Raw genomic sequence first — 138,949 nt, 5'->3', positions numbered from 1 at the left:
AATCTGTTCCTTGAGTTACTCAGTAACGCAATGTCATCGGCGAAGCGCAGGTTACTAAGGTATTCTTCATTAACTCTTATCCCTAACTGTTCCTATTCGAGGCCTCTGAAAACCTCCTGTAAGCACGCGGTAAATAGCATTTGGGAGATTGTATTCCCCTGCCTTACACCCTTCTTGATTGGTATTCTGTTGCTTTATCTATGAAGCACTATGGTAGCAGTTGACCCCTGTAGATTTCTTCCAGGATGTTTATACAAGATTCGTCGACGCCCTGATTCCGCAGTGTCTGCATGAATGCTGATATTTCTACTGAATCAAATGGCTTCTCGTAATCTATGAAAGCTCTGTATAGTGGTTAGCTATATTCTGAGCATTTCTATATTACCTGAATGACTGTGACAATGTGGTCGATTGTTGAGTAGCCTGTTCGAAATCCTACTTGTTAATTTGGTTGATTGAATTCTGATGTTGTCTTAATTGTTTTAGCTATTACCTTTGTAAATAGCTTGTACACTACGGAGAGCAAGCTGATCGGCCTGCAATTCTTCAAGTCCTTGTCATCTGCTTTCTTATCTATTAAGATGATGTTAGCATCATCTAAAGTACCGTCCCAAGTCGCAGCTGAACCCCGCCGCGGTGGTCTAGTGGCTAAGGTACTCGGCTGCTAACCCGCAGGTCGCGGGATCGAATCCCGGCTGTGGCGGCTGTATTTCCGATAGAGGTGGAAATGGTGTAGGCCCGTGTGCTCAGATTTGGGTGCACGTTAACGAACCCCAGGTGGTCAAAATTTCCGGAGTCCTCCACTACGGCATCTCTCATAATCATATATGGTGGTTATGGGACGTTGGTTAAACCCCACATATCAATCAAGTCGCATACAGCTGAGGCTGCGCAATGGGCATCGGCAGTGCACCATACATTGAAGGCTTCGCTTTACTCGATCCATCTTTTAATTTTTAGTGGTAGTTTATTTTCCCTTCCTTGTCTTTTAGTGCATAATATTTGGCTATCCCAAGTTTTTTCTTCACTGATTTGATGCTCCCTCCGTTCTTCAGAACGTGTTCAATTCTCTCCATGTTATGCCTTCTTACTTCGGATACCTTACGCTTATTAATCAACTTCGAAAGCTCTACAAACTCCATTTTGTCTCTTGTGCTTGAGGCTTTCATGCTTTGACACTTCTTGATGAGTTTCTTCGTTTCCTGGGACAGCTTCCTATTGTCCTGTCTAAGTACCGTACTTACAACTTACAGTGCACACTACGTAATGAAGCTCGTCAGATTATCATTCACTGCGTCTACGCTAAGGCTGGTTTCTTCGATAAGAGCTGCGTACCTGTTCTGAAGCAAGACTCTGAATTCCTGTACTTTCCCTTTTAGTGCTAGCTCATTGATTTGCTTCTCGCGTATCAGTTTCTGTCGTTCCTTGTTCAAGTATAGGCGAATTTTAGACCGTACCATTCTATGGTCACTGCATTGTACCTTGCCAAGCACTTCCACATCCTGCACGATTCCTGGGTGTGCACTCATTATAAAGTCTATTTCGTTCTTATTTACGACATTAGCGCTAGGTTCCCTCGTTTTTGGTAGAAGGCATTCAAAATCCGCAAATTATTGCGTTCTGTGAATTCTACTAGTATCTATTCTCTGGAATTTCTAGTACCGATCTCATGATCTCCTACTGCCTGGTCTCCAGCCTGCTTCTTCCCTACCTTTGCATTGAAGTCTCAAATAAGTATAGTATAATGTGTTTTTACCTTACTCATTGCCGATTATACGTTTTCATGGCTGGATCTAGGCGCGTAAGCCTGTATCACCTTCATCTTGTATCTCTTATTGAGTTTAACTACAATACCTGCCACCCTTTCATTAATGCTATAGTATTCCTGTATGTTGACAGCTACGTTTCTGTGAATAATGAACCCCCCTCCCAGTTCTCTTCTGTCAGTCAAGCCCTGATAACAAAGGACGTGACCGTTCTGTAGCTCTGTATAGGCCTCATCTGTCCTCCTAGCCTCACTGAGCCCTATTGCATTTCATTTAACACACCCTAGCTCCTCGAATACTACAGCTAGACTTGCCTCACTAGATAAGGTTCCAGCGTTAAACGTTGCTAAGTTCAGGTTCAGATGGCGGCCTGTCCGGGTCCAGAGATTCTTGGCACCCTCTGCTGCGTTGCAGATCTCACCACCGCCGTAGTCAGTTGCTTCGCAGGTGCTGGGGACCGAGGGCCATGACATAATTGACGTATGCATGTGGGAGGTATTGGACACATACTGCACCAGGGTGGCCGATCCTTCTCCAGTGGGGGAGTGCGTTACCGGCGGTGGTCACTGGTGAGGCCACACCACAGGCTTCTCAATGCAGTTCCATCACCGAAGCTGAACATTTATTATTATTATTATTATTATTATTATTATTATTATTATTATTATTATTATTATTATTATTATTATTATTATTATTATTATTGTAGTGAATAAGAAAGACGTTGATACCATCAGGTCAGCTATCATCAGCACAAGAAGAAGGCACGAGATCGGCGATCAAGCACCGTCATCTGGGTTCGCCTGCGTTCCTTTAGAGCTACCACCCACTTGCTCAGTCCTTCAATAAACCCCCTTTACATTTGGTGGATCGTGCTGGGTAACTGCATCACCTACACCCTGGAACTCCGATCCCGCACGCTGCCGTCGACCATGCAAGTACGCTGCCCAACAGACAGCACCTCCCGCGGCTCCTACTTGCCCCGGCCCGGTTCACCAGCGAGACCCCCCGATCTTTTCGGGCGCCGAAGACCAGGACGTCGAGGACTGGCTGTCGTCCTACGAAAAAGTCAGTGGACCAAACAGGTGGGATGACGCTGCTAAGTTGAGCACCGTCAACTTTTACTTGGCTAATGTGGCGAAACTGTGGTATACAAACCACGAATCCGAGTTCGAGAACTGGGCCACTTTCAAGCAGGCAATATCCTCGGTTTTCGGTCGCCCTGCCGTGCGGAAGTTGCGCGCCGAACAACGCCTGCGCTCACGGGCACAAGAACCTGGCGAAACGTTTACCGCCTATATCGAAGATATACTCGATCTCTGCAAGCGCGTCGATGCCGCAATGAGCGAAAGTGCCAAGATCCAGCACATTATGAAAGGTGTTGATGACGACGTCTTTCAAATGCTCCTGGCGAAGTCTCCTGGCACGGTGTCTGAAGTGGTAACTCTGTGCCAGAACTACGACGAATTGCGATGGCAACGAGCTCTCACCCGTCGTCCATTTCAGCCTAACCAACCACTCGCTGCCCTGGACGTCGTACCTGACCACTCCCGCCTTCTAGCACAAATGAAAGACTTTGTGCGTGAGGAGGTCGCACGTCAGCTTTCCCTCCTGCCGTTTGGTCAGCGCCAAGAGCTCCCGCAGCAGCAGCAAGAGCAACCACCGACACCGTTAGCTCCCATGCTCCGACATGCACTTCAGGACCAGATTGCCGAGGCTATGCCAGTGCCCTTTCAGCAGCAAGTTGTCGCAGCGCCTCTTACTTATGCTGACGCAGTAAAGAGGCAGCAGCCACACCAGCCCTCACCGTTCAATGGACTGCCGCATGTCACCGCTCCTACTCAGTCTTCCGTTGCATGGGCTCCTCCCCTCGCTACCACAGCCTCGACTCAGCCGTATGCCACGTGGGCGGCGCCCCTTGCAGCAAATGCCTGGCGAACGCGCGATAACCGGCCGATTTGTTTTGCGTGCGGCGGACCGGGCCATATCTCCCGATACTGTCGTCGTCGCGTGCCCGCCTACACAGACGTCCGACCACGAAGCAACTACATGGACCGACCACCTTTTGGTTATGAAAGTTCGGATCGTCAGTCAAACACGTCTTCCCGTGACTATCCGGCAACTTCGTCTCGTCGCTCACCTTCACCCAATCGACGCTCCTTGTCACCCACGCGTCCACGACCAGCCCCTCAAAATGAGGGAAACTAGCCGTCGCAGTTCAAGGGGCAAGAACTGCGCTATCGAAATGTTCGAGTCCTCGCACCTTGCCGTCAAATATCGTCGAAGTTTTTGTAGACGGCGCCCATGCATACGCTCTTGTGGATACCGGTGCCGCTGTGTCTGTTATAGACGCCAAACTTTGCCGCAAGCTCCGAAAGGTGACCACGCCGCTTGATATGTTCTTACGTGCAGCAAATGGAGAACCTGTTCGACCTATAGCCGCCTGCACTGCCCGACTCAAAATTGCGGAGGACCACTACATTGTTGAGTTTATCGTCCTTTCCTCGTGCTCTCATGACATCATACTTGGCTGGGATTTCTTATCCCGTAATCGTGCCGTTATAGATTGTGCTCGTTCCGAACTTGAACTGCTTCCGTTCTTTGAGCAGCCCTACGACCACACTAATCAAGCCGCGCACAAGCTAGTTGTCAAAGAAGACACTGACATTCCACCGACAACAGCTGTTTTGCTCCCTGTGGTCTCCGACGGCATGCGTGATGAAGTAGCATTTTTCGAGCCATCACGCCTCTTTCTAAGTCGGAAACCACTTCTGCTCCCTTATTCAGCCCTCTCAATTTCTAATGGAGCCAGTGCTCTATGCCTTACCAATCCTTTTCCGCATACCATCAAACTGTTTAAAGGCGAGTCTCTTGGATGCGTACAGCCCATTTATAACGGACAAATTTTTACCGTGCCGCAAGAATCATCCCAAAGTGACCTCGCCGCCGTCAGTGCTCTTAACCACTCTCATCTACAGGCTTCAAAAGTGTTCGATTCGGTGATCGCAGACGGACTGTCACCATCTGAACGATCTGAACTCCTCCAACTGCTGTACCAGTACCGCGAATCTTTCGATGTTGTTCAACCTTCACTTGGCCGCACTTCTACCACTCTACATTACATCGATACCGGCTCCCATGCGCCACTACGACAGCGACCATATCGTGTTTCTGTGACGGAACGCCAAGTTATTACCGAACAGGTGAACGATATGCTGCAACGTGGCGTCATTCAACCTTCACAAAGTCCATGGGCCTCACCTGTAGTGCTCGGTAAAAAAAAAGGATGGTTCCGTTCGCTTCTGCGTGGATTACCAGCGCCTAAATAAGATCACTCGAAGAGACGTGTATCCTTTGCCCAGGATTGACGATGCCCTTGATACTTTACAAGGTGCCGAGTTTTTTTCATCATTAGATTTGCGCTCAGGGTACTGGCAGGTCCCCCTTGCCGATGCCGATCGACCAAAAACAGCCTTCGTGACACCGGACGGTCTGTATGAGTTTAATGTCATGCCCTTCGGCCTCTGCAATGCGCCTGCCACCTTCGAGCGCATGATGGACTCGGTTCTTCGGGGTTTGATATGGCAAATCTGTCTCTGCTACCTCGACGATATAGTCGTCTTTGCGCCAGACTTTGGAACACATCTCGAGCGCCTCAAACACGTCCTCACGTGCTTGAAGAATGCTCAGCTCTAACTCAACCTCAAAAAGTGTCACTTCGCTGCTCGCCAACTTACGATTCTCGGGCACGTCGTATCAAAGGACGGTATACTTCCAGACCCGGCTAAGTTACGTGCTGTCGCCGACTTCCCCAAACCAACGACTATGAAGCAGTTACGGAGCTTCGTGGGGTTATGCTCCTACTTTCGCCGGTTCGTGCGCAACTTCGCCTCTATCATTGCGCCTTTGACCGAACTTATAGGCAGCACCACTGATATTTCGGCATGGTCTTCTGAGTGTGACCAAGCCTTCTGTACCCTTCGTCGTCTCCTCACTTCGCCACCAATACTGCGTCACTACGATCCTACGGCAGCAACTGAGGTCCACACCGACGCCAGTGGTGTCGGCCTCGGTGCGGTTCTCGCGCAACGAAAGCCTGGATTCGCCGAGTATGTCGTCGCCTACGCCAGCAGAACTCTTACCAAGGCTGAATCAAACTACAGCGTCACCGAGAAGGAATGCTTGGCCATCGTTTGGGCGCTTGTCAAGTTCCGCCCATACCTTTATGGCCGTGCTTTTGATGTAGTAACGGACCACCACGCATTATGCTGGTTATCGTCGCTTAAGGACCCATCAGGTCATCTTGCCCGTTGGGCTCTTCGGCTTCAAGAATATGACATTCGCGTGGTATATCGTTCCGGCCACAAGCATGCCGATGCTGATGCACTGTCACGATCTCCCCTATCCCCGGACATCGCATCTGTTTCCTCGGACAACACGTTGTCAGCGCTTGACGAGGACACCATCTCTTCTGCACAACGCAATGACCCATGGATCGCTTCGCTTCTTGACGCGTTATCCGAGGCACCGACACTTCCAACCACTCGAACCCTGCGCCGCCAGGCTCCGCACTTCAGTATTCGGGATGGCCTTTTGTACCGGCGCAACTATTCAGCAGATGGTAGGAAATGGCTACTAGTCGTTCCCCGAACGCTGCGCTCTACCATCTGCGCGTCGTTTCATTCCGACCCGCAATGTGCTCATGCCGGTGTTTTCAAGACCTACGAGCGCCTACGAAAAAGGTATTACTGGCGCGGAATGTTTACCTTCGTCCGCCAGTTCATTCGCGGCTGCCACGAATGTCAGCGGCGGAAAAGCCCGCCACATCCTGCAACAGGTTCATTGCAGCCACTTCCATGCCCAGACCGCCCATTCGACCGTGTAGGAATTGACCTCTACGGACCACTACCATTAACAACGGCAGGCAACCGATGGGCTATCGTGGCAGTGGATCATTTAACACGGTACGCTGAAACTGCTGCTCTCCCCACAGCTGCAGCACAAGACGTCGCAACTTTCATACTCAATCGTTTTGTGCTTCGTCATAGTACTCCTCGAGAACTCCTCAGTAACCGAGGGCGTGTTTTCCTCTCCGATGTAATACAAGCACTTCTTCAACAGTGCCATATGGTTCACCGGAAGAGTACAGCCTACCACCCACAGACGAACGGCTTGACTGAGCGGTTTAATCGTACTCTGGGGGACATGCTCGCTACGCATGTCGCTTCTGATCAAACAAACTGGGACCTCGTTCTCCCATTTGTGACATACGCGCATAACACCACTACGCAAGTCACTACAGGGTTTTCCCCATTTTTTCTCCTGTACGGTCGCGAACCATCACACACCATCGACACTTTACTCCCATACTCGCCAGATCCCTCCGAATACAAGCCTGTTTCCGTGTTACAAGCCGAATACGTGTTAGATCGCCAGGATGGCTTCAACTTTTTCACCGGGGGTAATTGTAGTGAATAAGAAAGACGTTGATACCATCAGGTCAGCTATCATCAGCACAAGAAGAAGGCACGAGATCGGCGATCAAGCACCGTCATCTGGGTTCGCCTGCGTTCCTTTAGAGCTACCACCCCCTTGCTCAGTCCTTCAATAAACCCCCTTTACATTATTATTATTATTATTATTATTACATTATTTTATTATTATTATTATTAGTCTTATAAACGACACATATTCCTCCATCGATATTAGCATCATCCCCCATCCATTTTACAGGATTTTAACTGGGAAGTGGTTAAGAACCCCTATGAAAGTGACCACCTTCAAATACTTCTCAAAACGCAGATAAGAAATGAATCTCCACTTCATATTCCTCAGTGGAAGTTTGACAAAGCCAACTGGGAGGATTTTCAGAGCGCTAGTATAGATCTCGTGGGTGGACCGGTCTTGTTTTAGTATTGACGCGGTTGTGGAGTATTTTACTGCTTTTATCGTCAATGAAGCTACTTATTTTATACCAGAAACTAGTGCCACCAGTAAACATCGTGTTTCCTGGTGGAACGACAACTGCCGTAAGGCCCGGAGGAAACAAAGTAAAGCGTGGGGGCTTCTGCACGAATCCCCCACAGCAGAAAACCTAATTAATTTTAAACATATCAATTCAGAAGGATAAAGGGCACGTCACCAGGCGGGAAGAGAGAGCTGGTGGAGGTTCATATCTGGTGTTAATTCTTATGGAGATGAGGCAAAGACCTGGGAAAGCGTAGAGAAAATAAAAGGTCGACCAACGCACCGCACACCCTTTGTAGACACCCACGGGGGAAGCCTGGAAGACCAAGCTGACTTTCTGGGAGCGCATTTTGAATTCATATCCAGCTCGACACTATATTCAGACCACTTCCAAAGGTACAAAACATGTGAACGTCAAAGGTTAAATATAACATCTCCGAATAGTGAACATCTGAACGTCAAAGGTTAGATATAACATCTCCAAGTAGTGAACCATTCCTCTTAGGAGAGCTACAGGCAGCGCTGAACAGCTGCAACGAATCTGTTTTGGGTTCTGATCGCATTACATATGACATTTTGAAACACTTACCCCAGGAAACACAAAAAAACCTTACTTTCTCTGTACAATGCTATCTGGTTTACCAGCAATATCCCTGCCTTCTCCAAAGAGACCATTGTGATTCTTATATTGAAACAGAGCCAGGATCCGTCCTCCATCACAAGTTACAGGTCGATCGCGCTGACAAGTTGCTTGAGTAAGCTTTTTGAAAAAAAAAAGATTAACCATCAACTAATACATCTCTTAGAGTCAGGCAACCTCGTTGACCCACACCAGGGTGGCTTTCGAGAAGGTCGATCCACCACTGATCCCCTTGTACGCATAGATGCGGAAATCCGTGAAGCCTTTGTGTAAAAACAATCTTTTTCTCTCAGTGTTCCTTGACTTGGAAAAAGCATACGACACAACTTGGCATTTCGTAATACTGAGAGATCTATGCCACTTAGGTTCACGAGGTAGAATGTTGGCTATAATAGAGAGTTACCTGTTCAATCGCACTTTCCGAGTACGAGGGAGAAACCTGATTTCACGAAAATTTGGTCAGGAAACAGGAGTACCACGAGGCGGTGTCATCAGCTGCATGCTTTTTATTGTTAAAATGAATTCGCTGCGTCTGCACATCCCAGGGAACATTATTTGAACGTTTTATTGCACGTATGTGGATTACGTGCAGGTAGGCTTCAGATCCTGCAACTTGGCGACGTGTGAGCGACAGGTTCAGCTTGGGTTGAAGAAAGTGGCAAAAGGGGCGGATGAAATTGGTTTCCGCTTTAATGCTAAAAAAAGTGCACGCGTCCTTTTCACGAGAAAGATGGGCCTACATCCCGATCCTGACATACACCTACAGGGTCATCGCCTATGAGTACAAACAGAACACAAATTTTTAGGCTTGATTTTTTAGACACAAAGCTATCGTTTGTGCCATACATAAAACATGTCAAAAGCAAGTGTATGAAAACAATAAGTGTCTTAAAGGTCATGTCACGCCCATCACGAGGCAGTGGCAGAAAATGTCTCCTAAACTTTTACAAAAGACTTGAACGCACACGACTAGATTATAGAGCCATAGTCTACCAGTCTGCCACACCGAACGCGTTGAAGATTCTTGATCTTGTCCATCATCTGGACATTCGCCTCTCTATAGGGGCTTTTCGCACAAGCCCTGTAGAAAGCCTATATGTAGAGTCGAACGAGTGGTCGCTCCGCCTTCAGAGAGCTTATACGTCTTTTTTGTATTACTTAAATGTAAATGCAGATAAGAAACACCTGACACACTCTACAATTAACAATGTGTCCAGTTCTGTCCTTTTTGATAACTGGCCTTCGGTGAGACGACGCTTCTCACTTCGCGTCAAGTGTCTAGCTGAAGAAAATGGCGTGCCGCTTCTTGAAAAATGTCTAATGACTCCCGCTGCATATCCGTTGCGGTGGCAGTGGCAGCAATTGAATGTGATTCATCCTTTGTTGAAGTAACAAAACATGCTCCTATTGCATATATACGTACACACTTTCTCGAATTGTCGCTCAAATACTCCTGTCCTGAATTTTTTACGGATGCATTAGAGTCTTGCACTGGTGTTTCCTATGCTGCCGGTGGACCATCCTTTCGTGATACAGGTAGTCTGCACCATAATTCAAGCATCTTTACTGCTGAAGCTTACGCTATACTTATGACCGTTAAAGAGATTAAGGAATCAAAACTGCAACGCACAGTTATATACACGGATTCTCTGACCGTCGTAACAGCTTTAAAATATGTGCATAAACGTAAAAACCCTGCCCTTGTTTCACTTTACACTCTTTTATGCACGATATACACTCTCAAGCAACACCTGGTAGTGTGCTGGGTGCCATGGCACCGTGATATCAGGGGAAATGTCTTGGCGGATCAACTCGCTGCATTCGCTCAAGGCAGTGCTGTCGCCAGTACATCTATAGCAGTTCCTGTACTCAACCTGAAACACCTCCTCAAAAAAAAAAAAGGTCCCGTATCTGCTTGTTACACTGCAAATGTCGTCGAAGAAGATAGTCTTGCGTCTGGGGAGAGTGAACGAAACGTTCATTTGATGTTCTGCGCAAGAAAATCAGTGAATGGCATTCTGGAAGCGATGCGTTAGAGTGCCTCGAGCGTGCAGCGGAGGCGAACGAGCGCATCAAGTCACGTCACCCGTGAGACATGAGCGCTATATGACAGTTATTCTGAAAAACAGAGCACGCGGCGTGCGCGCCTGTCTCTGGGGTGTCTCTGAGGTGTGTGACGGAAGAACGAAGCGATGGTTGGTAGAAGCCGAGGGGAAAGTGCTTTGGAATAAACATGACGTATGAGCCAGGCCATGTCTCCTACATCTCCTACATGTGTCCTCAACATTTTTCCGCGCTGAAGGCATGGTTATGCTTTCCAGAACGCAACAGCCAACCTCGCCTACCTGAGGTCTCCCAGATATCACCAGACTGCCTTTCCTGTGAACGTTTTTGTGCAAGTGCATGGAACCACCGTGTGACATGGAACTACTGAATTTTCCAGCATTAATTTTTTTATTGTGAGACTCCGCTTGTTGATGCTTTGTAGATTCTAGCTCGCGCATTCTTTTGGGGGGAGGGGGAATCATGGGACATAAGAAGGTAGCGATGGTTAGTAGAAGCCGAGAGGAAGAAGTGCTTTGGAATAAACATGGCGTATGAGCCAGGCCACGTCTCCTACATCTAACGTCACACACACACACACACACACACACACACACACACACACACACACACACACACACACACACACATATATATATATATATATATATATATATATATATATATATATATATATATATATCGACTCAATAATTTGCTCTAATATACACCGATTACTTTAGCTTTTCATGTGTAGAGGAGGAGGAGGAGGAGGAGGAAGAAACATTATTAAAAAAAATGCGGGTAAATGCAGGCAGTTGTGATCGGGCCCTCGATTCAGGGCTCTGCTGGCACGAGCAGCTCGCTGGGCCTGGTCAAGCAAAGCCATTTGGCCCTACTTAGCCTCATCCACAAGCCATGCCTCCCACTGCCTTTGTAAAGTGGGTGGATGGTTAGTAACGTGTGGACTGTCGACGAGAGTGGGCCTAGAGAACGGAGTTCAGACATATGTAGTATTTAGGATTTAACTGAAGGCAAATGCGGCGACATTTTTTTATTGGATGCTTTTCTTTAATTAGATCCCACGGCACCAAGGATAAGGCGACGGAACAGAAAGCACACACAACGCACATACTCTTCAGTAGTGGTTTTACGATCCTGCGTAGGGTACTGGGATTGCTTAAAAATGACCTATTGTGGCCATAAGAACATACAATTGCCTTCCTACAGCTGTACAAAGCCTAATTAGCGTATGCATAGGTATATATAGGCTGACGGGTTTGAAGGTCATTGGTGCATGTGAACTTGTTATCTAATAGCGGAGTTAGCAGGTCAAAACCTGCCTTAACGAGCCCGCAATTAGCAATGGGACAAAAATGTTGTGCTCCGATATATTCCATTATAGTTTATTACCACTTCATATCTAATCTAATCGTCCAATCCGCAGGCACTGCTGAGTTTAACGCTCCAAAACAACAATATATATGAGACGCCTTAGTGGAGGGCTCCTGAAATTTCGACCATCGAGGGCTCTCTAACGTGCACCCAAATCTGAGCATACATGCCTACAGCATTTTCGCCTCTCGAAAATGCAGTGTTCTTTCTTATCGTTGATTGATTGATTTGTGGGGTTTAACGTCCCAAAACCACCATATGATTATGAGAGACGCCGTAGTGGAGGGCTCCGGAAATTTCGACCACCTGGGGTTCTTTAACGTGCACCCAAATCTGAGCACACGGGCCTACAACATTTCCGCCTCCATCGGAAATGCAGCCGCCGCAGCCGGGATTTGAACCCGCGACCTGCGGGTCAGCAGCCGAGTACCTTAGCCACTAGACCACCGTGGCGGGGTTCTTTCTTATCGTCGTGCCCTTAATTCACCAGAATAATTTCAGAGTGGGTGCCACTTTCGGTTTCAAGCACATCGCAGAATGCTGCAACATATAGTGGAAAATAGTCATATAACCTCTTTGCTGCCTTGCTTTGGCGATATGAGGGACATCCAGAGGGTGTCTGTTTTCACCCGAGCGGCGTGGCGTGTTGATTCTCGGTCGTCCTAGTGAATCACTTCTGAGCTGTTAAGGCCACTGCAGGTGAAAAGAGCGGAACGGACAGCATCCCATTATCCGAACTGCGCTTCACAGCTCGAACTCTGAATGCATTATCTTGCGGTGGAGTTGCTGTTGTACCCCGCTCCCATACGGTCAATCACATGCGACTGGCCAAATACCCACCTGCCTGGACTTGCACACGTCACCTCACCCCCCTGCATGGAGCTACGCACATCTCATCACCCCCATACTTCATTTGAGATCACGCCACTACGTTATGAGAGGCAGTCGCCCCAGCCGACTTGATCGTTGCTTGTGCTGGCATGCTCTGTACCATAGTTACGGAGTTACCATTCCAAAATTAGAATGACCCCGGAGTCATTCCTCATTTTTCGTGACCCCGGAATGGAATGGGGACAATGCTTGGAGGAATGGAATAGAAATGGTATTAGGCAACCTTTGCACGGAATAGAAGGAATTGTGACTATTCTTAAAACAAAGCACGTTTTCGTCATCGCACTGTTTTTTAATGCGAAGCATTTCCTAGCGAACGTGGGAGACTTTGACCATAATTTCCGATGGAGGCGGAAATGTTGTAGGCCCGTGTGCTCAGATTTGGGTGCACGTTAAAGAACCCCAGGTGGTCTAAATTTCCGGAGCCCTCCACTACGGCGTCTCTCATAATCATATAGTGGTTTTGGGACGTTAAACCCCACATATCAATCAATCAATCAAGACTTTGACCATATATATTTGTTTATCCAGCCGCCTACAACTTTTAGCTTTCCTGGCCGCTTCGATAATAAGATCTATAGCGAAATTGGTATGACATAACATGACTGTATGACGAGCATAAGTGACTAGTAATAACATGAAAATCGTGAGATATATGCCATGAATTTCATGATCTATATGTCATGATCTTGCTTCTGCAGAAGTGATTTCGTTCACAAGACATATTGCAAAACTGGTGTGGTATAACATGACTGCATGGCAAACATAAGTGACAGGCCTTAACGTGGAAATCATGACATGCATGCCATTTAGGTGATGACTACACGCCACGCTCATGGTGCGCTGAAAGTCGTTTCGCTAGCTTCACATATACCAAATTTGGTATTACTTGACGCGAACGGACGACGAAGGTAAATGACACGTCCAAACATAATTATGAAATGTGTGTCATGTAAAACATGACTACATGCTAAGCTCATAGTGCGCTCGCCGCCGTTTCGCTAGCTTCACATATACCAAATTTGGTGTTGCGTTACGTGAATGGACCACGAATGTATATTACTGCGTCATGGTGCAAACATGATAATAATGACACGCGTGTCATGTAAGAACATGACTACATACCACGCTCATTGTGCGCTCGCGGTCGTTTATCTAGCTTCATATATACCAAATTTGGTATTACGTGACGTGAATGGGCGTTCACTTCCATCATGGACTAATACAATTAGGAACAACACATCAGCCTACCACTACTAGTGCTGGTATTTCAAACGTTAGTGGTGCCGTCATTACGTGACCATAAACATACTTGCATCCTATCTAGATACATCAGTGCACATAACATTTCTACTTCTGTTTACTGTGTACCACGTACGTCCGCCTTGTAACATTGTGCTTATCTCAAAGTGACATATCAACCTTCCCCGTTCGTGCTTCGCATACAATCGATTCCCACTGTACGTGGGATCTGCCTTTTTTTTTCAAACTTCAAACGTTAGTAACGCACAACCTCGAATTTATCATTAAAGCAATGTTTTTAAAATAGCTCGACTGATTACAAGCATGGTTTATTTATAAGCAATGCACCTACTACGACTTTGTTTTTAGATAGACTGTGTTGCTTCGAAGTTTGTCTTGGTTGTTTGCGTAACCACGGCTCTATGCCATTGATATCCGTAGTACTGAGCTACGGTGGCGGCAAAATTCCCATTACGCTTTGTGACATTTCTTTTCTCCTCAGCGGCGCCCCAGCCGCCTGCTGTCTCCCCACCTTTCACTTTTGTTTTTTGCTTCGGCCGCCATCGGTGACTCGGATGAATGTTCTAAAAAGTGGTTCTCTAAGTTGTGATGGGTGTAGACGCTGGTGTGATGCTTGTGTTCACTGCAAGCTTTCGTACAACAGCTTGCGCCTCATCTCGCCTGATACCCACCTCCCCAACCCTTCTTCTGAAGTACTGTACTCTCTTTTTAGAAACATCGGTGCCTTTGCCCGCAACTGCACGAGATACGTCACCAAGCTACTATCCCGTGACATTGGTAGCGTGTTTTGCGTACTTTCGCAATTATTAATGCATGTGAGGACATGCATTCAAGACTCGCTCCTCATGTGAACGGAATTTTTTGGCGCGTTTATAGAGTGACACTACGAAGATATTCGTTCGCATATCTATCGAGGAGCTGCTACAGATATTCGTGCTTCTTATTTCGCATCGCTATCATAATCAGTAGCGATGGCATTCAGTGCGAGTAGACTAAGATATGCCGGAGTGAGTGCATGTTGAGCCTATATTGTGTGGCCGATCGAGTGACGTGCACGACGTAGGAACTCAAGTGCTCCGACCCTGGCTAGCTGCAACAAAGGCTTAACGGAGTTACGATTATTGTTATATAGTTCACACACGAACTTTTTACACCGTCATCTTTCATTCTTCACTGCATATCTGCGCCCAATTCAACGCTTTCGGCGATCGTTGCAAAAAACGGAGCGACGAGTCTTTCAGCAGAATCGACACAGGCGTGCGCACAGCGATTCTGTAGCACCTTGGAAGCACCAACTACTTGATAGCGCCGTCTTACCATTCATCGTAGGTGGTTTGCCAGTACGCGCACGAGCGTCGACTTTGTTCTCGCCTTCGCCGCGGCGTTGGCGGCGTCTACATTAGCTGTGCCCGCACCCGACACACGAACTCTGCAGCCTCGTCGTGGACGCAGCCATGTTTGCTGACGAAATTACGCACAAACCAATGAGCGCGCAGCTTCCTAGAGCCTCGTGAAGCTGCTTGACGCCGTGCATTGTGGGGGGGGGGGGGGGGGTCTATCCGCTCGCCTTTGTAGACTCGCGGCGGGGGCTGCGCAATGGTGAATTACTGCTCTGTGCCTGTACATGATCACCCACCCATGAAAAGTGCCCCAAGCCTTCATCGGCCGTGTGCAGCAAGCACTTCGCTGACAGTGACTTTTTGCTATACCCGCCCTTTGTGTGGCACATGTGCCACCCCTCATGGGTGCTCGTGAAATCAAGGTGTTGCATTAAGGTATAGAGCGAGGGGGATAACAGCTACGGAGCATGATTACTCTTCCCGCGGTCGCTAAAAAGTCGGCATTCAGTTTAAAAAGCGTACACTGCCAGCGTGGCGCTGCAAGAACCGCGCGGTTTCGCATGCCAGACGAATGGGCTCGTTGCATGGTGCGCGCCATTTATAACGCGGCGCGAGCAGACGACGCTCTCGTTTTGCGCCGGTTGACGATGCGGCACGCATGCTGGCAGCGCAAATAAGCAACGCGCTTCAGCTGGGACATCGCAAAGGAACATGCAGGTATAAATGTGCAGAATTGCTCACACACATCAGATATCATGCAACATATGTAACACCGCTTAAGAAAATCAGCCAGAAATCGGAGGTGACAGTTCTTTTTTTCTGCTGCCAATAAACTGTCGAAGCTATACATGTCCTGTGAATAAGGATGAAGGCTGAAACATCAAGCACGGGAATCTGATCACAGGGTGTGCTAAACACATAGAATATGATATCCCCCGTTCCTGTGGAGTGGCACACGTGAGAGAAACGGGAAGACGTCTCAACGTTCGTCTGCTAGAGCATCGTCAAAAAACAAAAAAAAGCAGAGATGTTTTTTTTTTGGCGCAACAATATTCGGAGTGTGGCTGCACTCCTACCTTTGGTAACACTGCGGTAATCACTAAAACGTCATGTCCGAGAAAAACGGTTTATTGTTGAAGCTGAGGCAAATGACGGGAAAAAAGGCGATTAGCAAACCTTCTGTAATGCTATCCAAAAAGGAGTTATCATTCTTGCAGGAAGTGAACCCTCTTGCACGCTTTTCTTTACGTTTAGTAAATGACTACGTGTTATCTTGGTCAAAAGACGCTTCCGACAGCATGTACTCGCGCATGGGCAATTAGGAAATAAAATTCACTAGTTAGCGCTTGTCGTGTGTCCCTTCTTCGTCGGCTTCTGAGTGTGCTGTGACCAATTTTAGATCATTATGCGCATATGAAGGCTCCCTATCTTTATAGTGTGTGTGACGGCGGTTTGATGCGAATGGCTGCGCCCAACGTGTTCTTTGGTTGTTCTCGTCAAGTTCTCTGTATACGTTTGTCGTAAATTTGGAAAATATTTTCAGTGGATGTTTTAATTTTTTAGAATTGTATTCTTGATTTATATGTGGGGTTTAACGTCCCAAAAGCACCACTATATTATGAGAGACGCCGTACTGGAGGGCTGCGGAAATTTCGGCCACCTGGGGTTGTCTAACTATTTTGTTACCGTGCGAAAATGGTTGTTTCGTATGCCTCGGGAAGATCGTTTCTGTGAGTTTCAAAAGTACTTCAGCGCGCACTTCAGCATATAAACTTTGCGCAACGAATTGCTCTCTTCAAAAAACATATGTTGTAGAGTGAAAAAAAATTACCACGAATAAAAATGTGAAAAGTGTAGAATTTTCGGGTACTAGCTAATAAAAACACTATATTTACAAAAAATATTCAAAAGAAACAAATTTCAAAATATACATTTTGTAGATATATTGCCCAAGAACAGTATAAAAATAAAGAATGTTGTAAAAAATGTTTTTCTTCACATAGACAAAGGAAATCAGAACCGAGGTGCTGTTTCATTGCTCGTGCCATGGCGTGAAGTATTGCATGACTTTTCGTGAGGCACAAGTGTACTCGTACAGTATTCTCAGTAAAACTTTTGCTGTCTTGCCATAAGTCTCCAGGTGTTCTAATATAGATGGATACTCGTGATGTGAACAATCCATCTATAAATGAGATGTCCAATGAACTTTGTTATTTCATCTAGCATCACCTCTTTCCATGAGTCACATCACTCTGCATAGGTTGGCGTTCCATTATGTGCATCCAAGCATATTTCTTTGCATTTTTGCGCATATCGCATTTAAAAAGTCAGTTTCGCCACAAGGGCGAAGTAATGAATGCGATTGCAACATATTCGAGTGTTTTACGAAGCAAGGTTAGCATACGAATTCACATAACTCAACAAAACGCTGGTGTTAAGGCGCGTTTACACTAGTGCAACACGAAAGTGACACGACCCCAATGAAGACGAGGCAGACGCAGACCACCGGTCAACGAGTCGGCCGCCGACGAAGTCACTTGACCCCATGGTCACACTAGGCCGCCGACGACGACGACGCCTCAAAATAACAGCATGCCATCGCAGTTTAAACAGAAAGACCAGCAAAATGATTCGGCAGACCTGTCGTCGGCATTTCGTCGGAAGATCTGGTGGGTGGTGGTAGTGGTGAGAAGAGGAAGAAGGCACCTAATTTCTGCAATCTGGTGGGGAGCACGGCGCAGTGCCTGTGGGGAAGAGGAATTGGAGAAAAGTGGATAGAGGAGAGAAGATTAAGTAAGCAGTGGCGCAGACGTCTTCAGCACGAACAACAGTCCGGCAGCAAGGATAGGGGTGGCAAGGGTCCCGTTCTCGGCGGTAGGCCGCGATTCCCGTCTCGTCCAGGAACACCACCAGGCTCCGGAGCGCCGGTAGTTGAAGACGAGAAGGGAAGACCAGGTTACCAGGGTGGTGGCAGGAAGGCCATGTCTCCGGTAGGCCACGGTGACCCTCGAGCGTTCCTGCCCTGCCTAGGCACAGAGGAGGTGCTCGAGGGTCTCGGGGTCACAGCAGCGACTGCAGGCTGGGGAGGCACAGCGTCCCTTGGGGTAGCGGCGGGCTGCGGTCCACACGCATCCGGTCCGCAGCCGCAGCAGGTTGCCTCGTTCCCTCCTTTTAAGGCCTCCCTCTGGAAGATGCCTGGGTCCCAGCCCGTTGGCCACCCTCTGGTCCGAGTGGACCAAGGCGAGGAGCTTCTTGGTGCAAGCCTGCGCATAGTCCCTGGCCGCCACAGCCTGGGTGATGGGGATGCCCGGCTGGTGTGCTGCCTTGGCCAGCCAGTCCGCTTCCTCGTTACCAGCTATGCCCACGTGAGAGGGCAGCCAGTGGAAGGAGACGGACATCCCGGTCGCCGCAAGGGTCCGGTACTTGGATGCCAGGAGACTCTCCATGAGCCCGGCATGGCGATGGTTGGCCAGCGTCTGCAGGGCTGCCTTGCTGTCGTAGAGGACTGAAACCGGCTCAGCCGGTACGTCGTCGGCCAGCAGGTCCACAACCAAGTGTTGTCCTGGCAGCTCTGCAGCCGTCGAGCTCACCGAGAAGGGTAGTCGGCACTGCCTGCCGACAGCCCGGAATGATATGACGCAAGCAGCCGTGGCTGTACAATCTGGCATGACGGATCCATCGGTGAAGACCTGGAGCCGCCCTGCCCGTTGCTGCTGGAGCTTGAAGATGGCAGCCTGTTACAGTGCTGCAGCAGGCGTTCGGCACTTGGTTTTCCCATCCAGAGACAGGTGGGCCTCAGGCGGCTGGTGGTGGGGCGGTGGAGGAGGCCCCGTGACTGGCGGATCCGGGACCATCTGGTGGTAGAGTGCACAGGGACCACCCATCCGTGACCTCGGCTGGCTGCGAAGTCGCCCCAGAAGGGTACTGCCGTCGGTGGCACGGTGAAGGTGGTCGACGTGCCACAGCGCACGCTGGAGCATAACAGGGACAGGGGCCACTCGCCAGGCTCGGCCAGGGTCACTGCCACAGGGGAGTACCTGGGGAACCCCAGGATGGCCCTCGCTGCTCTCCTGTGATATCTTTCAAGGTCCAGTCTCCTGGCAGGCGTCAAGGGCGCCAGTGGGAAGGTGTACAACAGGACCGAGGACACTTGGTGCCTGCTTGGTGGAGCCAGCTTGGTGGAGCAGCCCCGTACACGCTGCTGCAGCTTGCTGATGGCTCCCTCGACAGTCGAACCTGTGTGCAGGCGACCATAGCAGCTGGTATTCAGGTCAGACGGGGGTCAATGGTGAGCCCCAGGTACTTCACCGTCAGCTTCCAAGGCAGGCAGCGCTTGCCGACCCTCAGCTGCTTCACGTATCGTCGTGCTGCCACCAGCGGGTGGATCTGCAGGACCTTGGTCTTGCTGGCGGAGACCTTGAGTCTGATGCCCCTCAAGTAGGCAGTCACCGCGTCCAGGGCCACCATCAGTGATCTCCTGATGACTGGAATGGACCGCCTCGGTCCCGGGGCTCAGAGTGCCACGTCGTTGGCCTAGAGGGAGCAGCGGGCCGGGAACCTGGTGCCTGTCAGAAGAGAAGCTGGGAGCCCTGCCATCGCCAGGTTTAACAGGAAGGGGTTCAGCACGGAACCCTGAAGTACACCTGCGGTGATGTCTCTAGGTTGGCTGGTCTCCTTTCCGACTCGAACCCGGTAGGTCACGCCGGACAGGAAGGCAGTCACGAAGCTGCGGAGGCACCCGTCAACGCCAAGTCGATCCAGGGCCGCCTCGACGACCTCGTGTGGGAGACCATCAAAGTCGCTCTCCACGTCCAGCAGGAGCAGCATGACCACGTCAACACAGCTCATGGATTCTCGAGGGTGGCCACGACGTCGGAGATGGAGTCGGCTGTGCACCGATGGCGGTTGAAGCCTGCCAGTTGTTCTGGGAAGAACTCGAGTTGGCCGGCAATCTGCTCGAGTCGCTCCAAGGTCACCTTCTCCATCACTTTGCAGGGTGCAGAGGTGAGAGATACTGGCCTGTATGAGGAGAGGGCCATGGCTTTCTTCTGGGGCTTCAGGATCTGGGCGACGACCGCAGTGCACCATGACTACGGTAGGACCCCACTTCCCAGACATTGTTGTAGTACTCGAGCAGGTGCTGGCAGCTAGCTCCGTCCAGGTTACAAAGCATCTGGAAGTTGATGCTATCGGCACCCGGGCCCTTCGCCGTTTGGAACCTGCAATGGTAGCCTCCAGCTCGTGCTTTATGATGGGTTCGCAGCACAGTTCTTGTACTTGTGTGGCTGTTTACCCAGGATGGTGGCAAGTGGCAGGGTACTGCTTGGCAGCAAGAGGTGGTGCAGCAGGCAGCTGGGCTATGTCCCGCAAAGCAAACTGGTCGGCCAGCTGTTATGCCAGGTCCGCAGTCTAGATGGAAAGGTGGACGGCCAGGGACATCTGTGACGTAGTGTCAGTTGTGGGCCCAGGACCACTCAGCAAAGAACTGAATCGAACCACGAGCGCACAGACACACACACGAGAATATATTTACAGGGAACGTAACTATGAACGAGAAACACGCCGTCTATAGCTGTACTCAATGTCTCTCTAAATTAGAAAAGTCTCGCCGTGTTTTGATGTGGCTTGCGGGTCGCCGGCGCCGATCGCTCGTGGTCTGTGCGCCGTCTGGCTCGTTGCCGTCCTCAACGTGCATCGGACCACGCCATGACACGGCCTTCTGCCACAGCAGCAGCAGTCGGTAACTGGTTGGTAGCTCCGCAGCAGCTCTCCGCCACCACGCTCGTCTCAGCAGCGCACCGGCGTCGCGCCAGCCACCCGAAATGGCAGCAGGAACATCAGGTCCGCAGCAACCAAAACCCACAGCCACTCTGGACGGCAGCCAGCACCGCGGAACCTCGCCTGGTCCCTGGGCCAGTCGCCCAGCCGGAGTACAGGCCTCGTTCACACGATGTCCAGCTGTCCGGAACGGCAGCGAGAACAGCAGTGGATCGCCTTGTCTCTGGGCCAGTCGCCCAGCCGGAGTCCAGGAACGGTAGAGCGCCTAGATGCCGTTGTCTAGTTCCCAGGACCGGACATCCAGCCGAGAACTGACTCCTTGCACGCGCTGCCTCGAACCACCGCACGCACCACGCGCACACTTTGTTTTTATCTTCGCCCAGGCACGGCGGATACTGAATTTTTTCCACGCCTCTGTATTATGACATCACTTGGCTGAAGGGCCAAGGCACCTCCAGCAGGCACTTCAGCAGGCGCCAGGTCTAGGTGCCCGATCCCGTGATCGATCGATGGAGGTGCAGACGCCCAACCAGCCCTGGTTTCGGCATTGTCGCGCGTGGCGTCTGCAGACAGCGTCGACCTTCCAGAATACTGTCCAGAGCTCCAGTTGAGCCTTTTTGAGAGCCTGGCGTTCTGCCCACCTCCGCGCTGCTCTCAAGGCTAGGTGCTGGATGCCTGGAACATGCTACCCTTGCTGCACTTTGACGACGATGATTGCAGCCCGGGCACTGCCAGCCACCTGCTGCATGAGGTCCTTGTTACCTGCGTCCTGCTTGAATAGCTGTCGGTATACCCGCCAGTTTATCACATGGTACTCTCGGTCCCTGGGGCTTTGCCTCGGAAAGGGGTCAGCAGGATGGGCAGGTTGTCTGAACCCCGGGTGTCCGGAAACGGCAACCAGGAGTATCGGCAACGCTCCGTGGCTACGCTGAGGTCTATGGCTGGGCTGGTGCTGTTGGCTCCACGACGAAGGTAGGTGACGGCCCCTGTGTCAGGGTCACCAGGCCCAGCTGCAGTAGGATGTCGCGCACCTCTCGGCCTTGCAGTTCGGTCTTGCGGTCACTTCAGGCTGGAGAGTGGGCGTTGACATTACCCCAAAGCAGGAAGTCCTTTCCCAATTGGTGATCAAGCTGCCAAAGACACTTGGGGTCCCAGGGTTCCGTGGGTCTGATGTATACGCTGGCAACCGTGGCGTCGACCCAGTCGAGGCGGACGCGGACGGTGCAGCACTCTAAAGGCCCTCCGACCAGGTCGGCCACGGATACCTCTGCCTGCAGCAGGTCCCGCTTCACGTAGACGGTGCAGCGGGCAAGTCCTTGTGGGTGGTTGTTGTCTAGGCAAGGGGCAGCACGGCAGTCGGTCAGGGTGCAGCTGGTTCGGCGGCTGTAGCCGATGTAGCCTGGAAGTCGGAGCTGCTGTGCCTGGGCGTAGACCTCTTGGAGTGCGAGGACGTCGTATTCGTTGTAGGAGATCTGCGGTAGCCCGAAACTTTGCCCATGTATTTGCTTCAAATGACCCCGAAGGGGAAAATATTGGGGGAGATAACAATGCCCCCTCCTAGGCTTCCACTACGTTTGAATAGGCATGTTGCGCACCCCAAGAGAATCTTGTTTCGCTTCCCTTTCGTGTATCCCCATCCCAGTACCACGATGCTGTGGATTATGGCGGGGGCTGCGTCGTGTAGCCGGAGATGGACAATGGCAGAGCAGAGAGCATGGCTGGAAATGAGGTGCAGGTGTGCAAGTTTAGTCGGTGTTCCTGCGTGAGGCTCCAGTGTGACTACAGAACAGTGAAGACAGGCTCAAGTTTGCGCAGCGCCTTTTGCCGCCCTAGCGGGTAGAGGGCAAAGCTCCCGTCGCTCGGACGGGCCGCGCTTGCTTGGTTTTCCCATTGCGCGCACGGAATACTTGTTCCTTGGGGCTTTTATCTCGCATTTTGCACACACTATAGGCCACCTGGGCGCCTCTCTTTCGTCATCATTAAAAGCAAGCACGCGCTCCTGCTGCATTTTGAGCTGGTACAAAAGTTTAAGAATGTGGAAGAGCTGAAAACTGCCGTGAAGTTTTACTGTTTCCAATTGAAGCAGTGCGATGAGCAATGGCGTGAAGATGGGATTATGGCAGTTCAGCGGTACTTTCGCGGTCTTGTCACTCTGAAGACTTTTTCGTCATGCACAGTATTACCGACTATTAACAGGGAGAGACGTGATGGCTAGACTCATATGAAAAAAAGTGCATTTATAAACTGTACATTTCGAGATTGGGCACTGGCTTTTCGAGCCACTCATTTGTATTGTGATAGTAGCGGAGCTTGTTAGCCTAATACACCACAGTTTAAATACTGTACCGTGTGCCCTGCAAGTGTTTTATTCTGCTGATGGCCGTACTTCTCGTTGCCACTCAGTGTAAACAGATTTATGAAGCATGTTCGTGCTAAGCGTTTATACGTACTGGTCTTGCAAGCAGCACCCACCGATAAGTTAGTAGGAATATGGTGCGATGCTAGGATTGAAGTCATGAGTTCGATTCCCACATATGCCAGCTGTATTTCCATGGGAACGAAATGTAGTAACACTGTGCTTAGATTTAGGTGTAAGAATGACAGAGAGGGCGTGTTTGTTTTGCATATTTCAAGCGTAGGACGGGTTGGCGATCAATGTAAACAGAAGTGGTGTTCGGTGTGTGCACATCCTCTGTCCACTGTCACCACCACGCCTTACATATCAAATAGATGGAGATGCACGTTAAAAAAGCCAGGTGGCCGAAATTAATCTGGAATTGCACACCACGACGTGCCTTCTAATAATATGAGGATTTTGACATGATAAAATACTGCATCGTTGCATGCGTCTGAGCCGCAGGTGATATACAGCTGCCACACCAAGACAAGCTGAAAAAAGAACCTAGGCGGCAATAAAAATGTTTCGGTGATTTCGCGAAATTAGACGCGGTTATCAGTGGCACATCTCGGCGTAACCGAAAACATACTCGATTCTAGTGAGATCGAGCATGTTTTTCAAGTGATGTGATGTATTGTGTAATATGACGAATACCAAGCGAGCTGTCAAAACAAAGTGACATTCGAATCAGTGAACATGCTGCGTGGACAGGCGTGCATATTATCCGAAATGAAACATGTGCTGCGAGAATCATGCGGTCAAAGTAGAAATAAAATACTTTTTGTGTGCGCACAATTATGCTTTAAAAGGAGTTGTGAAAAATAGAATGTGGCATTGAACTTATGAAACGACGTTCTTAACATCCGATGAAAACCTCGGCAATAGTTAAGCTTTTAAGTTTTGTACATTGCAATGGCGCAAGCAACTCAACAGGGCAGACGTAAGTTTAGGCTCTTCACACTAACCTCTTAATGAATTTAAAGCCGCACGACCAATTCGTCATCTAAGCCATCGAAATCCGACTACTACAAACGTACACGAAATCGTGGTGGTGGTTTGCCGAGAGCTATGAGAAGACACGGCATCAGCAGCAAATGCGAATTTTACCAGTAACATACATATAGAATTCGCGCCGTCCTCTCCCTTTCAATGTTATAGAAATGCGGCCGTTCGCCATCAACACACACTCGCTCAAAGACACCGTCTTTGACGAAATAATTACTAGGTCCCGCAAAGATGCCGATTAATTGCTCTCAGTTTTGGTGAAATTCAAACCATGAAAACATTCAAAAATTTTTTAAACATTCGGAGCAAGTCAGAAGGGAGGGTAGACGTGCAGGGCGACCAAACAACCGTGCGTGCAGAGAGCGTAAACGTGCTGAGGGAGCGCAGTCAGAATGCGGGAGCGGAGTGCCGAGCGACCGGTTAGTGCTAGAAAGGCGGCGAAACGCGCTCGGCGCAGTGCGCCCTGGCCGAGGCCGGGAGGCCTATTGGCCAACGTTAAGGCTGTGACCACGACAAGACACAGATGGAGTCTTTCAGAGACCGTCGGCGGGCTGTTTGTGTATGACGACGACGAGACACGACACCCCAAATACCGTCGACAGACAAAAATTAGTGTCGTATCTCTAGTGTAAGCGCGAGACACGGTCACTCCAGGTACACTTTTGGCACCATTTTTTTTCGTGTTGAGAGCGCAGCCCATAGAAGCTTCCGCCTGCTGTGGGAGCACAAGGAGCGCGCTGATAGTTGCCGGCAGAGCGCGGAAACCATAACCCCCCCCCCCCTTACCCCACTCTTGTTCGCTCAGGCGCGCGTAGACGACCCCAGCCGGAAAGGGAATGTTCGCTCCGCAGAATGAGGAGGCTAGAGCATCCTTCTCCGTGTATATATACATACATATACGTGAATTACGGCGGCGTTGACGACAAAAAACAGCCGAGGTTGCCCATATAATTGCTATTGCAATAAAAAAGGACAATATCACGCGTAGTTCTAAAACGTTTCGCACTCCTCCGTACTAAGGGCCAAGATGTGCTGCGGTGGTCTTCTTGTCGTTAGGAGAAGCTCTGCAGCCAGCGCCAGCACACCACGCCCCAGCGAAGTGTGGACCACGCACGTAAGCTTAGTAGATATAAGATTGTGCACAGAAATCAGAAGCTACACGCACTTGCGGCGGAGGAAACAACTTGAGGATTTAAACATAACAAACCCATTAACGGCAGCGGATTCCTCATGCTGACGCAAAACATCATCGCCATAAAACTTGAAGCTGAGGTGCTGTCATCCTCAAACTCTAAGCTCAACCTCACTCCATTCAGGTGGGGTCGCAAGACAGTTTCGAGCAGCGCATGTGTTTTGCAGCGCTGGTGCGCAGCTGTGCGCGCGTGACGAAATTGCTTGCGCGTCTTGCTAGTAGACTAATAGTGTGTACGGCAAGTAGATTCATAACAAGGCCAACAGCAAGATGCTAGTGTGAAAAACGGATAACTTCAAAGAGAAAGAACCCATCGAAATTTGTGGGGAACTTGGCCTCACTTTGGGCCGTGCGGAACGAAAGCAAGCGATCCTTGAGATCATAAAGGATGAATGAGTGACAGTTGAGGAAGTCGATTAGGCTTGGGCGGATATCAAAGCACGCGCCGCGAGGAGGCTGAAAGGCGAGAAGTAGAACTTCGTGAACGCGAAGAAGCTGAAAGGCGAGAAGTTCGCGAACGCGAAGAAGGAAAAAGGCGCGAACGTCGCGAGCGTGAGGGGGCCGAGAGACAGGAGCGCCTCGAGATGAAAAGAATTGGCCATCCTACAGTGTTCGCAAGCACCTAGAGTAGCTTCTAGCGTAGCTTCAGGTCAGCTGTCATGGAATTCGGGACCAGCTGCCACCGTTAGTAGTAGGCGAGGACATGGCGAAGGATCTCGTCAAGTTTGAACACGTCTGTGAGCGAAACGTCTTGAAGTGGTCTCTTTGGGCGTAGAAACTGTTAGCTCAACTTCCCGGCGAAGTGTCCAACGTGATAACGTGCTTTTCGAAGAATGCATTAGAGAGCTATGAAGAGGTTAAGAAAGTGCTTTTGAGACGTTATAAGTTGTCACCTGAGGCTTTCCGGCAAAAGTTCCTGTATGCAAAAAAGGGGAATGAGTCACACGTTGACTTCGCGTTTCGTCTGAAATTAGATTTAATTGAATGGATCAAGGGCGAAGATATTTATGACGATCGCGTTAAGGTGGTAGGATTCATTGTATTGGAAGAATTCTACCACTGCATCGAGGATGACGTCAAGCTTTGGCTGCAAGACAAGCTTGGCGAGGTACAGCAAAACAAGGCAGCAGAGTTAGCTGAGAAGCATCCTACTCGCCGAAAGTTGCATAGCAGGGCAGTGCGCGTTGAATAGGGTGAAAGAGGGCTTTACAAAAAAAAAACTGATAACCTACTCCGCAACCTACTCCACAGCGTGATTTCAGAGAAGACCCTTCTCTTACGAAGGGCACTGTATGGGAAGGGCAAATGGAAGCGGAGAAATCGAGTGAGGTTCCTGAATTGCGCTCTGATACCACTCGGGCATCTGAGTGATGGAAGCCGCTAATGTGCTACAACTGCAAAAAGGAAGGTTACATCGCGGTAAACTGTAAACAAAAGTTTGCTTTCGCAACAATCCGAGAATCGGAAAAGCACATACGGCTGTTAGGGCCGTATCTCGAGGAAATTAGTGTGAATGAGAAAACCTGTAGATCACTAGGAGACTCGGCGGTGACCATGGACGTTGTTCATCCTTCGTTTGTGTCTCCGGACGACTTTACAGGAGAATGCGCGTGGATCAGGCAAGCCACCTAGGAGCAGAGTGCTTGCTTACCAATCGCAACGTTTCTCTTTGAGAGCCCGTTCGGTAAGCTTCGCACCGAAGCGGCAGCGTCTGCCGCACTTTCCGATTGTTTTCTTTATCTTTTCGCGAACAACTCTGCGCAGCTTTTCAAAGAGCAGGGTAAATTCTTTTTTTCTAACTCGGCGGATGTAGCCCTCACACGATCGCAAGCGCGGAAGCTTTCGCAGGACTAGATATCGTTCGATGTAGTGAAAAACCACCTGCGAAAGCTTGATTGATTGATTGATATGTGGGGTTTAACGTCCCAAAACCACTGATGATTATGAGAGACGCCGTAGTGGAGGACTCCGGAAATTTCGACCCCCTGGGGTTCTTTAACGTGCACCCAAATCTGAGTACACGGGCCTACAACATTTCCGCCTCCATCGGAAATGCAGCCGCCGCCGCAGCCGGGATTCGAACCCGCGACCTGCGGGTCAGCAGCCGAGTACCTTAGCCACTAGACCACCACGGCGGGGCCACCTGCGAAAGCTGCTGATCTGCGTGACCTTGGCGGTGAGTCGACGGAATCTCGGACAGAAAATTCTCCGCGTGAGTCACTCGAGCAGTCACCCGAACGGGCCGTCGCGGAAGCAACTGGCACCTTCTCTGACGGTGGAGGAGACGAAATGGCGCCTTTGAGTAAGAGCGAGGACCCTGCTCTCTTGTCTGCGGCTGAAAGTGAGGGGGAGCTGTCGAGGGTTGATCTAAAAACGCTCATTAGAAAGCAGCGTGACGACTTCTCGGTTAAAGCGCCAATGGGAAGCGTAAAATTGGGAACCAAGAAGAAGAATGTTTCTTTTATTGAGAAATCAGAGCTCCTGTGTCGTAGTTACACAAATGTGCAACGTCGCAAGTATGAGCAGCTTTTGGTACCGCATAAGTATCGCCGCCTAAACGTGGCCGTTTACGGAGGTGGCACATGGTACTCCGACAGGACAACTTGGAAAGGAAAGCTAAACGCTAATGCAGACGCATTGAGCCGTGCGTTTTAGTTAGTACGTTCTCCACCTTCCGGTCTTTGGCTGGCGAGTCGGGGCGAAATTTTGTCCTCGTCAGGGTCTCGTCCAGAGAGATGTCAAGGGGACAAACTTTATGTTGTGTTCTATTTCATTGCGTTGTGTTACGTTTAAAAATTTGAATTCCAATTTTAAGAGTTTTGTGTCTAACATGTGCCTCTTGATGTAGAGGGAACGAAATTCCGATGGACACGTAGCTAGGTATATATGTTGAGCTATATTTTGCCTGGTGTTCTGTCGGGTAACCGAGGGCATTGGCTTGTGTCGTGTGTTGTCTCTTGTCGAACTATTCTTGACAAGTTGCAGAACCATCGACCAGTGCTGAAACCAAAACTTCGTCAGAAAGGCAAGCGAAGCTAGTCGACAAGTTTTGATGACAAGCCAATGGAGCTGGGATCTATCCTCTGGAATGTGATCTGTTCACGGAGCTGAGCCTGATGCCACATCCTCCCCATGGCCCTGTAGGCGAAACTGGAGGGAACTGGCGAACGAGCGCGCCCGACATTCGAGCTACGTGGAAGCAGCTCGTCTTTCTATCACATTGTCTGGCGGCGGGAGTGCTGTTATGCCTAGGAGTCCAGACTGAACGTCATTGCCTTTGCAAAAGGCAACCAGTGTCAAGGCCAGCGAGTGAGCCCGCCTGACACTATCACCTCAACGACGTCATCTAGCCCGGCGGCACCGGTGTGTCTTACGCAACGCACGGCGAGCTACCTCAACCCACTGGCCTGATAGCAGCCCGATGTTGCAATCGATGCCATCCAGTCTGGCGAGTCTTATCCAACGCGTGGCAATACCGCTCGCTCATGGGTGTCACCCAGCGGAGCGGCTCTGGATTGGAGGATTATGACGCAACCCAGCGGCAGCTCCCGATTGAAAGATTTTAACACAACCCACGGCAGTTCTGATTGGACGTTGCTGACGTAAAGGATAACCCGGGGCCTATCAAAGAACCAAGCAGCACGTCGCCAAGCAGCTGACCTATGCTTTAGAGAGAAGACGACAGCGTTAGAGCGTCCGAGAACACCTCGCCTCTTGGAGCCCCTAAGCTGTCGGCCCCAGTGCCGAATATGTAACGCCTCTATTCTATGCTGTACACAAATCTTACCTTAACTCACCGTCGTCTTGTCCACTCGTCTATCAGCTCTGCACAGAAACAGCCGCGAGTTGAGAAACGCGCTACCGAACAATCTTGGCGGCCCGTGACCACGGCGCACTACGCAACAGTGTCGGCATCACCACGAGTCGTAACACCCTACAGCAAGTGGGAGCTTTTACGGGTCGTGTTCGCAACACAAAAAAAAAACGGTGCCGAAGGTGTACCTAGAATGGCCGTCCACATATAGATGCGCTCTACACATAACAAGCTGCCACCTGCGGCGACATACAACGTATAGCTCTTAGTACCAGCATGCATTGCCCGGGAGGCACTTCTCATCAACGCCGTCGCTACGCAGGAGCCCTGTTGTGGTCATATACTGTGGCCACGCCACAGGAAACTTGTTTACTTAGCAAGCGCATGTTTACCACAAATAATATTGCTCCTAAAGATGCTACCCTTGCTTCGTAAAACATTCGAATATGTTGCTATCATATTTATTGCTTTGACGAAACTGTGACTTTTTATTATCCTTTCGCCTCTGTTCGCCTTCGGAATCAATGAAAAGCAGTACAATTCGGTTGCCTAAAAGCTGCAAGCACTGTCCATAAATTCACGGTTGCATTAAGAACCAATGTTCTTTACCGCTATTACGAGTAAATGTGGAGCGACTTTTTATTATCCTTTCGCCTCAGTTCATCTTCGGAATGAATGAAAAGCAGTACAACTCGGTTGCCTAAAAGCTGCAAGCACTGTCCATAAATTCACGGATGCATTAGGAACCAATGTTATTTGACGCTATTACGAGTAAATGTGGAGCCGAAAATGCTGTAGGCCAGTGTGCTCAGATTTGGGCGCACGTTAAAGAACACCAGGTGGTCGAAATTTCCGGAGCCCTCCACTACAGCGTCACTCATATTCATAGGGTAGCTTTGGGACGTAAAACCTCACATATTAGTCAGCTATTTCCAAGTATATCATATGGTTCTGGTATATTTAAAGAGTGTTTTAGAAATAACCGGTATTCTGTAAAATAAAACACATTCACAAGACTGTATGCGCTTCGCTTGCATGATATGCACATACTGACTTTCCTTGGAACTGTAACTACAGGTTAGAATAAAACTTACAAGGTGAAAAGAAAGAAGTAGGGCCCGGAAAGAAATATGCAAACCGGAAACGCTCACTCACGAGTGAAATGTTATCGCACGTGTTAAAAAACTCATGTAAGAAAATGGGGGAAGTGCGTCGCGCATGCCACTAGGAGGCACAAAAAGGCAAACAACCTAGACGCGTGTTTACAGTTGATAATAAAGTTAAGTTTCTTGTATTGTAACGATAGCGAAGGTTAATTGAATTTAACAAGGTGTAGTGTTGTTTATGATAGGTCTCCGAAACGACACGGTGCGAAACGACCAGTAGCTATTCGTTGTAAAAAAAAACAGCTCTGGCAGTAGGGAGTGAAAGCTCCCTACTGCCAAATGGCGTCATATCTCGCGAATCACTCACCGATCTTCTTGAGCAGAACGTCAAATAAACGTTTTAAATGCGAAGCATTTCTTAGCGAACTTTGGCGACTTTGAGCGTATCTATCTATCTATCTATCTATCTATCTATCTATCTATCTATCTATCTATCTATCTATCTATCTATCTATCTATCTATCTATCTATCTATCTATCTATCTATCTATCTATCTAGTCGCCCACGACTTTCAAATCTCCTGGACATTTCGATAATGGTATTGATACCAAAATTAGTATGGAATATCATGATGGTATGACGAGCATAAGTGACTAGTCATGATATAAAATCCATGAGATGTATGTCATAACTGTCATAATTTACATTTCATGGTCTTGCTGCTCTTGCGGTAGTTTCGTTCACATGAAACGTTGCAAAACTGGCAAGGTATGACATGAATGCATGGCGAACACAAATTACAGACACTAACGTGGAAATCATGACATGCGTATCATGCATGAACATGACTACATACCACACTCATGATGCGCTGGTGGTCGTTTGGCTAGCTTTAGATATACCAAATTTGGTATTACGTGGTGCAAACAGACGGCGAAGGTGACACCTCCAAACATGATAATCATGACATGCGCGCCATGCGACACATGACTACATGCTGCACTCATAGCCTGCTCGCGGCCGTTTTGCTAGCTCCACATTTACCAAACTTGGTATCACGTGACGTGAATAAACGACGAAGGTAAATGACACGTCCAAACATGATAATCATGGCATGGAGGTCATGTACGACTTAATGTACGTCTTCCTCGTAGCGTTGCGCTGATTTGAAGGTGACATATCAACCTTCCTCATTAGTGCTTCGCACATAATCGATTCACACTGTGCGAGCATTCTTAGTCAAATCCTGGCTAGACTACACGCCCACAGGCTGGAAATCAAGTCAAATTACTGCCGCTTCTACGCGGCTCCGTAGCCGTGTCCCAGAAAAACCGACCAGAATCGAAGTGGCCTTCAGAATAGCCGGACAAGTATTAGCCGGGATTTAAGTCAAATTTTTCCTGGCATGATGGGGCCTGCGGTTAGGCGTGACATTTCCGTATAGGCGGCCCGGCCCTGACGTTGTGGCTGAAAGTAAAACATTATTTTATGCTTTTGAGAACGGTTTATCGCCGATAATAATGCGGCGGATATTAAGAGTACAGGAAATTGGAAGACCATTAGTATCACAATCATCTACATCTGCGAGATCACCAGGCAAAGCACACACAGCCCTGGAATCGAACTCGGGACCACATGCACGTGAAGGAGATGTCTTACCCTTGCACCACAGCGCCACCACATGAAGGCGAGTGTTCTTGCGGGGTATATATCTAACAAGTGAATTTTCGCAAACCGTCTTCGGAACCTTCAACTGTTTTTTTTTTTGCCATGTGCATGCATTTGATCAGAGAATAGTTTGTAGGGCTTCAGGAACTCGAGACAACCACAGTGAGCGCTTTCGGCTTCGGCTTCGGTTCGTGGTGCGCCGTTCCGCAAAAACGATTAACGTGTGTTTGTGCGTCGTTTTAGTGCTTCCCCATGAACCGCGTGTGCTACGCTCACCAAAATTCGCGGACGAGGCTGTGTTCGGCTGTCAAAACCTACGTATGTTTTTCGCGCGTGCGTGTGCTGTGAGCAATTTCGCTGATTGGTGTCGGGAGGTACACGCGTGTAAGTGACAGCAGCCTATTGTCAGCTGTTTGAAGACAATGCGCTTTCGCACGTAAACTTTGCATGGGCGTGCCTACTGCAACATTTGCATTTTGTACGCGCGAACTGCCGCGAGATGCACGCTGGGGCAGCAGCGCTTTTTTAGCGTTTCGACGATTACTTATTTCTGCAATTAGAATCGATGTGCATTATTTCGCGATATAGAGTGGTTTTTACTCATTCAGTCTTTAACTGATCTTATTTATGGGGAGTGGTTACTTTTATTCAGCATCACACCACTGTTCAAGTGAATGCTAAAACGTGCGTCAAGGTCAAGTATGACGTACACGATGTGGAAATATATGAGCGCACAAGGCAGCAGGAAAATCACTTGACAGGAAAGACGCTCCTGCTACCTTGTGGGCTCATATATTTCCACATTATGTTTTACCAACTGGCCCAGCATTCCACTTTATTGACGTACACGAATTAGCGGCGCACAGGTCGGTCTTCCTTCAAATAAATCATTCTTCTGCAGATCTCTTTCGCGAACGTCCGCGTGCAGTTGGGGTCAAGAAATGGTGCAGAACCAACCTCGAAATCTTTATACTTATTGCATGCAGTTGCTCTTTAGAAATGGGGATTTTTGTTGCTGGTACATTATCTCCACAGCAGTACATTGGTTGTCTTCTGCACCTGACTTCTGTAGTTGATGTTCATAATCAAATTACGCAACCACTAATCAAACATGAACCAATCGATTTTCAATTTTGATCTTTCTACGTGTCGCTGCCTTCGGTTTGTTTCTTTTTTTTTTGCCATGCTTTACTAAAATCCTAAGTTCAACTTGTTTTGTAGAGAGAAGTGGTTATAAGAGGGAAAAGAAGAAAAGTGAACCCTGTAACTGCATCAGGGCGCGACACCTCAAAAGTAGCTCACAAGGGATGGGGGTGAGGAGGGATTAAACATATAGGATTAAAGGTAGAGAGAGAGAGAGAGAGAGAGAGAGAGAGAGAGAGAGAGAGAGATGCGCTAGGACAGCGAGCGAGGACATATGAGGGATAGGAAAGATAGGAAAGAGGGAAACACGGTCACAGGAGTCCGAGGACGCGGCACCACTTGCGAGAGCTCTTGTCGGCGTCAGGAGATGGCGTAGCGGAAGTCTGCTAGATCAGAGCTACGCTGTAGTCGGAGATCGGAGTCAGGAGATGACGTAGGGCCAGCCCAGTCGGCCAGAGCTACGCTGACGTCGGAGAGGGTGAGAGGGTGATTCTTAAGAAAGGAAGAGAAAAGTGAGCCCCGTAACTGTCTGCTTCAGTGAGCGACACCTCAACAGTATCTCACAAGGGATGGCGGTGACGAGGAATAAAAGGGGTAGGGGTAAAGGTGTAGAAAAGAGGAAGAGATGTGAGGTGGTAAGCCAGAAGGAGCGACAACAAACTGAGGGGATAGGAGAGATAGGAAAGATGGAAACACGGTCACAGGAGTCCGAGGACGGGGCACCACGTGCGAGAGCTCTTGTCGGCGTCGGTAGATGGCGTAGAGCAAGTCCAGTCAGTCAGAGCTACACTGTCGTAGAAGGTCATCGGCGTCAGAAGGTGACGTAGGGCGAGCCCAGTCGGCCAGAGCTACGCTGACGCCGGAGATCGCGAGGACACAACCAGTCGGCACGGAATCCAACGAGAACACGAGCATCAACATACATAGGCCAGTGTTTCAGTAAGCCGTCGCGCATGCACTAGTACTCTCTTATTTAGTGCATGACACAATGTCATACCTCGACAACTGATAAACAGAAAGTTGTTTGTACTCTTTTACTAAACTCAAAAGAGTAACACTGGGACTGTGCATCTCAGTGTTTGCCTAAATGCAGGGAGATGTATGATATCGTGAATAAAGTGTGCCATAAGGCACTGGAAAATGTTTCCGCCCCGTACTATCTTGTAGAAAATCGACCATCACAAGACAGCGGGACAAAACAGCGACGCACAAATGCCACGGCACGCAGGCGACGGTGAACGTGATGCCGGCGCCGGGAGCCGAGCTGGTGAAGCGGCGCCAGGGGGGGGGGGGGGGGGGGGGGGGGGCGTTTTTTTTCTTTTTTTTCTCTCGCTCGCGCTTGTTGTCACTGAACGGTTCTGCGTAAGTTGATGCCGGTTCCTGGCACCAGGCTCGTGCAAAAGCACGAAGGAAGGAAGGTGAAAGAGGCCCTGACGTCACTCGTCAGGGCCTGACGTCACTCGTCAGGGCCTGACGTCACTCGTTGTGAAGCCGAAATGAAGCCGGAAGTCGGCCATATTGACTGAGCCAATTCTTTTTTCTTGTTTACATCCGAATGTAAAGCAGAAGGCATGACTCTCTCTCTGGCTCGGAAAGCACGTGAGCTGCTCAGCGCGCGTGTCGTGACGATCCGAAACTAATGAAACGGGGCTCAATACTCTGGGCCAGTGCGACACTTCGGCGAAATCATTTCGTTTGAGCATGAACAGCGAGTAACAGCTCACCGACAACGAATCAAGTACAAGAGAACGCGCGCTAGATGCACTGACAACGGCGAGTGTTTTCACGTCATTAATTCGGCAACCGTACAGGCAACACGATTGGTCGTGCGCCTTCTACGGTTGCGTCCAGCCACTGTGTCTGTGTTCCGCGTGAAACTCACCGGCGTCAGCATTCTGCAACCGTGGTGACTTTGAGCACGGTGCAAGTGACACTTTAATGCGGTTGCTGCTTCGTCATGGTGCCCAACGCAATTTCGCTGAACGCCAATTGCTTCATCCACGTCATCCGCCGCACGACACATGAATATCCACTCGTTCTACGCCCTGCTGAAACCCCGTGATGGACAAAAAGATTTGTAAACGTTGCTAAGAATACAGTAACTGCCAGGAGAACACTGCGTAACTAATAACGCGGCGCAGAGCACAAATATTGTCCGCCACGGCTCAGCACGAGACCTGGGGAGGCACACGTGCTGCCGCCAGCCGCCGCCAGCCGCGGCAACTCACTGCTAGACCAGCTCTACTGCGCAACACGTAACCATAGCAACACCGCCAATGCACCCAGTGAATATGGCCGCCATGATGTCATTTCCTCCACCCTTTCACGTAGCGCGCGGGCTGGGCATTCCTCTGTGTGCGACAGAGACGGCGGCTCTCCTCTTTTTTTTCCCCTTCTTGCACCTGTTCTTACGCGCTGTAGGCGTTACTTCGCGCCGCGCGGCTATCCCGGGTATTTTTTATTGCTGGGCTCTCTATAGTCAGGGTTTCAGTCAGTACGCAGGAGCGCGCCGCCTATATGCCGTTAGTTATCCGGCACCTGACTGTGAGTGTACGATCTGCCAATTTTATTGCGATAGCAAATATATGGGCACTTTCAGCTGGATTTTCCCGCCGGCGTCACTCGCCGTATATGTATACGTAAGTACATATACGAAAATGCAAGAAAGCAAAAAAAAGTCACAGCTTTGCCACAATGATGAAGCAATGAACGCGATAGCAACAAATTTCAAGGTCACGCGCAGAGTGGCAAGCAGATCCACGTTTCTCACGAACAAATAATGCACGAAACGTACTAGGGTACAGATGAAGGCGAATAAGCGTCTCAGTTGTTACTTCGCTGTGTCAGAAAAGCGCACCCTTTTCGCAAACGGAGGCTGTGCGTCTGGTAACTACAACAACATCGTTCCGACGAAACCCAAAGGCTAGCCAAGACGTACGATTCTCCCCACTGCAAGGACGCGCGATCGAGTGTACACCCCTTTATTCTCTACGCGGGCGAAAGTAAGCGCGAGAGCCACCGCGCGCTCGCCATCTCGCTGATAATGCTGAAACCACGATAGTCCCCCCCCCCCGAGATGCCCGCCAACAGCAGTAATTGGTGAATACGAATAGTTTGCCGTTTGAACGTTAAAGGCGGTACCTTTCGGTTGCTCAACGGTTAACGCTTCGCATTCACGACACGGAGGTCCCACGTTCGATTTCGCGCGCAGGATTTTATCCTTTCTTGCGTTTTCATATATATATATATATATATATATGCGTATACATATACACTGCATGACACCGACGGCAAAATCCAGCCGAATTGTGGTCGCAACAAAAACAAAGAAAAAGAATCCGGCACGCGGAATTGAATTTCGGTCCTTTAAGTCGTGAGTGCGAGGCGTTAACCACTGCGCCACCCAGGAGCACGTCCTGCAACGTTCAAGCGGCAAGCTATTTATATCTACCACTTACCGCTGCTGACGCGCATTTATGGGGGAATCGTGTTTTCAGCATTAGCAGCAAGATGGCGCAATGATCCTGCGTCGCCACATCGCGCGGCGGCGCGCGCTTTAATCTCTCACGTGTACTTTGCCTCGCTTAGAGGTGGGCAGCGATGCTCCCTCACGCGCCCTTATCTCGCGGTGGTGAGGAGGAGAGGATCGTACGTCTTGGCTGGCCTCGGGCTTTACCTGGAACCATTATGCTGCAGTTACCGGGCGCACAAATGTCACTGGAATCATTGCAGTCTCTGTGTGCCAAAAGCACGCGCTTTTCAGACACAGCGCAGTAACAACTGAGACGCTTATTTGCGTGCATCTCTACCTGTGAGTTCATTTCGTGCGTCATTTGTGCGTGAGAAACGCGGGACACGTTTCGATCTGCTTTCCATTCTGCGCGTGACCTCCCAATTTGTTGCTATCGCGCCCATTCCTTCGCCTTTGCGGCAAATTTGTGACTTTCTTATTTTCTCTTTCCCGCCACGCAGAAGATTATAGTCTTTTGAAGTCCTTTTCAGGGAAGCACGCAGATACGCGGCAATTTTTTTATTTTGTCATTCGTCACATTTAAGTAAGTAGTGTCTGTATGTCTTTGTTGTTCCGGCGTAGATATAAACTGCCAATCCCATGTCATACCTGCGTACCGCGGACAGTGGTATGCGGGCATGTGCCACGCGCTGAAGGAAAATGTATAACGTCGTACGAGACAATATTTTCACGTTATTAATGTTATGACCAGTTAGCCATCGTCATCAAAGTCTCTTGCGAGAGTACCCAGGCGTAGGCACTTAGACAAACAAGTAATTGAAACGCTCAATGTATCGGTAGCTTGGCTAGAAATGCTTCGCGCGTAAAATAGTTGTGGGATCGGATGCAATTTGAACCTAGGCCCTCTGCGTAGCAGTTGAGTATAGTGACACTTTTTGCAGAAAAACGTAATATGTGCGTCACGACGAGTCAAAAATCACGTTAATATACGAAATATATTGTGGTAGAAGGGTGAAATAACGAGGCCGATTTCTAAACAATTCGATCATTGAATGCTTCCAGCCAACGACAAGGGGACTGATGATGATGAATCCACAGCTATGGCTCCTACCCTACCCCCCCCCCCCCCCAAAAAAAAGACACCCTAGGTAGAACGGAAGGAATGCAATAATTGTTTGTCACTCGTTCAGATCAGACAATGCATTCGTTATCTTGGACAAGGATTAGCGTGGTTCAACAAAACTTCTGTTTATGTTGAATTATTCCTGCAAGGATAATGCTCGCGCAATTAAAGCTTAATTCCTTTAGTTAACCAACATTTTTCATCCTCATTAGCCACTGCACAACGTGCGCATATCTCGCAGATGAGTAGCGGGCACTACGCGCCTCCCATCGATCATAAAAATTACGACTTAAAGGGGAGGAGGATCTTTGTGCTAATTAAATGAAGTTTATCCATCATCCTCATCATGGCGTAGTCGGTACCTTGCATGTGTATTTACCTTATAAGAATGACTACAACGGGCTCTAGAAAGGCCGCTCTTCGCCCCGCCGTGGTGGTCTAGTGGTTAAGGTCGGCTGCTGACCCACAGGCCGCGGGATCGAATCCCGGCTGCGGCGGCTGCATTCCCTGGAGGCGGTAATGTTGTAGGCCCGTGTGCTCAGATTTGGGTGCACGTTAAAGAACCCCAGGTGGTTGAACTTTCCGGAGCCCTCCACTACGGCGTCTCTCATAATCATATGGTGGTTTTGGGACGTTAAACCCCGCATATAAATCAAAGACCGCTCTTCCAAATTTCGCTGCGACTCTGCCGAGTGTTCTGCGCAGGCCTGGCATTTTTTCCTTTTTCCTACTGAACTTGCGAAAAATGCCAGGCCAGCGCCGAAGACGCAGCACAGTCAGAGCGAAAGCTATATTAGCGGCCTTTCAGAGCCTTTTCTAAACACTCACTGGTTAACTGCTGAAAGAACACTTGCTGGGTACCCACTACGGCATTATTATTAACTTATTGGTAGTAGGCCGGCATTCGCTAGGCTATTTTTCGTCATTCTGAGAAGCGTGGTATACGCTAGCACTTGTACGGAATTTTGTGCCAATTATTCATGCAGTGAATGACGACGATGAGGAATTGTGCCTGAAGTGGGTATGCGCCACAGTTAGTAGTAGAACAAGAACAAGCTTTTGTAATGAGTTGGAGCGTTGGACGACCCACTTGTTGCGCTATTTGCGTTGCACGACGAATGGTAGTTCTTGCGCTCTTTTGAAACGCTTTATAAGTCGTATTAACGCGATTCCTTTCAAGAGATCAAGCCTGCCTAAGGCAAGTTTCCGCACAAGTCCCAAGCACCGGCGTGGCTCATTGGTAGAATACTGTCTGGCACACAGCGGACCCGGGTTCGAGCCCCACTGTGTCCTTGGTACCAGGCTTTTCTTATTCATGCAATAGTGGTTACGGACACCGGTGGCGGCCACGGACAACTACGGCACCGCGCGTGACCCGAGTTGTGATCTTATAACAGCTTTCGCTGTAAAAGAAGCAATGATATGCACGCATACTACAAAATCGTAGAACACTACATGGTAAATCGGCAAGTATACACCCTGGAGCGGACAGATCACTCAGTATACGAAAGAGGAAGTTATGTGATGTGACGAAAGTTACAGACGGGGTTTTTTCCAATCCCCCTACTTTACAGCAAGTGGCACCCAGAAGTTTTCCGGTCCCAGTGCAAATTTTGTGATGAGGCAGCACATTTGGTTCACGTGGTGTGAGCATGTCCGAGTCAGAATGATCGGTCACACTCTGGAATCCTGGGAGGCCCTGCTCCGCAGCCCAGACCCCAAAGTCCAGCGAGACATCAGTTAAGCATTTGCTGCAGCGTGTCTCGAGGGATTCCGGCCAACGGCTAGGGGCAACGGGAAATGCCCGACATGATTGACAGATTTTTAAAATTGTTTTTCTCTTTTTCTCTCTCTCTGTAAAAAAATAGTAAAATACAGAAACAAAACAGCCCTGTAGCGGTGTTGCACTTATCGCAAAAGTAATGAAGCCATGCTGACAATTCTAATGACCTCAATGGAGCGCACGAGCTATTCGAGTGTTCATTTCACATTGCGATAAAGTATTCTTGAATATGTACTCTAATAGCTTGCATTGCCAGCGCAGCACCCTTATATACTAAGCGGATATGATATCTGGTAATACACTGACGCTCGCTCATTGTAGATGTCTCGGAAGAGTACGGCAGTTGTGCTCTTCGGCATTTTGGTTTTGCCAGCGAAGAATACTAGAGGTTGTTTTTGAAAAACATTAATGTTGCAATGGGCACATCGCAGAAACAGCTCCAATTCTGGTGCCATATTCAATCTTTCTTCGACTCTCAATGCCAGACTCGGTGGTACAGTGGTCCCGATGCTCGCATGCTGGTCCGAAGGTCACAAGTTCAATCCCTGCCATGATGGCGGTTACATTTCGACGGAGGCAAACTGCTAGAGGCCCACGATCTTTATTCGCATTTCTAAAAACAATATAATCCCTGCAATATATATTAATGATACACACTAAAATTAAATCGAGGCCTTATTGCCCTTTTGGCGTGGCATTGGCCTATTAAAAGGCTATCCCTGCTCTACACCTTCCTTTTGTGTTTCTTTTCTCGCGAGTCTACCTTCACGTTTTTCCTTTCAACCTTCTTTCCCTTTCATCCTCACCTTAGCGCAGGTTAGCAAACCGGCTGCTATAGTTCTGGTTGACCACCTTGCCTCTCTCTCATTTTAGTATCTCTCTCTCTCTTTATTCAGAGTGCTTTCCCTCTTGTACGTGGCATGCATGATACATGCAGCAGACGCCTGCTCACGAAAATTGCTGCAGATGCATCACAGGGTTGACTGTTCAGACCCAGTAGCTGCACAAGGTGGTTCACACCTAAAATGACACAAAATGCAATGATAGAAAACTTCGAGTGATCTGCACAAATACGAGACACGGAAATACAGCAACAAACACGAATGCAAGCTATCGACGAATGATGCATTTTAAAATACACAGAACATGCAATTAATCTCGACGTAACCTAGTTCCAAATATAACGAAATAATCCGCTTTTCACGGTTTCATGTCCACAGTATTTCGAACGTCAATATCGTGAAGTGTGTTTGTCCATAATTTAAATATAACAAAGTTTTAGAGTGCTGCTTCAGAGGAACAAGAATGCTATTTATTGCATTCTTGATGTTCTTGCATTCTTCTTCCTTTTGTTTGCCAGAAAATTCCTCGCAATATTTTAGCAGATACCATGCTTCCCAGAATGACAAGAAATAGCACAGCAAATGCCGGCCTACTGCCCTGAAATTTTTATCATGCCGTAGTGGGCATCAAGCAAGTGTGCTTGCAGCAGTTACCTAATGAGTGTTCAAAAAAGGCTCTGAAAGTACGCTCTTCTAGCTTTCGCAGTGACTGTGCTGCCCCATTCGTGCAGGCGTGGGGTTTTCTTACGTAACTGATATATTTTTTCTACCTTACTACCATATCATCCAAATGCTTTTGTGGCTTTTTGCATTAAACAAATTGATCGTTAGGAAAACTGCATAAAAGGACAACTTTTAATTTAACGCAGTTTCGATAAAACAAGGTAAGACTTCGGTTTTATTGATTTTGTTGTATCAAGGTTTATCTGTATACTCTGGATGTGAATGCGTCTCCTGTTATTCAAGGCGGTCACGCTTTTTGCGATACCAACAGATGGGATGCTGACGCTAATGTTGTCGCTTCGATGAATAGTGAAGACCTCAAATATTTTGCCTGTGAGGCATTTTTTGTACACCTTTGTATAATTATACGCACAAAATCAGGTTTGTGGAGGTTGGTAAACCTTGTGGAGTTCACTCATGAAATATATTTTGCACTCAGAGCTCAGTCGAGCTCCGAATCACCAAAATTTTCTAACCCGGGCTCACTTCGACTCACACTGACCAAGTTTTCTTCGACTGGACTCAAACTCACCAAAATATTACTCACCCGGGCTTATTCAAACTCAGGCTTACAGCTAGATCTGAGGCTGAGTGAGTTTGAGTAATACCCTTGTCACACGGCAAATATGTCACTTACAGTGAGTTTAATTCGTTTGTACTGACATTTTTTTGCTGTCACACAGGGCAACTAATGTCATTTGATGAAAATGAAACTTCCGGTCATATGAGTTCCCGAAACACATTCGCATTCAATTTTGGACCAAATGAGTAGTCTCGACGTCAGGGACTTTTAGGGGGGAAGGACTTTTATGGGGATGATGAACTTATTACTGGTTTGATGACATAATAGCATGCGGGAAAGTTTGTAAAAAAAGCAAATCTCAACTTCAGTGGCTGGATGCAGACCATGTTTGATTTTTGCTCTGTTGCCGTTGTTGCCTGTATTGCCGATGTTGATCGTTCGATTGTACGTGTTGTGATTACCGAAGTGGTGACTACACGAAATCGCTACCGTCGTCTCATTTCTGCATTTGGGAAGTCAGTCGTGCGCCCCGCTTCAGCGGACTGTACTTCCGCCCCATCGCGCATATCATCAGCCATGTTGATTTTCGAGTGTGTCATGTTGTGTAAAATAGCCACGTTTAAATTCTAGGAGCACCTTTTTATCCATAAAAATTATTTTTGCGGATAAACCCATGTTACATGCAATTTTCAGTATATTTTTATTTTTCCCAAAATCCATGGCTCAGGAAGGCCAAGGTGATGGTCATCACTTCAAAATGATATTTGTTTTCGTCGTGTGACAGCATGCAGGTAAAATTACATTAGGTCCGCTTAATGTAATTCGTTGTAAATGACTTTAGGTTTGCCGTGTAACGAGAGTATAAGTCGACTCATGAGTCCACTAGTCTAAAATGACCTTTTTCGACTTTGCCAACAACGCTCTTTCATATGACTATCTCACGTAATCAGGGCTCTTTTTGGGACCTTTTGGCATATATTACCTTCGGATATGAATTATCAGTGGTTGCAAACCAGTAAGGACATTTTTCAGAAAAGAGATGAAAACATAAGATATCAAGCACTTCTCTAGAATACAACAGTAGCCTCTCATTAAACAGAACCTGAAAAGACCAGGAAAATACATTCTATTTAACAGAAGTTAATACTGCTGCCCTGAAATTAAAAAAAAAAATTGGGCAGTCATTTCTCTGACTGAGAGGCTCCCCTGGTTACCTCTGACTCAGAGGTGACCAGGGGAGCAGAATGCGGAATGAAATCACTCTTGTCAGAAGCACTTGTTCCATTTATGCAGTAGTTCCGTTCAACAGATTTCCATTTATTGAGAGTCTACTGTAGTTGGCAGAGGAAGTCAAAGAACGACCCTAACCCAATTCATGCTTCTGTTCAATAAAATTGAAGTGCAGTATGAACGATACCACTTTGTGATACGTTTAGATAGATGTGAGTATGAACTTGAATCTAGATAAGGCTGATATTAATGCTGAGAATGAGTAGATAGCACCTGAGGTCTGCAAAAAATACGTGGAACTCACTCAGACTCACTCAAGAAATATATTGTGCGCTTTGGACTAACTCGGACTCGCTAAAGCTTCCCTGAGCTGGACTCACTTGACCTCGCACTCAGAAAAGTTTCTTTGACCAGACTCACTCGCACTCAAACTCACCAAAATATTACTCACCAGAACTTACTCAGACTCGCGGCTCAATCCGAGTCTCAGTGACTCGACTCATGAGTGAGTTCACTAACCTAGGGCCATATGCTTCCTCGCCAGACTGCTTTCTTGGGGGGTCCTAAGCGAGCGAGAATGCTCTCTGGAGCTCTTATTAATAGCATGTGCCATCTGTCAAAAAGTATGTATGAGAGACCGCCAGATAAAGGGATGCTGTATACAACATTGCTGTGGCATTCCACGAATTTCATCGCGTCCTACTTTGGTCGTTGCATTGTTTCGGCTGATGAGCGTACATAAACGTGCTGGTTTGTACAGGGCCGAGAAAACAGCCTGCACCACGACCCTTCCAGCAATATCCTTGATGTGATGCCAAATCTCCTAAATATACAGTACAATGGTGGTCTGCTTGCCATCGGTAACAGGTTGCATTGAGGTATACAAGAATACACAGTAGCCTAATCTCGAAGTTCCTTAATTATAGAAAGCAGCTTGTTTAAGTTCTTTTTTGTTTTTGTTTTTAAATATCAACTTAGCAGGTAGGGAGGAGTTTTGCTAACAAATACATTTAGCTTCACACTTTTTCCTGCAAAGTCAACATGGCATAGTCTTGTGATTACAGCTTTCTTTGGTGTCGGGTTTTATGGTGCAAAACAGAAAATTATCTATGATGCACCAGTCATAAGGTTAGTGAAAGGGTAAATAAAAGGAGTAAAAGGAACAAATACTTCTTTTCAGTTGCTTTAAAAAATGTTAGGTCTCTAACATTCTAAAAAAACATCTTGTAGGGGAACTGGTAGTATTGCATGCCGACTGGTGCATGTTTTTAAGATATCATAGGTGGCTGGAGAGGTGTTGGCGATCTGTATACTTTTATAAAAGCAGCTCTGTGTTTTTCTAATTCCACATATGTTAGTAGAATGTGATGAATCAAAAGAAGCTTTTCGCACTACAGTTTTTTCTCACCTATGGGTAAAATAAAAAATAGTGACGAGCATGTCTTTTGCAGCGGTGACAAAAACGCTTTAGTGAAGCATCATTGGTGGCAACGTGACTTCCATTCATGTAGAAGTAGTTTAGGGATTTATAAATTAGTGTGTCTAGCATTTATGAATACATTCTTTGAAAGGAACCTTCATAATCACAAACGTTTTATGAGCCATCGTTATAGCTCCTTTATGCATGGCACAGCTTATCTTGCTGGAAACAAGTTCAAATAACACCGATGGAAGAAAAAGAAAGAAAGGAAAGACATGAGTACTTGAAACATACTTTCTTTTCCTCATCCAACTTGTTTGAATACATTTCCAGCAAGATGAATAGTAAATACCAACTTGCTCACATGTCCATTTGTTGCAAGATGGCATGGCGCCAAGGCCAGGTAGATCATCTTGCCATGTTCTTCAGCTCTTCAAAGCATCTGGAAAATGTCTCCAAGAAGAGGTTTAACATCAAATTTTGAGTATAAAGCCTTTAGTCCACTTAGAGAGTCTGTGCATACTGCCGTCCTTGGTGCTTTACTGATATTGTGTCCTTTTCAGCTATAAATAAGGAATATACCTCCGCTGTAAAAGCAGGGACATACTGTGCCAGTCTGATGCAAGATTCCAAGTGTTCTGACGTGACCCCAACTTGAAATACCATAGATCTGAGTTTCTTGAATAAATTCAAGCCAGCCTTTCTTATGATTTAACGGGCCACTCACCAGGTTTGACAATTTTGAGCTGACAAGCACAATGCGTACACGAGACGTTCATGATCACGTCTGCCAAAATTTCCAACGCTACGGGCTGTGGAAATGGGTCAAATTTCAAGATGAACGCTACTCCCCCTCCCCTCTGCCGGCATGTTCCCAGAAAATGAGGGCATGAGGTGCGCGTATGAATGGCCCTACGTACACGGCAATGCAGTGACGTTGGTCTTCTACGTAGACGACTCTGCTCTGACGTTGTAAACAGTAGCACGTGACATGGCGAAAATTATTTAACACTGTATGCGTAGTTTATGTAATTTGTTGCTTGAAGAGATTAATAAAGCTCTGGATAAATAATAAGACGCAATAAGGGAATGAGAGCGTCTTTTTTTTACATTTTTTTCCCGTGAATCGCAACGAGATGCGGGGCTAATGTGTCGGCATTTCGCATGCGTTCGTGTACCCGCGGTCAGCGCATCTAGCAGACGACCGCCGTGGAACGCTCCTACGCGTTCGTGCACTCATTGTGCTCATCTATTCTACCGAGTCTAAGCGAGCGTTTCCAAACCATCCCGCAGAAACAAGCAGAATAGCACAAAATAACGCTGATCAACAAAGCAACCCCGCTCGCGTGCTCGGGGGCTGGACTTGTTTGGGCACGTCATGCGCACGTGACCATTTGGTCCGATGCCTGAGAGAGTGGGAAAGAGATTTGGCTTACGAAGGCTACGCGGAGGAGCGACAAGGGTTTCGAGCTCGCCTCCTCTCATCCTCGTTTCACACCGCTTCAAAAAACCTGTTTTCTACGCTCGTGATGAACCGATTAAAAAAATTTTTGTGGCAAAATGTTCATCATCGGACACCCAATATCTTCTGCTGTCTAACTAAAATTTGGTATGGGGCCTGGTGAGTGGCTCTTTAAGAAAGTACTTTTAAAATTTTATGGATTTATACAAAAACTTTGAACACTGCTTATAAACCGCCTTTATTACAGATTATACTTAGTGCAAACTGTTGAAAGCAGCATTCCAAGGCTGATGTTACATAGCTACTGCTGCAAACTTCCGTAGCCTTGTGCATTTCAGTGAGGCAGGTCAACATGCAGGACACCCTTCATGGTTTTGCATTATGTATATTGTCTGCTGCTTATAGTGGTTACTGTCTGCCACTATTTTGATTTTATCACTAATGTACTTGGGTTTGACATAACATACATTATGACAGTAATGCATACCAGCAACTTGCTGCTGTTATGCCCCTGACACACGGGCACCCTGAAGTCCTTTAGACAAGGGGACATCTTTCGGAAAGGCGTTCGGGCACAGTGACACACGACGAAGGAGTAACACCTTTCCGGCAAAGATCCTTTTCGCAAAAGGAGATCCCGCATCTACTTTTCTGGCAGGAAGGGAGTACTCTCGCATACAGTGTGCATAATTTATCAATAGAAGAAAACGTGTCGCAACACTGCGGTGCCCTGTCAGTATTTTTTGCGCTGAGAAAATGTTTTCATTTTCAGCAGCAGTGCGATTTGTTCAAAAGTGAAGGCTTATAGTCTGTCCATACTCTCAAACGCCTGCATTACGTCACTAGCGCGATCATGTTAGGGTTGGCAGCGGCAGTTGCTGTGTCAGGCTCACTCGAAAACACTGCTTAAAGTGGCCGTCGCCTAACAACGGCAATGTGTCTTCGAACCAGCGTTCGTTGCGCACATACGCCCAACTTTCGCGGTTGATGGCTCGGGGTGACAGTGCGGAAGCAGTCAAAATAAAGCTGTTCAAGACGAGTCTTTGTTTGAGGCTCATCACTCTTGCCTTCGCAGGTTTAGCTCATCTTCGATGGAGCCGAGGGCGACAAGAGTTGGGCCCACCTCAACTGTTGCTTTATCTCTGTCTCTGCGCTGAGACATCGCAGGACCACGATGAAATGCGGCACGCCGTCACTGACCCAACTGGACGCAGCCATGTAAAAAGCACTACAATAAACAAAAACAGCAAAACACCAACTGTTCATAGTTGCCAGACGAACTTAAGTTGCTGCTAAATTGCACAATTGCAAAGATGACTGGATGCCACTACTATAATACACAGTTACAAAGCAGGGGCGGCACCAGAATATCTTACTGGGGGGGGGGGGCACTGATGACAAGCGAGTTCTGTGAAGAGGATACATAGGCAGGGAAGTTATACATTGTGTTTGAACTAGGTTTTTTTGGGAGGGGAGAGGACAAAGGGAGGCCAGCGAAAATTCTGGAGGAGGCTCTGGCACCCCCGTAATCCTCCTGACACTGCCCCTGTTACAAAGATGCCTGGACGCCACAGACCTACAACTGGTTTATTCCACGTAAGATCAAACAAAGCATGGCTGGTCGACCTCTTAAGTTTCTTTTAAAGTTTTAAAGTTTTATATATTGTTGCTTGATCAGTGGAAAGAAGAGATCCGCAATTGGTTTTAGTGGAAAAAAGTTTTTCCGAGGCACAGTAAATCAATTATGACGCAGAGGTGGAGTGTCACACTTACCTGCTCTGCTGTTTTTTTTATTTGGCAAAAATTACACAAAATATATAAAAGCTACACACCCCACATTTGTTTAGCTAAATATAGGCGTACTTGCCTTTAGAATTAACAATATTTCAATTCTCTGCATAGAGTAGACTTTTTAAATAAAAATTTTCAAATTTGACCTAAAAACCTTTGTCTGCCTAGTTTAAAGGCCTTTATTTAAAAAAAGGACCTATGACAGAAGGGTGAAAATGCCACATTACTTACTCAGCATGCTTACTCGTAAATATCGCAAAGCTTATATCAATAACACCTAAATAAAAGATATAAGCACGCTAACTTAAAAAAAAGAGCATGCTAAAGAAATTTCTGGCGACGATGTAAAAAACACCTATTTTTTATATGTGTCATACTTTCCCCTCTTATTCTCCTGCACATCAGCTTTCACAATCAATAAAAACATGTCGCATAATATGGTTTCACTTGCAGTTACCGCCGGTCAAAAAATGTCCTTGTGCAAGGATATACTATTGTAGATCGGACTTCCTGCCTGTTAAGTATGAAATGCAGGCCTATACTTCAGTTACTTAAAAGGCTAGCAGAACTGAAATAGCTGTCGACTGCACTGAGGATGACAGTTACGGAATGATTTTGTCAGGGTAGTGGCGTGAGTGCAAGCAAGCGATTGACGAGCTTGCCTGCTTGCACTATGCAGAAAATCGAAATATAGTTGCTTGTAAGCACAAGTACGCCTATATTTAGCTAAATAAATGTGAGGTGCGCAGCTTCAATATATTTTGTGGAATTCATCACCAAATTCGAAAAAAAGTAGAGCAGGTAAGCGTGGCACTCGACCTTTTCGTCACTATTGATTTACTGTGCCTCTACAAAAATTTTTTACAGCGAAACCAATTGCAAATCTCTTTTTTCCACTCCTCAGAAAACAAGATATGAAATTTCGAAAGAAGTTTAAGAGGTTGACCAGCCATGCTTTGTTCGATCTTACATGGAATCACCGAACTATGACTTGGCTTCCAGGGAGAGTACTTATTGAGTAAACTGAAGAATAAAACAGGAGCACAGAATCGAATACAATAAAAGATGCTTTTCTTTGCACAGATGACATTGGCCCTCCAAAAATATGCCAATGGCATGAAATGTGCACAGACTCACAAAACCCAACATAAGTAAACTAAACACAAGCTGCATCTTTAAGCTAACCACAGTTACACATAAAAAAAGTACACAGAGCAGCTATCCCAGATCAAAGATAGTCAAACATTTCATCAGTTGCACATAAAAGGCTTCTCGGCATATCCAATAATGTAGTGGTTTAAACAGCCCTCGTCCAGGGGTGCAACAGCCAAAATAGAACTTGAAGCAGTTTTTGGAGCTGAAAAATGTTACATTTAGAGCATAAAATTTAAAATTCGGAGCAAGTTACGGGGAACAAAACTTCAATTTTTTATCACAAAAAGATGAAATTTAGAGCAGTATGAAAAAGAAGTCTTACATTTAGAAAAAAAATATGTACAAACCAATCAACAAGCTCTAAATCATGCAGTGTAAGAGCACTGTATTTCAATAAAATAAGCATTTTTAACCACCTCACGGAGCAAATAATGATAGCATCCACATTAGCATTTGCCACATCTGACACTGCAAATTCAAATGTGATCTGCAAGACTGGCTGGAGATCTTGAAATTCAGGGGATTCGTAGGGGTGGCATGAAAAGAACTGGCATACAGTTTTTTAAGATGCCACAAATGTCATTATCATCATCATCAGCCGGACTACGCCCACTGCAGAACAGAAGCCTCTCCCATGTTCCGCCAGTCAACTCTGCCATAAGCTTGCTGCTGCCACTTTATACCCATAAACTTCCTAATCTCATCTGCCCCCTAACTTCCTGTTTCCCCCTCACCCGCTTGCCTTTCTGGAAATCCAGTCAATTAGCCTAAAAGAGACCAACTGATTTTTTTGACGCAGTTTTTTCTGGCACTACCAAAAGCTTACCGATAGCAGTGTTCGCAGCTGCAGTCATTATTCCCAAAGCACATAGTTATTTTATAAGCAGTATTTTCCTTTTGAAAGACTCTGAACACGATGGTGCCTTTTTGTCCAGCAACGCTGAGAATTGATAACGATGCCGGTAGCCCTTCTAGCGACTTGTGCATGCTGTCATTGTCCTGCTTTTGCAGCAGTTTCTGTAACTATGCTTAACCACATTTATTCTGAGCTTTACAACTAATTTTGAAAATAACAAGCCATTACAATGAGATGATGTGGCTTTATACAGCTTACCTGCATTTGTACTGCAGTGCATGCACCTACGCCCAAGGTTGGTGCGCTTGTGTCGTGGATGGCTTGTCTCGTCGTCGTTACTCTCTCGACACATGAGCCAAGTCAAGTCACCGAAAAGATCACAGCTTGTCATTTTTGAGACAAAGTGTAGGTAATAAACCCACGTCACTCCAAAATCTTTGCGACCTGGAAGCTGCGTGCATGACCAAACAAAAAAGTTTCTCAAGATGTGCTGACAAGCATGGGATCATTACGTCATGTGAAGGCAGCGCCACTTTATTTTGCACTACTAACGCAGGCCTATAATTACATTTTTAAGGAGCAATATCTTATAATATAAAAAGGCAAATAATATTTCAATACTAACAAGAAAATTGTTGACTGTGTGCACTAGTTTGCCGTAATGTTACAGAGTTCAGATAATTGAAGTTGCTGCCATCGGGTGGCACTACAGGCTATTTTGATCTTCAATGAAGAAATAAAAATATGAATACACTTCTCATGTGAAATTAGGGTTGGTTTGAGTCGCTATGAGGGACAATCTTTCCAGCCGTGCAGTCATCTCATTTCATGTTCTGGGCAGTAGTCAGTCCTTTTATTGACCAGCGGTTATCCTGCCTACGCCCTGCATGCCCGGCCCATGTCCATCTCTTCTTCTTGATTTCAACTATGATATCCTTAACCCCGGTCTGTTTCCTGACCCACTCTGCTCTCTTCCTGTCTCTTTAGGTTATACCTATCATTTTACTTTCCATCGTTCGCTGCGTCGTTCTCAATTTAGGCTGAACCCTCCAGGTTTCTGCTCTGTAGGTAAGTACTGGCAAGATGCAGCTGTTACATACCTTCTTCTCCAGAGATAGTGGCTATATACCAGTCATCATTTGAGAATGCGCCCCATATTCTTCCAGTTACTTCAGTCTCGTCGTTCAACTCCGCAGTTACTACCTGTCCTAATTAGACGTGACGTACTCTATTACAACTTCAAGTGCACTGCTACCTATCTCGAAGCGCTGTTCTTTTCCGAGGTTGTTGTACATTACTTCCTTTTTCTGCAGAATAATTTCAAGACCTACCTTTGTGCTCTCATTGTCTCATTCAGTAATCATGAATAGCAATTTTTCCCCTGAGTTACTCAGTAATTAATGCAATGTCACTGGCAAAACAAAGGTTACTAAGGTGTTCTTCATCCACTCTTATCCCCAACTCTTCCGATTCTAGGCCTCTGAAAACCTCCTGTAAGCACGCGGTAAATAGCACTGGAGAGATTGTATCCCCTTGTCTTACACCCTTCTTTATTGGTATTCTGTCGCTATCTTTATGAAGCACTAAGGTGGCAGTGGGTCCTCTGTATATTTTTTACAGGATGTCTATATATGTTTCATTGACGCCCTGATTCCGCAATGTCTACATCACTGCTGATATCTCTACTGAATCAAATGCCTTCTCATAATCTATGAAGGTCATGTATAGTGGTTGGGTGTATAGTGAGCATTTCCCTGCCCCCTGATTGATAGTATGAATGTGGTTGATTGTTGAGTAGCCCGATCGAAATCCTGCTTGTTCCTTTGGTTGACTGAATTCCAACATCTTAATTCTGTTATCAATTACCTTTCATCATCATCATTATCATCAGCCTGACTACGTCCACTGCAGGACAAAGGCCTCTCTCATGTTCCGCCAGTTAACCCGGTCCTGTGCTTGTTACTGCCCATGTATACCCGCAAACTTCTTAATCTCATCGGCCCACCTAACCTTCTGTCTCCCCCTAACTCGCTTGCCCTATCTGGGAATCCAGTTAGTTACCCTGAATGACCAGCGGTTATCCTGTCTACGCGCGACATGCCCGGCCCATTTCCATTTCTTTTTCTTGATTTCAACTATGATATCATTAACCCCGGTTTGTTCACTGATCTACTCTGCTCTCTTCTTGTCTCTTAAGGTTACACCTACCATTTTCCTTTCCATTTGTCGCTGCGTTGTCAATTTAGGCTGAACCCTCTTTGAAAGTCTCTAGGTCTCTGCTCCGTAGCTAAGTACCAGCAAGATGCAGATGTTATATACCTTCCTCTTGAGGAATAGTGGCAATCTACCTGTCATGATTTGAGAGTGTTTGCCAAATGTGCTCCTCCACCCTATTCTTATTCTTCTAGTTACTTCAATCTCGTGGTTCGGCTCCGCGGTTATTACCTGCCCTAAGTAGACATAGCCTTTTACAACTTGAAGTGCACTATTATCTATCTCGAAGCGCTGCTCTCTTACGAGGTTGTTGTACATTACTTTCGTTTTCTGCAGATTAATTTTAAGACCCACCTTTCTGCTCTCCTTGTCTAACTCTAATCATGAGTTGCAATTCGTCCCCTGAATTACTCAGCAATGCAATGTCATCGGCGAAGCGCAGGTTACTAAGGTACTCTCCATTAACTTTTATCCCTAACTGTTCCCATTCTAGGCTTCTGAAAAACCTCTTGTAAGCATGCGGTAAATAGCATTGGGGAGATTGTGTCCCCCCGCTTTACACCCTTCTTAATTGATATTCTGTTGCTTTCTTTATGAAGCACTATGGTAGCAGTTGATCCCCTGTAGATTTCTTCCAGGATGTTTATATATACCTCATCGACGCCCTGATTCCGCAGTGTCTGCATGACGGCTGATATTTTTACTGAATCAAATGCCTTCCCGTAATCTACGAAGGCTATGTATATTGGTTGGTTATATTCTGAGCATTTCTCTATTACCTGATTGATAGTATGAATGTGATTGTTGTTGAGTAGCCCGTTCGAAATCCTAGTTGTTCCTTTGGTTGATTGAATTGTTTTTTTACTCTGTTAGTAATTACCTTTGTAAATAGCTTGTATACTACAGAGAGCAAGCTGATCGGCCTGTAATTCTTCAAGTTCTTGTCATCTCTTTTCTTTTGTATTAGGATGATGTTAGCATTCTTCCAAGACTCTGGTACTCTTCCCGTCAGAAGACACCTCGTGAACAGGGTGGCTAGTTTTTCTAACACAATCTGTCCTCCACCTTTCAGCAGATCTGATGTTACCTGATTCTCATCAGCAGCTTTGCCTCTTTGTATGCTCTCCAAAGCTTTTCTGACTTCTATCATTACTGGTTGGGTGTCATCTGGGTTACTGCTAGTTCTTATAGTATTAAGGTCGTGGCTGTCGCGGCTACTGTACAGATCTCTGTAAAACTCATCCACTATTTTAATTATCCTATATATATTGGTAGTTATTTTGCCTTTTTTATCCCTTAGTGCATACATCCGATTTTCGCCTCTCCCAAGTTTCCTTTTCACTGCTTTGACGCTTCCTCCGTTTTTCAGAGCGTGTTCAATTCTCTCCATGTTATACCTTCTTGCATCGCATACCTTACACCTATTAAGAACTTCGAAAGCTCTGCCAGTTCTATTTTGTCTGTTGTACCTTACAATTACCTTCGTAAATAGCTTGTACATGATGGTGAGCAAGCTGATCAGCCTGTAATTCTTCAAGTCCTTCTCATGCCCTTTTTTATGGATTAAGACGTGCTAGCGTTCTTCTAAGATTCTGGTACCCTATCTGTCAGGAGACACTTTGTAAACAGGATGGCTAACTTTTCTAACCATCTGTCGTCCGTCTTTCAGCAGATATGATGTTACCCGGTCTTCCCCTGCAGCTTTGCCTCTTTGCATTTCCTCCAAGGATTTCCTGACTTCATATGTCATTACTGGTGGGATGACACCTGGGTTATTGCTACAATTACATTATAGTCGTGGTTGTCCCTACTACTGTACAGATCTCTGTAAAACGTCTCCGCTACTTAAGCTATCCTCTCCATATTGGTAGTTACTTTGCTTTCCTCGTGCCTTAGTGCATACATCTGGCTTTTGCCTATCCCGAGTTCACTGCTTCTACGCTTTTTCCATTTTTTAGTAAAATTCTCACCATAATATACCTTCTTACATCAGATACCTTACGCTTATTATTCAACTTCGAAAGCTCTGCCAGTTGTATTTCATCTGCTGTGTTTGAGGCTTTTATGCTTTGACGTTTCTTAGTGACGTTCTTCATTGCCTGGGACAGCTTGCTAGTGTAATAATAATAATAATAATAATGACTTTATTTCGCATCAAGGATACATGATGCAGGAGACCTGCAGAAAAAGCTGGCGTGATGCCAGCTTGACAAGGCCGCAGGCCCCCCTTCCCCCTCCCCTGTCTAACTGTCACAAAAACGTCCTGTCTAACTACCACAAAAACGTCAAACACTGCTCCAAATGATAGGTAGTAACTTTTTCAGACATCATCGATCCTACTAGCGCTCACAATTATGCGCCATATACACGCATGAGTAATCGAACAAAAAAATGCGCTGTGTCCCGTGATTAGTGCCAACAGCCTCTTCAATACCATAACGTGCTTTTCTGCAAGGCACTGGTGTACTGCAGCGAAGGTGAATTAAGCGGCGTTCTGCACGAAGGTTTTTGGAACAAGTCATGAAACACGACAATGCTTCCCACGCCCCCCTTTTTTTTTCCTTTTTTTCATGATGGGTTTAGAGCACAACTTCCTGGCTTGCTTGTAAGGCGTGTTCGACCAGATAAAGAACGGTGCATGCTTGTTGGTCTGGCGACAGCACTGGATATATATTGTCACGTGCGTCCCGCGAAAAAGACGAAGGCAACAGCGCATACGCGCATCTACACGCTTTTATGCAGAACGCAACAACGAGAAAGACGAGGAACTCTTTTGCGCGCGCGGTTAATAAAAAGACCGACCTGCTGCGGTTTTCTCAGCGTCTTCAAGTACGACCTCTGTCTTGACGTCGCGACACTGGTGGAGGTGCTGGGGCCTGCAACCTGATGCAAGAAAGCGTTGTTCGGGACCATACACCCAGTCCGGAGCCTCAACATCTTGTTGCGACTCCAGTACACCGATTCAGCCGGCGCCTACTAGGCCTAAGTCCAGAACTCTTGACGGCATCTCCTGTTACCAACATGGCGGCCTCTTCAACGTCTGCGAATCTTCCTCCGGCCCAGACGACTCACCCTTAGCAGGTAACTTTTGAGACTCCTCGTGTTCCCGAAGTCATCCGTGAAGAACCGTATGAAGATGTCGAGGACTGGCTCGACCAGTTCGAGCGGACCGCTGTGGTGAATCGTTGGAGCGTGCAAGAAAAACTTGGCCGTGCCTACTTTGCAATGGAAAATAGCGCTCGCACATGGTACGAGAACAGGGAGCCTACTTTCCAAACCTGGGACAATTTCCGCCAAAAGCTTCTCGAGACGTTCCTGAGTGCGGACCAACGGGATCTCGCACAACAGATGATTGAAGACCGGATGCAAAAGCCGAACGAAAGCATCGCCATGTTCGCCGAGGATATGACCCGTCTATTTCGCCGTGCTGACCCTGACATGCCCATGGCAAGGAAAGTTCGTCACCTGATGCGGGGAGTTAAGGAACCGCTTTTCGCCGGCCTTGTACAAAATCCGCCAACAACAGTGGATGAATTCATCAAAGAGGCGACTGTCATTGAGCGGGCGCTCCGGCAACGATGCCGCCACTTTGACCGCCTGCCCGACCAAACGCTTGTTGGTGCCGCCGCCAAAAACGCTGCCGTTTCCGAAAACTCTTTACGGCAAATGATTCGACAAATCCTGCGGAAAGAGCTGCGGGCCCTCGGCTTTCCGTCTACCGATCCCCCAGTTGCTTCTGTTGCAGAAATCGTGCGCCAGGAACTACGGAAAGCCTTTCCATCCCCAGCGCCACCACCCGAACCACGTCCACTGACCTATGCCGATGCCGTCCGCCGTCATCCGCCTGCCCCAGAAGAAGCACCCTTTCGGCCACGGCCCGTTACCTTGCCGTGGTGGCAGCGGGAACCTGTGCGGCGACCACCAGTACGTCGGACTGACTTGTGGCGCACTGCCGACCGTCGACCCCTTTGTTTCCACTGCGGCGAACCAGGCCATATCTCGCGCTACTGCCGTCATCGAGAAGCCCGGTTTGGAAACTTTTCTCGGCCCGCTTCCTTTTATTCTGAAGACCCTCGTGACCATGGTGCTGATCACCTGCCGACCAACCAAGCGTCTTCACCAAGTCGTCGCTGGCGGTCTCCCTCACCTGCACGAGGTCGGAATTCCCCGAATCGCCAAAGATACGCTGATGCCGTCAGAAACCGCTCCCCAAGCCCATGCCAGGGAAACTAACTGCCGCGACCTCCTGGGGCAAAGTTGCCCATCGCCGAGACGCCAAAAAGACTCCCTTGCCTCTACACAAAGACGACGTGACGACGGTGATGACGAAGACGACGACAACCACGAGTACTAATGTCAATGAATTTGTACGTACCTACCTCAGCGTTATTATAGACGGACACCACGAAACAGCACTGATTGACACTGGTGCTGACTTCTCTATTATGCGACAAGAGCTCGCCGACCGCCTTAAGAAGGTTAAGACGCCGTGGAGTGGGCCGAGCATAAGGAGTGCTGGTGGGCAGCTGACGCCAACCGGTAAATGCACCGCTCGGCTCGTAATCGATGATTCGAACTTCGTCGCCACTTTTGTCCTTTTACCAGAGTTGTTGTAAAGAGTTGATTTTGGGTATGGATTTTCTGCGAGAGTACGGTGCTGTTATCAACATTCCAGAACGTATCGTCACCTTTTCCGCCCATCCTTACGTCGACGCCACCACTGAAAAACAACTGCAACGTTTACGTGTAGCCGATGATGTGATGCTCCTGCCGAGATCTTGCTGCCTTGTGTCGGTGTTATGTGAACGGCCGTGCCGTAATGAGGTGATAGCGGGGCGAATAGACACGCTATTGCTTACGCAAGGTGTTTCAATAGCGAGAGGCGTTCTGGCACTAATTGATGGGCGGGCAGAAGTGCTCATCACCAACTTCAGCAACGAGCGTCGTCACATCCAGAAGGGCACCGCGATTGCCTACTACGACGACGTGGACCACGCCAGATTGCTTCGCTTTGCAACCGGACGAGGCGACCATCCCAGCCTCGACACCTTTGTCTGTCAACATTTGCTCAACCCTGTCAGCCTCAGATATACAGCGCCTACTAGAGCTGATACACCAGTTCAAAAATTGTTTTTCGTGCACGTCGAAAGTCAAGCAAACACCACTGACCCGGCACCGAATCATCGTTGAAGAAAATACGAGACCGATCCGTCAAAACCCATACCGTGTGGCTCCAAAAGAACGTGAGGAGATCCAAAAGCAAGTTCAGAAGATGCTCCAAGATGACGTAATACAGCCTTCCAGGAGTCCCTGGGCATCCCCCGTGGTATTGGTTAAAAAGAAAGACGGCAGCTTGCGTTTCTGTATAGATTACCGCAAGTTAAACCAAGTAACGAAGAAAGACGTCTACCCACTGCCACGCATAGATGACTCTCTTGATCGGCTGCGGCATGCACGCTATTTCTCATCGATGGACCTGCGAAGTGGCTATTGGCAAATAGAGGTCGACGAGAGAGACCGTGAGAAAACTGCTTTCGTGACGCCCGACGGTCTTTATGAATTTAAAGTGCTTCCATTCGGGTTATGCTCAGCGCCAGCCACTTTTCAGCGTTTAATGGACACTGTGCTATCAGGACTGAAGTGGCAGACATGCTTGGTCTATCTAGACGACGTTGTCGTCTTCTCAGCTACATTCGAGGGACACCTAAGTCGATTATTCGCAGTTATACAAGCTATACGTTCGGCTGGCCTGACTTTAAAGCCAGAGAAATGCTATTTCGGTTTCAGCGAACTTTGTTTCTTAGGCCACGTGGTCAGCCACGAAGGTGTTCGACCTGACCCGGGCAAAATCGACGCTGTCGCAAAGTTTCCCGCACCGCATGACAAAAGAGCAGTGAGACACTTCTTAGGCTTCTGCGCTTATTACCGACGATTCATCGCCAACTTTTCGTCTATTACGGCGCCTCTGACGCGGCTCACACGAGAGGATGTCCCCTTTCTTTGGAGCGAAAAGGAACAAACAGCGTTCAACGAATTACGCCAACGCCTCCAAACACCTCCGGTTCTTGCGCACTTTGACCAAGAAGCACCAACAGCACTTCACACCGACGCAAGCAATGTAGGCCTGGGCGCCGTACTGATACAATGGCAAGATAACTCCGAGAAAGTGATAGCCTATGCCAGCAGAGCTCTCTCTCGCACGGAAGAGAACTACTCGACTACCGAGAAAGCGTGCCTCGCCGTGGTTTGGGCGGTTCTCAAATTTCGACCGTATCTGTACGGCCGCTCATTCAAGGTCGTCAGTGATCACCACTCGCTTTGCTGGCTCACTAACTTGAAAGACCCATCCGGCCGTTTAGCACGCTGGAGCCTTCGACTTCAGGAGTTTGATATGACCATTATTTATAAATCAGGGAAGAAGCACACCGACGCAGACTGTCTCTCGCGGTCACCCGTCGAGCCTGCCGCTATTAATGACGAGTCTATGGACGCCGCATTCTTGGGAGTCATCAACGCGGCCACTATTTCACAAGAGCAGCGCAGTGACCCTGACCTGCTTTCGCTTATCGACTTCTTAGAAGGACGACGTGAAGACGTGCCGCGAGTTTTTGCGAGAGGAGTACCATCTTTTTGTTTAACGAACGACGTCCTATACAAGAAAAACTTTTCTCCCACCGGCAGCCCATACTTGCTCGTCGTGCCTGCATCACTGCGAAAAGAAATTCTGGAAGCCTGCCATGATGAAGTCACCTCCGGTCATCTCGGTTACACTCGAACATTGGACCGTCTGCAAAACAGTTACTACTGGCCGAACCTACCTGCTGCTGTGAAACATCACGTCGAAACATGTGCCGACTGTCAAAGACGCAAAGCACCACCCGGCAGGCTTATTACATTCCGTTCAAGTACCAGCAAAGCCATTCGCCCAAATCGGAATGGATATCCTGGGCCCATTCTCAACTTCTACCACAGGGAACATATGGATCATTGTCGCCACCGATTACTTGTCTCGCTACGCAGAAACTAAAGCCATGCCGAGGGCCACAGCAGCAGAAGCGGCTCATTTCTTCATAGAAAACGTCGTCCTTCGGCACGGTGCTCCAACAGTTCTCATCACGGATAGAGGAACTGCGTTCGTGGCAGAACTTTTGGAGTCGGTTCTCAGGCTCAGTGGTACAGCGCACCGGAGAACAACGGCGTACCACCCACAAACGAACGGACTAACAGAGCGGCTTAATAAGACCCTCGCAGACATGCTCTGCATGTATGTCGACACAGAACACAAGAACTGGGACGAAATCTTGCCTTATCTGACCTTCGCCTATAATACTGCCCGGCAGGAAACTATTGGAGTGACGCCGTTTAGTTTAATACACGAGCGCGAAGTCACCACAACGTTGGAACGCTATGCTGCCGCACGAGTGTGACGACACTCACGCTGACGCCGAAGAATTCGGTCAGCGCGCCGAAGAAGCCCGACAGCTAGCCCGCGTGCGTATTTGCCACCAGCAGCACAAAAATGCGAAACGGTACGACCTACGACATAAATTGGTAACCTACAAGCCAGGCGACAAGGTATGGGTCTGGATCCCCATACGTCGACGCGGACTTTCAGAAAAGCTATTACGACGATATATAAATTGGTAACCTACAAACCAGGCGACAAGGTATGGGTCTGGATCCCCATACGTCGACGCGGACTTTCAGAAAAGCTATTACGACGATACTTCGGCCCATATCGAGTCACCCGACGATTGAACGATATCAACTACAAAGTTATTCCCGACGGCGATTGCAGTTCCAGTTGCCGAAACTGCTCACCCGAAATCGTGCATGTCATCCGGAGGAAACCCTACTTGTCCAGCTAACTCTCGTTTGTTCTGTGGGTGCCGGTGCATATGTGCGTTTTTATAAGTAGAGTGCCTTGGCTGCGCATCGGGACGATGCCATTTTCGGATGGAGGCAAATGTCACGTGCGTCCCGCGAAAAAGACGAAGGCGACAGCGCATACGCGCATCTGCACGCTTTTATGCAGAACGCAACAACGAGAAAGACGAGGAACTCCCTCGCGCGCGCGGTTAATAAAAAGACCGACCCACTGCTGTTTTCTCAGCGTCTTCAAATACGACCTCTGTCTTGACGTCGCGACAATATCACCGGGACAATGCAACTTCAAGGCTGAAAAATGTTTCATGTGCCGTTCCTATGGCAAGCAACGTGGTCGCCGGCAGCGCCGATTTTCGTAGCACGTCGAGTGTGTTCGCAAGTGGGAAATGCGGCATACGCTTCCAGCTCTAGCTATAACATGCCGAAACCACGTTTGCTCACTAGGGAGTTCATATTTTTCAAGAGGCGTTGGTGGCTACGGCAACATTTTTTTGTCTTCAAGTTGTGTTGTCCCGCCGACAGGTATCCGCAATGGTCATTGAACCAATGGGGCGTGGCTTTGTAGCTTTACCTGGTCGATCGCATGCCGCAAGTGCCCTGACCTAATGGGAATATATCTTACACCGTGGTTTAGGGTTGGGGTCTGCGCGCTTGGATTGATTGATGATGCAAACTGCACGCAGATAGCCAATGTGACCAACGTTTCTCTCTGAAATAGGCGCAACTGAGAAAACTTTGAGGCTGGTCGGGCATTTTAGCACAATTTCAGCAAATTTCATAGTTTTGGCGCAGCCCGGCGCAAAAACGGGGAATAGTATCAAATTGGTACAATCGGCACCACTGTTGAACCGATGCTCATCTTGCATAATCTCCACATAACATTTCAGTCCATCTCCTTGATTACCAATTCATCTCTCTGCGGTACTTATGACAGCTTGTCCAGAAAGAACCCCCTTTTTTCCACATCGCTTTCAGGTTATATATGTGAAAGAGCACCGTCGGTCAAAATCTATTTGGTTGCAAAATTGTTTAATATCAAGAAGCTTTGTACCATAAAAAAAAGACAATCACAGAGTGGCTCAGCAAGTAGCAACAGTACAGGACATTTTCCTCAACAAACAGTTTTCACACACAAAACAAATGTAATAAGAATATGATATTCTGAAGAAAAAAAGCCCATAGGCCACAAAAAATACATAAGCTGAAAAGTAGCCCATTATACTTCAAAATATGCAAATATAATATCTACATGCATTTTTTCAAAGCATAAAGTTTATGTACAAAACTCAAGTTGCAATATGACATACTGTCTGCTATACCAGTATGTGCAATACACACCTTGCTTACAATCATCAAGGTATAAGTGGAAACTAAAATGAAACATAAAGAAACGAGTGATTAAAACAATAAAAACTGTGCTGTACTCTTTTTGGCTACTGCTAGAATACAAGCACAAAGCACTATGACCAGTTCATATCCCAGTATGACCAGTGAGAAGCAGGAAAAAACAACTGTTACAAGGCAAGGTGACAAAACATATTGTGTCACAAGAAATTGACAGTCAAAAAGAAAAAATAACTTTTAAATATATTCTAGCACAAACATGCATTATTTACAAAGATGCATCCCACAGTCGGGACATTATTGGGAAAACATGCCCTCTCAAATGGTGAAATTGGGACAGAGCAGCTGGAGCTGCAGCAAAATAGTTTCATTCAGTCCATATTCAAGGCTAGAGTAATTATCTCAACAGATAATAGCAAAAGGAAACTAAAATGTAAAAAAGTACGCTTGTGTACTGAAACTCAAATATACAGTAAGATATTATTTACACAGCTCGTGTCTGGCTAGTAATGCCATTCACAGAAAATAATTTTTTGCCAGCAATGATTGACTTCTACAAAAAAAAAAAACTCCACCTGCTGGAGCTACCCGGCACCTCAAGTAAAAAAATAATAAGCTACATCAAAAGTCAACACAAGATTTCATTCTGCATACAAATACTAGAAAGGTTGAGTGCCTATGTGCACCAGCTATAGCGAAAATATTCAGCCCTAAAAAACCGGGATACTGCTATGTTTTTCTGGCTTACCCAACAGGCTAACAAAACGTAATATTAGCCATGACCTCTATGACCAAAATACCTATGCAAAATGACCAAAATAAAACCCTTTTCATTAGGTTTTTCCCTCATGAACCCTTTCTGAAGTGCCAACAGAATCTCTGACACCTATCATCCCTTTCAATATCTAACTATATCCCCAACAGAACCACAGCACATCTGCAGTGAAAAAATTCAGTTTTTTATTTAGTATATCAGACTGTATTAAATGTTCATATGCCTCAGCACTATCAGATGTAAAAATAATTCCTGCAGCTAAAATAAACCTTGTCTGGTCTTAGAAATCCTGCATTTCTCTATTCCTTGATTTGTGAAAAGATTTACTATTTCCTAGAGCTAGTGTACAGTTGTAACAGACTTCATCTACAAATATGGTAAACTATTGAATGCACTCCTTTATATGTGCATATTTACTTATTGTTGTCAGAACGAAAATCATAAATAAAAGAAATGTTGGTTCACCACAAGTAACATGTACAAACTTGCAATGCCTAAAGAACACAGCATATTCCAATTACTAAAAAAAACTATAAACAATGTCACACGATAGCCTCCATTATTTATGTTCTGGTTACTCTAAAAATTCTATAACCTCGAAGAGCTAGTGTTTTTTCATCTGCTACTTAATATCTGAAATCTCTCCAGTCAGCTTTCTAGCTCCTTGAAGAACCTTTGAATTTAAAATGCACTGCTAGGTACATCAAAATCCATACCTAACCCTTCTTTTCTAATGCTAACTTCGTACCAAATTTATGGCGACAATAACGTATTCAGAGAAATTTTGGGATCTTTGTAAGACAGTGCCTAAAGATTCTGCTTTAACTATTACAGAACTATGAAAAGCAGGTTCGTTGATAGCTATCACTTTTCACTTCACTGATGCCAGCTACCACAGTCATAAACCAGTAGCAATGGCATGTATAGCAGCACTAAAAATAAATCTTACTTAATGTCATTCAACTTGATAAGTAGTAACCACAAGAAAATGCTTATTTCCTGATTACTGCACTATTAGAAATGCTAAAATTATGTTTAGCGATTCGTGGACACTAGCTATTAAGAAAGGCTTACTACATAACGCTAAATAACAGCCTTTTAAAAGCACTCGATGCAGCCCAATCAATTTTAAACAACGCTTACACGAAAATCGCATATGTGATTCCAGTACCTCCCAAAGTGAAAATTCAACACAAGCTGGTTATCAGGCCCTACCTTGTCATTATGTTCCTCAAGTAGTACACACATTTTGTCAGCCACACAAGCAACATGAACTATGACCAGGAGCCGTATTTTAAAAACTTTGTAAACACATTTAGTGCCCCTTTCCTCTTTAGTGACACCTACATGCCCAAGGGCTCTGAATGCGGGAGATTTCCACAACGTAGGGCGAGGTGTTGCACTGAATTATTTGATTTGCCCGTTGTTGTTTTTTCGACACCAAAAGAAACCAAAAAACTGCAAAAAAAGAGGGGTAGGGGGGTCTCAATCGCAAGCGCCACCATCGGGGTTGCAGTAGGGTTTCCCACGAAGGTCAAAGAACCAAAACAACTACCAAAATCTATTTCCATCAAAACAACTCGCGTATGTCTTTCTGGGAGACACATGAACGGACGGAATGGCACAGCCGGCTGCCGCGAAAGCGCAAGTCAAAGCTTCGCTCACTACTAGATTCTTTGCACAGGAACTCCAAGACGCTTCCAGCCTATTTGCGTCTTTACTGCCTTTAATGTACAGCTGCGTTAGCCGCATGCCCCGGACCTCGTAGATCGCTATCACGTCACTGCGACTGCAGTTTTGAGCATGGCGGTTGTGGCAAACAGTAGTTCCTTTTTTCAAAATGCGTGCGCTGGCAACGCATGTGCCTTCAAAACGAAATCACTTTATAATATCTACGATCGTATTTTCCGCAGTTTTGTCCACAGAATTTGCGGAAAGCAGCGTTGTTTTGACTGGTCGAGCGTCGGACGTTCGCACACTTTCAGGATTCCATCAGTTACGTCGTCGCCATACATGATTCTGTCAAGAACGACCGCGCTTTCGTCCACGGCAGTTGTGGCAATGACAACCACATGCACTGTATAAGACACAGCATGCGCTGGTCGCACACATACTTCGAAAGGTTCGAGCATGCTGCTCTCCCATTCCTTCAACGATTTCAGCACTAAAGTTCGTATCACTCACCAGGATTAGGGAAAGTGCTCAGAACATTCTAACTTAGGCCCATTGGAAACAGTGGGATTTGGCTGGGGAATTTCCCGAATTCGTATCTGCTGCAGTTTCGCATCATTGAGATTCTACTGTACGTTTAGATGAACGCCTCCTAAATTCATTTATAATAAAATGGTGTAGGTTCGCAAAAAACATGTAGCGGATTGAGCTGCTTTTTTTGTCAATGCGGCCAGATCACGCACAGAAACTTCGATTTCCGGAAGATTTCCATGACAACTGTACAAAGCGAAGAAGAGGTCGAAATCTGGCATTCTCCCGGGCAATCTGGGAGACTTGGCAGGTATGGTGACACAACAGAGCAATTGCTGATGTTTTTGCAACTCAAAAGTAAGGAATGCTTCGAAAATATTCTTAAAACCGTGCACTTACAGAAACAGCTCCAGGATGGATTCTGCAGTTTTGCTGAATACATTTACTGAAATGCTTCGCAATATTATTTCTGACCACATTTATGACATCTACTATGCACAGGCATGGACGTTCAAGTGCCTATGCTACATAAGAATTTGAGCACACCACTTCGGGTTCTCCTGTCGCTCAGACAAATGAGTATTGCACCCAACTTTCAGGCAAATCGAGGCATGCTATATCTAACCTTACAATCGAAGGAAAATGCAGCGAGTCAGTTGTTATTATTTGTTGCTATAAAAATGCTAAGCTAGTAGTGTAAAAGCCCTCTAGACTTTGCTAGTGAATTCGCTATTCCTTCCTAGCCTCAATAAACATAATGTAACCTGAATAAATGGCCTATAGATAGACGGCCAACACCCTGTTCTTATAAGCCAGATAAGTTTTACAAATAACCCAAATTCAGTTAACAGAGACAGTGACAAACTAGGAGTAATTGTCACTGAATATATAAAAAGTTCTTGTTCTTAGTCTTAATTTAGCAACATACGTTTAAAAAATATGGCAACACTTACCATGGCACTTTTTTACATACAGTTGCCCTTCACATGCTAGTAAACAGCAGACCATGGCCATTTTCCTGCCAAGAATTCATAGGTTATTTGGCCTAACTATAAATGTACAAGCTATGGTCAAATTGTTAGTTTCTAAAAAACCAAGGAGCAAGCTTGTACCTTTATCAAAGCCATGTGCTACAATACAAAACACATACACAGCTGCTCATTCTCTTGACTAAAATCTCAGCTAGGTATGCTGAGTAACTCTCCATCCTTTTTTAAAATAAAATGTGGACATATTAAAACACCATTTTGCTGAAACACTCAAAGCACTTCACACAATGGCAGGTAGCTCTGCACTGTAAGAATACACATCCCTCACATTATATTTAACTGTAAAAGAAGCCCAACTATTGCATAAGTACCAAGCTCTTCCTTCCTACAGGGCTTGATAAAAGTTAGCTAGGACATACTGTACAATGTTTAGGTGCAAGCAAAAGGAACCTCTTAGCATACAGCCTTCTCCTCATAATGCAACCAGCAGCTGGATAATGAACATGCAGGCAAACAACTTCTTTGCTGCCTACCAGCTAGCAAACTTGACACAAATGGGGAAAAAAAAAGTTGGCTCTAATATTTCTACCTATAGCTATAACAAAAGATCCACTATTCTCAGGGTGCTCTCATTACAAGTGTAAAACAACATCACACACCAGTACATTTGCAACATCTCCATTGGAAGAAGCTTCACCTCATGACTCCTATACATGAGAACAGGAAAATTGTGTTGCATAGCATTTATGACAGTGAATAAAATAAGGTATATTCAACTTCATATAAAAAGTTAAAATCTAGTGGCTGTTGGAAGCAGTTTTTTTTTTAATTTAAAATATGAATCTTTCAGATGCATCACTGAAAATATGAAAAATAAATAAAAAAAGAATGGCTGATACCCCTATATATAGAAATCGGTATAACAAGGTATTGAAAAGCGTCTTTACAGTGGTAGTCAAGCATTTACTGTGCATTGTTTCAGCACCAGAAACAAATTGGAAAGCCACGTTAAAAACGGCAAGCAGCTCAATCTTGCAGCGCACACCTCAAGCAAAAAGCACGCATGAAAGTGGCATACACCGGATGAGCACAGACCAACAACTGTCACAGCTCGAGACTTAAAGTGCGCTGTTCAAACAGCAAGACGCACGAAATGAGCGCACGAGTTTACACAGGACAATCGCAAACAACTGCCACAATTCTTGCATTGTGTGTCAGCAGCACACTCCTATCGTGAACACGGCCATCGTAGCATGCAAAGTGACCTTCGTTATCTCCTCAATTACAAGTCTGATAAGCGCGCGCACTGGAGAGACCATGCTCCGCAAAGATGGCACTTTGTGGAGGCGACGATCTTGAGAGCGTGCCAAACGTGAGCCTGTCGTGCCATGTCACCATTGATAACAAAAATGTGCTAGTGTTTCGAAGCTCTGAGGATTGCTTAATGTGTATGGTGTATATAAATGACTTGCCGTTAGCATCCCACACAATGTATCCTCTGTGGCGTAGTGGTTAGCACCGCGTGCTAGAAATAGAGGGGTTGCTGGTTTGAGTCCACGCGACAGATGCTTGCCTTCTGTTTTTTTTTTTTTTACAATCTATTAGTATATATTTTTCAATGCCATTTCCATGACAGAAGTACGTCGGCAGAGTCATGGTGAACATCTGACATAAAACACTTTCGTGTTAAACAAAAAAAGTTGACTACAAAACTGCCAGCTCTTTAATCTATTAATAAACAATGATGAAATTCGCTAACTGTCGCTCAATGTCGAAGAAAGGTATCTTGATTGTATTTAATGGAAGTGAAGTGCAGGTTATGGGAAACGAGTAGGCAAATCAAAAGTATCTGAAAAGTTAATTAGAGCGCGAAAACTTGACACGATCACTCACACACGCACACACTCATGCATCAAACACACAGCGCTCACTTCCAACTGATTTATTCATAGCTCGAAGGCTTGAATGTATACAGGACACATTGTGCGCACACACACCAAGAAAGGCCAACAGCATACATTATCAAAACGTACAGTTAATCAGTGTCATAGCCTTAGAGCGATAAACTGAAGTTCGCTTGGTAACAACGAAATTGAAGGGGCGCTTACACAGTGATCTTTATTTTTTTTCAATGAAAAAGGCTTCTAACACTTCACATGCAGTTTTACTTGCGCTTCTGCCCAGAATCTTCGTTTCAGAAAATCGTGCGTCACAACCACACGAGATGACATGCGCAACCAGGTGCGCATACTTGTCATCTCTTTTCGTTAATTTTTGGGCGTGTTCCCTTAATCGGTCATTAATACACCGTTCGGTTTGGCCAATGTTCACTTTTCCACAGGATAAGGGTATGGAGTACACAACCCCCATGGAACACTTAACAAAGGCCCTCTCATGTTTCTTCTGACAGCCGCGCTTCTTTCTATCGCACACACTTTGGCACAGTCTTCCAATTTTTTCTGGTGCGGAAAACACCATCGGTACGCCGTGCCTGGCCGCGACTTTCTTAAGGTTGTGCGAGACCTTATGGATATAAGGCACAACTTGTGGCCTAATCCTTAAGGGCTGGGTAGCAGTCATCGCTTCCCGTGTTCCACGTTTAAACTTCTGCAGAAGTGATTCAGCAACGGCCGTAATGACCGATCGAGGGAACCCAGCAGCCTCTAGTCGGCTCACCTGATTAAGGAAACTAAGTTTCATGCTGTGTGGGCACGACCTTTTTTAGCGCTGATTCTAAGCAAAGAGACGCAACGCCCCTCTTCACAATCTTTGAGTGGGCAGAATCGTACGGCAACAGCTGCTTCTCAACACGAGGATAATAAGACCAGCAAATATGCTCATCGTTCCACGTGAGGCTTAAGTCTAAAAACTGCAGACAAGCTTCTTGAGGCAATTCGACAGTAAAGGAAAGCCCTCGTCCTAGTCTTATAAAAATGTTTAAAATAAAATCAGGGGATGTAAGGTCACCCTGTTTATCTAAAAGAATTAAAAAATCGTCGACGTACTTAAAAACCTTTAAAACCTTCCCCCCTTTAAAAGCATTGTCCAAATCCCTATCTACATGCGCTAAAAAAATATCGCAAAGGACCGGGGCGACACAGGAACCAATGCAGATTCCTTGCCGCTGAAGAAAGGGCTTTTCGTCAAACATAATAAAAGTTGCATTCTGGGCAGAAGCGCAAGTAAAACTGCACGTGAAGTGTTAGAAGCCTTTTTCATTGAAAAAAATAAAAATCCCTGTGTAAGCGCCCCTTCAATTTCGTTGTTACCAAGCGAACTTCAGTTTATCGCTCTAAGGCTATGACATTGATTAACTGTACGTTTTGATAATGTATGCTGTTGGCCTTCTTTGGTGTGTGTGCGCACAATGTGTCCTGTATATATTCAAGCCTTCGAGCTATGAATAAATCAGTTGGAAGTGAGCGCTGTGTGTTTGATGCATGGGTGTGTACGTGTGTGAGTGATCGTGTCAAGTTTTCGCGCTCTAATTAACTTTTCGAAATTATCTACCAACTAGCCCAACAACAAGTTCTCTTACAAAAGTATCTGGGTCACGAGAAATTTGAAGTCCAGACCTAAATAAGTACAGTAAAACCTTGTTGATGCATTCCTGTTCATCCCACTCTTATATTCAAAAATTATTCCATTTAAGTCGCAAGAGGCACTAGCTTCTTGTTTATTCATTTTTGTCTTTGGCTGTTATGTCCAGAAACTGTAACAGTGCCTGCCAGCTGAAGGCATCTTTACACCAAAATACAATATTGCCGTACTATCTTACCAATATTTAGCCACCTGACTAAATGTTGGTAGGAAAGCTACATGCATTACACATATGGCGAATTCTATTGGGAGAGCAGGAGCACTCAAAAGCACGCTTAAAGTGCTCTCTTCAGAGCTGGCATGTTTCAGTGGTCGAACAGGTGCAGGAGCACTGTCATCCATTGGTAGAGCGAGAGTGCTTTTGCTGCGTCGAGAGCAGCCAGCAGCAGTTCGCAGTGCTCTCGCTTGAAAAGCGGAGTGGGCACAGTACGACGAGTCACATGGTCCTTGAACGTCACAGCCTCCAAACTTTTTTTTCAGCCAGCGAGCGTGGCAGCAATGGTAGCAGCCATGTGTAGTTTGACACCACTGTTTTGTAGGGATGGCTACGATGAGAGCTGGACTTTTGCCGAATGAGTCATTGCACAAGCATACTTGGTGTTAGAATAATGAAAAATATGTGGCTGACCGATTTCACACGTATTTTGCTGCTACCCCACAAAGAATAGGCCGAGGCTTGAAATGTTTCAGTTGCATGGTCTCCCTACTCGTCACCTTCTCCCCTGCCCCGAGACCACGGCGCATTCCAGTGGCAGGTTGAGTGGCCCTGCTCTTAGTGCTCTGCTCCCCACTCCTCAGTGCCCTGTCCCTCTACTCCTGTTCTCTCAATGGAGTTCGCCAATAGGTTCCCCAAATAACATATGGCCCACATATATGCATGACACAATGTCCACTTTACAGTTAAACAAGCCAACACAGTCTGCCGCTAGAAGATATGCCAGCCCCATGGATGTTTTTTTTTCTATAGAACTATCAATTTTATAAACCCAAGGCATTCAAAAAAATATTCCATGTTCTCAAAAATTGTCTAATGCATTGATATAACAATAAATGCTTCATCCTATGGATAAAATTAACTTATTATTTTTTATCCCAATTATAACAACAGACAGTTGTAAAAAAAATTGTGGCTCTTCAATAATGTTATAAGTATGTTCAACTTCAACTGTTTTCATACCAGGTCTACCACATTCTAAATAAAACTGCACAAAAGCAACTACAATGATTGAAACTATACAGTTATTTGCAAAATTATGCATATCTGCTCTCTTTTTAAGGACAGATTTTTTTAGTATTCTGATGTTGTGACAGTACTTTCATAAAAAATTCGGCAGATCCCACGTACCTGGGAATCAACATTATGCGAAGCATGTAGAGGGAAGGTGACCATGTTGCAATTTTTTTGTTGACAACACGTCATGAATTGGCGCTAAATATATGTACAAATGTTGCATGCACAGACATATGTTGAAGAGTTGCAGATGTTGATTCAGCAAGTTGGTTGCACTTGTGCAACGATGCCAACTGGAATATGTGTATCAGCAACACCAGAAGCTGATGTGAAGCGCTGATGCTCGCGAGAATGCTGGCCCCTAAACACTGCTACATAAATCAACTTCAGCGCATGGCAACTAACCACAATTCCCGTTCACCCGACGTGACGGCTTATCAAAGGAGTACATAAGTAATGTTTATAAAATTGGGTAGGCAGCACTGCAAAGACTATTGACATTTCATGAAGATTGGCGTCTATTTTAAAAGTAGTTGTGAGTTCACGCGTAGCTCTGTGGTAAAATGCTCCATTGCCACGCAGAATGTTTGGGTTTGATTTCAGCTGGCACCCTGACATTTATTCTTTGCACTCGTCAAGTTGACACTACCGATGTAGGGTATTTCTTAACGCTCTTGCATTAGAATTGCCCATGTGTGTTATCGTTGTTTCTGGGTAGATACCAAGTGTCAATCACCTGTGGCACATACCCGCATACCAGCGGCACATACTCACCCATGGGTATGTGCCACTGTATGGCGGGAAGTGTTTGACGACGTACGCGACGTGATTGTGAAATTCATGTCTTGACCAGTGCGTCATACTCGTCAAACCATCTTACCCTCCCATGCTAATTTTGCTTCTCACCAAGTTAAGGGTGACCACTAGAGCACTTAAACGTAAGCGGCTAGATAGATAGATAGATAGATAGATAGATAGATAGATAGATAGATAGACAGACAGACAGACAGACAGACAGACAGACAGACAGACAGACAGACAGACAGAGACAGACAGACAGACAGACAGACAGACAGACAGACAGACAGACAGACAGACAGACAGACAGACAGATAGATAGATAGATAGATAGATAGATAGATAGATAGATAGATAGATAGATAGATAGATAGATAGATAGATAGATAGATAGATAGATAGATATATAGATAGATAGATACGCTCAAAGTTGCTGAAGTTCGCTAAGAAATGCTTTGCATTTAAAAGATTTTAACCACTGTAGCACTTTGTTACCTATAAACGCACATTGTATCAAAATTTCTCAGCTTTAAATGCTCTTGTACAAAGCCTTCACAGAAATAGAATAGTAGCTGTTTTTGGGGTAGAAATCATTAGAAACTTCAAACCTCAATTCTTTTCAGCTTGCATTTTTTCATAAATATTTGCAAAACGTACAAGCTTATACATTAAAGCTTTGCTTCCTGCAGCTTCTAGAATTTAACTTTCACACTAAAATGCAGTAAACTTCATTTAAATGACTCTGGTGGTTGTCTCTTTTTAGTGCTTTATAGGTAACTTCTGAACAAAAAAATCAGAGCTAGCCATGAGCTAAAGCTTCTTCTTAACATCATCAACATATAGCACATGCCATGTTATATAAGAAAAGCAATCAATTCTCAGAAAGTTCTTGCACAATTTCATCACTGTACTGCAGTTAAAAAAGTAATCACCAACACACAAAACAGTCATCAATCGGCCAGCCGGTTAGTGTTTGTTTCAACGAAACTTTAGCTAGACAAAATGGGCTTTTAGCTTGTACATATACATTTTAACGACACCACGTTACTGGAATACCAAACTGAGCTACTTCGTGTAACTTTCAGCTCCACCTTATGTAAATGTTTACGAATGTACCTAAATGTGCACCTTTACATCTGTGCATGCCACCAAATGGGGATGATAGCTGCATTTAAACTATATACAATTTAGACAAAGTTGAATCACCACTGTTGATAGATCATAATGAATGTTTTTAGTGTGTATGCATAACAGTCTTGTGACACTTTGTGCAACCACACTAACGGATGCACACATTTCTTTCTGCCCAGTGTTTTTGAAAGCAAAAATTATTGAAAAGGCAACCCATTCATAATTATGTCTCTGCGAGGCATTTACACCAGAAGTAGAATGCATATTGTTTCCACAATCACAATTTTGTACTTGCCTGGTTCATCATCACTCCACTAGATGGTGTCACCTATCCAGCCTGTGAGGGGTTTGAGGCTTTGAGACCTCTCATGTTTATGACTTCGATATACCACTAGGTCACTCTAGCTTCAGTAATCCAGCTGAACCAAGGTGATCGCTCGCACTTCAGCTTATTTTGGCTCAGAACTAGAGCTTCACAAAGCAGACATCACAAGTAACTATGTATGAAAACGTAAACATAAATGCAAAACCAATCTGGCACGTAGGATATATACGTTTCTTAAAGGCTAATGCATGTGCAGATTCCTTCCATTATCCGGTAACACAACAACACAATAAAGTAAACGTACAAGCTAAAATCTCCCAATAGTACAAGAAAACATGGCACTAGTCTTTCTCGATTATAACTTGACAACTTGAAGACGAGGAGGCGCTCTACTTTCATTGCTCATGACTTTCCCATTGACAATAAGGTCCAACGGGGAGTCAACACGTATGCTAGGAAAGCTGAACTCCTGCAAGGATAAATGGAGGCGTATGTTATGTACACTGGCATCACAAGCTGATAAAGCTTGTTAACTTGGGCCCATCAGAAGCATGGCATGAGCAGCAAGAACTTACCTCTTCACTAATTCCACGCATTCACTACCTTGTAAAAGAAATGGCACAATGAGTGGCCCACTGAGATCTTCCATTAATTTTCCATAACAAAATATGCATATACTTGGTCATGTGCCCCCGACTCATCTAATTTCTCTGTGCTCTATGTATTTGGTATTGTAATTAAACACATGATTAATTTAACTTTGAGTTATGCTACAATATAAAGTGCGGACGAGCAACTTGAGAACACATTTTGAAATCATCACAGACCCGCTCCATCTGTCTAGGCACTTTTTGTTTTCAACCATCTCCCGTTTACTGATGCTGCAAAGTTATTTGAGGGGAACAGATTTACAGCTTCTTGAAGATCAGCACTTTGTATCTATATGGTGAAACTGTACAGTTTTTGCATCCGAAAGGAACTAATGACCTATTGTCATATGCAACAGAGAATTATAAACGCATCCAGAGACCACACTTAAGTGAGGAACTTGAATATTCACAGGAAATAGATGTGATCACGAGTGACAAAAAGCCAGTGACTATTGCCAAGGTACTGCCACCTTTATTTTATAAAGGTGGTGGTACCTTGGCAGCCAGATGCGCCCGATCTTGCTGTTCACCACTCTCTCTTCTAGCCCTTGCCTGCTCTCACCCATCACGTAGCCTTCGCCTCTGCTTTGAGGTTATGGGAAAGAGAGCCCTTCATGCAGTGCCTCACGAAAGGAATAATATAACGCAATTTTCGTTCAGCTGAGCACAGATTCGTGGGGTGGCGTCTTGCATTCTTCATTATCACAATGTTGCCGTTCATGGTGGCTCTGAAGTGATACGGTGTTTTCAGATAACATGTCCACATTCGTGGTGCTATGCGGACATCCAATGGGGACTCGTAACGGTGACGCTGCTACATAACTAGCGCTGTGAGGTGGCGGCAGCATTGCTTCCAGCCACAAAGAAGGAGCATGAAGGAACAAATCTGACAGACGTATGATATTGAAGAGGGCCACACACCTATCACATCTTTGGGGGAAAGCGCTCAAAAGCATGTGTGACATAAGTAGCGCAACCTAGGGAGCCTACGTGAGCGCCTGCTTTAGGGCAGTGCCAGCCTTTGATAGTGCCAGCCTTTGACCCACTACATGCCGCCAATGCCCCTCAACCAGCCAAAACACAATAATGCCAGACGATATTGCCATGCTATCGCATCATATTGTGGCCCGCACTCCATGTGCACCTGGCTCAATTTCATCCTCGAGAATACGGGCCGGCATCGGCGTAAACACCAAGCAGTAGATGCATCAAGTGTGAAATGTGTCTGTCGGTGGCGTCCAGCGTTGGTGTCAACACAAAACAGTAGATGCATCAAGCGAGAAATGTAAACGTCGATGTCATCCAGCCTCGAAGTGAACATAAACCATTGGGTGCATCAAGCGGGAAATGTGTCCACAGGTGGTGTCCGAAATCGGCATCAACACGAAACAGTAGATGTGTCAAGTTTAAAATGTAGCTGTCGGTGGCGTCCAGCGTCGGCGTCAACACAAATCAGTAGATGCGTCAAGCGTGAAAAGTAAACATCGGTGTCCTCCATCCTCGGTGTCAGCACAAAGCATTAGATACATCAAAGTCCCAAATAGCACAAAAAAAATCACAGCATATCCTCGAGGTGAATGATGACGAGTGGGACGAAGTGGACGGACAGACGGACTAACTGACGGACGAACAGACAGACAAACAGACAGATGCCCAGACGGATGAACAGTAAGACGAACAGACGCACGGATGGACGAACAATGCTGAATGCCACCGAGCGTTACATTTGGCGCTTGATGCACTCAAGTGTTCGTGTTGACACCGACGCTGGACGACGCCACCATTGGTTAGGTTTAACGCTTAATGCATGTAACGTGTTGACGGTGAGACTAGACACCCCCGACAGTTACGTTTCGAGCTTGATGCTTGTAACGTGTTGACGCCGACACTGGACAACGCCACCGATGGTTATGTTTCAAGCTTTGCATGTTAGGTGTTGACGCCGATGCTGAACGCCACCGACGATTACATTTCGCACTTGATGCATCTAAGGATTAGTGTTTACACCGACGCTGCATGACGCCATCGACGCTTACGTTTCGAGCTAGATGCGTGTAACAAAAGGCGTTGGTAACGTGTTGCTGATGCTGGACGCCGCCGCCGGTTACATTTTGCACTTGACGCATCCAATACTTCGTGTTGACGCCGATGCTAGACGCCATCAACATTTCACGCCTGATGTATTGAAGGCTTTTGCCTTAGTAAGGTTTTAGCCTGAAAAGAGGCCTTTGAAAATACACTGCAAGTCACTAATAATCTTGCAGATCACGAGTAGCTGGGAGAGGGAGTTGTATAGCTGGCCACAAAATGGCGGCGCACAAAAAAATATGCTATATTTGGTGGAAGCTGGCAACAGCATACCTGACTGCGCACTGATTTTGGCAGGTTTTTTTCTTTTAAGCGCTTTTTGAGTTGTCTCCAGCCTAACAAAAGTGGTCATGTAGGCTCCTTAGCCCGACCCCTGAAAAGTACCGCATCCCGACCACTCCCAGAACTAAAGCGAATCGACAGCTCCCGTTGATAAGCGCATGTTTGCTCTGGCATTGAAAAAAATAAAGGAGGTGTTGGTCAAGGCTTGCGGCACGTCTACAGCAAGGCTTTCTCTGTATAAGGACTTTAAATGCCATTCGAAAAAAAGATGCAAGAATCTGTAGCCAAAGCAAATTAAATTTTTGCAGTTTATATAGGCATTTATGCTGATTTCAAATATGTAATAAGTTTTATAGAAAGTTGCACAGTTGTCGCTTTATACCATGACGATGCGTAAAATATAGTTCGTATTAGACAAACTTTTTATGCCACTAAACTTTCATCATTATAAGCCATTAATGGCTCATATTGCTCTACATTAACTTGAGAATACAAATAAGTATCAAGAAACTGTTTATAGGACAAGTTAATGGACTAGAAAACCATAAATAAAAATTCTTAGAATCCTCAGCTCACAGTATTTGCTTACATTAGGTTCGTAATAATTGATGATATCAAGTTTAAAAGGACATATCTACAACCTTCACATTTTAAAGAATATGTGAGCGAAATTTCATCCACATCGTGCTATGAGAAGTACCAAAACATGATGTCCAAACTCAAGAAGTGGCCCAAAAATAGATCTTGACTCATTTATGTAAGTGAAAGCTGATCTGTGCCGAAAAGATTTGTTTTTCTAAGATGATTTCTTTCATCTTAAAAGTTTGTATATCATGGTTATCTTGAGCATGTGGTTTTTAGTGAACTCCTCATGCGAAATGCAATGACAAGCAGCCAGGTGACAATTTCCAGGGCACTTGAGACAATGAGCGCTTTCAAGCTTTCAGTCGATATTTTTTAAAAGCAATTTTAACCTCCTTTCTGTTTATTTACAATCTTTAGATTTTTGTCATGAATGTAAAAAAACTAAACTTGTGAAAGCAAATAAAAGCAAAAAATATGCAATTTTTGAAAAAACTTGCATTTTTCTACTCGTATCTCCCCTTAATGCTTTCTTCTCCAAAGCTTGCATTACAAATGGCTTTCTAGCTGACTTTTACTGACCCCAATGTGGCACCCTAGTTTCCATATTTTGGCTTACCATGCTGTTATGCATTGCAAACATCCCTAACAGGTCCGTCATGCAGTGCAGTGTCAAAAATAGTTCAGCTTGATCAACATGACATTTCACACAGTAACAAAAAGAAGACAATAGAGATTGACAAATTGAATCCTAATCTGGCTCAATCATGATTAAAAATTCATCACATGCCTGAGGTATTACTAAGAAACTAAGAACTATCCGAACGACTAAACATATTCAATAAAGATGGCAATTATCAACATGTATGCCTTTTGATTCAAGGATACAGCCAATATAGAAGTGGAATTTAGCCAGTTATTGAGGCTGCAAATAGCTTTAGTGAATAGTGATGGATAACAGCACTAAAGAAATCAATGTAGAACTTTTTGGAATGACTATACCGAAACATTGTGAGGGTGAATGGAGCAGCCAAGGCTTTAGTTAAGTGAGGACGTGACTTTCGATACTCATTTTCTAATTTCTAAATAGATTTTAATGAAAATTGGCATGCTTGTTAGAAATATTTCTTAGTGCTACTCTTGAAATTTCATGAACACATCCTAACAACTTTATGGTTTAAAATATATTTCTCTTTCTGGTCTTTCTGGCCTCATTTCGAGTCTAACTCGCTTAAAATGACCAGCAAAAGCAACTAAGGTTAAAAAGAACAATGATAAGCACAATCGTCAGTCAACAATAGTCTGGTGTACAAGACAGACGCACCAGCTATTTATACTACGTAGCTCATTGAAGACTTTAATGTAACTGCTAATGCATCACAGAGAGCTCAACTGTTTTGTCATGGCCTTGGTGGTTCAGATAGGAACAACCGATTATACAGACATCCTTATGATGCATTCATCTGATACGAAAACAGCTTCATTTCACTTGGTATTCGTTATATAAGCATATTTCTAATTAACTGTCATAGTGGTGACATAAACTGCAATTTACTTCATTATATCTTATAAGTCATTACATCCACATATATTGAGGTTTAGCTAAAGCAGCAATATGAAAGAATACATGTGTTCACTTTGCAGTGCATGCCGACATTATCACTAAAATCATTAGAAGCAGATTTTTTACAATGCTGCTGCGCCATATATTTGGCACAAAGACATTTCGCAAACAGCCTTAAGTCCAACACACAAAAATATAGTAATAGAAATCAAGTGTATTGCGGGAAAAGTATGAGTCGGTGCTAGGAGCCATTAACTCCTTGACTCCCCTGTTGGAAAATCTGTTTACACATGTTATTTTCACACTAATGTACTGTTTATTTATTATCACAATTTTTATGCTCTTTGAAGCATTACAGGTCAAAAGCTTTAATTACTGATACTTTTGTAATGGTTGACTTGACCTAATAAAAACACTTGATGTTCCCTCATGGCAGATAACACAATTCTGAGAGTATTACTTCAAGAGGTGCTCATTACTCAAGTTGCAACTTCCTATTGATCAACCCTCATCATCATCATCAGCTTGACTACGCCCACTGCAGGGCAAAGGCCTCTCCCATGATCTGCCAATCAACCCGGTCTTGTGCTTTTCATTGCCACTTTATCCCTGGGAACATTTAATCTAATTGGCCCATCTAACTTTCTGTCCCCCCTTCGTGCGTTTGCCTTCTCTGGGAATCCAGTCAGTTACACTTAATGACCAGCGATTATCCTGCCTACGTGCTACATGCCCGGCTCATGTCCATTTCTTTTTCTTGATTTAAACTATAATGTAATCATCTCCGGTTTGTTTCCTGACCCACTCTGCTCTCTTCTTGTCTCTTAAGATTACACCTATCATTTTCTTTTACATTGCTCGCTGCATCGTCCTCAATTCAAGCTGAACCCTCTTTGTAAGCCTCCAGGTTTCTGCTTTGTAGGCAAGTACTGGCAAGGTGCAGCTGTTATATACTTGCCTTTTTTGGGTTAGTGGCAGATTACCATTCATGAATTGAGAACGCTTGCCGAATGTGATCCACAACATCCTTATTCTTCCAATTATTTCACTCTCATGATTCAGCTCTGCAGTTACTACCTGTCCTAAGTAGACATATTCCTTTACGATTTTCAGCGTCTCTCCGCCTATCGCAAAGTGCTGTTTTCTGCTGAGACTGTCGCAAATTACTTTAGTTTAGTGCATATCAATTTTCAGACCTATACTTTTCTGCTTTCAGTGTCCAGTTCCGTAATCATTAGCTGTAATTAGTCCCCTGAGTTACTCATCAAGGCAATGTCATCAGCGAATCACAGGTTACTAAGATACTCACCATTAACTCTTTTCTCTAACTCTTTCCAATCTAGGGCAATGCAAACCTCCTGTAGACACGTGGTGAATAGCATTGTAGAGACCGTGTCTCCCTGCCTTCCACCCTTCTTTATTAGGATTCTGTCGCTTTCTTTAAAGAGAACCATCTGTAGATTAATTGCAGTATGTTTATGTAGGGTTCTGCGGTGCCTTGATTCTGTAGTGCCTGCACTATTGCAGACGTCTCGACTGAGTCAGACACCTTCTTGTAATCTATGAAGGTTATGTAAAGGGGTTGTTGAATTCCGTGCATTCTACTATAACCTGATTGATAGTATAAATATGGTCTATTGTGGAGCAGCCTGTACAAAAGCCTGCTTGGTCCTTTGGTTCATTGAACTCTAATGTCGCTTTAATTCTATCGGCTGTTATTTTTGTAAATAGTTCGTAGAGAATAAACAGTAAGCTGATCAGCCTGTAATTTTTCAAGTCCTTGACACCTCTTTTCTTATAGATTAAGATGATGTTGGCTTCTTCCAAGATTCTGATACCCTTCCGGTCATGAGACAGTTCGTATACAAGGTGGCCAGTTTTTCTATACAATTTCTCCGCCATCTTTCAGGAGGTCCGTTGTTACGTTATCCTTACCAGCGGCTTTGCCTATTTGCATTCCTTCTAGGGCTTTCCTCACTACCCCTGTTGTTACTGGTAGGATGTCGAATTCCTCTGGACTAATATTATTTCTTACTGTATCATCCTAGTAATTTTGGTTTCTGCTCAGCTCTCTGTAGAACTCCTCCGCCACCTCGACTATCCTATCCATATTGGTTATGACATTGCCCTCCTTGTTTCTCAATGCATATATCTAATTTTTGCCTATGCACAAGTTTGCCTTTGCAGCTTTTAGGCTTCTGCCCTTTCTTTTACAGCCTACTCAATTTTCTACCTGGTATACCTTCTAATGTTGGCTACCTTACGCCTATTGACTAACTTCGAAAACTCCACTAGCACTATTTTGTCGGTTGCATTTGAGGCTTTCATGGTTTGTCGTCTACCGAAAAGATTTTTCGTCTGCTGAGATAGTTTACCAGTGTCCTGTCTAATCACTATACCTCCGACTTACACGGCACACTCTTTGAAGATAACAGAAGACTAATCATCATCATTGATGCTCCTCACGAACTGATGTGTGCTCTCATGGCAGCAGCAGCTCACCCTTTCTTCTTTCTTTTTTGCCTCTGTTCTATGAAAGCCCTTTATTCAGCAAGCCGTGTTCTTCACTTGATGGTAACTACACCACAACTAGAAGGCTCAGAGGGCCAACAATTAGCACAATAAATTACAGTTACTCTTTTACAGTCATTAAACAGAATGACCTTTCAAATGCTCCCTCAAAAATAATCATGCACGTATTCAGCCTGCCGGAAATGTGATCAGAGTGGCAAATGCATTTCATGGCACTGAAAAAAAATGCATGTACAGTGTAGCCTAGTTATAAAGAACTTGGTGGGAATTGGGAATTACTTCGCTATAACCACTTTTTTGCTATATCTGGACTCTTAAAAAAAAGTTCAAGCAGACCAATCAGACCAAGAAGAAAATTTTATTTATACCCTTTGAAGAAAGTGGTCAAGGGTTCCCTGCATGTGTTTCGTGAGCGCCTGTTTTAGAACCCTGTCCTCAACACCGTCTATGAGAGCGCAATTGTCCGGTTCGGAACTCAAATACATATGCAGTGCGTCGACAACTGCAAGAGCTACTCCAAAGATCAGTGGCTGTGATGCAGCAATGTCGTCGCCTTCGGGGTCCTAGGAACTGCTATCGACGATTGTTTTCTCTTCCGAGACACTAGTGTTTAGTTCATCGGTGGTGAGCTTCTCAGTTGCGACGAGGTCTTCATCCACATGAGCGAAGTCCATATAGTAATCCAACCCGCTTGGGACAAGGCTTGCATTGCCAGCGGCCTCCCAAAGCTGCCTTAAGTTATCACAACCGTGGCACCAGCTGCCGTTGTTTCTTCTTCATCAGTATTGCTTCCCCGCGAGAAACCCGCTTCTTTAAAAGGAATGGAGGATCGTCCAAGACTTCACGTCCCTCCAAGCTCCACTTACGAAAAATAATGCGTTCACCAGTGGCATCATCAAGCCAGCCGAGTGATCCGACGTTCGAATGTGGATGAGAAGACGCTCGATGACACGGCGGCCATACTAGTGGACTTTGAAGTTTGCGATCACTCCTTGGTTCATCAGCTGCATCTTGGCAGTTGTGTTGGAAGGCAGGAAAAGGACCTCGACAGCGCTAAGATGTGCACTGACGTGGTGTGCACTGCAGTTGTCAAGCAGAAGCAGCAAATTGCGCTTCTTCGAGCTTATTTGGTTATTTTCTTGTCAAAGTCAGTGAGCCAGTGAGCCATTTACGGAAGATGTCCCTGTCCTGCATGCCTTGGTGATATGTGTGTACGCTACCGGCATCAACAGCATCTTGGCGAAGCCCCGTGGCTTCTTATGTTTGCCTATAACCAATATGAGCCGCTTGTCTGAGCCATCTATGTTCGCACACACCAACACCGTGATCTAATTTTTGCTGTTTTTTCCTTCCATGAATTAATCCGTCTTTGCCGCGAGAGTCTTTGCTGGCAGTAACTGAAAAAAAACAGCCCCGTTTCATCAGCGTTGGACATATTCCTCTCCGCGAATGTGTCAAGAATGCGGCACCTGTGCTTCTCCATCCAACGCTGGAGACCGTCCTCGTCAACAGATGCAGCTTCACCTACAATGTTTTCGTATACATGATGCCATGACTGTCTTTGAATTGCTGCAACCATCCATTGCCTGGATTAAAGTTCTCATGGTCGAGAACAAACCCCAGACTTTTGGCCTATGCAAGCAGGATTGGCCCACTGAGAAGGACGTTTTTAGTGCAAGCATCTACAAACCATTTGTAGAATGCCACTTCAACATTGCTGTAAGTGGAAGTGCAGATCCGCTTTCACTCACCGCTGCCAAAGTATTTGTCCAAAACAGCATTGATTTTCCTGGCATTGTTCTTTATGATGGTCGCCAAAGTGAACTGGGCTATGCCTTACTTCCGTGCAATGTTGATCTTGATTTTCTGGTGAACTGCATCCAAAATAGCGCATTTCACGTTGAGGGAGAGCACCTTTCATTTGGCCGTGGATGAGGTCGACGTTCCAGGTATCACTGGACTCGAGATTATCCAAGAGTTCATCAGTGCACAGGGCAGGCCAAGCTGTTACCACGAAAAAGACCAAGTGCGCTGCAATGACCCGCTTTTCACCAGTGAACAAAGCTGAACAAGCGTACGAGTGCTTCTACTGTTCAAACTGTACTGGTTTGTTTACATACACGAGCCACGCGAGCCACACCAACCACGCGAACAAGTATGACAGGCTTAGGCAGGCATCGCTGGTGGCGCTACGCCATGGAAAAAAAGCAATTTAGGAGCGCACCTACTTTGCTTTTTCACCACGATGCGGCACCACAAGTGCAATTCGGCAGGCGCGGCCCCATGGGTGGCCCAAAGGCTTAAAGCGTGGGGCGGCATTCTTGTGAAGCAAGCCAGGGGATGTACTATGCAGTGTGATGAGATAAGATACTAGCAACCTTTTATTGGCTGTCGGCCGGCCTGGCGCTGGATAACAGAATAGGAAGCATTCACTTGTTTTGGCGACGACGACCGGGCGACTGTGTGATGCGGTGAAGCGAGCCTTTGCAAAGAGCCGAGAGAAAGGAAAGTCAAGAATCAGCGGCTTTTTTGACCGTTTTGATTCGTGCGAAAGCTCGAAGAGATGTTTGATAGCATTTTTTTTCTCGAAAAAAATGCTTCACTATATATGCTGAGGTGGGTTTATATACTTCGTTAAAACTAGACTTAAAAGGCATTGAAATGCAGAAATTGGAATGAGAAATCAATAGTTTTTGTTATAACCTCTATTTTGCTGTAAGTGGGTTCGTTATAAATGGGCTACACTGTACAAAAAGTATTGCTAAATATAAAAGGAATAGAAGGCCATTATGCCTAGTTAGCACACAAGATTTTTGAAAAAACAAAAGTTCTTACATGGTTTTTATGATTAACTTGAATATGACGTAAAGTTGGCTCCCGAATCACGACAGCATCTCCAATAACAAATCCTCGTCCATCAGCCATATTGTAGACATTCACAGCAACACAGGAAGCATCTTCATCTAAAACACATATAGTGCTGGAAGAGAGCAAATAGATGTTTTAGGGCATACTTTTTTAGTATACTGAATGTTGTATCATGCTTTACCCCTGCAGATACTCTTCTCCTAATCAGCTCGTGAACCTATGTTTGTGTCATCGGAGATTTTGATGAAAACAAAACAGTCCTGTTTAGCAGCTGTTGTCCATAGAGGGCAGTGCAAGCCACCGAAATAAAATCAGCAAAGGTACAGTCCACCACAAAAGTTTGCGGACAGCGCAAGCATGTGCCAAACTGCCTATCCGCGCCACCTAGTGGCGACAAGGGCGCTATTCTGGCTATCAGCCTTGTTGGTACTCGCCTGCATGCCAATTTTTTATTCCCCTGCATAACATTGTTAGTTCGTAGTCTTGGCGTAGAGCACTGTCTGCGGTAAGACCGCCACATATCTGCCTTGATAGCAGTATTGGAGCAATCACTGCAACCTGTTTTGAGTGGTGGGCCAGTGTGTAGATAAGTTTCAGAAATTGCTGCAACGATTTTTTCTTGCAGCGTTTATTGGCGCATTTCGGTTTGGAAGCATCTTGATTCAATGAGTGATGCTGCTTCTGTGTCTCGAGAGAAAGGGTAGGGAGGTGTTTCACTGTCATCAAAAATAAAGAAAAAGCAGATGCATAGAAAGTTTTCTTGCACACATAGGCACAATCTTCATATCATTAGTTTCAGGCCACATTGTGATTGCCTGTTTGGAAAGGTGCCACTTTGTGTTCCATTAGACGAAAGAAGGCACTATGTGCGTTTATTCATAGAAGGAGTACCTTAGCGTGAAATTTGTAGCCGGACCAACAGGAGCAGGACTGCCGTGAATAGGATTATTCAGGCTTTCTGCGAAGACGGCAGATTCACGGATATGGAGCGCAGTGGGCGTCCTAGGGCTACGACTGAAGAAGAAGACTGCCCGATTATGACCGCCATCATGGCTGATCCTTTTTAAAGTGCAGAAGACATCCGCGAAGCACTCTCGCTCACGGTATCATCTGAGACTGTAAGAAGAAGGCTGTGTGGGCTTGGCCTGCAGTCTTTCATAACTGCCTAGAAGCCCTGTCTCTCAGACTGCCAGCTACAAGAACGACTTAAGTTCGCCACAGCAATGAAAGATTGGACAACGGAGAAATGGAGCGATGTCATCTCTAGCGACGAGTCGACTTTTTTCACGTTCTGGGACAAATGAAAGCAGGTTTCGCATCCAATGAACTGCAGGTGTGTTTACAGTGTATTCAAAATTAACTCACGAAAATATTTCTGCATCACAAGATGTTTTACGTAAAATGAGGTGTTGGAACTTATAAACTTTTTCTGTGTTGGTATAATGATAAGAAAACACTAAGTTGATTCATTGATTTGTGAGGTTTAACGTCCCAAAACCACCATATGATTATGAGAAACGTTGTAGTGGAGGGCTCCGGAAATTTCGACCACCTGGGGTTCTGTAACGTGCGCCCGAATCTGAGCACACACGGGCCTACAACATTTCCGCCTCCATCGGAAATGCAGCCGCCGAAGCCGGGAATCGAACCCGCGACCTGCGGGTCAGCAGCCGAGTACCTTAGCCACTAGACCACTGCGGCGGGGCATGAAAACACCAAGTTAACGATTATTTTATAGTAATACTCAATCAGAAGCTAATTAAAAGCTGCTGGCGAGTCTTTTGGTATTATCTAATGATGTTCACACTTTTTCTCTTGCAAACTCAATAATATCAGTATACAGTTCATTCACAAGAGCAATCACAACATTTTTAGATGCACCACTGGAACATGATCATATGCTAGTATCTTGCAGATATCTGCCTAATTACACACAGAGTGTTCTATCCAGTGGACGATGTTCCGTGGGCGTGTGGGGAGCCATTAGTAAAGATGGCCTTGGTCCCCTTGTGTGCCTGAAAGGGCCCTTCACCGCATCATGGTACTGCGACGTCATCATCACACATCTCATTCCGTATACGCTGGATGGTCCCTTCAGTGATGGCTGCTACTTTTTTCAACACACCCAAGTACCTGTCGTGCAGTCATTGCTAGAAGAATATGTTGTTTACCAGTTGAGTGGCCTCCATGCGGCACCGACTTAAATCCCATGAAAATGTCAGGGGAATGTTCAAGAAGCGACTGTCCGCACGAGCCAATAAAGGCCGCTCGGCTAATACCCTGTCGCAAGTGATTGTACAAGAATAGGAAAACCTGCGCCGCCGACCGGATGTTATTAAATCTTTGAATTAGTCGATACCCACACGCATCAACAAAGTGCTAGAAAATGGCAGACATTACATTGCCTACGAGATCTTGGAGATATCTATGTTTTATGACTAGAGACCAGAATTTCATGCACAAAAAAAAGAATGTTTTAGGTAATAGGCCCTAAAGACTGCTATTTAGTAAGCTTGTGCAAATATATATTGAAACACTTCAATTATTTGAACGAACGATAGGGTATTCGAATTCGCTTCGATTCCAATTTAAGTTATTGAAAATTTTGAAGTATTCGCAAGGAACGAATAAATGCATATTAATCCGAATGTACTGCCTGTAAAGGTGGTTTCACTGCAGCGTTGGAGTGTTGAACCATGAAAGCCCCTACTCAAAATAAATCCATTCGGCCGCGAAGCCCCCCCTTAAGGGGCCTTGCAACACTTTGAGCAATGCCAGCAAACGCTGCCGATTGTTAGTCGAGGCTACCAAGACATGCAAGCCAAATATTATAGCGCAGCACGCAGGCGTGTGATTTACAATAAATTCTCAGTCAGCTAAAGATTGCTCTGTTATCATGGCAAATGATTCCACATTCTCAGAAAGCATATGTGACGTATTTTGTTTCCCCCTGCCATACTTCCCTGCTTAGCTTCCAGCACTTTCTTTGGGACGAGAAGAGAGAATGCAATTGCAGCGTACGACAAATAGCTGCAAATCAGCGCGCACTGGACGTATTCTAAACATTTCTGCCGCGGTAAATTCTTGAAGCAATAAGCTTCTTTAGTGAATTCATTCCATGCCTACTTGAAATAAGTGTCACACAGTCCCTTTAAATGAACTTATTACCCTCAAACCATTTCATCATTCTTTAAAACTTGTTATGCCGGCTTATATGCTCTAAGTATAGTAAATTGTAATATGTTACGTATTTGACAGGTTATCACTTACATCCACCAAAAAACAAATCCTGTTATTAAAGTTGTTTCGACTTTCTTTGAAAGAAAAAAAAAATAAAATGACATTCGCATAAAGGCCCTATTTAAATTTTTTTAATTATTGTGCAGGTTAGTTAGGTCCTTAAAAATATGCCCATTTTTCTTTATGTGTCATATATACTATTTGAATTCGATTCCAAATTATTCGACCAAAACCACTATTAGCTTCGAATTCGCTTCGAACCTTAAATTCATTATTCGCACAAGCCCACTATTTAAGCATAAATAGGCGTTAAAAACTATTGTTTAGGCATATATAGGCACAATGCATAATTACTTCAGTCGCACGCTCAGGACAAATATTCAACTTGTAACATACACAGCAGGCAAATTCTGTGCTTTGAGAAAGCTAAATTTGTTTTTTCCATAAAAAGGATTAACAAGAAGCATAACCATTTGAAAAGATTTAGGTGAAAGCTGCGGTAATTTGACATTGTGAGAAAGGCTATGAAAACAGTGAAAAACCAGTATCATCTCAAAGTTTTTGGGCTTGAATTGTGCTTGTTTTCATCAGTATTTGCTTTTATGCAAAAAAGAACGCTTGACATCCACTGAAGTTAGTGAAGCGTACTTGTGGCCTAGCACTCTCAATGCTTTAATTCCATTCGGTGTATGCGAGTTCTGTGCATGCGAGTTCACAAATGCGGATATAAAAATAACAAAATGAATCTGTGTGCTCACGAAATGACTACAAAATGCATGTTATTTGCACAGATTCAGGAGTTATTTAAATAAAATAGCAGTTGCGTATTGTTGGGAGCTTTAGCCGATGCGTGCTTCAGGGTGGTATTCAAACACAAAATATTATTGGCCTTTCCAATATCTTCTCCCCTGTTTTTCACATGTACCCTTTCTCGATCGACGGAGCAGCACTGTGATACACTGGTTCTTTTTATTCCGCATTGCTCAGCAGACTTCCGACAGCTGCCGTTATGAAGAACATAAATGCCAACGAAACTTATATGTAGGCGGCAGCACTAGCCTAGCTTAGTTTCGACTGATTAGAATACGCCCTAGCTACACTGTACTCTAGCCTCCCAAACAAAAGTGCCGAACTGCACTACTCTCAAACCTAAGCGACGGGGATCTTCAAGGAGCAGGGATACACTAGAGCATTAGTCTCTCCTCGCTTCGCTACAGTACACTCTAGCCAAGCTCAGACGACCACTATGCTGCACTACTCTCGAACCACGCGACGAAAATCTTTTTGGTGGGCTGCTAGCGCTATAGATGCTAGCCTCACTTTGCCTCGCTGGGGTACAAGCCTTGCTAGCGTAAAGGGGCGTTATAGTGCAACGTTATCGGAGCGTTGGTAAACGTCACATGTGTTGAAGCATATCGGCCGAGTCTAGTTATACATTTGCTGTGGCAATGCATCGACTTATGATCTGTTTTCGCCCACATGACACAGCATATGCACGCGTTGACCTTACATCGAACCATAATCACACCTTACCAGAAAATGAAAACATGAACGAAAAAAAAAAAAAAAACTAGCGCGCTATGCACATGTTGACGTGAATATGGCCACACCAAGTGCTTCTTGTTTTCCTCCATATAAACAGCTGACTTAAGCAAAACGTATATTGGACAAATGTGAAAAGGCATTTTTAGGCGCTGAAAAGCTGATATAAGCACGAACCTCAAAATAGGCACTTATAGGCACATTAAATGTGTGATTAAAATGTTTCTCATCTCTTAGTTCATGTTTATTTTTCTTAAATAGGCTCGAAACTGACTCCAGGAAAAAATAGGTATTTTGCCTAAAGTTCCAGTCTTTATTCATGACACTTCTGTAAATGCCTTGTAAATAAATTTGTAAAAAGAGCCATCGCACCCAATTATTTATTTTTCTAAACGTAACCACTGGAGCAGCGTGGTGGTTTTCAGGCTTTGCGCAGCAAAATCCGGGCAGAAGCGTTCAAATCCCGACTGCCACTATCACTTAGCAGGGGGGGGGGGGGGGGGAACGAAGAAATGCTGCCGACTCACTAAGCATCTGTCCCATGGCTACTTCACTGCTCACCCACGCACTCATGAAAAAAAAAGCAACAGTGTGGCTACGCGAAAATAGAACTGATAACAGCCAAAGAATACGTTGTCTGATGACTCATATTGATATACTGCTCTCAAACTACAAGCAAGTAGCCCTGGCTATTAAAAAACGCGTCACGTTGAAAGATATAGGTAGGAAATATTTGCGCATACAACGAAACTAGACAGGCCGTACATTTAAGGAGGGATGTGTCTTCAACATAGCACTGCTGTCAATCACAACAAAGCGCAAGTGTCGCGAAAAGGCTCTTGGCTATGCGCTTCCATGGTCCGCAAACTTTTGTGGTCAACTGTACATACCTGAAAATATGGATAGCTTATATAGCAGACATTTATTAATGTAAAATAATGGTCTGTTTAATGAGCTTTACTACAAGACAGATGTATAATGTGTAAAATATACTAATAGCTTCTTTAAAACATTTCTTGCAGACACAAACCACAATGGACTATGTAAATTTCTCTGTGATTCTTGTTGCTACGCCTACACAGCCACGAGCAGTGTGTCAGAACAGCACAAAAAGTAAAAACTAAAAAGAAAACTGTTTTTGACCGAAACGAAAAAGTAACCAAATGTTCTAGATTATCTTTGATTTCGTTCTGAAGTGAAACTGAAATTCTTTTTTATTTTTTAAGTTTAGGGGAAAACCTTGTGGAACAATCGAGGTTAGGTAATAAGATGCATAATCCTTGTTTTAGGGTAAAGAATTAGTTGGCCGCAGGCAGAAATTCTAGAGTAAAGATATGTTGAAATTTTGTGAAAAATGAGCAGTCTATATTATGACAAATGGACTTTCGTGTGCCTGTCACACAGGCAATCATAGGGAGGGCTTTTTCGGCCCGGAAAATAGTTTTATCAGAGCAGCCGTCCTGCATATCAGAGCACACTCAATGACTGGCTTGTGAGATCATGCTCACTCCTTTGAAAAAAACATTGGGCCTGCTAAAAAAATTCCTAATTTGCTTTTGAGAAAATTAAATATTAGAACCTATAATCGTACTGATTTACACTAGTTGGCAAGAATTCGTGCTACAATTACTCGCCCTTTTCTTCAAGTGACACTAAAGAGCAAAACAATTTGTCGTATATTAGTAAAGTACGGTTTCACAATCCCAAAAACCGCGACCTGATGCTTGGCAAGCATGAAAATGTGCAAAAAGACAACACAGGTGAAGACACTCCTTGAGATTATCGCACCAAACACCATGATAGATTTTGAAGAAGCCTACTGGGTCTTACAAAGATTCTAATCGATGATAATGAAGTACATTGTGATTTGTGGGTGCCTTAGACCTAGCATATGAAGTTTCAGAAAATTTCATAGAGCCAATGTGGCGAAAACACGAAAAATACATTTCGAAACTTTTGATGTCATGCGCGAATATTTCGGCATCAAATTTAAACAGGAAATTTCAACAATGAGTTCTCTCCGCTAACAATGTACACGTGATAGTGAAGCATGTGACGTTAGTATTTGCAGAGTGCAATTCATCAAACCAAACCAAGTCACTGTTTCTCTTTAGCATCCCTTCAAGAACATGGGAAGAATACATTTCATTCCTGTACCATGCTCTTTAAAGGAGTGCAAGCTATTATATATGAAATCTTATATTTTTATTGTCCATTTAGATTCAAATACAAATAAAAATCATTACAAATCATTATGGAGCATTTTTTTTTTTTTTTCGTTCCAGAACAGAAACGTAATGGAACTTCTTATGGTGGAACTAGGCCAAAAGGAAACAAAAAAACATCTCATTCCAACATCCCGGCTACGAGTGCTAATGTTGCATGTGACCTTGATTGTGCGATGCTAGCAGTTTAAGGTGCCTTGCATCGAGTAAATGTGCAGACAGACTAGGCAGGCACTCATTATAACTGCCCGCTGACCCCCAATAAAAGAACTACACTGAAACCTCATCTTAACAAAGTTGCATCTCGCACAAAAATAAGTTATATGCAAAAATTCATTATAAAGGTTTATTCCTTACGCTATATCTATTGCAAGACTATTTTTAATTCACTTGGCTATAACCAGTATTTCGTCATATCCTGGCTCATTAAATAGAGGTTTGGGTGTATAGCTGTAGCTATTATTTAAGGGGCACTAAAGGGAAACAATGACTGGGTTCAGATTGATTACTTGCACTTTCAGAACTCTGCTGCCACAAGTTGCACTCTCATAAGATCATTATTAGTGAAGAAAATCAAGGTTGAAGTTTCATTTCTAAATTCAGTACTAAAATCTGTGCTCGTGATTTAACAAATTTCAAAATGTATTTTTATATTTTTGCGACATTGGCTCAATAAAATTTTCAGAAATTTACTAGGCTAGATCTATGGCACCCACAGATGACAATGTACCATATATACTCGAATCTAAGCCGACACCCGAAATTGGTAAGGCCAGAAATAAAAAAAAACTTTCCTTGAATGTAGGCCGTATTGGAATAAAAAGGAGAACACCATTTTATTGGTAGAAAACACAACCTTTATTCTTACTCAAGCGCACACTCCGTAAGCATGTAGTACATAAGTTTATTCATCGTCGTCGTCATCATCATCGTCCGCAACATCACCGTCTTCTTTGTTGCTGAGTTCGTCCCAGAGAGCATCATCCTCGCTGCTGTCCATTTCATAGGAGATACAATACTTTTTGAAAGCCCTTATTATCATTTCATTTGGGCTTTCATTCCATGCCGCAGCGATCCTGTTTGCCAGCTGGCCGAGCGAAGCACGCTTGATGCACCCAGTTAGGGTGAACTGGCATTTCTCTGATGTAAGCCAGTCAATGTAGCACTTACGAAGCATGTCTTTAAAGGACCTATTAATTGTGACGTCAAGCGGCTGAAGTTGGCTGGTCATGCCACCAGGAATTATGACGATGTCTGTACCAGCACAAAAAAGCGTGGTCTTGGCACCGTCAGTCACATGGCCGCGGTAGGAGTTAAGGACTAGAAGTCAGTGCTTGGACAATGTGGCCCCTGGGCGGCGTTCCCAGACTGCTCTCACCCATTCCTCCATTAAACCGCTAGACATCCATCCTTTCTCGTGAACATGCACAACACTCCTGGGGAACTTTTCATCCGCTGGTACGGTCTTGTGTTTGAAAATTAAGAACAGAGGAAGTTTCCGCCCATCGGCGGTGCAGCACAACATAACCTTCGTTTACTGTTTTTCGTAACCCACCATCTTGACAAAATGGTTGATTGGGCGAGTTGGTGATACATTTCAGTTGGTAGTTAGCGCTTGTCCCTGTCTTTCCGTCTGCTTCTACGTTGTGCGCTTCCATTTCATAATTAGCCACCATCTTGAGCTTCACTTCCTTCACACCCTTCTCGTTCACGGTGTACCTCATCGGCATGTCAAAGAACACCGGGGTCTGGTCGGCCGTTTGACCATAATGTACCACTAAAACTTCACAAGGTTCTCCTCGAAGTCATTCGTAAGCTTTTGACACACGGAGGTTCGTCATCGCAGGCTGAATCCAGACCGTCTCATAAAGCGTGTTGTCCAGCTCCTGCTGGCTTTGAAACAGGCTCGTAAGACACCCTTGGCGATGGCGACCTCTCTGGCCTTCCCGTGAATAATTTCAGTCGCCACGGGCATTCCCGCTTCTCTCTGTTCTCGAACAAAATCGGCGACAACTTCTTTCACTGCATGGTGTTGGCCGGTTTTTAGTCCATGGGGGTTGCTGCACAACCGAAGAGTTCCGCATGTTGTTTTCGCCATCGTCGCACATTCTTTTCGTGCACGCCGAACTCTTGCTGCGCTCGTAGGTTCGATGTCTTTTCCCCATGTAACACGACCTTTGGCTTAAACGCCGCGCTGTAGTAGCACCGCTTGGTTGATGCCATCAAATATGAAGCACAATTGGCACAGGCGTTTCCAAAGCAAAAGGCACAACTACACTGCACGATCGCTTTTAGAAGATGACCATTGACCAACTCCGCGCCTCCTCTCCACACCGTCCGCCACACAATAGTCGATAGGAGGCCAAGGTGGCAACAGCCGGGTTGAATTTTACTCTTTATTTTTTTTTTTTGGAAACTGGGCTTGGCTGAGAATTTGTTTCATTTTATACTCCGATAAGCAAATTTGGTATTTCTATTCTATTTAAACACAGAGCAGGTGTTCTGAGCAACACAGAAAAAAAAATTTGCCGCGTATCTGCATGTAATCTGCAAATGTCGTCGAAAGACGGTAATCTTGCGTGTGGAGAGAGTGAACAAAACATTTATTTGATGTTCTGCGCAAGAAAATTCGTGAATGGTATTCCGGAGGCGCTGAGTTAGAGTGCCTCGAGCGTGCAGCGGAGCCGAACGAGCGCATAGAGTCACGTCACACGTGAGACATGAGCGCCATCTGGCAGTTTCTTTTGGAAAAACAAAGCGCGTGGCCGTGCGCGCCCGTCTCAGAGGTGATAAGGTGTAGAACGCGAGGCGACGGGTAGGTGCCACCACCATTTCGTCTTAGCAAAGCATTGGAAACACTCCCCGTTCCGTGCAAGCGTTGCATGATAAGCGCAGGGTTATCTGATAAGCGCTACAGTTCTTAAAATTACTTATGTATGCGTTTTCAAGTAAAAGATGCATATGCAGAATATATGCGTGTTGTTATGGTGCCCCAGACATGCACAATAATTGCTTTTTAATTGACAATTGCACAAGCATGAATGCTCAACCTTCAGCAACATTGGTGGTCGCTGCGGATGGGGTTGGCCGTTTCAAGTACCCGATGCCGGTAAGAGTGGACAGACAAATGTACAGACAGACAAAAATTTTTGCGTCGAAGGTTCCTAAGAAAGACTATCGTCTTTAAAAAGTTCAGTTTTTGTTCACTAAGTATTGCGGCTAGATGGCGTCAGCCGCTGCCCGATCTAAAGGGTACCGCCATGTCAATCCATCCATCCATTGGCGGTAATCATGTGACACGATCCACGTCTTCCTGTTTTTGCATGGCTTTTAAAACGTGAAACCTCGCCGGCTCGACGACCTTCGCTCCCTTGGTGCGTGAGAGCGGGACTGCATGATTTCGGGACAATGGACCATACGAAAGCGATAGGGACCACTATTCGCCCGCTGAACAGGCCTGAGCGGCCTCGTCACCACGCAGCTACCGTAGAATGTCATGAAAATGAGCCTCCGGCATGCAAAACCGGTACCGTAAGATGGGTGCATTGAGGGCCGTAATGCCGCTAGCGCGGCCTGGCCTTCAGGCATGTGTCAGCGGCGGCCAAATCGTGGTACTCGAATCTAAGCCGACCCCCTCCCCCTTTCACAGATCAATTTTTCGAAAAAAAAAAAAAAAACGTCGGCTTAGATTGGAGTATATACGGTACTTCATTCTCATTGAGTACAAGCTATGCAGGACCCAGTGGATGCCTTCAAAATCTATGTCACGATGTTTGGTGTGGGAATCTCATGGCAGCGTCTCCACCTGCATCTTATTTACGTGCGTGTTCTCGCCTACAAAGTGTAAAGCTTGGTAAGAGTAGTGTTTTTGAGATAGTGAAATTACACTTTGCTAATACGCGAAAAATTGTTTAGCTCTTTAGTGTCCCTTTATGTCGGTGTCCATAGTCCCAATGGTTGTACAGATTTTGGAAGCCATAAAACAAAAAAGATCAAAGGTCATTGTAATGAGACTGCACATGACCTTACAATGGAAAGCGTTCTTGTGAGAGGACACTGCAGGCCACTCTGACACTGAGCAGAAGGCCAGTGTTTTTTCCTGGCCGTAGATCTTTCAACTTGGCTTGCTCAAGACTTGCTAGTGGCTGCACCTTGAAGTCCCTCAGCAAAGCCTTCATCTTGCGTGGCTTAAGATGACCCTGCAACAAAAAAAAGCTCTCAGGTGTAAATGTATTCCCAAGTACACCATTAAGTGCAGTCCCCTTCAAAGGACCTTCATAAAAATTTTTTAAGCATAGCGACATCCGTCCAAGAGCACAAAAGTCCAGTAAGCCCTTGAGACAAAGTGCAAGGCACTACTTGGATTGCTAACATCACTGCACACAGACAGATGTCTTATGCTACAGAACTTTCATGGTTTTGTCAATGTACTGAAAGAGGAAATAAATCAATAAAAAGTTGGCACGTATTCAGAAATGTTGTACTCTAACGAGCTAGTTCTACACCTAAATTTTTGTTTTACCTAGTCATCATACTGTATGGTGAAGTAGCGCACTTTTGATGAGGACAAACGGGACAAGAAAGACATGACACTGGCTACACTGGCAACTAATCTTATTTCAGAAACACTACTTTATATATACAGTCGACGTCCCGATTTCCCGTACCCTCAAAATTCTGAACATGCTCAATTTCTCGAACTCATCTGTGACACTGTTAAGTTTCAAATAGTGTCAATGTATCAAAAAGTCCAAGATTCCGGACACTTACAGCCTTCGGCATCCCATTTCACAGACTTTTTATTGTTAACCGCCGACCCAAAGTCACAACCGCTGTCACCATTTTGGTTGTTTTCATATCCTCAAACAATCCATACTCGGATCGCAAATATGGCCAGCAGCACCGCCGTCTCACCGTGCCGCGACTGCCGTAACCTCGAAACCGCACGTGTCAATCCGTTGCCAGCCGTAGCTTAGCGAAGCCAAACCTCACTGTGTTCGTTCACGTGTGGTTTTGTCAGCTCTGCGATCGTGTCTGCGGTTGATCGTTTGCTGCTGCGCGCTATCTTCAGTGATCACGTTTCCCGACCTTCAGCATCCACCGGGTTCCTAGCTGTTTCGTGCTGCGCTTTTCGTCGAGCGAATTCGGCATTTACAGCAATGGCACTGACTGCTCCTTCATCTTCGTGCATGCCTTCAATGCACACAAAGCCCCCTTGTAGGCTCACGATGAAGAAGAAAGCCACCATCATTGAACAGGTCCAACGTGGTCAGTTGCAGGCAGAGGTGGGGAAAGAGTTCGAAATTTCGAAACAAACTGTTTCAGACTTTATTAAAAACAAGGCGAAGATCTTGGAAGTGGCAGCAAAATCAACCGGGGCTGGAAAGAAGAATGCGAGCCAGAGTGTTTACCCCAAGCTCAAGGAAGCGCTTGTTGTGTGGCTCAGTGCCATGATCACTAAGAAAATCCCTGTGTCAGGCGACATCCTGAAGCAGAAGGCAGAGGTTCTCATACTTCAGATGGGCATGAAGTTCAGCGATGGATGGCTTCACAATTTCAAGAGCCGCAATGACTTGAAGTTCAAGAAGATGAGCGGGGAAAGCGGCGCCATCGAGGATTCCATTGTCACCGAATATCAAGATGGAAAGCTGCAATCCTTGTTTCAGCAGTTTCCACCTAATTATACTTTCAACTGCGACGAAACTGGACTGTTCTACAAGCTACTGCCAGAGAAAACGCTTGAATTTGCTGGTGACCCCTGCAACGGTAGCAAGCACAGAAAGGAGCGGCTCACTGTCCTCGTTGGCAGCAACATGTCAGGCAGCGAGAAGCTTCCGTTACTAGTAATAGGCAAGTCGAAGCATTCAAGATGTTTTAAGGGGCAGTGTTCTCTATGAAGCTAACAAGAAGGCGTGGGTAACGCAGCAGTTCACAGCCAACGAGCTCGGAGTTGACGCGAGCACTGATGACACTGTCATCGGTGTAGAGCGGCAACATGAGGTTGAGTGAAATTGAGGCAGACATAATCGCGGGCAAGCAGAACGCCGTGCAAAAGAAAATAGGCAACTTCTTTGCGCTCAAGTGCTGACCTATAAGGAAGCACCGGCCAGGTTGTATTTTTTTTTTATAAACGGCTCTCTTCAGAGCCACTTAAATGATGCATTGGCTGAACTGCAATGGGGAATCTGGTACTACGGCCGTTACCCTCTCTGTCAGCGAAAAATACCTACAACAAAAGGTGCATATTCAGATGCATTCGTATTTCCTGACGTTTTCACGGTCCCTTGAGGGTCCGGAGAATCGGTCGTTGACTGCACAGACGAATTCTACTAGACATTCGACACGAAAATGCAGTGGCACTGTTGTTGAGTGTTTTGTTTCGCGCGGTAGGCAAAGACCACTGAACCTACCACACAGTTGCTGTCGTGCACGCACTGTTTGCCGTCGTGCTGTGAATAAAAAACGACACACCAACCAGTTGTTCTTAAGCAGAAAGACAAAAGAGGTGCAACATGTTTCTGTCCACTTTCTTTTTATGACAACCGTCACAAGAAATTCACTACAGCTGTTAAACATGAGAACTCATCTGTGATGCTGGCTGATCGCTTATGTGACCAAAACTCAGCGATTCGTGACCAAACTTCAGTGATGCGCGTACCTCAGTTTATTTAACAAAAATAAAAAAGTGTCATTGCAATGTCTCACACACGATTTTTCGGCATAAGCCTTTTGTCAAGCCATTGGAAGTATGCTTAAAACACAAGTACATAGGCAGTGTAGATAGCTTTGTAATATGCAGAAATTTACCACGATAGAAAAATATGAAGGTCAGAAGAATCAAAATGATTTTATAGTATCCACTAGAACTAAACTGTGGCTGTGTTATTAACACAGCAGCGAATGAAATTAGGACTTCGGCTACACTTTCCCAAATTGTACGAGTCTGTGATAGCACGTGCAGCACAAGTGCATTGAACATGGCTGTTCTGGCTCTGATACACATTAAGAGATTTCCGTTTCAGAGTCCTTGTTGGAGCCATGAAAGCCTTCTCTGTTGCGGCCATCTGGCCGCCCCTTGTAAATACACGAGAGGCGCCCCGACCCGTAGCGCTCAAAGGCCGCATTGCAGTTGCAGTGCCAGTTGTCACGTGATCATAAATGGCGGTAGGGAAGATTTCTGCTATGCCATGAGGCTGTGATGCTAGAAGAGTAACAAGGAGTGCTCACTGAGATGCTGCCTGTGTACGTGCTGGCCCATATGTTGCCCACCTCTATCTCGACATGAAATGAGTTCACTAACAAATTTAAGTTGGGCCATCACAATTCAGTTTTCTATGTAGCCATATGTATATATATTCTTGTCGAAAAGGCTTCATAGCTTTCGCATTATGGACGCATTTCTGCCCCTAAAACAGCTGGCGGACTTACCAAAAGCAGTTGCGTATTAAAACTTTATAATGTGGTCCCTTCACAACATTTTTACCCTGCTTGGCCAATACTTGGTGCACTAACTTCTCTTTTTTTGATTGTGATTCCTAGCTGATGTGTGTCCTTGTGTACCACCGTTGCATGGAGAACTAGCTTTAAATGACTATTGATCACCTTCGCGTAGCACGATGCCACGTGTTTCGCCTCGTACATTTCTTCTCCTTACAAGGGCAGCCGCAAAGCCTACTAGCACGTTTTGAGTCATCATCATCATCACCATCATCTAGACTTCGCCCACTGAAGGTCAAAGGGCCTCATCCATGTTCCACCAATCACCCCGGTCCTGTGGTATATGTTACACCCACAAACTTCTCAATCTCATCTGCCTACCTAACTTTGCATCTCCACTTCCCGCTTTTGCCTTCTCTCTGAATCCAGTTCGTGGTTATCACGCCTACGCTACATGCCCTGCCAATGCTCATTTCTTCTCGATTTGAATAACGATGTCCTTGATACCAGTTTGTTCGCTGACCCACCCTGCTCTCTTCTTGTCCCTTAAGGTTACACCTATCATCTTCATTTCCACTGCGCGCTGCGTTGTCCCCACTTTTAGTTGAACCCTCTTTGTCAGCCTCAGGGCTCCTGCTCTGTATATAAGCACTAGTAAGATACAGCTGTTATATATTTTCCTATCGAGCAACAATGTTAAATTACCATTAATTACCTAAGAATGCCGCCCAAAAAGAGCTCCAGTCCATTCTTATTCTTCAAGTTACTTCAGTCTTATGGTTTGGCTCTATGGTAACTACCTGTACCACTTCAATGCCTCCAGTGCCTCGCTGCCTATCTCAAAGTAGTACATTACCTTAGTTTCTGCAGATTAATTTTCAGACCTGCCGTTCTACTTTCCTTGCTCAATTCAGTATTCTTAAGCTGCAATTCGTACCCTGAGATACTCATCAAGGCAATGTCATCACTGAACATCAGGTTACATACTAAGGTTTTTTCCATTACCTCATATCTAGGGCCATGCGAATAGAAAAATTTTGGGTGTGAAGCGAATTCAAATATTGAAGTGTGATTGCAAATCGAATCGAATAGTATTTTCAGAATACTTTGAAGTAAACTTTCAGAGAAAAAAAGAGGATTCCTAAGTATATTCTGATGAGATAGCAACATGAAAGTGTTTCTTTCAGCTAGGTAATTGAAGCGCTGCCGGGGTGGTGTTTTAGGGTTGTCTTATCAAGAATGAGGCAACGCAGAGGCCTAATTGTATTTATGTACATGATTCATGCAACTATTGCACCAAAGTGTTGCCAACAACACTTTACGCGTGAAAGGCAAATATGCCCCAGCCACTCCCCCTCTTTCAACTTCTGTCGAAGCCCAGGTGATGTGGCGAACAAGGGTGTACTCCCTTCGAGTCAGGAGTTCCAGATCTGCCCGGTAGGCGTCAATATATAAGAACTAGGCTTGTGCGAATATTTGAATGCTTCGAATATTCCAACGAATAGTTGAGTATTCGAATTTGCTTCGATTCAAATTTAAATTATCAAATATTTTCAAAGTATTCATAATGCACGAATAAATGTATATTAGACCAAATGTCAACACCTGTAAAGGTGGTTTCAGTGCAATGTAGGGGTGCTAAACAGTGAAAGCACCTACTCCAAAAAATTCGCTTTGCCGTGAAGCCCCCTTCAAATTTAAAGGGGCCCTGCAACACTTACAGAACATGGTCAGAAAACACTGCCGATCGGTAATCGAGGCTACCGAAAACACGCGAGCAAATATTGTAGCGCAGCACCTGGCCTGTAATTCACAATAATTTTTAAAGCTAAAAATTGCTTTGTTTCCTCGGCAAATGACACTACAAGCTCAAAAATCACTCGTCGCAGCCAAGAAGAAATATACAGCTCTGGTCACACACAGTGGCTGATTTGAGCATAATGCACTTGAAGTTACCAAGGCCGCATCTTGTCCACGAGTACGTGCGCGATCTCACTGAAAAGCCACGTATTCGAAGAAAAAAAAAAAAGAGGTGCTCAAGGTCACGAGGTGCATGTGGAGTATTTTCTTTGGCCATGCCATTCCTCCCTGCTTAGTTTCCAGCTATTTCATCAAGACGAGAAGAGAGAATGCAACTGCAGTGTGCGACGAATTTTTGGAACTCCGCTCGTACTGGACTGATTTTAGAAACTTGCGACAGTAAATTTGTGAGGCAACAAGCATGTTTACTGGCTCCATGGCTACTTGAAGAAGTGTTGCAGGGCCCCTTCAAAGCAACATGTTACCCTCAAATCAATTCTCCATTTTCTTAAGCTTGTTATGCCGGCTTATATGATCCAAGTAAAATAAATTTTAAAACATTAAGTATCTTACAGGTTATCACTCGCATCCTTCCGAAAGTACTACTCAAGGTTGTTTCGACTTCCTTCGAATGAAGAAATAAATTGCATTTGCATAGAGCCCTTATTTCAATTCAAAAGAAATATTGTGCAGGTTAGTTGGGTCATAATAAATATTCCCTTTTTTTTTATATGTCATGCATACCATTTGAATTCGTTTCGAAATTATTCGATCAAAGCCACTATTCACTTCGAATTCGCTTCGAACCAGAAATTCACTATTCGCACAAGCCTGCAATAAGAACATTTAAAAATTTTAATGCTAAATACCTATGGCGTCCGATTTTTCGGACTTTCTGCCCATATTTCAGGTCCAAAACAGCATTAATCGAGCTCCAACCTTTTCCCCATCTATCATCTCCATGTTACAACCAGAGTTTTCTTGAGTCAACACATTTGTGACTAAAGCAAAGCCTAAAAGGTGGCTTTGTCGCATTATGAGGGGGTAATGGGGTGAAGCGTAATAAACATCTGAAGGAGCTCCTGTTAATCGGACGTCAACTGTGTTTGTCTTCAGGAAGTTTGAATATAAGTTTGACTAGCAAACTTCCAGTGCAAATAGAATCAAACAGCAAACACTATTTGAAATATATTCTAAATTTCGAGTGTTCACACACCCATACAGATTTCCCAAACCTTTCCAATCTAGGGCACTGGAAACCTTCAGTAAGCATGTTGTGAATAGCATTGGGTAGATCATGTCTTCCTGCCTTACACCCTTCTTTATAAGAATTTTGTTCCTTTCTTTATGGAGGACTATGATGGCTGTGGAGTTTGTGTAGATTTCTTCCAGTACATTTATATATGGTACGTCGATGCCCTGATTCCACAGTGCCTGCATGACTGCATCAAATGCTTTCTCATAATCTATAACGCTTTATATAGGGGTTGGTTATAATCTGTGCTTTTCTCTACCACGTGAGTGATAGTGCCAATATGGTCTATTGTTGAGTAGCGAGTAGCAAATCCTGCTTGGCCCTTTGGTTAATTAATTTTTAGTGGTCTTAATTCTACTGGCTATTATCTTCGTAAATACGATAAAAACTCGAATATAGGTTGACCGCCCCCCTTTTACTTTGAATCTCTGAAAAAGAAATTTTTTTAAATCGTAAAGTATCACGACACACCCTTACCTTGATAAATACGCGATACAACTAACTGCACTGTGGTGACGTTTCTCTTTATTTCAAATCTAGCTGCACTGTGGTGACGTTTGTTTTTATTTCAACACTAATCTTATGTATTTAAACGTCACAAGGCCACAAAGTGCTATAACTCAGACTCGTCCAAATTTGAGTCCGACGACGTCTGTTTCTCACTAGTTACGCCCATCCAATGCGTGGCTGATACAGCATTTGCGAGACTTGCAGACCATCTCTTGCGGAACAGATTTCCAAGCTGACGACACTCGGCCACAAACGGTCGCGAGCTGTGGACGTCGTAGGTGGCCAGCGGGGGCCTTGGTATTGTCGCCCGGCATCCACTCAATGTAGAGCTCATGCACACGATCTTTGAAGGGTTTATTGAGCACTACGCCCAGTGGCTGGAGGATTGATGCTAGTCCCCCAGGTATTACGACAAGGTCCCTCTCGCTATCGGACAGAGCTCCCTTTACATGAGCCGTGAGGTGGCCTCAAAATGAGTCGAGCATCAACATGCTCGGTCGCTGCAAAAGCGCCCTGGGTCACCCATGAGCCGGATGCATTCAAGCATGAGGGACTCATTCATGTACCCTTTTTCATTTGCTCACACGATAAGATCCCGGAGAAAGTCTTCTTTTGGTAGCCCTCTTCTATTGAAAATGATCTAAGGGGGCAGCTTCTTTCCATGGGCAGTAAACGCGAGCATCACTGTAAATCGCGAATGCTTGTTGCTTGTTGTCAAAAGCTTCACTTGCTTAGATCCTTTAGTGCTCACAGCCCAGTTCGAAGGCGTATCGAACCAGACCGGAGTTTTGCCAGCATTGCCCATGTATGCCATTATGTAGCAATACTGTTGACGAAGCCTGATGATGAAGTGCTGATACTCGACCAGCTTGTTATTAAAATCTTTGGGCAATTTTCGGCACACAGAAGTACGCCGCCTCAGTGCAAAGCCTTCCCGCTTCATAAATCGGCAAACCCACAATGGCGAGCCCTTGAATTGCACCCTTGTGGGCCCAGAGTTGCACACTCTCTCGACAGCTTTCATGTGGATGCACTCTGCTATCATGGGTAGCGACCTCTTTGCACGCGACTCGCGGACGAATTTGGCAGGTTGCGTTTCCAGTTTGGGTGCACTGCAATCCGTCCATGAAACAAAGTTTTTTTTTGGTTGCTGCACGATGTGATGCACTGCTTTTGGCTCCTCTGGTATCGGGCGCTTTTCTCCGATGCACCGAATTCCCCTTGTGCCGCCAGGTTGCCGTGTGCTTCAGCATACTTGAGAACTTTTTTTGAGCCTATTGTAAACTGCCATCGACTACCGCTCATTTCTGAAGCAAATAGAAAAAAAAACAGCAGACTGACAAAGATAACCGAGGCAAAATGGCATTGCTAGTACACTCTAGACCTTTCCTAGCCTTGCGTAACGGCACTGCTGCTGATAGTCACGATGGCAATGGAGGCTTGCGAGTTCAGCTGCCTATTGTTGCGAGACTTCCACATTTTTTTTTCTGCCAATGACCAATATATAAGACAAGGGTGGACTTTCCATTGCATTTTTTTTATTCTACCTATATTGCGGTTTTTTATAGCAGCTTGTAAAAAACAAAAAACAGTATAAGCTGGTCAGCTTATAATTTTTTCAAGTCCTTGATGTCCCCTTTTTCATGCATTAAGATTACGTAAGCATTCTTCCAAGACTCTGGTACTCTCAACGTCAAAAGGCACAGAAATACAGTGGCCAGTTTTTCCAAGACAATATGCCACCATCTTTCAACAGATCTGATGTTGTTTGATCCTTACCAGTGGCTCTGTTTCCGTGCATTCCCTTCAAGGCTTTCTTTACTTCCCCTGTGTTTAGTGGTGAAATGTCCGATTTCTCTGGGCTAACAGTACCTTTCACATTGTTGTCCTTGTTTTCAAGGCTACAGTACAAGTCTCTCAAAAACTCCTCAGCTGCTATAACTATTCTATCCATATTGTCAGTGACATTGTCTTCCTGGTCCCTTAGTGCATACATCTGGCTTTTCCTGTGCCCAGTTTTCTCTTCGCCTTTTTAAAGCTTTGCCTGAATCAATGAGCATGTTTAATTCTTTCCATATTGTACCTTCTTATGTCAGCTACCTTTCGCCTACTCATTCATTTTGAAAGCTCTGCCAGTTCTATTTTGTCTGTTGTGTTTGATGTTTACACGCTTTGATATTTTTTAATCACGTTTTTCGTCTCCTGAAAGGGCTTGCCATTGTACCAACTAATGACTGCACCTCAGACTTCTACAGCACACTCTGAAATTACAATTATACTTGTAAGATTATCATTCATTGCATCATTTTCTTGGTTGGAGCCGAGTATCTGTTCTCGAGTGCAATTTTAAATTCCTGCACTTGCCCTCTCAGTGCAAACTCATTAATTGGCTGCTTGCATACCGGTTCTTGCAACTCATTTCTCAACTGAAGGCAAACTCAAGACCATACCGTCCTGTAGTCACTGCATTATATCATGCCGACTGTTTCCACATTCTGCACGATGCCAAGGTGTGTGCACAGTATGAAGTCTATTCCATTCTTAGGGTGCACTAGAATCATCATGCGCACTGGCGCGTGAGAGAGATTGTCAAGAGGTTTTTTTTTCATTTCTCAGGCATTTGTAGTTAGCAGAAAAACACAAAAAGTAACAGATATAAAGCTCGAAACTGTCTAATCGGACATTTTGCAAACTGGTTAACAACTTTCTCATTGAAACTTTCGGCCCATTTTCGTTGTTCAACAGGTAAAAGTGGCCAAATTAACAACTGATGAGAATACAAAAGATTGCCCGACTCACTACAGGCAACAGCCAGCAACGTGCATTTGATCACGTCCTCATTGAGTGTGCTGGCGTATTTTTAAACTGGCGAAATATAGCTGGGGCAGCCTGTAAATGAAGTACTGTTTCTGAAATAAAATTAGTTGAGAATACAGCGAGTGTTGTGTCTTTCTTGCCTTTTTTCAGCCAAGTCAAAAGTACGCTTCTTTACTATACAGTATAATGATCAATCACCAACCAGCGCGGCTTTCAACCCTATTGAACTCTTCATTTCTGTTTTTTAAGTGCATGTCTCTGAAGATTACGAGAGAGTTTGCAGTGCAAGAATACCGATCTGGAGTTCTTAAGCAGTCCTGCACTGATCGGTACCTGCTTGATGTAAAAGCAGTGCGCTGCATACTGCTGGTAATGAATGCAATGCCAAGTGAATGCCAACTCATTTTCCCTAGCTATGTTATAATGCAAACTGTATACCTTATGTGAAACCGCGTCCGTCAGTCTTTGCAAGTATGCCATCAAGTTCTGTGCTTTTTCTCGAGGTTGGGCCCAATGGGGCTCTAAGGAGCATGCATGCTCCAGTTGTTCCAAGGCCCCCTGGTAGTCCTCGTCATATTGCAAGGCCTGCAGTCATACAACATATTTACTCTTTGAACTCGTTCAACAGGTGAACAGAAATTGCACCAGCACCTTCAGCAGTTTCAAAACTTCAAAAGAAATGATATTTGGGCAAGTTGGGATTGGCTGCTCATCATTGAAATGGGTAGCTCAAGAAACGAGGGCACATAAAGTACAACACTGCATGTCTATATGGTACTGCGGGGTATGTTGTACTTCTTGTGTCCTCGTTTTTTGTGCTGCCCATTTCAAAGATGCGTAATCAAAACTTCAAGCTGATACATATATATTATTGAAATGAAGCAAGAGTTGCCACCTGGCCAATTTTCTACTAGCACAACTGGACTTGATTTCACACTACAGACTACCAGTTCGACACCCTCAGTGGCATGCCATTTGCTGGTTTTCTCAAAGCCTTCCACTAGACCTTCGGCATGGTCTTTCACACTGTCTCTACTGTCATTTACTAGGGGTTACAAGTTGCTTTGTTGGCCCTTCGACTTTATGACCCCATTACATACCATATGTAGGGGGGTTGATGCAGGAGAGAAAACACTTACCGTATTTATTCAAATTTAGGCCAATAGCTTCTTTTCAAATTTCTTTGCATCAAACTCCAGAGTCTGCTTAGATTTGAGGATTTTGAAAAACGCGCCACTTTTCATTGAGATGAGTGGTGCAAAACTAGTGCCACCTGGATGGTATTGTAGCCGTTAGAAGCACAGCCAACACCTGGCTTAAGTACACTTGCGAGGCTGCCATTTTGATTTGTGGCGAGTGATGAGGCGAGCGGTTTGTCAATTCAAGTCGCCCTTTAAGTGGTCTGTGTGTGTAAACAGGCGGTGTCCACTTATAAAAAGAAAGTTGTCTTAGCCATATAGTAGTCCTCGTCCACGTTCAAGCCGAAAGAACTTTGGAGTGGATGAAAAAAAATGTGCATCGCTGGAGGGGCTGCAGTGTGGGATGACAACCCAGGAAATTTGATTGTGCGCTCTTTTAAGAGGTGTGCCTATCCAATGCGCTTGATGGGACCAAGGAGTGCACACTGTTTGAAGACAGCGACAAAGAAGTCAGCGACGACGACTTGGAATGAGCGCAGAATCGGCAAGCATGGAATTTTTATGATGCAAATAACTAGAAGCAGCATGAAAAAAAAAACCTACAAAAAAAACACACACAGGGCTATCGGCTGTATGTTTCTCGAGTTATTTGCATCATAAACCAACTGCATTGCTTCATTTTCATGTTCAATAAATGCTTTCTTTTTATGAACGCTGTCTTCACTGTTTTGTTTGGCCTGCTTTAATGTCTGCTTTCGTTCCTGCAATTTGATGCATTTAATTTTAACCAGATTTTCTATCTAGCAGAGAGAATAGGAGGTGAATTAGGAGAAAGCAGAAAGCGGAGTGATCGGCAGGAAAATGAAAGGAATGGTAGGTCAAAGTGTGATGCAGGCAGAGTAAAATTAAGAGAGAAGCCATGACTAAGCACGGCACATACCTTCAGAGTTTGCCTGATGAACCTTTACCTATTATAGAAAGCAGCCCCGAGAGTTAAGATTAGATTCCATGTGCCAAAAAAAAAATTCAAGGATTTCCAAAGAATGAAGACAATTGGATATTTCAAGGCCCTTGAAAATGTACATTTCAATTTCAAAGGTGTTGTATGGTTTTAAAGAACTGTATGCACACTCCACTTACATGTATTAAAAGCAATGTACTTATGCTGCATTGCAATCATATAAGATGCATGTGACAAAATTTCAACACTGCTCACCACAGCGTGATTGTGATACAACTCAGAGGAGCAGTGCATTCGTGGGTCTTCAAGCTGAAAGCACAAAAAGTAGGAAGAGCAATTATTACCTATTTGATGGAAACAAGCAAAGAGCAGATCACTTTGTGTCTAGTCAACAATTACAAATGTGCTCTTAAACTGGCATATATCAGTTAAATCTGAAAGCTGTCAAGCACACTGTAAAGGAAAAAAAAAGTGAAACCTATTTGCCTCACTGTTCATATAGGTCACTCTTATAAACAAAAAACCTTAGGTGGCCTCATGATTCGCTTCTCTCAACTTGTCGCTGCCTTTAAAATGACTGAAAGCCACCACACTAAGCAGTCACCTTTTTAAATGACTGGCAGCCACACCTATACTACCATAGAGTAGGGAACCTTAAAGTTCTACAAAAGAATATGTTTGCTGCTCTATACAGCCGAGTTTGGCAAATGAAAATAAAAGCTATAAAAAGAATGTTTTTCAGCAACAGCTGCAAAATATATTCTGTCCCATGGTAGCTCCCGACAACTTAAAGGTCACTTCCTGTATCCCCAACACTAGCTTTAAGGAATTCTGATTAAAACTTGTAGCTTTGTATCCCCTTTGTACTTCCCTGTTTTTTACAAGCTGGAGCAGCAAAAGAAACTACATATTAATGCTGCGATTTCATTATGACAAGTGCCACCTTTTTACAATTGTGTAAAATAAGTATGGTCCTACTGTAGTGGTGAAATTGCAGTAGTCTGCTCAAGACTGCCTGCCAGCTATGCTCGACCGACATGACTAAGCTGACACTTAGTTCTTTAAACCATAATCGTCTCTATGTTGTCAAGAGCTGCGCAAAAACTAAGCTTGGTTAGAAGTACCATGAACTTCATGAAACCTAGCCTGCTGTGCCAGCAGATTCCTTCTTACATCTAGGCTACTAACAAGACAGCATGGTTGTGCGCATGTGTTGGAAAGCGACAAATGGGAAACAAAAACTGAGCAGCAGTTAAGATCAGGAGTAGGGGTTACTGAACTACTGGTTAGCTTAATTCTTGCATGTACGAAATTCTGTGATACCTGGGCACTTGGTGGAACAACCTTGTGTATATGCAGCCCTTACAACCTCTCAGAGTTCAATAAAAAGCTGTGCCTGTAACAGTCAAGTGGTTTAGCCTTGTACTTCCTAGCTTAAACAATTCTATTTTTCTTGTAAGTATTTGAAATAATGAGTGAAAAATAGTTCAATATGCATGTGAGTTACAACGAAAAACTTTCCTAAATGTATACTACCAAGACACAATACTACTCTCGAAAAGCATTTAAGAAAAAGTCACTTTAATAGCAGTATTTGAAACGTGCAGATGGCTGCATCATAGTGATCTCTCATCCTTTAAGCGGCAGCTATTCAATCAGCTTTCTTACGAGCAACAACTCCCAACCAGACAAGGGCGTAACCATGGCTTAACTTAAGAGTGGGAAAGCGGGGGACAAGAACTTCCACACTTTCCACTTGCCTTCCTCTTTCTGTGAGTGTATGCATGTGCATTTGTATGCGTGCTTGTGACATGATTGATTGATATGTAAGGTTTAACATCCCAAAACCACCTTATGATTATGAGAGACGCGTGCTTGTAGCATATGTGCAGTGCCGTCCACTCTTGGTGTGAACGCGGTGCACCGTGGCCGTGCTCGGCGGGGCGCCAGCGCACATGATGCGGCCACGCATCGAAGCTAATTAGAGCATGCACACAGGCATTGCCTGATCTTCCATGATGCACTCGAGCGCCGTGCTTGCTTTGCTGGGAAACCGGCCCAACTATCAGCGTGCCAGTAGTGATTGAGCGCTTCGCAAGGGCATTGCAGGAAAGCGTGTTTTGCTTATTGCAAGATTGTGCAGTTTACTGGGTATGATGTGAGTGATTCCTTCTTTCACTGCCCCAATCGCAATTATTTCCACAAATCTTTGCAAATTGCTCAGGATTGCTTTGGTGTATCGCAGGGCTACTCTGCCTCCATGAGAGTTGTTGAAAATGGCTGTGGATGATTTCGACCACCCATGGTACGTTAGCGTTAGCTGGCATGACGAAGCATACGGGCTCGCTTGATATCCGCGTCGATGAAAATTCCGCCAAACTCACTGTGTTTCAGCCACACAACAATGATCTCGACGTATGCTATCTTTATCTATACAAGAATATGACGAACCACCCAGACTCTCCAGACAGCCACCTTATAACGAATTTGATGCACCCAGCATAATTGTAATGCTCTAGATTGCTATAATATAAAGCGTGAATCTCTGTTTCTGGTGCTTTCCTTGCCTATTATTGGCACACAGTTGTCCGGTTTCTTGTTCCAGCTTTTTAGGTGTTCTTTTTTTTTTCTCCTCTGACTGATACTTTCCTAAACGGAATTACGCGAACAATGACACTTTGCCATGGTCACTAGTTTATCTGATCATCGTAGAACAGCTTCTCATGATTGGTTTTGAATGCAGAGCACTTTAGGGACCCGGGCTGTTACGTGATGTTGTATAATGTAATCGCACGCTGTCGTCACTTGGCATAACACAAGCAAAACCATGTGTAGCATAGCCGTCTGTAGGATACTGAGAGCGCGCTCACGCCGAGAAGTACTCTTCTTACTGTTTTTCAAGCGCCTTGATGATAATATTGAGTGCAAAACACTTCCGAGGCAGTGGCTCTCGTAAGCTGTCATCGCTTCACGTAACGCCAGATTAAGCATGTATAAAAATGAAAAAAAAAAAAAAGAATACAGGCGAGACATAAAAAGAGAAAGAAGAAAAAGGAAAAAATAGGAATAAAGAATATATAAATTCATAGAAATAGGGAGAGAAGACAAGACTCAAAATATCTAGAAAAAAAAGGAAGAAAGAGAATGCAAAAAAAGCCCCCCCCCCCCCCCCCCAATCCTCGCACTTCCTTCAAGCAGGGCTGGCAGCACATAGTGCAAAGCTATCCAAACTTTTTTATGTTCACACCTTCCTAATGCCTCCCTTTACCATTCATAGACAAATAGCCTAGTAAAACATCTTGAGCAGAAACGTCGGCAGCATTTTCACAAAAAAGTTGGTGCAAAATGGGATTCAAAGTTCTCCTAAAGAATGCTCTCGTTCACTACATCCTCCTTCCGACACTGTACAATATAGGCCAACTCATTCATCATTAAGCTAAACCCACGAGATCTACCTTGCATAATATATTAAAATTTTTTAAAGACATCTTGACGTAGCCTGTCCCATCAGCGGTTTTTGCATTATGACTTCTCAAGATCACTCCAAAGATACTGTGGCTCATGCTATTATATGCTTCACAATCTCGGTACTGAGTAAAATAGTCAATTTTGCGCCAAAATCCTGTCCACACAAACGAATAAAACATATAGACAGGACGGGCACTCACTTGCAACTTCTGGCGACGCTGCTATGAGGCAGCAATTGCTTTCCGAGCTATGCGCCTCGTTTAGCGAAAGAAACAATGGCCCAATTGTTTCTAAATGCTTTAGCCATAAGGTGTTTTTCTACTCACTGTACTGATGCTGCGACAACCCCCAAATTTTGAGACTTAACTGATGTATATTGCTCTTTCCGTTACCATGGCAAGTTATTTAGTAATGGTTGAAAAAAAAATAATGCTTTCATAACACTGAATAACCATGCGGGGGGAGGGGGGGGGTAGGAGTTGAAATTAGCGCTTCTGTATATAGGAACACTAGTCATAATTATACGGAGCCATTTTCTCAATGTCACTGTATATGCGAGATCGCATTGAGGTGTTAAATCCCTTAAACGAAAGCAATGCGGAGCTCTTTGCAAAACTACATGCAAACAAGAAGGGTTGTATTTGTGAAAAGAGGAACAAACTACTCGCTTTGAGCAAGATGCCTCAAACTCCTCTCTGCTACCAGGCGACGGACACGAAGTGCAGTCCCGCAAAAGCTGGGACAGTGAAGAAGAGGGTTGAGGTGGCGAAGTGAGGTGTAAATCGCTCAAGAAAACGTGCTACTTTTTGAAAGAATGCTTTTCACATGTCTCATTTGTGGATCATTTCTCAAGACTGCTTGGAGTCACGATTGGAGAAACATCGGTACTACACTCCAGAACAATGGACACCGATTCCAAAATAAGGTGATTATATTCCACGGTTATGTTTCAATACATGGTGACCGTATGGAATTTGCCACGCACACACGCACGCATGCACACACACACACACACACACACATGCACAAATACTTGAAACAAGTCCGTCTGTTTCGCTTAGCAGAACAAAGTAATTCATCGTAATAGCCAAGTAAATATTGCAAATCCCATTTAACAATATCACAGATATTGTATTCTTGGTGAAGCCACTGGCTGCAACCGGCCGGCGAGCCACAAGTTTGTGACTCGTTATTTGACCATGAACTACACAACATACTGCTCAAACTGCACAGCAAGTGAAGCGCGTTTTTCTGCAATGCCCTTGCAGAACACTCAATCGCTACTGGCATGCTGATAGTTGCGCATGCTTCCCAGCAAGACAAGCACAGGGCTCGAGCACATTACAAGAGATCAGGCATTGCCTGTGCGCATGCTCCAATTAGCTTCAATGCGCGGCCACACTATGTGCGCTGGCGCCCCGAGGAGCACGGCCACGGTGCGACATGTTCGCACCAAGAGTGGACGGCACTGTACATGCATTAGGTGTTATAAATTTCCCAAATTTTTCTTTCCATGTTTTTTCTTGAGGGTGGGAGGGGGTTACGAGAATTCTCCTGGCACAGCAGAGAAGGTAGATAGATGTATTCGGTGTAGGTGAGTTCGCTAAATAGGAAAACTTCACTTTGCTATGCCACTGTCACACATGGAAACTTATGTGAACTTTAAGCGAGTGCATTTCATTGTGCGTGTTGTTTAGACGCTGTCACATGAGAAGGTTTAGTGTCACTTTCTGCAATGACCCTTACCGGCAAGTTTGTTCGCCAACATCACTTCGCTGTTACGAAGTGTGTAGCCTCAGCAGCAGTGGCTTCCAAATAAATATGCTATTACATAATGCGGTGCTCACAGTATTAAACCATTGTTTTCACTATTAGGAATACTGCCATGTATTAAAACAAGTCATACTACAACAAAAAAACTCCACTACTCTTGCCAATGGGCACTTCACAGCCACGTTCGCTAAAGGGATGCGGGAGCACTTGCCATGCAATGACAGCATCTGTCACAATGGCAGAGTTTTCGCTCGTAAGCAAATGAATGCTGCCAAAACACGGTTCAAGTGCCTGTCACCACTATGCCTATGGTAACATATTACACGTGCCTTCCACACCGGAGTCCGCCATTTTCTTTTCGATGAATATGACACTGTCTTGTCTTGACTCCCGATGACGGATAATGTTATGTGGTTGTGATATTTACTTCATTTGTGCCCCAAGTTTATTATAATCTATGTTCATACCTATAATATGTTACTAACCAGCAAATATTGACAAAAATTAATAAGTATGTGTTACACTACTGATCCAACAATTTTCACAGCTGTCATTTCCAAAGTACACTTCACTTTTCCAAGTAGCAGCGCGACGCCGAAGTGACAATCTATGAGTATAAGTGCACTCACTCAAAGTGCGCTGAAGTTGCCACAAGTGACAGGGGTCTCTGGTCAGGAGTATTTTGCTTTAATAAGTCCTTTGTCACGCATATACAACAAGATTTTTGTGAGTGCCCAATTTAGAAAGAACTAAAATTCATAACAAATATACTTACAGCTTTGGAGTATGCTGCCAAAGCCTGCTGAAGTGACTTTTTGTTTTGTGTACCAGAAAAAAAGAGTGTGATGTATGCATTACCAAGAATACCTGCATAGAAGGCAGAAGAACAGGCTGTAGGGCGAGTTGGTAATCTATTATGAGGAAAATTGCACGAAAAAACATAGGATGAAGAAGAAATGAACAATCCGAAGATAGCTGTGTTGCCAAGTTTTCCATCCTGTTGCACAGAGCAGAGATTGGGTATCTTTATGTGTACACGCAGTTCCTTTCTGCTGTTTATTCTTGCACACATGGTTTTATTCCTTCTTATATTTTACAAATTTCCAATAAAATTTCAGTTAGTATGCACCTAGGTTTTCCATTTATTCTTCTGTTTTAAGTTTTTTGGGGCAGTTTCCCTCACAATAAAAAGCAGTTATAAAATTTTCAAACTTTACAACGAACAGTCCTAAACATAGTTGAATACCACAAATATATCTAATTGATTTTTTGCTTCAACAAGCTTACACTTACTCCAATTTCTTCCATCAGTGATATCAAGCTCCAATGCCTCCTTAGCTTTTGCCACACTCTCACAGACATTGTTAAACCTCTCCTCTTCTGTTTCACCAACTTGTCGAAGAACCATAGACATGTTTCGTAGTGACACTTTGTCCTTTGTCTGAAAAGCAAAGCACAAAAGCAGAGTTTATAGACTTCATGGATTTGCTGTGTACTCAGCTTGTTATACATGGTAAACCTATGCAATGCACAAAAAATAGCATAAAGTGTTTGGAAACATAACAACAATCAACAAGTCGTGACTACCGTTTGATGCTAACAAAACAGTGGCATACATGTGTTTTCATACAAAGCACAAGCAATAAGCCACGATTGCCCCCTTTGCACATGGCCCATGTCAATAAATATTATATATCTTTTGACAAGAACTATAGTAACGGCTTAACACACTGACACACTGATAACCTGCTGGCTGTATCGGATGCTTCAATTATTTCACCAGTGCTCCCAGCTGCACCCTACGGCACAACCTATTGTTGCCACCATTATAAGCATGACAGACTCTCAGAATACTGCACCCTGCTTCTCGAATACAAATCTGACTGTCCTATTTGCATTTGACCACATACGAATATCAGAATCCTATGCACTACACTTAGACAACAGTGAACACCCCATTCACTGGTTGTGCAACTGTGTCCATACTGCATGAACCAATCCAACCATAAGTAGAAATGAGCCAGTTGCTTCTGTCCAAGCAAGACTGAATTCAGAAGGAAATTAGCGGTGAAAGTTTCATCATCATCATTATCATCAGCCTGACTACACTCACTGCGTGCAGCTTCTCCAAAATTCTGCCAATCAACCCAGTCTTGTGCTTTCTGCTGCCACATTATACCTGCAAACTTTAATCTCACCGGCCCACATAACTTTGTCTCCCCTCGCACATTTGCATTTTCTGGGAATTCAGTCGATTACCCTTAATGACAAATGATTATCTTGCCTACGTACTACGTGCACGACCCATGTTCGTTTCTCCTTGATTTCAACTATGCTATCCTTAACTCCGGTTTGTTTCCTGACCAACTCTGCTCTCTTGTTGTCTCCTAAGGTTACACTTATCATTTTCCTTTCCATCGCTCGCTGCGTCGTCCTCAATTGAAGCTGAACCCTCTTTGTAAGGCTCCAGGTTTCTGCTCCGTATGTTAGTATTGGCAAGATGTAGCTGTTATATACCTTCCTCTTGAGTTAGTGATAGATTACTTTACTATTCAAGTTGTAAACGTTGTTAGTTAGCTATCATCCTGTGTGTGTTGTTTTCGTGAGTCATTTGTGCGTGAGCAGCATGTTGCACATTTCGATCTGCAAGTCGTTCTCAGCGTTACATTCCAAGCCATTGCCATCGCATTCATTGCTTCGCCCTTGCAGCAAAACTGTGACTTTTTTTTAATTATCCGGACTGGTGCTGACCGCCCCTTCAAATTACCTGCTCATAATTACATTGCAAAATATGGGACCATGGAAATACTTTGAATTAAGTGGGATTTCAATAACACTGAATTTGAGTTAACGAGTTTTTACTGCACTGCTATCTAACTCTTTCCAATCTAGGGCCTTGAAAACCTCCTGTAAACACTCAATGAATAGCATTGGACAGATCATGTCTCCCTGCCTTACGCCCTTTTTTATTGGAATTCTGTCGGTTTCTTCAAGGCAGATTATGGTGTCTGCATCACTGGTGATGTCTCGACTGAGTCAAATGCCTTCTCATCACCTATGAAAGCTATGTATAGAGGTTGGCTGTATTTCATGCATTTCTCTATCACCTGATTGATAGTATGAACATGGTCTATAGTGGAGTAGCCAGTATGAAATCCTGCTAAGTCTTTTGGTTGATTGAACTATAATGTTGCCTTAATTATATTATCTATCATTTTTATAAATAGCTTGTAGTGAATGAAAAGTAAGCTGATTGGCCTGTAATTTTTCAAGTCTTTGGCATCTCCTTTCCTATGGATTAAGATTATGTTGGCATTGTTCCAAAATTCTGGTACCTTTCTCGTCAAGAGGTACTACGCATACAAGGTGGCCAGTTTTTCTAACACAATCTCTCCGCCATCTTTCAGCAGGTCTGTTGTTACCTTATTCTCACCAGTGGCTCTAGAAATGCCAGAGGGGAGTTATTGTTGAGTTCACAGATTGAAAAACTTATGGATCTAGAACACCTTCTATAGAAAGCGGGCTAACCGTAAGTATATGTGGCAGAGTCCTAATGTCAAAAATAAAAATGATATAGATTTCATATTGTGTGCACACTCCCCACGCTTTGTACAGGATGTAGAGGTAGTTGGCAAGATCCGATGCAGTGACCATAAAATAGTAATAGCTTGAATTCCCCTAGACTTAAAAAAGCAAAGACAGAAACTGGCATGCAGCTAGCATTGATAGGGAAAGCACAGAAATTCAGAGTTTCACTTCAGAATATATTTGCGGCTCTAAACGAGGTAACCGAGGTTAGCATTGACACAATGAATGATTATCTGACTAGGATCATCGAAGAGTGTGAGGAGGTAGAGCCACTAGACAGGACACTCGCAAACTATCCTAGTAGACGAAAAATCTTATTAAGAGACAACAAACCATGAAAGGCCGAGAATGCAACAGACAAAATAGAGCTAGTGGAGCTTTTGAAGTTAATAGGTGTAAGGTAGCCAAAATAAGAAGCTATAACATGGAGAGGATCGAGCATGTTATAAAAAGCAGAAGAACCCTTAAAGATGCAAAGGCAAGCTTGTGCATAGCCAAAAATCGGATCTATGCATTAAACAACAAGAAAGGCAACGTCACAACCAATATGGATAGTTGAGGTGGCAGAGGATTTCTACAAAGAGCTGTACGGAAGCAAAAACAACCAGGATGATACGGTAAGAAGCAATAACAGCCCATAGGAATTTGACATTCTATCAGTAATAACAGGAGAAGTAATGAAAGCCCTAGAAGGAATGACAGTTTGGAAATGAAACTTAAAAATGAAACAGAAAAGTCGCAACACCTGAAACTAGTTCAATTAGCAACCTGTGATTTAAAAAAAAAAAGCTAAAGGAAGAGTTGCAAACTGGCTTGTGGGTGGTCTAGAAGGTTTCATGAAAAATTACACTTTTCAATGACTTGTTATAACAACAGCAAAACCTGGCCACTAAACTGAGCACCATAAAAATATTCAAAGGCTTGCGGTACTTGTACTAAACTTCATAAATTTATTGAAGAATGTTCAAGACACCTTCGGTGAATTTTTATTCTATGAAAACATCTTGAAAGATGTTTAATAATCAAGTTTTAGTATTACACAACATCTGCGTCATAACTTCCGTGTTCTTGAGGCTCACATCAAGAATAACAAGATTCAAACAACAATAAAGCAGTCAGCACAAAACAGAATAAACACCGCTTAAACTTCTTTACTGTGACCTTCTGCTTGGCATCTCTACACCTTTTACTAAACCAAATGGTTCCTAAAGACGTTTTTCTAACAATATCACATCACAAAATGGGGTGAAACGAGGCCAATTGTTCAGCACTTATAACATTAACAAAAAAAGAAAACTTGAAGAGCAGGAACGTACCACTTTCAGAACACCTTCAAAGCAGTTGCGCGCCTTGGTAATCTGTCCCTTTTTCCAGTAGCATTCACCAAGCTCATTCCATGCTTCCACTAGTTTAGGACTGAGCTTCACAGCTTTGGAAAGTGCTTCGTGTGCCTCTTGGTTGTAGTCTTCTAGTATATTAAGTGCCTTCCCTTTCAGCATATGAAATTTCGCTCTGTCCAATTTTTCCAGCACTCCTGTTCAAAACAAATCGAAATGTCATTCTCAAGTGTGTACAATGTCAAATGTGGAGAGAGCGAAAGTTAAAGTTACACATGGGAAGAATGCACAACAAACTTTCATGCCACAACGATCCAGCTGAATATTGATAAATTCATTGCACGTCAAAAATTACAAGAATAGAAGACCACACAAAGTACAAGCAATATGTGTCATTCCACATCATTCAATAATACAGTTCAAAGAAGCATGCATTCAAATAGATAATGATTGAGCATATTACATTCTAGAGTTTTACATCCCAAAACCCAGATATGATCAAGCCAGACGCTGTAGTACAGGACTTTGAACATTTGGTGTTCATTAAAGTGAACTGACATAATTCAGTACAGGAGCCTCTACCATTTTGTCACTACCAAAATGCTACCACTATAGACAGGACCGAACCCACAACCTTCCTATTAGCAGATGAGCACCGTAACCACTAATCCACCGTGGTGAAGCAGATCCTGACATAAAGCAAGGAATGAAGTTTACGAAGCTGATGGATCTTAAAGCTGTAAAATATTTATGTCGTCTCTTTTGCACAACAAAGGGCAATTTCTGCCCAATTATAAATGCTATAACACATTAGGGCAGTCTGGCTAGGCTATGCCATACCCTTCATTGTGATTGTGTTTCTTCCATGTCCTTGGCATGGCATTATAAAACTGCACAAGTTCTTGGTCCTTGAGCAATAAAACACAGTTTTTAATGCAGCCCTTGCTGCATCAATTTCTTGTTTTTTTGCCCTTCATCCACTCACTATTACTGCCTACCTCTTTTGTTACCGTGCGAAAATGATCATTTTTCATATGTCTTGGGAAAATACTTTTTGGCAGTCTCATAAGTACTCCAGCACGCATTGCAGCATGGCAATATTTTCTCGATGAAGTGTTCTTTCCAAAAAATATATGCTGTAGAGAAAAAAAGTATTTTAAATGAATAAAAATGTGAAATTTGTGAAATTTTAGGTTGCCAGCTAGTAAACAGTGCAATAAAAGACACTATATATTCATAAATATTCAGAACAAAGAAAATTCCGAAAATACAATTTGAAGTTAAATGACCCAGCAACACTATTAAAATAATAGATTTAGTACAAAATATTTCTATTCACATACACTAAGAAAATCGAATCTGAGGTGCTGCTTAGTTGCTCGTGCCATGCAGTGAAGCATAGCTTAGTTTTTCGCAAGACACAAGTGAACTTGTGTACATTTCTCGGTAATTTTTTTTTTGTGTGTGTGCGACAAGAACTTGCAGGTGTTCTCAAGATGGATGCCCGCGATGTGAATAATGCCTCTATAAATCAGATGTCCACTGAACTTCACCATTTCGTCTAGCATCGCGTATGAGACACCTCACTCCGCATGGTTGGCATTCCAATATATGTATCCAAGAATATTTCTTTCCATTTTTGCGCATCACATTGCATCTGCGGGGAATATGAAGTAGTAAACGCAAGTGACAAGCCATGTTGCAAACAGTGAGCACAAGAACGGTTCAAACGTGGTGGTTCGCTGCACACGTTCCACTGGCTACCGCAAAGGCAGCGCTACTTCTGAGTGTGCCACTCCTTTTACCTTATAAGCAGCACACAATAAAGCAGAGCGGGATAATATTATACATTAATTTTCAGGGCTAATTATTACTCACAACAGCATCAAACTATGTGATTACGCACAGCAAAGTGATCGTATCCATATTTCCAGCTTCAAGGCTCTTCCACTAGGAAGCAAGACATACCGATTTTTGTTAAAGGGGCAGACTGGTCTTGGGGACCAAAAAGTGACACAAATATTCATTTTTTAAAATTGACATATTTGGTTTCTGCAAGTATTTTTCTATCTCTCTGCAAATTTTCGCACACCAGCAAGTAGTAACTTTTTTGTAATGTCATTCTAACTGTCCAGATTCTTTGTGCTGTTAACATGCAGAACCTGCGAAAAAAATGGGGAACTGACTTTGAGGCTTCTCTATAATAGGCCGGCAACTGTGTTAGAAGTTCTGTTATGAATTTATGAGCACCTTTATGAGGATTGCAAAGCATGCGCACTATGATTGTTGCTTTTTGAAGAAGCTGTGTGTTTTCGGTTTTTTTCCTTTTTTTTTTCAAAAAAGTAAATTTACAACAGTTCAATTTTGAGGCCTCAATATCTCTGCAGCTAGAGCAGGTACAACAATAATTCTTTTTGCAACGAAAACCTGTATGTGTGTAGGATGCAAGTATGAGAGCATAATTTAGAGTGCAAGCCTTTTTATTTAATTACTCATCAAAATTGTAATATAATTTCAACTGCTCCTGAAAATGGATAGTTAATTTTGTGGTAAATTATCCAATAAAGGCCCAAGAACAAAAACTCCTGCATACTTTCACTCTATAGTCATTAGTCTATGCTGGAATATCTTAAATATCACTTTTAATAAAGCACTTTTTTTCTATGACGGCCCTGAACAAAAGGGGTTGAACTTAAGTTATCTCAAGAATAAGATGAGTTATAGGAAAACTAATAAATATTTGAAATCAGCAGAAAAAACTGCATACCCCTGTGTAGTTTGATCAAGATCACTGAACAAATAAACAAAAAAATGTCTAAGACCAGTCTGCCCCCTTAAGTTTAAACACTAACTAAATACATAAATCCTACTCTCAAATCGAAAAGAATGCTGGAACCTGCCACTGTATTTCTCCATTTTTTCATTCTTCCAAGATCAAATCAGAAGTTCTGACCAGTTGTCGGACCGTTTAACAAGTCCATGGCCAGTTTGGAATGTATCTCTGAAGTCTTGTGTTCAAACCTTGCAAAAACTTGTTTACCCCCACCATTTATTGTGCTAAGTAAGACGGAATGGGTAGGCTAATTGGAAACATAGCTCTACGAAGCTCACGACAAGAAAACAGTGTGAGCAGTAGCCATTCATTCTGCGTTTGCAAACATTATTTCTTTACATTTAAACATAAAATAACATGATAAAGGCAATATATGTCTGTAAGTAGAAGTTTTCTTTCTCCTGCCATATTTATGAATTTTTATGTGTGTATAAAAAGCACCAAAATGTAGGCGAAACAATCTTTAACCAAGCCTTTATTTTAGAAAAAAAAAAGGGAGGGGGGAAGGGTCTCATAGCAACATACTTAAATGATATTTATGAAGAAAAGTAAATTTAGGGGTTCGTTTTCTTTGTCATACACAATAATAACAATAACTAACAGACAATAATACCACGGAAAGAATAGGGGATGTTATTAGATGTAATTGATGTGTAAATGTGATGAAAAAAAAAAAAGTGGACGAAAAGATAACTTGCCACCAGCAGGGCCAGAACCTGTGACCTTCAAATAAAGTGTCCGATGCTCTAGCCCTGAGCTACGGTGGTGGTTATCACCTCGTCGTGGACGAGAAGATGTCCACCAAATGGTCTGTAAGAAGTGTCTGTGTTAAACAGTCTGTTAGCAAGACCGTTTATTTTCTTCACTCTGATGTACACAACAGAAATACAGTGCAATGACTTGATTTAAGAAAAAAAAAAAAGAACTTCATCTGATCCTCGGCATGTAAATTATTGTAAATGTCAAGGCTTGTTTCATAGATATTAAGGACTTCTCTTCTAGCCTGACACCCAGCATGGCACCATGCCTAGAGTCTCCACTATACCACACAAAGCCAGATTTCACAGCAGGTCCGCACACAAAGCGACACAATTCTAAACTACACTTCATATCTATCAAGCTGTTGACAGTTACCACTGTAGGCAGTGTACTTAACGCACACTCCAGACCGGACATGGTACGTCAAACTAATTTCCCAGCGCTTCTTCCCGTGTCCTATCTATTTTTGTGCCAGTAGTAAAACACAAAATCCAACATCGTTAATACAACACACACTTTAGTAATGACAGGTTTGCCGCGCCCCGCTGCGGTGGTCTAGTCGCTAAGGTACTCGGCTACTGACCCGCAGGTCGCGGGATCGAATCCCGGCTGCATTTCCGATAGAGGCGGAAACGTTGTAGGCCCGTGTGCTCAGATTTGGGTGTACGTTAAAAAAAAACCACATGGTCTCACTTTCCGAAGCCCTCCACTACGGCGTCTCTCGTAATCATATGGTGGTTTGGGGACGTTAACCACACATATAAATCAATTAACAGGTTTGCCGCACGTTATAAAGCTTTTATTTCATAACATGTTCAAATGATGCTCTAAATTATGATGGTGTAGGCGAAGACTGTGATCGTGTCGACAGTTAACTTGGATGTATTCGAACAGAAAAACGTGGATGCTTTCAGTTACACAAGCAAAACTATTCACAACATGCACGGAAACAAAACGAAAAAAAAAAAAAAAAAGCCACGCCTTCTGTGTAATCGGTCAATTCGAAACGACGTCACATTTTTTCCCCGCATGCTTTCAGACCGCAAGTGTCAGCCAAACGAGACAGCAAATACCAAGGTTATTGTGATGCCTCCCTAAAGTTTCTTCGGGACGAATCAGGTGCCGCGAACTTTCGTGGAAGTTCTTGTGCGGCCACGAACTGCGTAAGCGCTCACCTCCTTGTGCGTCTAATGTGTCCAAAATTTTCTTGAGCCTCTCGTCAACATCGTCACTTTTCTGCTTTTCCGAAGCGCAAGGGTTTTCTACGTAATAGCTGTCTCGAAATGCGTACAACTCGTCCACGGCCTCCTGCAAAAACATGCGTGACATCAAAACAAGGCAGCTGTCAATGAAGCAGCTTCGGGATAAGAAAAGCGCGGGTGTCTTATTGCAAGATATCTGAAAAGCGACCACATCGTGCCCAAAAGCTACAAATAAATTACCTTTATAGAGGTCAGACAAAATGAATCAGCGTTATTTTCTTCGCGCCGATCCAATGACTCTGTTTGGTCGTCTGCCATTTTTGGGCGGCAGTGTTTCGGTTCCTCCGGGGGTACGAGCGTTGTTTCATTTTTTTTTTTCATTTTCATTTTATTTACCCTAAAAGCCCGAAGGTATTACATAGGGGGAGGTGGGCAAGATAGGTTTTTACACAACATTTCACATAAAAACAAGAAAAATAGCGGTGTTTAATCATTAGTGCATATAGACATATAGACATGCATGTGCAGTTCGTCGAGAATATGCAGAAGAACAAAAAAAAACTCACGAAAAAAATCAACTGCTAAACAACATACGTACAATTCATCCATAAATACAAAAATCTATAAAAAAACGTTTACAAAGAGCACTTGCGGAACAAAAATCATACACAATTTACATACAAATGTAAACAAATGAGGGGCAAAACCACGTGGGCAAAACACTCTGTTCATCCTCCGTGGTTCATCCAATCGCCGCTTAAAATTGACTTGACTTGGCTTGAAGTGTTTGAGCAGCTGGTGGCTGAAACGCTTGGCTTGAAGCGTAGAGTCACGCTGCGAAATTTTTATTGTTCAACAACGCACAGGAGAAATCTCCCACTGGCACCACCTTGCAGGTCAAAACGCAAGACTGGTTACACACTGCAACTACGACTACTACGACGGACGAACGGGGGCCGCTTTAAGGGGAGACACAGGTATGGGAGGCCGAAAATTTTCCGAAAGACCAATTTTTTAAAGTATTTTTTTTCATAATCATTAAGGTCTAAAGAAGCTGTTCCTAAAATATTATAGCCCTGTAATGCGTATTTGTCCAGTTATTTGCCGCAAAGTCAGTTTGATGACTATTTTCGCTTCCGAAACCACCTCAAAAACGGTCGTATTCAACGCCGCAGCGCGCGAGAACGGCACCAAGTAGCGCGGCCATTTTAATCTCTTTTTAAAGACGCATTTTTCTATTATTTGTTTTTAGCAAAAGAACGTTTTTCGTCTAGCAACAACGCAACTATTGTGAAAAAAAATTTAAATGGCGTTTTTGTCACGTCGGGCAGTTACCAGTTTCCTATTGGACGCGAAGGGATTCGTCTGCTAGACAGCGACGTGCAAGCCGCCATTTTTCGTAGAGGCCTAACAATGGCTGTGCATTCGGTGCAATGACAGGCGGTCATCGGAAGTTCCGGAGTGCTCATGCGTTCGGAAAAAGGCGGAAACGGCGTCCGAGAGCCCGCACCTTATCACCAGCGAGACCTTCTGCCTCCGAGAACTTGGAAGAAGCAGGCTGTGCCAGCGCTATCACCGCCGCGGCACCCGTGATCGCGGACGCGATAGCCGCGTCCCAAGATCACACAAGAGCTGTGCGCGTCGACACTCCCCTGGTTTCCGACGCTGAAAAAGTGGCCATCGAGTGTCGTGCGAGCGATGTTTTGCAAGATCTTTCATCGAAGTCTGCCACAAAACGCAAGCGGTCTTTTTTTCGAGACTCGGATGGAGCCGCAACGCCTGGTACGCCGTTCACCGTCGTTAGCTTAGAGTTGGTCAACGAACTTCTTCAGTGTATGAAGTGCGGTGTGTGTGGCGGGCCTGGCAGAATCTCCAAGGAAGACCGCGAATATGGCATAGCAGCGAAACTTGTTCTCACATGTGACGAGTGCGATAAACTGAGGACCGTATGGAGCTTGCCGAGAGCAGGGGGGGGGGGGGGGCGCATCGCACGGCCCCTTCGAAATTAACGTGCTCGCGGTTCACGCGGCAATGAGCACAGGAAACTGGTAAACTGTACTGAACGATATTTTTTCCGCCCTAAATATTTCACGGAGAGGCCTGCACACCAAGACATACCAGGATTATGTCAAATTGAAAATGAACCCTGCCGCGCGCGTTATTGACGACTGCGCGAGCACCGTGAAAACTGTGTATTCCGAACTCAACTATGGAAATCCTGGAGATATCGCCGTTTCCTTTGATGGGACTTGGTTGACCAGGGGCCACTCATCCCATATTTGTGTAGGGACCGTGATTGAACTATTCACGGGTTATGTGCTCGACTTCGTCGCCCCATTGAACTTTTGTTTGGGCTGCCAGCTAGGGCCGAAGGAGGACAACGCAAGGTATGCCGAGTGGCTAGCTAGTCACACTTGCCAAAAGAATGCCTCCAGTGAGCCAGGACATATGGAGGTGGAAGCAGCACAAATTTTATTTGGCCGCTCATTGGAGAGACATGGGCTCCGCTACACAACCATGTTGTGTGATGGAGACAGCCGGACCTTCAACAGTCTGCAGGAGGCACAGGTATATGGCTTCGTGCCAATAGAAAAAGAGGACTGTGTCAACCATGCGCATAAGCGCATGGGCACAGCACTTCGAAACCTCCTGCAAAAACAAACAGCCGAAGGAAAGCCAAGCCTTGGCGGCAAGGGCAAACTGACAGGCGAGCTGGTCACAAAGCTCACGTCATATTGTGGATGGGCTTTACAAAGCAACCAAGGAAGCATTGAGGCCATGAATAATGCTGTCTGGGCAACCTTTTATCACGTAGCATCTACTGATGCAAGCCCTCAGCACTCTCACTGCCCAACTGGTGAAGAGTCATGGTGCAAGTACAACAAGGCTGTTGCCAAGCAGGACACTCCTCCGAATCATCGCTACAACCTGCTGGAGTACGTGGTTGATGTCTTGCGGCCTATTTACACGCGCCTCTCTGACAAGAAATTGCTGAAGCGTTGTCAGCGAGGCAAAACACTGAACCCAAACGAGAGCCTACGCTCCGTCATCTGGTCGCTTGTGTCCAAAAACAAACACGTGTCACTTTTCACCGTTGAAGCTGCTGTGGCCAAAGCTGTCGCAAGGTTCAACGCTGGCAAAGGGAGAGCAGATGCCACCATATTGAAGGAGCTGCACCTGCAGCAGAGTGTTGTGGCTGCTGAAAGATGCTCAGAAAAAGACAGTCGCCGACTAGTGGCATCGGAGAAGAAGCATGAGCATGCTGAAAACTTCAAGCAGGCCATGAAAAGAAAGCGCACCAAGGAGAATGATGATGACTACATTCCTGGTGGCTTCTAACATGGTTAATACACTGATTTACACCTTTTCTTGTTAAATATAAGTGCTCAGTATGTTCCTAAACTTCTTTCCTCGTTTTCTCAAAACAACATTTTTCATCACACCCTAAGCCATTGCCCACAGTATCTTTTGATGTAGCAGTCAGATTTTGATAATTCTTGCAGCATTTGAAAGCTTATACATTGATTAGTGCAAGAAAACAAAAAAAATGTAATATTTTTATTTATAATAGTGATTTAATTAGCAACAACCTAAGCAACAGTTTCAGATTTCTAATGAGTATACTTGTTAAGGCCATAACTCTGATACCAGTGAAGCTAAAAATAAAATTATGGTTTTGTTACACTCCCTGGCCTTCATGGAATGCTGTCATATCAAATTTGTAGCAATATTTTATGAGGAAGATGTCAAAAGGCTGGGTAGAATGCAAGTTTATGTAACATTCAATATTTAAGAATCTAAAAGTGATAGCAAAAAACTAATTGCATATTTGTTTTCAGCTGTGAAAAATACATATTGTATTAAAATTTCAGCTGGAAATACTGAAAATTAAAAAAAAAATTTCAGACCAGTGTCTCCGCTTAAGAAGCTTCGCACCTAAAAATTGTTTTCCTTCCTCCATGGCCCGTGGGAATGTGATCCCATTGTGTAAGAGGGATTCATGTGAAAGTCGCTGCCACTTTTCTCAGTTCTTGCGAGGTCGCTGTGTGTACGCCGATGGGCGAACGGATTTCACCGCGGTGCTCAGTAGATAACACCGAATCTCTCGAAGTGTTTGCTGCCAAATCTATAAGCAGTGATAATGAGCTCTGCAAGCATGAAGTAAAGGCCGTGTCTTGTATGATTTGTGAATACCTGTTTGACGCATAATTTCAGTATTGTGGCCTACTAGGACGTGTGGTGCTCCTGTTGCTGAGGGCCGATCGGTATTAGTTGGACTGTCATTTGGGTGAATTCCGACCAGCACTCTTCGTTCTTTAGGCTTCATCTTGTGCAAATGCACGAGGCAGATTTGGCATGCGTAAGGTGGAAGAGACGGGATGTAAACAGGCATTCACCCGACGTAAGAATTATGCTGTCACCGATAATGACAATCTGTTTTTTTAGCAGTGACAGTTTAGGTAGGTGTATACAAAGTAAAAAAAAATAAAACGAAAATTTATTCCTGGGAGCACTGTCTAGCCCAAAATGCCGACCCTCAAACGTATTTCTAGAATTAGTCAACATTGCCGGCAGTCGTGTTATGCGGCAAAGTAAAGAATGTACTACGTAGCACTGTCGTTAGGCCTCGTGTGTGTGCGTCGTGTCCCTAGCTGTCTCATTAATGGCAATACAATAGACAGCATCGCCACCGACCTCAGCCTTTGTAACTAGCCCATAATCATTTACCCTCGAAAAACATTTTCTGACAAGCAGTTCGCAAGGCAATAAACTGCTAGTTTATTGCGAGAAGTGCTAAACACTTATGATAGACTCCAATGGTCGAAAATTTTATGTGCAGTTTGTAAATGAAGCAGGCTGACCTTTGCAAGGAATTGATTTCTGAAACATTTTGCCAGAACTAACAGCAAGCTGGTTTCAACAAACTTTTCGTGACCCGAGATGATAGTACATGTTCATGCATCTTGCAGGGGCTGCTTGTTGGCGAGATGGGGTAGTAATTAGCCAAGTGCCAGTCATCAGGTGTGGACACGCATTGCATCCCAAGTCTTATAAAGGCTGCTATGAAGAGCCAGGCTCAAAAGTTCTTGACAGCATTAGCACACAGCAGTACTTATATAAGAGGGTTACCACTAAGGCTTGCAGCTGCCTTAAGGTCACTTTATGAAACACCTTGTAGGTCAATAATTGTTGGGTTCACAGCGAATTTCGCAAATTGAGAAATTAGAAGCAATGAAATTGTAAAAATACTTTGTTTGTAATGAATAGACAGTCTTAATGTCAAATGAAGTTTCCAGGAGGGTGAATTTAGTTTTGCTGATGCTTCTGGTACCATCATTACAGTCTATATGTATTGGTGTTTTGCACTAGTGATAATCTAGCTTTTCTTCGGTAAACTTCCCGATTAAAAAAAAGTATAACATCAATTAAACTTCTTATTTTTTTATGGTTTAATCAGGCACACCATAGAGGTAATTTGGAGCTCTTAAGTGAACTTATAGGTGAGGTTTGTGTACAGGATATGTATGGTAATCTTTCAGTGCTCAGGCTTTGTTTGTGTAATACTTGAAACCTCTTTGTCCATGAAAGTTTCTACTGGGGCAAACAAGGTCCAGCACCAGGTTTGGCCCTTAAGCAGGTGGTAAGCGTGAGCTCAATTTTAAGCCCTTCAGGAGCACCCACCCAGGAATCTAGAACCTACGGGACAAAACCTCCAGTGCACCAAGAAGGGCATAGAAGAAGGGTGCAGGTCACTTCAGGAGGGCATCTCCTGGCCATCATCGTTATGTAGCCATGAACTTGTACTACCTATGTTTATCAGATTCTACTAACAGATAACAGACTAGGTACAAATGTTGCTTCTCTATTGCAAGATGGCACATCAGACATTCACATAGTCCCCTCACCGGAGGCCCCTAGATTTACTTGAAAATATTTCCTAGCACGGTGTCCCTTTCTTGTTCCCACGCAGCTTTCTCAAGCAAAAGTATGCAGCTTGTCACAGTCAATCTAGCTGGTGCCATGCAGGGACGGCTCCAGCCGTCATGATGTGCACTCTCGTCTCTGGAGCTATTAGACACTGTAGAATTAAAGCCTGGTGTGCATGCTTAAAACCGTGACCACTTCTGCTTGCGTGCCCTGCACTGGTTCGTACCTGTCGCACACATGCACAAAATTGTGACGACCCTGAACAAGAGGCTTTAGTTCTGGCAAATGCTGCTCTTGCATTCACTTAAAGTGTCAGGCAATACACCATTTTGCCCAACTGTGATCGCTTTTACTTATCATCTGCATAGCTTTCCAGGTTGGTCACAATACAGAAATAAACTTTTCTTTTTGGGAGCACCACATTTTTAAGTTCACAAGACCCCACTAAAGCATTAACATCATATGCAAGCAGTAATATGTAGAACTTCAATGCTTTTTTGTCCTAACAAAGACAAACAGATTGTCATCTTCAGCCTGCCATCATGCATGAGCTTTAACATATGCTCTGTTGTCATCTTGTGTCAATGATGCCATCTGCATTCTATTAGTTTAACAAAGCTTATAACTTGGCAAGATGGTACAGCTTCATGGAGGGAATGAAGTGCAGAAGTGAGATTCACAAAACGCGAAAAAACACAGGGCATGCTTAACTTCCATTTGTCTTTATTCGTGGCTTTGCCAGCAGGTGTATAAGTAAATAGACACATGCACAATATGGTGTAATACAATTTCACAGTCATTTAAAATAAAAACTTCACAAAACAATGCTCAAGAAAAATTTCTGCCTTTGTAAGTTTCAACAGATGTGTCGCCTACACAAACACCTGCCTGAAATCCTTATCTTATATTTGACCTCAACTGACATGCTCGGCCACTTGCGTAGCAATAAGCCAGATTTTCCCGGCCACTCTGAACAGCCTGTAAGTTCACTCCTTACAACTTCTCTCCACCTTACCAGTGATCATATACCAGATAAAAAACATTGAACGATCACCCTCCTTTGCTCGCTCTTTTCAGTCATAAGCTGGCGCTAAGTTTTTTATTTTTTCACAGCTAGTAATACAACTGACACATGCGTCAATGTTGCATATGTACAGCTAACCTCGACCTTGTTTTGACATCTTGCCCTGATATAGACTATAGATATTATGTACTTGCCTGGGATAAGTGATCAGTGCATACCCACATTTTGATTTATTTATTCGCTTATTTATTCATGATACCTCGAAGGTTTTGACACGGGAGATTGCACAAGGGTTAGGCACACCGAACAAACAACCGGTCTGGTTAGAACCTTTACAGATGGTCTTCAAAGGTTGCTTTGAAATGAGAAATATATTGGTTATTAGGGCATTATCAAGGGAATCTATGGGGATCACCATATCTTTAGGTTCACAATATTCTACTGAAGCACTTACAACATATGCAAACAGTGATATCCTTAATTTCAGCACTTTTTTCCCAACAAAGGTAAACTGGTTGTCATCCTCAGGCTGTGATCATACAAGAGCTTTAGCACATGCCCTGTTGTGTCAATGATGCTGTATACGATGCAATAGTTTAACAAAGCTTAAAACTTGGCACAGTGATACAAGCTTCAGTGAGAGAATAAATGATACCTACATTAGGCGAAAAACACATGACATGTGTTAACTTCCATCTGTCTGTATTTGTCGCTTTACCAGCTAATATGTAAGAAGTCAGACACATGCATAGTATGGCAGTGTACTGTGTCGCAGTCTTTTAACATCAAGATGCATCACAAAATATTGCTCAAGAAACTTTTCCACCTTCCAAAGTTTCAACGGATGTGTCATTAATACTACATACATCACTCCCTTCTCAGCATGACATGCTTCCAACAGTCTACATGTCATTCTATCACAACCCCTGCCTGGAATCCTTATTTTATATTTAATCTTGATTGACATGCTCTGCCACCCACGGAACAATAAGCCAAACTTTTCCATCCACTCTGGACAGCATTCACTTTTACCAACCCGCCTTCAAATTTCAAGTGGTCATAGGCCAAATAGGGGTTAATATATCATTCACATAGCTGCACAACTATGCTTGTCAAAAATAAATAAAGATGAACATTGCAATTGCTTTGTGAAAAAACAAGTGTAGGGCGAGTAGAACACTTTCTATGAAGACTTTGTTAAAACATGGCACAGAAGCTTTTAGCAGAAAACATATAAAGCCAACATAAAAAATTATATGCGCAATAAGAATTCTAACACTGCAAATATTCTGAAGGTTGCAAATATATTGAATCATTGAACATACCGAATTAAATGGTCCTACAATGCAAATTAAAGAAAGCTTCGACTGTAATACCAACAACTGTGTCTATCTGCTAGAATTCTCAGCTTGCAAATTTCAATATATCGGTCAAACTGAAATGCCATTTAGATTATGTTTCAGTAATCACAAAGCATGTATGACCACATATCCTAGCATGCATCTTTCAAAGATGTCATTTGCTTGATCAACTAACAGCGATATTGGAATCTGGTTTTCGATCCCACCATAAAAGAAAGATGTGTGAATCCTTCCTTATATATAAATTCAGGGACGCGTATCATCTGGTATTGATGAAAGTGTTGGAAAGCTGACATTCCTGACCACGTAATAAATGAGCCATTCTTTCATATATCTACTAGGTAATTAACCTCATTTTCTATGCTTGTTATAGATCTGTTTTTACCGGCTGTTGTGGCACACTTTGTCGAGTTCATTTTTACCACTGTCCCTGCTTTTATAGTTTATATTTTACCTTTTATTTTCTAGTTCATTTACCCTTGTTACCATCAGCACACTTAATTTCTTATTCACAATCACTACCTGTTTTCACTGCTGTTGCATTTTTATTGAATTCCTTTCATATGTAAGTTCTTGCTTCTATAAGTAAGCCTGTTCCTGTGCATAGCCCACACATTGCTGTCGAAAACTGTCTTGCTCGCAATTTTTCTATGCAGCCACAACTATATCGAACAAGTACCTATGTTTATTTCTGATTGCATGATGTGTCGACTCTCATTTATTCAAACTCGAAGGGACCCTTGAATTTTGTTTGAATTATCAATGAGTTTTAATAAGCAAAAGTTTTCAGATAGATGACCCTGGGTGAGATGACACCACACATTATGATTAGGCATTGATTTTATCACATTTAAAATTTTTAAAAGTATTTTTAAACCCTAACTACACACAATGAACAGAAAGCAGAGGTGTAAGCTTCACAAGTTTATTGGCCATTTACTGCTGATCACACCTTTTAAATAAATCATAAATTGACAACTGATTCCTTGCTATAGGTATGTGCTTTCAGCACAAAGCTCTCTATACCAGTTGAAAAGCATTACTGTTTACCATGCGTGTGCTTTGTTTCAAACATTTGTTTACTAGCAAATCTTTTTTTCTTGAAGGCATGAGGTGCCTACTTTTCATTTTTAGACTGTTAGGATTATATAAGCGCACAAATTTTTCAAATAGTAGTGCATGTGCATGGGAAAACAACAGATTATTCTGGTATGGAACTGCAAAAAGTATGAATTTATCCAATGATAGAGTTTGAATTAAGGGGCTTTTAAATACATCGAAAGAATAGGGGGCTAACTAAAAAATTAAGTTTTGTTTGAATAAACTGAAAGTATGAATTATCGAGAGTCTACTGCATAGCAAATCTATGACAATAATAGTTAAGCATACGTTGGGGGCCTCCTGCTTTACTCATGTATATAAAAAGTGTGTTTTTGCCTGTGCCTTGTATCCCCTGATAAAGGCAGGCCTTCTTGCCGAAATGTTGGAACACATTTTCACTCGTTCATTCATTATTTCTAAATGATCCAGTGCATACAAAGCACTTGATCTGCAGAAACACTTCTGGATATGTGTGCGTGTGTGTTTGTGTGTTATTTTTTGCAGCTCTCTAAGTTCTTGCAGACTGTTATAAGTATGAGAGGACTTTTATACTTTACTATGTAAAAAGCAGTTCAAAATGTCACTGAAAAACCTAAGCTGGTTGACAATTAACAATTTCACTTGGATCAAGCCTAATTGTTTCATTTGATAATTGTGTAAAGTAGAAAGGAAAGCTCGAATACATCAATACTTGTTGTACAAAGTGAAACATCATATAGATGATTTAATTATACTTAGTAACACTCTGGCTGGAGGGTGCAAGGAGCACAAGGTAGGATTTCTGTTGAGTGTTTTATTATACAGTTTGTTCAAGGACGACAAGCATGTGATTTATCTTTGTGTAGACTTCTGAAGGTTAGCTATCTGAAGTAACACGGTCACTGACTGTGTTTTCAAGTATTACAAATAAGTAAACCTGGTTGTTGATTAGTTGGATTCGGTCAAGCTCATATACTATAGCTTCTGGCTGTGTGGATCCCAGATTATACCACCATCTATGGTTGGGCACATTGCTGTTTTAGAGGCCATCAGCTTTGTTTTAGGCATGACATATCGTAACTTTGGCCTTAGAATTCCGCCTTATATTTAGCTGAACCACAGATATTTCTTGATTTGATTGATATGTGGGGTTTAACGCCCCAAAACCACAGATATTTCTAATCTGCTTGTTCCAGGTTAGATTCGAAGCGATGTAACACCACATATTTTATATGAATTGATCGCTTCATTTCTTTTTTTTAATTTGTATGCTTCAGTGGCTTTCTTCGACTAACAGGTAGTTTTGTCAAAATTGATTTTCATGCCCCATTTTCACAGCCTTTTTCAACTGCACACAAAGCATCATTAAGCAAGACCTGGTCAGCGACACATTCTACACAAGTGAATAGCAGAAAGTCATCTGTGAGAAGTCTCGAATCAATGGAAAAAATTTCGCATCAACACGGCGAATCGCTAGCATTCAGTAAGAGACTCCAAGTTTCTCCTAATCTTTTCTTACAACATGCTATGATATGTCAGCACTGAACAGGAAAGTGTACAACTGGCTGTGCATTGAAACCCCTGCCGTGCTTATAACAGTCAGCCACTATTTCTGCACATGGTTGCAAATAATTCATGCAACAAAATTTTCATTTATCAGCACAATAAAATGATAACTGCAAGAACAATATTGTAAGTACATAAATTCACATGTGTTTCATTTGTTAGTGGAACATAAAAAGTGTAAACCTTTATTAAACTGATGCTGAAATGATTACTGACACCATTTCAAAAAAGTTGCTTGGTCACCCTTTTGTCTGTTTTCACGCTTGGCTGGCAGAGCAACTCCGCCCAAGCCGAATTCTTGCTGTTGTCAAGTGCTATTTTTTCAACTTGCGACCTACTGCATCTAGTGAGAATAATGAAACGAAGTGCAACATGTTCAGCACGCATGCTTCATTCTCCCACATTCTTCGGCACAGAAAGAGAAAGGAGCTTTGGCTCATTTTCTCAAGTTTCAGTTTTCCAGACTCCAATGTGAGACTTAAGTGTCCCTGTAACAATTTGTTATTGTCTGCAATTAAAGCATGTCTTGTGAAAATAATCGTGTTTTCTCTGATGTACTTAAATGCACATACAACAAAAATATGCAACAGTGTTGCATATTTTTGTTTCTTGCTACAACTGTACTGCATTCAGAGCAAGTGGCAGCCTATTGGCAATTTTAAATGAAGCTACGTATTATATTATCTATTCAAGGAAGCATCTGGAGATTGTCTGGGCATATGTTTGTCGTGGTTATAAAAATTTTATAATATATGCTCTGTTATTGCTCACCTTTTCACAACACCCACATTTTCTGAGTTATACGATATTATTGAACAATGCTTGATTGATTTGATTGATTTTGTGGGGTTTAACGTCCCAAAACCACTATTTGATAATGAGAGACGCCGTAGTGGAGGGCTCCGGAAATTTTGACCACCTGGGGTTCTTTAACGTACACCCAAATCTGAGTACACGGGCCTACAACATTTCCGCCTCCATCGGAAATGCAGCCGCCACAGCCGGGATTTGATCCCGCGAATTGAAAAATGCTCACATGTGATTTCTTTTGTAAACCATTTTACTCCTGGGTCATTTCGATCTTCCAAACATAGCCGAGAATGATTATCCTATTTCACTTTCTTTCTCTTTAGTCATAATCTCAGAACTAAGGCATTTTTCATTATCAAAGCTTGTACTAATACATCCTACACTGTATCAATGTTGGATGTATACCCCGAACCTTCACCTTGCTACCTGCATTTTGGTTTATTTATTCACCCATTTATTCATGATACCTCAAATGTTCCAATACATGAGGGGCGGGCACACTCAAGAAATGGCTGGTTGAGTTAGATTTTGTAAATTTACAGATGATCTTCAAATGTCACTTTGAAAAGAGAAATATGTTGCTGAATAGGGCATTATTAGATGTAAGGGCATGACATTGTTGGGAACTATGCAAAAAAAATTAACACTGATGCACTTCCCGAGACTGAACCATCCGTATAGATTTGAGTTCGGTTTTCATATGATATATGCAAAAGGTCCAATGATATCTGCTTGAGGGTTGCAGATGACAGGCTAGCCTTTTTGGTTATCCCCGGGACTTCAAGGTGTACAGGGGGTCTTTGCAGGCACCACTCCGGGCAAAGCGGTATAGTTGCGGGTGAGAATCTTCAGGAGATTGAATTCTGGTTAGCCGCCACCACTCTGGAGAACTCTGCCTTCGGTCTTTCCAGGGGCAGGCTAGCAAGGTGGTTGTTAGGCAGTCTAGATATATGGCGAATGTGCGCCCAGCGTGTGTAGACCGTTATATATTGATGCTGCAGGAATCAATGACGTCTCGTATAGGAAATTCTGATATTCTCGATGAAAGGATACCAGAACATGGCTCTGCGAGTGAAAGGAACTAAGGCACATTTCTCGGGGGAAATTATAGCCCTCGAGCATGGAGATACTTTGGCGTTGGTGTCGCTGTTTTTTGGTGCCTTGCTCGTACCTGGGGTCGCGTCACTGCCGAAGTCCAGCTAGATGCAGATATGTCATTGGCGTACACGGAAACGTCTGATAGAGGCAGAACTCGGACAAGTCCAACAATCGCGAGTTTAACAAAGTAGGACTGAGAAGCCCACCCTGTGGAACGCCACGTACGAGAGGTGTAATGGTCTATGGTGCGGCCTTCTGCAATGTGCATGAAAAAGAATCTCTTCAATAAGTAGCTCCGAAACCATTTAAACATTTCTCCACCAATTCCAATATTTTCCAAGGCATCGAGAATGGCGTCGTACATTACATTGTCGTAGGCCCCTTTCACGTCGAGGAACATAGCATCGGATATGCACCTGAGGGATTTTTGTTGTTGCACAGAGGTCACAAGGCCGATGACATTGTCTATAGAATAACGGCCTCGTCGAAAACCAGTCATAGCCTGAGACTGGATATATATTGTAGCACTTTAGATACCATTCGAGGTGTGTGAGAACCATTCTTTCAATTACTTTTTCCACGCAGCTAGACAGCGCAATAGGTCGGTATAATGCGAGGTCAAGCGGCGATTTTCCAGGCTTGAGGATCGGTACCAAGCGGCTGGATTTCCCCTTATCAAGAATGATGCCGTCAGTTCATGACTGGTTGCAGCATTCCAGTAGCAGGTCCCGGCCCCATCCTCCAAATGGCATAACGCAGCATACATGATGCCATCCGGCCCAGGTGACGACGAACGCCTGCACGTAGCTAGGGCCACGCCCAGTTCCTCGAGTGAGAAAAGCACACTGAGTTCAGGGACACGCGCTACAGGAGCAACGCCGAGAACCTCATTACTCATGGTGAGCAGATTATTCACAATCCTCATGCAGAAATCTTCGGCAATGTCAACTTGAAGGTGGCCTTGTTGGAGAGCCAGTGTGCAAAATGGATGTCATTGTTGTAGATTAGACCCAAGGACACGTACTGTTCACCATATTAGGGACATCGGTTTGCGAGGATCGAGCGATTTGCAAAATTTTCTCCACCATACGTTGGCCTTCCAGCTTCTCCATTCAACGTTGAATTTTTTTGTAAAAGTCGAGTATCTCTCAGGTCATGAATTGAGTTAGTGCACCTGTACCGCTTCTCTCAGCCTGCCTCCAAATCGTATGTAATCGCTCAAGTTCCACATCAAACTATGTGCGCCTTGATGTGTGCGTAATGGTCTTCTGAATCACTTCTATTACATTTACGATTACCTCCTCCATGCCCCACATGAGACCTTCTCATGCCTCATCCACCTTCGTCTTATACATTGACCAATTAACTTTTCTGTAAACAAAAGGAGAGGAATTTGCAAAACCTGTGACCTTCAAATGCGTTGGAATATGGTCACTGCCGTGAGTCTCAATATCGGTGAACGATCGCACTTTTTAAGTGAGTTGCCGCGACATCAGCGCCAAATCCAAACTGCTGTAACTAAAACCACGTATATACGTAGGACTTCCATTATTCATAATGTGAAGTTCATGGTGTGAGGCGAAGTGAGCAAGTTTCCAGCCCCTGGAATCAATTTTGGTGCTACCCCAAAGGAAGCGATGAGCATTAAAATCCCCAGTGATAATCCAGGCACCAGGTTTAGCCGTCAAGATGTCATGTAGTTTTTCACCGTAAAACTGAACAGATGGAGAAATGTAAGCTCTGATAAGCGTGAACGCTACCTTCTGTTTTGTAACACGGAGGCACACGTACTGATTTCTGTTGTGGGGTTGCACCAACTGCTGACTGTAGGTTACATCTGAGTGAATATATACAATTACTTTGTTGGGGGTTCACCGCATGTGGATGAAGTGAAGGTTTCGTAGCCAGAAAGCTTGATCGGTTCTGATAGGGTTGGTTTGCATATCACTAATATAGGTAATCTATTGCAGAAAACATACTGGCGAAAACAAAAAACCTGTGATTTCAGTCCTCTGGCGTTCTACTGGAAAACCGTCGCACTACGCACTTCTTTGCGGAGTGAAGGCAGCGGACGAGGCATTGTGTCTACGCAAGGTTGGCAAGCACTGGACTCAGGGCATCCAATACTTTCCCTGCGCGTCGTGCTGTTGGGATGTTAATATCACCTATAAGGGTGCGTATTGCATCGATAAGAGACTTGATCATCGTCGAAATTTCGTAGTCATGCTCTCGGGGCTCATCTGGGCGAGTTGCGGAGCGTGGTGCTACCGGTGCGCTTTGCACATTATCCACAGTAGTTGTTCTTGGAAGTGATGGCCATGCTTCTTCCACAGTTTCCTTTTCGGCTGTAGTTTTCGCAGTGAATGTGTTGTTTGTCTCCGGCACTGCTAATGATGTAGATTTCACCAAAAAGGGCTTTGCTGCAAGCATGCTTCGGTAGGTACACTTTCTTGATGAGCGTCTGCAACGAGAACGATGTTGCCTGATGACAGCAGCTGCTTCCCAGTGAGTTGAATGGTCCCTGACCATTTTCTTCAAAACCAAAATTTCCTGCCTTATTTTCGGACACTCTTTCGATAAGGCGTCATAGGGTCCTTAGCAATTCAGGCAGTTGTAAGATGCAGCCTTACACTGTTCGGCCAAATGTGTTGCATCGCAACAAGAACATGTTGTAGGATTTCCATAGACGGTGCTCACATGAGCAAATTTCGTACATTTTTGGCACTGAAGCAGCTTAGGAACAAAGGGCCGCACAGCATGTCGGAAATGACCCACCTTTACATGTGACGGCAGGCAATCACTCTTAAAGTAAATCTTCACGCATCGGCACTTTCCTAGGCAGCATACCTGAAGGATTTCAGGTTCATCATTGGCAGGTTTAATGAGACTTGGCAGATCTTCATTCAGGAAGGTCACATCAATGTCATGCCAGTAGTTCCCCGTCTCCCTAGCAGAACAATCGTCCGAACGTTCAAGCCACCGAGAAAGATGATTTTGCTCAGAGAATCTAATGCAGACGCTTGAGTGACGTCCACCATGAAAACATTCTTCCGGGGGTTCACTTTGATGTCTTCAATACTGTTTGGTATCAGTGCCTCAAGCTCTGAAGATACTACTTGCCTGTTCAGCAGTCTCATGTTGATGGAAGGCTGCATAGGCAAGAATAGGACGGCGTACTTTGGTGAGCTTGTCATGGTCTTTGCAGCTGCGTCCATGGAGGCCTTGAGCATCCTCCGCTTTGCTTTTTTACTCATTACAGTCTCATATTCATCATCGGAACTGTTGATGCTCTCGGTGGTGTCAACGATGGTTGCCTCGCTGTCGCTCCTCGAGGCTGCAGACTTGGTTGCCCGCTTTCTCGAGGCTGCCGACACTGACGCTGGCAGACCGGGTGGGCGTGCATGAGATTCCACTGCTATCTTTGATAAGCAGGGAACTGTATGTTTCCCGTAGAAATGCGAAAACAACAGAAAAGTCTGGAGATGAGGGGTAAACACTCAGCTACAAAGTCACTTCATCCTCATCCTATATATCCGGTATATGTAGCAATATATGCATAATTTTTATTATTTAGGGCACACCCATAATTTTATGTTCACTAACACTTACTTTCATGCCAGGTAGCTATACACAGTAATTATGGCAGGTAGCTGAAATCATCTGCATTAGTTATTTCACAAGTGGTAACACCATTACCAGCAAATAATGAGTAAATGCAAGGTGACAGCAAAGAAAAAAAGTTGTTGGTATAAACAGAGAACAAACTGGGCTTACCTGGGTACTGAACTAGTGCACTATAGAATTTATGATTCAAAGCGAGGAGTAGTATATAGCCATTGATCGAGGGTTACCAAGTGAGTGCAGTTTTATAGGAAGCACCTAATGCACTACAAGATGCTAATGCCAAGGCCAGATGACTTTTAATTAAATGTTTATGACAAACCGTATCAAAACTGTTACACAATTTTAGAACAATCGAGTTTATGAATTATTATTACATCAATAGTGTGATGTAATTAATGAGTAATCAAGCTTTTAAAAATTAAGCTGTTTCATTTTGAAGTGTATTTTTAAATTGATACTTTGGAGTGTAGCTTGTAGTGTACGGCAGTGAATACATATTCATTTATTGCTTGAAAGGTTTGCTAGAATATTAGAACGGCACTGGTATTCACAATTTTAAGAACCAGGATACGAATGTTGTGTGTCAGCAAATAAATTAATTTTGCAACATCAGCCACTTGAACAAACAACGGAGTGTAATAACTGCACAACCATTCTAGCAAGTAGGACATCGGCAATTATTGCAGAAGACAGAAAATTTTTTAACCATGTGTCTTAAATATTAAGAGGTACAGGGCATTCTTTATTAGTTACATGGATAACTATGGGTATTGCAGAATTATATTAAAAGCTTATTACCAAACCTTGGTAAGTGTCATACACAGGTCAGTATAACAAAACTGAACACTTTCTTCAAGAACTTGGAAAGCTGCTCAATATACTGAGCAGTTTACCAAGTTTTTGAAAAAAGTCTTCAGTTACTAGCACTAAACCCAAGTTGGAAAACTACTATACTTACACTGAATCCAACATTTGCATCATTTTACTGGGTGATATCAATAGTAATGTTACTCAGAAGGACTTCACTAATTATTCTATGCTGACTTACTCACTTGCGAAAGTCTGGTGCAGTAAATAGCATCGGCTACATGAGAATTGAAACTTGAGCAAGCTGGTATGTATTCATCTTAATTTTAGCAGTGCACTGGGGGACGAGGAATAAAAAGAAAGAATGTGCACAACTCTTGCACATTCTTTCTTCTTAATCCTTGTCCTTCAGTGTGCTGCTAAAATTAAGGTGAACATCTGCTTCTCTTATAAAAACCTCCGACAGAGTGTACTTGACCACATTATAACGAACCATTCATCACTTATCTTTAATTGTAACAGGCGCAATTTTATGTGACATTACTGTCCATTCAGTCAGTGTTTGCAATATCAAATCCAACTAACCAAAACAATGGAAGTTAAAGTCACATGTATAATTTTAGGCTTGTATGAATAGTGAATTTTAGGTTTGAAGTGAATAATAATTTTGGCTGAATAATTTCGAAATAAATTCAAATAGTATATATCACATACTATACAGAAAAAATATTGGGCATATCAGTCATAACCTAATTAACCTGCCAATATTTTTCGAACAACTTTTAATGATAGCAGAATTTGAGATTTGGTAGAATGCTAGTAATAACCTGTAAAATATGAAATGTTTACTAATTATTACACTTAGTACATTTGAGACTGTATACCAAGCTTTTGACCTTAAAAAAATGAATCG

At 44.4% G+C, this 138,949-nt stretch overlaps 2 protein-coding genes across 7 annotated transcripts; one reads left to right on the top strand and one right to left on the bottom strand.

Annotated features, from left to right (window-relative positions):
• Positions 1 to 40,655: 40,655 nt before the first annotated feature.
• LOC119177121 (tetratricopeptide repeat protein 5) lies at positions 40,656 to 121,487 on the bottom strand. 6 transcript variants are annotated; one of them, XR_012887084.1, is made up of 11 exons: positions 120,979 to 121,306; positions 120,712 to 120,844; positions 115,924 to 116,141; positions 112,313 to 112,460; positions 111,795 to 111,886; positions 106,034 to 106,087; positions 104,117 to 104,263; positions 93,889 to 94,058; positions 82,820 to 82,964; positions 44,891 to 50,241; positions 40,656 to 40,808 (listed from the first exon to the last, which is right to left on the bottom strand). XR_012887084.1 is itself a non-coding variant. In XM_075878138.1 (11 exons), exons 4-11 carry the CDS (start codon positions 116,104 to 116,106, stop codon positions 49,906 to 49,908), a joined length of 1,275 nt encoding a protein of 424 aa, XP_075734253.1. In that variant the 5' UTR covers positions 116,107 to 116,141; positions 116,943 to 117,080; positions 120,712 to 120,844; positions 120,979 to 121,314; the 3' UTR covers positions 40,656 to 49,905. The 6 variants fall into 6 exon arrangements, 5 of the variants coding, with proteins under 5 accessions (XP_075734253.1, XP_075734251.1, XP_075734252.1 ...); XM_075878138.1 differs by adding an exon at positions 116,943 to 117,080 and having other exon boundaries at positions 40,656 to 50,241; positions 120,979 to 121,314; XM_075878136.1 differs by having other exon boundaries at positions 40,656 to 47,216; positions 50,049 to 50,241; positions 120,979 to 121,302.
• A 535-nt stretch (positions 121,488 to 122,022) lies between these two features.
• On the top strand, positions 122,023 to 132,235 carry LOC142775853 (uncharacterized). Its single transcript, XM_075878134.1, has 2 exons — positions 122,023 to 124,081; positions 131,470 to 132,235. Exon 1 carries the CDS (start codon positions 122,878 to 122,880, stop codon positions 124,075 to 124,077), a length of 1,200 nt encoding a protein of 399 aa, XP_075734249.1. The 5' UTR covers positions 122,023 to 122,877; the 3' UTR covers positions 124,078 to 124,081; positions 131,470 to 132,235.
• The last annotated feature ends 6,714 nt before the right edge of the window (positions 132,236 to 138,949 follow it).

This window comes from Rhipicephalus microplus, chromosome X (assembly GCF_043290135.1).
Source record: "Rhipicephalus microplus isolate Deutch F79 chromosome X, USDA_Rmic, whole genome shotgun sequence".
In the NCBI taxonomy this organism is placed as follows: Eukaryota; Metazoa; Arthropoda; class Arachnida; order Ixodida; family Ixodidae; genus Rhipicephalus; species Rhipicephalus microplus.
Note: the sequence above shows the minus strand (reverse complement) of the source record. Positions and strands in the feature narration are given on the sequence as shown.

Bases quoted from the DNA above. Each gene is read 5' to 3' on its own strand.
- LOC119177121 (XM_075878135.1), bottom strand. From the start codon at position 121,125: ATGAAAATGAAAAAAAAAAATGAAACAACGCTCGTACCCCCGGAGGAA. The intron at 106,088-111,794 runs GTAAGTATATTT...TTGTGCTTTCAG, and splicing joins TGGCAGCATACTCCAAAGCT to CTTGAAGACCCACGAATGCA. The intron at 104,264-106,033 runs GTGAGCAGTGTT...GTATGACTGCAG, and splicing joins TGTATCACAATCACGCTGTG to GCCTTGCAATATGACGAGGA.
- LOC142775853 (XM_075878134.1), top strand. From the start codon at position 122,878: ATGAACCCTGCCGCGCGCGTTATTGACGACTGCGCGAGCACCGTGAAA.